Consider the following 144,179-nt stretch of genomic DNA (forward strand, 5'->3'; position numbering starts at 1 on the left):
TAGCGCCGGGTTTTCTGATCTTTCCGTGCTTATAGGTTAAACATTAAAAGTTGGTAGATTTGAACCACTTTCCCATGAGTACAATGTGGAAATTCAACACTAAGTATACATAAGTGAAAAAAAAAGCTGAAGTCAATATTAGTTTACAGGTAATTGCTCTTATAAATATTCGATAATTATATAATTTTGAAATGGCATACTAGGTATCTGTAGCAAATTGTTTGTCATGATTGTCTTCAAGGTCCATTCAAGCCTCATTCAGTGATCCCAGCGAAAGTGTAAACATATCTAAATTATGTATAATTACTTAAAAGTGAAGGATAAGTCATTGAAATTGTTATACTTTGAAATGAAACATTTGGCAAAATACGTTCTGTGCATTGACAGTGTTGGAAGTCCATTCTCTCATAACGCTGGCTGTGTTCATATCATGACATCACCATGATCACTTTTAGTTTCAAGAACAAATCTGTCTCATTTGAAGAAACTCACTCGCTTACAGTTGGTTTTTGCGGAATATCAATTTATACAACCTATTTTCTCAAATAAGCAGTCAGTTTCAATGTCCTTAAAATATTAGTTTTCCAATGATATGTTGTGCGAGCAATTTATATGCCCTTTAACTATGATATATGAACATACGTTTTGATCACTCGAATTGAATGATTTGTGTTAATGTAAGATCAGAATCCCTCATTGGTCTTTCAACACAAGAATAATGAGGACACCAACATACATCATTTCGTCAATGTTGTATTCTTGACAAGACAGTTAGGTGATTTGAATTGTCTTGTGATGAAGGATTACCTAAACATTAGTTTCTAACTTTGGAACAATCGTGTAAAATCTAGACGGTTGCCACTTTCAATGCATTTATGTTTGTACTTCAGCACATCTCTCCATATCCACAATCAAAATAATTACAAGCTCACATATTAATTATACATCTTGAAAGTGTAAAAAAGAAAAAGCGAGTAATATTATCAAAATATTATTATGTCAAAATTGGAATGATGAAAACATACAAATCGAAGGCCCAGTGCATTATACTGCCTCATATCCATTTTGACCATTTTGAGAAAATTACGTTTACAGATTTCTGCCTTCTTCCATATCTATGTTTCACTATTTATGTAAGTATCTGAAAAATATTGGTACTAAAATCTTATTTTCGCCAAAATGGAAATAATGTAGCGCAGGTCCGCTGAGCCATCGAATTGCTTTAATGATCTTTCTAAACCTTTGTCTATAACTATCGATGTTTTCAAATTGTGGAAGTTCTTTTACATAAGATCCTCTTGCAAACATGGCAAAAGGCCAAGTTATTCGTAATCGTAGACAAGAACAAGTTTATAGATTTTTTTAAAGTAATATTTTAATGCCCAAACAATTTATACGATATCATAAATGTAGAATTTTCTTTCCTTTGATAATCATGATAATGCAGCCTTCCCGGGATTGAGTATGTCTGGAAATGACTCGATGGACAGGATTCCCTGCTTGTCTTCGCACCATCATGTTCCTTTAAGGGTAGACGAGGTATTGTTGGTCGAAGCAACCTAAAAATCGATTTTCATTATCTAGATCAATATATTATTGAAAATTAACACCTTGACGTTTTGCAAAAGTTCATTCTACAAATCGTATACTTTTCAAACTTGCTTAATTTATTGTTGTTAATGAGTTAGGAACGTTTTACAAAAGTGTTGTTGTTTCAGCCCTCTTTACAACGTAACTCAAGAACCGCACCACCTATAAAAGTATATCTGTGATATTTTAATTCTTCTACATGCTCGCTATGAATTGAGCAATGCAGTTTTTGCCAAAGCTCACTACCATTCGTAAGATGCTGTGAACTACCAAATCACAACAGTTTAAAATAATTAATAACCTTAATAATGGTATACAGATATGTAAGGAATCAATATACGATAGTAGGGTAATTCCAAGTGTTCTGTGTTACTTTAATCTCGAGTCAACTATCCATCTTCCAAGTCCAACAAACGCGTTTTACCGATACCAATGCAACGAGGCTACTTTGATATAGGTTTGATATTACGAATATAGAACCATCAAGTGTAATATCCCTACCTGAGTACTAAACAATAAGCTCAATCCATCTTAAAGACATAAGTGAAAATAGTGATTGATTATGTCTCTTGGAATTACAGTAAACAATTATATATGTTTCATCACATATCTTGGAAACCTCCAATTTTGTACACAGTACAGAAAAACAGTAAAAACAGTACAGAAGTACAAGTAGTTACGTAACTGGATTAATTACCATAGCAGCTCATAGCAATGGGTGCACACTATCTTTGAATGTATCGGCCTGCACTATAAGCAGGTTGCACTCATGACTTGTTTATGTCTGTAATCATAGATTGAATACAACACCGCTCTTTTCGAGTACGAGTGATCAGCATGATATGAATATTCTTTGACATGTGCAATGCAGTGGAACGGCGTAACGTCTAGAGAAGGGTGATACATTCAAAGATACTGTGCACGGTGCACGCATTGCTATGGTAACTAATCCTGTTACTACTACGTAGATAACATGACGTAATTGGTCCAATTCAACAGTGTGCGTTTCATTCACTCAATACTGCCTGCTGATATAAACTTGCTCATCGGCCCAATATTAGTGCAAGTTATATTTGAACTAGTGTTAGCCTCGGGTGTTGGCCCAATTTTGACCCATTATACAATGACGTATGGTCGGCCGTTGAACTAAGTATTCCTATCGGCAAATTATCGCCTGTCAACGTTTGATTGGCTAGCATTAACCCACTGGTGGCCATCATTATTTGTAACAAGTGACCACTACAGTGGTTAATCTGCGTGTATTAAATACCAATGTGCCAACAATGGGCTGAAGCCCAACCAATTTGGAATTTAGCTGATGAGCATACAAGATACAATGTTCCAAAATCAGCAGCCACTATTGGGACAATACCGCCATGTTATCTAGGCTAATATATCAAATGAATAACATTTCGTTTTGAACTTATACTTGATTTACATGTATTATTGATGAATATTTATTGGTAATTCGGTTGATTCACAATATGATGCGCCTCCAGCGTTTGCTGGGGGAGAGGTCAAAATGGGAATTGAAATGTCGACATCCAAAGCCCGCGTAATACGTATACAACACAGGACCATAATGCCCTTGTGTGTTTATAATGATGTTACACGCGAAACGCGTGAAAATCCAATGGTGGCTAGAACGGCGATGTGGACCCTGAACATGCTGAAGGTCAAAAATTGGACTAGCAAGCGCAACCGCTGGCGGCGCATTGCATTGTGAATCACCAGAATACGCGGATTAGGGTTTCTCTACCGGAAGTCTCTACCTACCTGTGCCGAAATTCCTTCCCACAATGCAATAAGCGTTTTAACAATAGATACATTTCGGAGGTTAATCATTCTCCTTTGTTACCGTATGCAATACGCATATTGCATTGTGTGGAAGGTTATTTCGGCACAAATTGACTTCCGGTAGAGAAACCCTAAATCCGCGTATTGATCAATAGTTTGTGACTCACCTTGTTCTACATTTCAGACAATATTTCTTTAAAATTTCAGATGAATTCTTTACATTCCTATGGAAGGCACAAATGAAAAGGAACGGTCCAGTTGGAATGACAATTATGACTTTAATCTTTTAGCTAGGAAAATACCAGCAGCAACGGCTGTGTCCTGCAAGGACTCTAAGTCTTTTAACCCTAGTACTACGCCATAACAAAAACGTGCGTGTTAACGCCCAAACGACTTAAGATAATCGTAGATCCTTTGCGCTCATTTAAGTGATACATGTTCTAGCCCAGCACCTTACCCGAGGGTAGGACCGACCATCAAAATGACCATAGAGGTGGAGGTTGGTACCCAGCAAACACAAAAACGTTTTAAAAACGTTTTAAATAAGTTATACTTTGGCTTTTGGTTTAGGTAAAAACGTTTTAATAACATTAAAATGTCGGGTTATATAAAGATCATGATAACGTTTTAAAACGTTTTGTATGAAAACACACTACAACAATATTTTTAAATGTTTTCAAAAAATGTTATTGTAAACTATTTTTGAATACTTAATAACATTATGTTAAAATGTTTGAACCCAGCAAACACAGAAATGTTCTTAAAATGTTTTTTTTCAAAACCTTTTAATAACATTTAAATGTCGGGTTATATAAAGGTCATGAAAACGTTTTTAAAACGTTATTGAAAATATTTTGGACAAACATTTTTCGCAAAATATTTGTTCAACCCCAAAATAACATTCTGTTTAGAATGTTTTGTATTAAGTTTTCAAGAATGTTTTTGGAAGGTTATTACAACGTTTTTATACCCTTTATATAACCCGACATTTAAACGTTTTCTGTAAAACATTTTTGTTTGCTGAGCAGTAGCTTATCAAAAAATGTTTTTTAAGGTTTTGAAAACGTTTTATACTCTTAATATACCCTTTATATAACCCGACATTTAAACGTTTTCTGACAACCTTTTATAACCTTTTGCGAATGATGTCGAAAACGTTTTGTGTTTGCTGGGTAAGTAAGGCCCACCATAGGTTTCTACAGTAAAATCCATGATTTCTATATGTTATGCTCTTCTAAAATTATTCCAAGAGATATTGGTAGTATAGTTGAAATAGTAATTTCCTTCCTTTATGTTCGTAGAATTTTTAGCCGAAAATCAATTTTGTACATATCCAGAATTTCACAATTTTGCGAGGGTGCGCTCACATTATGACCTCATAACGATATTATCTGGTTCATGTTGGTACTTATTTCGGTATCACTGGATAGAGGAGACCCAAAGATTTACATTGGTACCAAAGATAACTGTTTATGATGTTTTTAAAAAATGAAATAGTTATTCAGTTGGACGAGCGTTACATCAGAAAAAATTTGGCCAAATATTTGGGCATACAAGAGTTAATTCCAGTTGTGGGGATTGACTACACTGTACTTCAAGCAGTCAATGACACTCCAAATTCCAGTGCAATTTCATAAGTTGGAACTCATCTGGAGAGGCCATTTAGAGAAGCTGGTACGTCACATATTCTTCATTCACCTGGGCGCAAAAAGATTTTAAAACATAAACAACTCACATTATGCCTACTGTTGAATACAAAAAGCACCATTTGAAAATTAGGGCTCAGGCTAGCTACATTTCAACTTATTGTTGACGTAATGCAATTATTATTATTGCTTCACAAATGTCTGGTGAATTAAGAAAATTATTTCAGACCATAGTTCAGATGAACTCCTTGCATCCCTATGGAAGGCACAAACGAAAAAGAAGAGTCCAGTTGGAATGACAGTATACTTGAATCTTTTTAGCTAGGAAAATACCAGCAATTGCGGTTGTTTCCTGCACACTGCAAGTATATTATTTATAAGTCTTTAAATCGGCAAATTATGGCGGAGTATTTGGACTTGTGCATTATGTGGGGTGCTTTTGTTATTGCCTGTATCAGTTTTTGGACCAACAAACATTCTTATTTATAGGACGATTATCAATACATGTACTAAATTCCAATTGCCTCTTAGGTATGATTGGCACCTCAAATTCCAGCTGTCAATCACACACACCAAAATATTAATTCCAGTGCCTTTCATAGGTTGGAGCTCATCTGGACGCAAAAAATATTCATCATAATGTCGTAGATCATTCGCATACAACATATGAATACAGAAAGCACCATTTGAAAAATTAGCTATTCCACATGCGTGTACTGAATGAACACGATGTTAATGTATCTCCATGGTTAAACACTTAATAGGGTTAGATTAATAATAAATAATAATAATAATAATAATAATAATAATAATAATAATAATAATAATAATAATAATAATAATAATAATAATAATAATAATTGTAATAAAAGTATTAGTAGAAAATGTGAATAAGTGCACAATAATACGCATAACAACATTCTTACGACAAGAGGGTTGTGGTAGTCATTATATATACATTCTGTCAATGAAAATTACGTACAATTATTTACGTTGTAATCTTTCATCGCTACTTTTAGAGAATTTGTGGGAAGATGTTATGGGTATATTTTACCACCAGTAGGTTGGACTACAACAATACAAAAGTGTAAAGGAATATACAGTCACATAAGACCAGCTTATCGATATTTTGAAAGAATGTACAAGTTGTGATTTAAAAAAGACCTAACCCTGCTGCCGAATTCAACTCGAAACCGTTTTCTCCATATTTATATTTTTCAAGTATAATAGGGCAACATCGAATTATTGCCTCGTATAGGACTGCCTTCATACACGGGCATTATTTTTTTTGTTCATCTTTTCTCTTTGAATTAATCTTGTGAAAATTTTGGTTTAAAAATCTGCAATGCTCGGTTTTCATTTCAGAATATCAAAATTTAATTTAAATCTATTTTTGCTGGCAAGATGACTTTATATCCCTTTAAGGTGACCAGCTTTACATTTTGAGGCCCAGTCTTGAAAAGCACATTGGTGTTTTAGAAACAGTTTAATTTCCCCTTCAATGAGCGTGTACCTCAGGTCAACTTGATTTGATTATTGAAATCTAACATTAAAACCGGAAGGATTGAAATACCACGGCAGCATGGCTACCCCAATTAAGTACGATGAAGAGAATAATTATTACGTTCGACGTAATTGCACCATGCCACAATTGAAATGTATAAAGTGTAGAAATATATAAATGGAAAGTCATGCATGGTATAAACTGATAATTTTATTGTATATAAAAATTCTAAGGAAAGATAAATTGATCAAGAAACAACTGTAACAATCTTTATTAGAGCTAAAATACACATTAATGTTTAAACATGATTTTTGAGATATGCTTGAAAAACATGTTCAACATAAAAATATGTATAGTTCAGCATGTCCAGATACCGAAAAACCATATCATTGGTTGTGGTTACAGCATGGTCAAGAATATATAAATGTCGGATGATGTTGAGGGACAAATGTCAATTTGTTTTCAAGATCGTGTCTCATTCAACAAAATAAGGGAAGCATGTTATATGAACTTTTAAGTTCATATAACAAAAACATATATATTTAAAAATACATTACCGCATTGTGTGTAAAATCTTCAAAATGATCTCCTGCGATATATAAAAAAGTGCTGTTTCAAAGTCCCTGACAAAGCAAAACATTAAATTACATTCAAATTACTACCCAGAAGTTTCTAAATAGAAATACAATGGGTCCATTCAAGTGTTTTATTTTGTTTTGGTTTTTGTAATCTATTCAATGTGCTTGGCAGCTTGCATAAAGCTGGATTTATACTACATTGCTGAGCGATAGCAATTGGTTTTTTTAGCCAATGAGGTAGAGCACATTTTGTTGCATTGGGAAAAGGGCGCTACCTTATTGGTCAAATACCAAACCCTCGTCGCTCAGCGGTGGAGTATAAATTCAGCTTAAAACTTGATCAACCCTTTTCCCTCCTATCCAGATTTGCAAAGCATTTGGACGACAATTCCGTAAATTATGTCAACAATCATTGTTCTTGATGCGGATTTACTAATCTATACAGGAATTTGTAAAACCCACTCCAAATAATAACCAATGTGCAGGTGGATTGAACAGAAAGAAAACAATCCCGGGATATATCTTTAATTTGTAATTGTGTCGAAAATAGCAGGTATAACAAATGAAATGTACCCTACACTGATCACCCCACTGTAATATCGTTATGCCCATGCCTAAATGAAATACCACACAACACTACAATCAATGGCCGCTGCCATGAAAATACCTCGAGTGAAGCCAGGTGAATAAATACATGTATGAAATGTTATATCTATTGGTTTAGTCCATTTCCTGTAGTTTGCAATACTATTTTACATTGGCGACGAATGCGGAAACTGTAACCTACGCTACAACACAATGAACAGAAATCTGTTAGACTATTTATCTGATTACCTGAATATTGCCATAAGACTGCTTAACACGTATATTTTAAGCACAAAACTGGAGTTAATTGACACTTGAGCTGGATAAATATAAACAATAAATCATGTCATCGTCAATGCCCACCCTACCAGAATTTGATCCACACTCTGATCCTGCCAGCCTATCCATACGCTGGGATAAGTGGGTCAGCCGGTTCAAGACAGCGATGGTAGGTTTTGATATTAACTCAGAAGCTAGACAGCGTTCTCTCATGCTCCATTATGGCGGCGAAGCTCTACATGATATCTTCGACACACTACCAGACACTGGCACCGCAACCGAGCTCAAGCCAGCAATCGATGCGCTTACCAAATATTTCAATCCCAAAAAAAACATAATATACGAGACAATCATGTTTCGGAGAACGACTCAAGACGCCGATGAGAGCGTCGATCAATTCTGCACTCGTCTGCGCAAGTTGGCCATCCACTGCGATTTTGGAGATAGTACTGAAAGAGAACTAAAAACACAAATCATTGCCCATTGCACCTCGGATACCCTACGTAAAAAAGCACTTGAGAAAGACATTACTCTGGACAAACTCCTTGAATTGGCCAGGACCCTAGAACTATCCACCACTAGGGCCCTAAATCTCACATCGTCTCCACCTAGCACAGTGGCTAAGGTAACTCAATCTGCCACTGCAGCAAGATATACTCAACCCCGCAAACCTATGAACTCATCCAACAAACTCTGCTACTTTTGTGGATACGATTACCCACATAAAGGTCAATGTCCAGCGCACGGCAAAGAATGCACATCGTGTGGTAACTTAACCACTTTGCCCGTGCCTGTCAAAGTAGTAAACGGACAGATACAAGATCAAGTAACTTTAAATCTAAAGAACCACAAACAGGAGAGACCAGTAGTAACAGAACACAAACACGGAGAGACCGAGTCAAAGCTCTGAATGATAATACAGGTAAACGGGTTGATGAGTATGATGATATCCACAACATAAAACAATACAGTTCAGAATCAGATGATGACAACTTCCATGTGTTTTCTCTCAGCAGCATACATACTGTGAACAACATGCACAATGACCATGATGACATATCAATGACAACAGTCAACATCAACAAAACACCAGTACGCATGTGTATAGATTCAGGCAGCAAATGGAACATAATTGATGAAGTAACATACAGCAACATTAAACATAAGACAGCACATAATATACAGCTTCAAGACACAGACATAGAGTTGACACCATATCGCAGTACTGACCCCATTCCTATCATAGGTGTATTTCAAGCAAGTATTCATACCGGTGAACGAGAACTTGATGCAGACATATACGTTGTGAAAGGTAAAGCTAACAATCTTCTTGGACAATACACATCAAGAGATCTCAACCTTCTTCACATCAACACAGTACACAACATCAATAATGATATTGCTAAACAATATCCAGAGGTCTTTAACGGAGTAGGAAAGTTGAAGGATGTAACTGTTAAACTCCATATAAATGAGCAAGTACAACCTGTTGCTCAGACACATCGCAAAATTCCTTCCAACTCCGTGACAAGATAGAGAAAAACTGCAAGAACTTCAAGACCAGGACATAATTGAAGATGCCACTGGTCCAACACCATGGGTATCCCCATTAATCGCGGTACCCAAACCCAAATCACAGGACGACATCAGGCTCTGTGTTGATATGCGTGCTGCGAATAAAGCGGTCATCCGCGAGAGACATGATACACCAACCTTGGATGAAATTGTGGCTGAGTTGAATGGTTCTAAGTACTTTTCAAAACTTGACTTACGATCGGGCTACCATCAACTCGAACTAAGTCCTGAGAGTAGATATATCACTACATTCGCAACTCATGTTGGCCTCAAACGTTACAAGCGTTTAAACTTTGGGATATCTTCAGCCAGCGAAGTATTCCAAGACACCATCAGACAGAGTTTAGAAGGCATACCGGGAGTGTTGAACATATCTGATGACATACTATTACATGCACCCACACAATCAGAACACGACACCAGACTCACACAACTGCTACAAAGACTAGCAGATAAAGGACTCACACTCAACAGGGAGAAATGTGAATTCAGTAAAACACATCTTGAATTTTTGGTCTGACCTTTGGGGAACATGGTGTATCCCCAGACCCCAAGAAAGTCGAAGCACTCAAACATGCCCCACCTCCGCAGTCTGCTGCTGAAATCAGTAGCCTACTGGGCATGGCAACCTTCAGTGCAAGGTTTATACCTGATATGGCAACAATTACTGAACCGTTACGCAGACTAATCAACAAGGACACACCCTTCACCTGGACAGGAGAACAAGATGAAGCTCTGCAACAGCTCAAGAACGCCCTCTCTAGTGAGACAGTCATGTCCTATTATGACACAAACAGACACACAGAAATTTGGGTGGATGCCAGCCCAGTAGGACTCGGCGCTATACTTGTTCAGATCGACGAGCATGGTGAGAGGAGAAATGTTTGTTATGTGAGTAGATCCTTGAAACCAACAGAGACCAGATACAGTCAGATAGAGAGGGAAGCCCTTGCCATAGTGTGGGCTGTACAGCGTCTTCACCTCTATGTGTTTGGGAAACCATTCACTGTAATTACAGATCATAAGCCCCTTGTGCCGATCTTCAGCAAACCAAAGATCGACCCGTCAGCTAGAATCAAGTCCTGGCTACTGAAGGTTCAAGGTTATGACATGCAAGTTCGGTACAGCGCCGGCAAAGACAATCCTGCAGACTATATGTCTCGCCATCCTGATCCAGCAGGCAAGCCAGGTAGATCGTCAGAAAGAGCTGAAGAATACGTAAACTTTGTCAAGACCAACTCCAAACCACAGGCAATAACACAAGCTGAAATACAAGAAGCAACAAAAAATGACATTGGACTCCAGATTGTCATAAAGCACCATCGTACAAACACAATGCACAAAGTCAAGGACACACACAGGTGTTATTGGAATATAAGAGATGAAATATCAGTGACAGAAGATGGGACTGTCCTCAAACAAGACAACATCATTGTCCCCGAGTCCCTGACAGATCGTGTTATCCAACTCGCACATCGAGGACACCAGGGAATAACTAAGACGAAAGCCCTTCTGCGTACCAAAGTGTGGTTTCCCAACATGGCTACCAGAGTCGAACAGAAAATTAAAGAATGCATTCCATGTCAAGCCACGACACCAAAGGTGCAAAGATCCCCACTGCAAATGAGTCCTATACCAGACTACCCATGGCAGAAAGTAAGCGTCGATTTCTGCGGGCCGTTTCAATCAGGTCACTACATTTTAGTGGTTGTAGACGAATATTCGCGCTACCCCGCGGTAGAAATTCTGACGTCGACATCAGCGAAAGCGACAATACCAAAACTAGATAAGATCTTCGCTGAGCATGGAGTCCCCGAGGTTGTCAAAAGTGACAATGGACCCCCATTTCAATCAGATGAGTTCCACAACTTTGCAGAACATCTGAACTTTAAACATCAACGCATCACCCCACTTTGGCCTGAAGCCAATGCCGAAGCTGAAAGGTTCATGCGAACACTAAAAAAAGCAGCACAGACCTCAGAGACTGATGGTCAACCTTGGCACAGAAATATCTGGACCTTTCTTAGACAGTACCGTGCCACACCACATGCAACCACTGGTATTGCCCCAGCAACAGCACTTAATGGAAGACCTATGCGAACCGCTCTTCCACAAGTCTCCGCTAAACTTCAACCAGTCAACCATTCAAGCACACACAAAGTGATCACACAGAATGACAAGCAAAAAAAAAGAGGGATGAAGGAGTATGCAGACAAGCACAGACACACCAAAGAATCTGACATCAAGATAGGAGACAGGGTACTTGTCAAAAGCCAACAACAAGGGAAATTGATACCATTCTATGACCCCATGCCCTTTACTGTGATGAATAGAAAAGGATCACAAATAACAGCCACAAACAACACTAAAACAACCACAAGAGATGTGTCACACTTCAAGAAAATAGAAAGAAGTAAGGATGCATACAGGAGAGCTGACAGGGAAGAGAAGTGTGAGGAAGTGGCATACACAAGTGATGAAGAAGACACACAGGAGATACCGGTACCGGTACAAGTACCAAATAACAACAATAACCTTAGACGTTATCCAAGACGTGATACAAGGCCACCGGTCCGTCTAAATGATTACATAACATAATACCAATCACTATATATAATATGCACACAAACTTGAGTCATGTAGTGTATTGGTGAATGAAGAAAAAACTAACTGAACCTTGTTACACACATGAATACATGTACTTACATGTAGCAACTGACTGAACTTTTTACACTTAATATTGGTGTGCATCATTTGTTTACACATCGGTGATAGTTGGGTATTGTTGGATTTAGACTAGATGCTATTATACAAAGCAACCTGTTGACATTAGACTAGCTGCTGCTATACTAAGCAATATTTCTGTTAAGGGCATGTTGATCATGCCAGCGTTGTTGTTCCCCACATACATGTATACTTCTTACGCATCACAACAGGTGATCAACATTCACATTACAGTCATCCATGTTTGCACAAACACTCTCTATACCATTTCATGCTCATGAACAATGACTCTCTCAAAAAGAAGGGAGAGATGTAATATCGTTATGCCCATGCCTAAATGAAATACCACACAACACTACAATCAATGGCCGCTGCCATGAAAATACCTCGAGTGAAGCCAGGTGAATAAATACATGTATGAAATGTTATATCTATTGGTTTAGTCCATTTCCTGTAGTTTGCAATACTATTTTACACCCACACACGCATTTTAATCGATATATCAACGATGAAAACAATAGTACATACATGTATCAGAAAGGTAGTCACATAATGATTGACAGCAGTATGTGTCATGCTTTGTATCTAAAAAATACACCAGCAGTCAGCTACCTGCACAACGGATTCTTTTGTTCTGCAAGGCTCACTCAGTCATTTAATGAGGCAATACAAACGATCGAAATTGGTGTTGAAATGAGCAAAATTTTGAGTTACACCTTTTCAGTGTAAAAAATTTTTTCTCAGCCAAATGAAAAGCAATAATTTTCATTTTTTCAGTAAATGGCTGCAAAAACTATAATGCTTGATACTGATTTTTTTTTTTTAATCCTGGTGTTAAACTTAGGCCTGAAATTCAGTCATTTAGTGTAAGATATTCGATTTTTATAGGCTTCAGCTCGGCCCGCGAGCTTTTTCTTGGATCAACCTTTTAGCTTTTCAAAGTAATATAGTTCGCTAATGAAGGATTTTCCCCAACTTTCTAAAGCACATCACCGTGAGCTATATATCATAGTTTTGTCAGAATTTCCGTTTTGATTTCACCATCTTTCACTGTCGGCTAAAAAATTCCTAAATCAACACGTGAAATCTAAAGGCTAGTACTAGCATTGTGGATCGATATCCCTGGGTTTAATAGGAATACCGGCATGGCTATAGTGTTGCCAGAACTTCAATATAGCAAAGAAATTCCCAGACCTATAGCGCTCCTACTGATCATGTTTAACCAGAACACCCAATTGGGGATTTAATCGCTGGTCGGGCAATTGGCTTTCAATGAAAAATTGACCTGGATAACAACAAAGGAAATATCGACTATTTCAGCTGGTTGCTCTCGAGATAAAAGTACTCACCATTGCCTACTTTTACTTAGTTTGACATTTTCGGAGACTGAATGGAAAAAGGGTAAAACAAAAACGGAAATTCTGACAAAACTATAACATATAGACCCACACGATGTGCTTTACAGAGGTGGGAAATATCTTTCTTTAGCAAACTATGTTAGTTTGAGACACTAAAACATGAATTCCGTAAAAAGCTCGCAGGCGAATTCAAGGCCTATAAAAATCAAAATATCACACTAAAAGACACAATTTGATGCTTAATTTTAACACCAGGATTTAAAAAAAATGTATATCCAAGCACCAAGTTTTTAACTGACATTACTGAAGAAAAAAAAAAATATTGCTTTATATTTGACCGAGAAAATTAATTTCATAGCAAAAAGGTGTATCTCTGAATTGTGCTGATTTTTACATGTATCGATCGACTTTTAGCGCGACTAAGCATTTCTAAAGAATTGGTTGTCCAGGCGGCAGACTGCCAGTGGCTTACCATGAATGGAATTACAAGGGATTACAACAACGGTGAACAACCTTACCAAAAGGCCCGAAGTTTCTTTGTAGCCAAGTTACAATTTGTAAATCTAAGACTTGAAACGACCAATTGTACAGTGGCTACTACCTTATCATTCGCCCTCTATAATGATATAATGAAGACATTAAAACGTCAGAAGTTCAATTCATTTCAGCTATTTTATTACATGAGCCTAACATTAAAGATTCAAGATAGATTTATATCCATAATTCACAGTTATTAAAAATACCAAAATATAATATTACAATTAAACAAACGAATAATGACCGAAAGGACAATGAGACAAGAAGTAACCAACAAAGAAGGTTACCAAACAAATAAATACAAAGTATAAGCACAAAACTCAGCAAACAAACATTTTCTTTAAAGAAAAGTAGTGGTTCAATTATGGAAATAACACTGTAGGAATGCCAACTGTAATGTTGAGGGTACATTATTTGACGGTTGTGAACTTCTTTTTCTTATTAAAAGTAATGATGTTACAGAAAGAGATGGTATAATACTTAAAGCCATATTATAACATTTCTGTAAAAAAAAAAAAGATTAGTATAAAATGTTAGCTTTTACTGTCAGATATGTCCTCTTTAAATTTTGAGCCGAACAAGTGAGGTAAAGCATAGAAAACTACTAGCGCCAATGCATGTTACTCCCGCGGTTGTAATACGGTACGATCCTCGGGGTGTGTGTGTATGTGTATCCCGCACGCCGTGTACGTACTGTGCATACGTGTTCGACTAATATATCCATCGTAATAATCGTATTATTCAAAATCTCGGATTTTGACAAAACTACAGCACCTAAAGTCTTGATTTTTGCAGAGTATCTTTATTGACTAAAGTACATTACAATCGTGTAAAACCAGAATTTAAATTTTTTTAAGGGCGTTCTCCTCAGCAAATGTTATAATATGGCTTTAATTAGGGAAGTTACGTTGTTGGTATAAGATTCAAAAGACTACATTATAAATTTCAGTTCTGGCATAGTGATATTTTGATATTCTCAGGTGGTTAATGACTATAAACCTATTCCAATTGAAATCCACACTACCCCTGTGGAAGATTTTGGAAATATCTTCCACATGGGGATTATGTTTTTCAAATGTAATTGAGTTAATCATTTTGAAACCGATACTCCCCCTGTATCATGGCTTTACCTATATATATCTTCAACAACTGGTGTGAGTATTTCAAATGGAAGTTACCCAATTCTATTCTATTCAAAACTTCTGTGGAAGACTTTGGCTAAATCTCCCACTGGGGTAGTGTGGATTTAATTGGAATAACCCAGTAAAGTTGTCATCAGTGTCTCTACTTATACATCTAATACCCAAACAAAAAGCACAAGGTAGGAATACTGAATGTAACATCGAGGGAACATTATTTGACGGTTGTGAACTTGTTTTTATTATCAAAATTAATGATGTTACAGAAAAAGATGATATTATGCAGGGCTATTATCATCAATTCCATGATCAATGCTACTTACTTCATCTTTTTTTATCCCAAAGGGCATCGATGAGATGGTGTAATAATGATGCATGGACATTGTAAAAATAGTGTGTTTCATGACAGCCTGATTGGTATTGACCTTTTGAATACATATTGCATATGTCTCATGTCTAGCCTTTTATTTTTGTCGATTCGCTGGATTGGATTCAATTATGACAGCAGGCATTCGTGACTGATTATACTCCTGTAAGATAAGCGCACTTAAGCGCACTTCCGCTTACAACGCAGATTGAAATATAATGCGCTACCTTGGTAACAGGAATGCTGTTTACACAGTGGTCTCATATAAACCCTTTTCCCTCTTTCCCATCATGCACTATTTCAGGGGGTATGACCTGGTACCCCCATAGATCGTGTACATAGTGATGGTCTTTGCAATTATTTTGTCTTTTGCCATCGATGTTACTAATTATGTAATTATTGAATACACGAGTGATACAGTTACGGAGCGATGCAGAGATTATTGCTTACGTTTTATTTTCATCTCTGAAAAAAAAAGCGAAACGGACGCCGACCATATAAAATGTAAAAATACAAAGTTAGGCATCAATAACAGGAAATATTTTTTCCCGACGACACCATGTCAATAAGGCATACTGCTTTTTGGCCCGAAAGGTATTAGTGATCGTGCGCCATTATCCGTGATTCCTTTTTTCTGGTGAAGGCATCAGCCGAAAGTCCGTATTCCAGAATATAATGAACATAACTCTGTACTCCCCGGGGAGATGATGTGTTTTGCGACACTCATACCCCCTGGAATAGTGCATGATGGGAAGAAGGGAAAAGGTATATTGCCTGATTTGCTGCATCAAAAAAAGACCCGGCAAATGACTTTTTTTTTTAATGAAGAAGTAACATTTGGCACTTTGGAAGAATGGTATATGTTGTAAATATAAATTTAAATATAACTAGCCTATTTGTCAAACGACTGAATCTGCAAGAAAAGTCTTGCATACGAACATTATGTAGTCCACGGTTTCTGATGGTATACAAGTCTCAACTTTTTGGTGTAAGTTGGGAATGAGGCTATGGATCACGAAGTGCCTCTTTAAATTGATACGCTTTTAGATAATACTTACGCACTTCCGCGCAACTTGCATTTTGTACACCCAATTGCACCAACGACACAGGTGGTATCCATACATGCATATTGAGTAAAAATTGTCGTATTAATTTGTCAGTTGGACGCCAGCCAAATCATTGAAATGTCACACAATTATAGGGATTAGCTGTGAAAGATATGCACATTTTCATATTTCATGTATCTTCTCCTGCATGTCCTGATTCATTAAGACCACTATTCAAGGTCATTGTCATTGCCAACTTTTATCGATGCTGGGTTTTTATAAATTGTGTTTCCACAGGGTAGGTCACAAGCTCTACAACTGAATGAAGATCCAAATTAATAAATAAATCGCAAATAAATCATAGCAATTAAATTAATTTTCTAGAACTATGGACAAACCATCAAAACATGGCCCTTGCAATGCGATAGGGTGTGTCCCGTTTAAAGTAAATGAGCAATATATTATTTTTGTCATTCTAATCACGCTGAAACATTACTATATGTATTAAATTACTTCTCGGAAAAGGTACCTGAATATAAATGAACAATATTCAACAGCAATATATAATAATATAAAATATACATCTGTGGCTATCGAAAGCATCTCATGAACTCAAATGTAAATGAAAAAACCAAACTGAAGGAAATCATCAAGATGAAGCACATTCATTGGATTAATTATTATCTTCGTATAAACAATGATTCCAAATAAAGAGACTACTGGAGCTTAATGTCTCAAACGCATGTGGATGATTGTTTTTCTTAGTAAAGTATTTCTTAGACAACATTGGTGGTGATAATGCGACTTTTAGCAAGTCCTTTGTCTTATATACAAACCTTACAGATCAAACACTTTAACTATATATTATCTACTATACTCTTGTTCCTTAGCTTCTGTTCTTATGTTTTGTGTAGTGCTTACGTGTGGAAATAAAATAGAGCATATTTCGTTCATTTAAAAAAAAAGACAATTGCTTATACAGTCACAAAACATGTTTGTACAAATGAGCAGTAAATAAATACATACCGTAATAAATATCGTTACTGATACATATAATTCTATTTTTACATTTCATAATGATTAATTTTTTAATTGATCATTTTAGCTAAGTTATACACACACCTTGTACAAAAATAGTACAGAGATTCATATCGTCGATATTATTTTATTTCTGCGCATAAGGTGTCGCTATTAACCCCTGCGCCAATTTTTTTGTTCTCAACCATTACTTTTCAACCAAATAAAAATCTACGGATTTGGTATAAATCTGGTCAAAGTGGGTTGAATTGGGTAGAAAAGCATGCTGGGTAACGATAAGGCGTGTATCGGTACAAAAAGGTAGTTGTGGTTTACAAAAAGTAGGATCCTCTTATTGAAGGCATCAAAAGCCTTCCGAGAACCACTCGGCTAAGAGCAGGGGTTTATATCGACCCTTATACACAACATTTGAAATCGACAACATGCACAATGAATCTCTGTTAATGTGTTGCTTTCTTCCAGAAAACATACATCACAATATATTAGAACCTCTATTGTGGCAGTGTTCTGCCATCGACTTACCTCTAAGTATAAAAAACAAATCAACAAATAAAAAATAAAGTGGCCGTTCGACTTCGAAACAGAAAGGCCCCGTATGGATCTTGCTGGTAGATTGACTTCAAGCTCAACGAACGAAGTATAAACCACTATTCTAGTAATCTATAAGTATCTGTGTCCTGTATAAATTTGTACATATTCTTGTATGTTTTTTGTTTTTTTCCTAATTTATTTTTCTTATGTTCAAAACATTTCAATAATGAAATAAAACATTAATTTGGTCACAGAATACCACTTTTTCCTGGTCTTTTTCGCATTTGCTCAGGTGGTTTCTTTATTAGCGGAGATTTCTTAACAGCAATAGGCCTAGATGATTTTGGTGATTTTTTAAGTAGAGGCGATTTCTTAACTTTAGGAGGTGATTTCTTAACTTTAGGAGGTGGTTTCTTTCCTTTCCCATTTCCCTTGCGCATTGGTGGCGATTTTGATTTAACTACTTTTAACGGTATGGCCTTATCGTCTCCATTCTCTTCTTCGTCGTTATCATGTCTATGAGCAATAACAACATACATACGATACATTTGCAACAAGAATAGAATCCCGTTTTTACATGTAAAGAAGATCGTAGTTTGTGCAAATGTTTTAAAAGTAAACATGATATATAAACGAATAACAAGATACGGGCCATCTTGCATTATGACGCTCACTAAAAGAGCCCAAATTTCAGTTTCACAACAATAAAGTATTGGGGCACAGAAACCAGTACGCGGTTCTACTTCAACTTTTGCTCGAATGCCTGGACCAGTAGCAACCACACGGGGCTTTCGCTGCTTAGTGGCCGTCAAACCAAGTGTAAATTGGAGTAAGCTCCAAGACCATGCGCCTAAAACAAAATAAACGAGCACATCATCACAAGCAGTTTGTTCCATCTTCAATGTCTCTGTTGCAAATTCTAACATATCTGCTGCCATTCCCATATAAGCTAATAATAGCTGTGATAGTTGGTCACGGGTAAGAGTTCCTTTAGGACCCAGCCATCTGCCAGCAATAAGTACCAGCATCATAGTCTGCATCATGATTAATGAAAATGAACGTGCCATGACGTATCGACTCTGTAAAAGAAATAGGAAGCAGTAATTGATTAACCCCATGAGAACTACCTGCTGATTGGCCAAAACGAAGTTTTCATTATCAATTGAACTAATCAGCAACATTATTAGAATAATTTCACCACGCAAAACAAAATTGGGGTGAATTATTTGCAAAGCTCCATTCTGATTGGTGATTAAAATGAAGATATTATGTAATTGACCAATCAGAGGAAATCATTTTTCGGCTCAAAATGAACAGGACACATTATGAAAGAAAATACCTAAAATTCTCTAATATTGCTCTTAAAGATCTACGATAACCAGAGCGCGGGACTATAACTTTTAATATGTTGTCGTTGGATCAAAAGACAATATTCAACATAAACATAAACAATGGGATTTATAAAGCGCCTTTTACAGAAGTAGGCAAAGCGCTAAAACTAAAAGAGAGAAGACAAGAACGGAAAAGAGCTATACATTGGGAAAGAAGAAGATTCTTGAAGGTGGTAATATTTTCTTGACCGGGCGTGGCCTCGCAGTGAAAAGGCCAGCTTGAGCGCCAGCTTGTTTTTTGAAAAGGACAGGAACTCTTTAGATAAATATCATCAAATTTAGGTATTAATTGAATAGTAATATTATTACACATGACCCCCCCCCCCACACACACACACTGGTTACGCCACTGCAATATAATCACAAAGTTGAACAAAAAAAAAATTTTGCTGCATAAGCCTGCCCACTATGTAGAAGGCCACTCCGAGACTTTCTGTCTACAAGCTGTTATGTCAGCACGGAGGTGGTCACGTGCGTATACGTATTTATAAATATTGTCGAGGCATACTGATTAAGTTCTCAATATTGAAACTGAAAGTCAGAAGAATATTTGCGATTGGGCACGGGTACATTATGTAGTAAAGGTTATGACAATGTAATTAAATGCCGATTTATTTATTCATTTCTTCTTTAACCTGGGTCAGACAATCAGTGACCAGCACTATTCTCCCTTGCTGCCCGGGATACAAATGCAGTAAAATAACAGATTTAGTAAAACACATAAATAGAAACTACTAGAAACAAGAAATTAAAATAACATTTTTATGCTATACCATAACATGCATAAAAGAGTAAGAAGAGTGTTTAAAGCATATCCCAATAGGTGAACAGGAAGCAGGAGCGTAGCAAGAGCATCAGGGGCCCATGGACAAGGGGCAGTACGGGCCCTTTTAACCAGGGCGGGATTTACCTTATGGTGACCCTGGGCTAGTTACATTATTGCATCATTACATCAGCGGGTATGATATTTGCGACGATCAGAAAAAGTTTCTCGGTTAATTAAGGGAATCAAAAACAATGAGCTGTAGTGCGCATTGGTACGGCAATTATTTTTCTACCGAGACTACTTTTGATGGCGATCCAACCTGTTCAGAAGAGTAAGAAAATAAGATCACAATACACATGATAAATCAATAATCAACTTTGGATGAAACAACATATATGTTTATCACAACTTTAGGGTATCTACACTTATACGGTAAAAAAAAAGACCAGTATATTTATGTACTGACATGCACATTTGATCAATTTAGCTCAACTTTACCGCTGGTCAAAAATAATGCCAAAGTACTAAAATGTTGGAAACACTCAAGGAACTGATCATTGATTACAGTGAGAGGGCAGATGATGTAAGAGTACGTGCAGATTCGAACAACATCGTTTTGGTTTCAGTCACATTCAATATTAGCCTATGTCGGTTAAGTCATTTAGCAACACTTCGCATATCAGAATTGAGAATACTATTAATTTCGTTTTTAAAAACCTGCACAGGCACAACGCCTAGTCGTTGATCGGGTTGATGCTTCAAAATGGTATATTTTCTCTCATTATATGACATTTTTGTTGTAATAGTGCCAAAATTCATACGCACGGCTTCAGTTTTTAGTAAATATATTCGCCCTACCATATTGTAACTTTCAGCTTCGAGGGCGCACTGCCATTTTAAGGTGTTTACGGTTCAGTGCGTTAAAACAAGAAAAGTCTCAGGTCAACCTATGTTGAGTTTTTGATCATTTGCCATCTAAATCATATAGTTTCACCTGATATTAGTGGCATTTAACTGTGAGAGTTAAGTTCTGAATATGAGAAAATTCCACACGAAATTAGCCATTTTCCCATTGAAACACGTGTAATACATAATTAGTGGTATTTAACCTGTTACTGTAGAAAATAACAGCACTTGTCATCAGCACAAATGTTAATTTTCGCATTCTTGATAACCCTAGGGAGATCATTGACATATTGTAAATGAAAGAGGCCACCGAATTGATCACTGGGGTACCCTGAAAAGGTGAGAACTCGGAAAGTGAATTTTCCAATATGATGAAATATGCGATAGCTTGTTTTCTTTCACCCAAGCATCAAAAGAACCAGTGTAGTTCCAGCACTCTGAAGTCTCAAGAGCAAAATGGGGTGATTGACCGCAAAGGCCGTTTAAGATTAGCGTTTACTCTGAAAAAGAGGATAGTATACAAATGGTGTGGCTATAATGATGTGAACATTTGCTGACAAAGTGACTGGTAAATGAATGACAGAATCGACCACCACAGCCAGATTTCAAAACAAATGGAACGGTGCCATAGCAGGCATGCAATATCAATGAAGGAATGCAACTTGGATATTACAGGGAATTCAGTGGAATAGAAGAAAGTCAAAAGAATGATAATACACCACTGTTTTATACTTAATTTATAATTACAGTTTATATACATGAGTTTCAACATGGTTTAACATGCCACAGGTTTAAATTTATACACAAAGCTTTCGATATAAAATCATCTTCAGTGTGTTATTACTACAGTCTACACTTTACAACAGCAATCACAGAAACGACTGCAATATTGAATATTACACTACTACTACATGTACAGGTACTACAAAATGATGAAAGAAAAAACAAATCAATATATTGTGATGTGCCCTGGGATTATTTATCTTTGTTTACAACATAAAGATATGCCATGAGAAATATGAGGCAAAGGGAAACACCTTGGAAGTAATCATGCAAGAGTTTGTGTGTTATTACATGTTTTAGGGAAACCCCTTTGGTTACAGTAAACAAACTCAATCAGAATTATTAATAATCTTGGAAAGTCCCTGTTATTCCTGAAAGTTCTCTGTATTGCATCATGGGGAAATTCCCTTAGATTGTAAGATAGATAATGATGACATAATTTCGGAAATCCCCCAGGAAGTGAATGACAGAATGGTCTATTAATAGATTGTTTATATAAAGGTGGAAGCTTGAGTTTGCTTCTGGCAGAATGTCATGAGAGATTGTAAGATGTGTTAGTCGTGTTGTGCTTCAAAAGGAGGTACATTACATCTAAACTAGTTTACATAGCCAATGCTATTTTAATACAGCAACGAAGGAGATTTTGAGAGACTTGCTGAAGTCTGGTTTCTAAAGCAACACATCTGTCAATAAAGTGAAACAGTGAAGAAACCTGTTTCCTGGAAGAGTAAAGATTTTGGAGAACTGCGCAAGGAGTTAAATATTGGAGAACGGCGCAAGGAGTTAAATATTGGAGAAAGGCGCAAGGAGTTTAGTAGTTAGAGAACGGCGCAAGGAGTTTAGTGTTTGGAAACCATTTCTGTGTCAGGATCTGATAAGCAAAGATTTATAAATGCATGTGTGCAATGGACTTCGCTGATTTTCACAGGACAAGTGAACAACAGAATATATATCAGCCGTCAAGAACATTGTAAATGAACAGGATAATCATCAAGAAGAAGACTGCTGGTTAAGTACTGATTTAGTTAAAATTGTGATTGTGTGATTATTTTGTATGTGCATTTGTTGTCATATATTGTACCAATCATATTTTACTTTCAATTAAAGACTTAGATTTTGTTAGCTTAATCAAGAGATGAAATTAAACTCGAAAGGCGTTCTACCGCCGGTTCCGTCCGGTTAGACCCGGTTTCTATTGTTCTAAGCAATGGAACGCGGTTCAACCGCCGGTATAAACTGCCGGTCAACCGGCGATCGAGTTTTGATTTGTCGAAGGATCACTATGCAGTAGGTTCGCCATGTTGAAGGTACTGAGCCAACCTTATTTCACAAGCTTTTATCTGATATTCTATATAGCAAATCATAGCTGGCTACATCAAATGCCCCCCCACCACCACCACCACCACCACCACCAAAAAAATAAATAGATAAATAACACTTTGAATATATACTTACTCCGTCAAGGGTAACATGCGGGTCTTCCACCTGTGCTGGTGGTCTTATGGCATCTTTTTCCACGGTCTGATTTATGCCGAGACACGGTTCACCAAAAGACAGTGGACACCTAACAAGATGTCCCTCGTCCCTGAAAGCACGACGAAAATCTAATGCATGTGATTCTAATATGACAATTGTTGGTACGACCCATAAAAGGTAGAGAAACACACTTGGTAGAAACCTGTCAAAGAGAAAAAATAATGAAAACAGGTGTAACTTAAAAAGTGCAGGAATTGCATGTGGCATTAAAGGCCCGTTCAGTGATTTGCTTATCGAGAGGAGTAGAAAAATCATCAAAATTCCGGTTTTGGCACATTTGTTATTGTCATAGATGTGCTAGTGGTTAAGCTGAAAGGCGCGTATAAAGACAATAGAAGACATTATAGACGAATATGTAATATTTCTCTACTTAGAAATGTACTACATATGTATTGAATGGGACTTTGTCAATACTGCTACTTTCTTCAATTTGTGCCAAATTTTTCATTTAAAAAATACCTTTCAAAAAAGGCCATTTGAATGACTTATCCTTCACTTTCAGGCAATCTATAAACAATTTTAATTATATTACACTTACATTGTGAAAATTGTGCACAGTGAATACTCTGAATAATTATTGAGGATTCAATTGCAAACAATTCTGCTACAGACGAATCCAATTTCACGCATTCCTACTCCTCAATGGCAGCCATTAGCCGCGACGGGGACCCAACTATCTCACCTAAAATGTGAGATGATGCGGCCTTGAAGGGTATTATAAACTGCATTCTATCACCCATGTTACACGTAGACAAAAGAATGATGACAGTTTACAACACAAAAGAATCTAACATCAAATTTTAAGCGGGTTTTAATCTACCCAATTGGTGCATGCGGGGAATCAAATATGGCCGACCAAATCCTGACCATGACTTGGCTCGTTGGATTCGTCTGTAAATAAGAATGGCTAGATATTAGTATGAATCATGTCGATCAAATTTATTATCGCTTGATTCGTTACACATAATATTTTAAGTAATCAACTTAAAAAACAATTGCCTCCTGTATTTCAATTTTACTGGTAAAGGGAACGTATGGGTTGAATACATTCAATCAAAATCATGTCAATTATGCGAGGACGATGATAGATATACCGTAAAGATTAGCCTAATGGCGCACATCAACTCCTTTGCCTTAGTGTAAATTTCACGTACAAATAGAGAGCTCTCTACTCTGAAAATCCCAACAAGAATTAAGAGGGCACATTCAGTTTGTGCCAAAAAGGCCATTTATGTCGCAGGAGCCCATATGCGCGACTCATTGGGCGTATCTTTACGGTATGGTGCCAATATTGTATATATTTCATTGAAAAAATCAAATACAGAGCCATTACATTTAAATTTTTGACTTCGGTATTCGGTATACCTTTATATTTGCAGTAACATAATGTTCTGTTTTCTTATCAACCTTCTATCTGTTCGTTTTCTGCATGAGCTTTTATTGACCAATTTTCTTCAAAGGGTTTCAAAACGAAGTAACTTAGTTTGAATTTTGTTGTCAAAAAGAGCATAGACTGGTATACATTGTATATTGTACTATACAAGCAACCTACCGTAAACGTTCGCTTAATGGCGCTATTGAATTCATTGAAATGTGAGAGCGCCCTCCTTGTAAAATCTCAACAGCATTAAGGATATGCGTGTATGTTAAATTGAGCAACCTGGACATAATGCCTCAGAAAAATAATCCTGACATGACCCAATACTTTAGGTCACTAGGTTAGTTGCTAGAGCAGCAAATGTTTTGGGTTTTTTTAGGTATTCTTTCATTGGCCTTAATTTGTAAATCGATTCATACGTTATACCTAACTCATTTTGGTAAATCTTTCTATAACATTGTAATTTCTTTATATTTTTGTAATATTCTTCAGTTCAAAATTACATCGTTCTGCTGTCTGACCCGTTAGCTCAGTCGGCAGAGCGTGCGCCTTGAATGATGAAGGGTACTGGTTCGAATTTTGATTACTGCCCCCACTTTTATGTGAAGAAGGGTCGAGAAATGTTTTTGGATTTTGTCCCCATTTTACGAACGAATATTTTGATTTTTTTTAAATTTAATTTTAATTTTGTTATTAACAAACGGCAACAAAAACGCGGACAAAATTTGCTCCACCTGCTACCTATCAATGACCTTTGAAAAATAGAACGGCCTCAATGTTTCAAATTGTGTAACTACATTACTTTATTCATTTATGCATTATAAATGATCAGCCATTTTTTCTTTTCTTAAAAGGATCGAACCCAAGTAGATCAGACCATTGATCATATAACTATCAGACCACGAAGTAGTTACGTAACTCCGTGGTATCGGATCCAAGCAATGGCGATCATTACGATCACGCTATTTTGGTATGCCTTTTTTTGCAGTGATTGTTTCGATCGTGGTCATTACTTAAGGATACGATACATGATTTACCGACAAGTGACTCATTTCGGAATGCGATCATGAATTTTGAAGAAAAAAAAGTTTCCACAGGCTTCGTTGGGACTCGAACCAGCGATTCTAAACTTCCTTCGATTACGCGTCTAGCGCTTTACCACTCGGCCACCGTGGCAGTTGAGCATAGGAGTGTAATGATAAAAGATAAATCTCATAATGCCATCTTTAGCCTTTTGTAAATATAGATTAGCCGTTTTATGCATAAATAGCACGAACGTTTGGGAAAGGTTTCAAACAAATAATAAAGACACTGATGTGATGATGAAATTGCGTAAGTCGGGAATTATCTGCGTCGCAATGTGTTGTTTTGGTTTTACGAATTTGACCTTAAAATTTACGACTTCATGACATTATCATTCGAAATCAACAAAAGATATTTCAAAACTATATATCCTCATTCTTTCTCTAGAATGTTTTGTACATGTATGTGAAATAGCTTCAACAATGGTTCGCTGCATAATGGTAAAAATAGCCTTGACCTAAAAAAGGGCGAGAGGTACCATATTTACGGATTCAGGCTAAATTTGAAATTGATATAAAACATTTGTTTTTGATCGATTACAAAAATTAATTTTGTCGTATAAAGAAATTGTATCTGGCGTGAATTACATTACAGTTTTTATTCCTAGGTCTCTTTGACTTCTTCAAATAATTTTTTTAATGATAGAGTGAATCCCCTGGCCCTCTATAATTACACACAAAAGATCGACCCCCCTTAAGCGCGTGATCCCGTTGAGGCGTTGACATAGTAACATTACGTAGTTCGATACTGAATAGTTGTCGTGTGCACATAATATGGAAAGTCATTCAAAACAGGAGGGTGAAAGTGCATAGGAACAATGCTGGAATCACACTGACGGCGGAGGAGAATACTAGCTGGTCAGACAGTTTAATTTTATCAAGCATATAATACCTGAACAATCACCGTCATTTGATCGATTTACTACAGAATATATTGTATATTCAAAATATAATTTTAATATTGTAAACCTGTTAACTTATATATTTGTGTACTTAAGTATAAGGACACGTGAATAAAATCATGTCGAAGACAAAATGGCCGCTAATCCGCCTATTGTCTAGACCTAGGATACATATTCCGAATGAGGGCAGCAGTCTAGGATGCTATGCCCTGTTCAAAAGCGCCTTATAACATGTTCTCATTGTGTTGTGGAATCCTAGCCAGTATTCAATGATAGTCAGTCATTTATCTATAGAGGCCCAGCATGCGTTTATCGATTGGCTCCAAACAAAGGATTGAACCGGTTTCTTCCCCGTAATCATTGCGCAGTGCAGTCCATTCAATCAAATGTTGTCATCAACCTATTTGATCGTAGTGCATTTGTGTGTGAGACGAACTGTCATATGCACAACCTATATTGGTCGTTTTAAGATTTTTCGGAAGGGGAGGGGGTCCCAAATTTACAAAAAGTCTGCGTCAATAAAATTGCGCACCCCTATTTCGGCAAGAAAAATTTATGACCCCAACCCAAAAATTGTATTGAAATCAGTCTTTTTGTATAAAATAAACACACTATCTGTGGTCATCGTGTGACTCCCTACATTTTGGTCATTTTATGACCCCCTCCTATTTTTCTTTCCAAGAATTTATGACCCCCGTATATTTGGGATCCCCCCCTTTCAAATAATTGAAGAGCGTTTTTCCAAAACTCACTTAGTCCACCACCACCATGTTCCTCATTTACTAATACTTGGTTGCAGGTAAACAGGGAGCATGGTGGCCAAGCAGAATGGGCTTCGACTCATAATCGAAAGGTTGTGCGCGCATATCGCCCCAATTCGCTGTCATAGTCAACGTTACAATATGACCGTTGCTAGGCCAACTGGATCACGCTTTCTTTGTTACGAACCACTAATCGAAATGATCACAACACAAAGCCTATGGTATATCAAAATTCGGAACAGGTGTATGAGCCCAGGCTTGGAGCAGTAACCAATGGTTACTAACGTGCACTACGACAGCGAATTAAGCCTTTTTTGGAAGCTCGAAAACATGTACAGTCTCTCTAAAAACAAAAATTTCATGTTGCAACTGCAATTTTTTTTCAGCTGTGCATTTGGTATATGATGGCACAGCCTCAGAGAATACCAACAATGCTGTAACAAATGACAATAAGATTAGCCCGCACAGTTGATCCCGAACTGATCTTTGGTTAGGATGGATGGACCTTGCTAGCAGAGGATGAACGTAAGATGCAATTTAGCATCATGACAGCTCTTTATTCTAAATACTCTTTCTCATGGACCAAAATCGGATACTTTCAACAAGTATTTCTTTAAGCAGTCATTTTTAAGTAATGTAGATTATATTATCTTATTATATCCGTCTTGATCGACTTTCATGAGTTGAATTTAGGCTTGACTTGTTTTATTCTTGTACACGAAAATCGCATGGTACAGCTTATCACAATTTTGGCCCTGTGAGTATTAGTAATGATGTTGATTAATTGACAAATCAAGTGGTTTGCAAGTAAACATAAACTGTGTTGGCCCACAGCATAAACATCGACAGCTTGGCTATATTTTATACTGAACTAATTTATGGTCCCGGCTAATGCAGAAGTTGATTATCTAGTCTTTACAGTCATTAATAACCTTATGGACATTTAATAACCCTAGACCATCATGTTGCCAGCCTGCCATCGAAATCGTATCCTCATCAACGTTCCAATAAGTCCCATAAGAAAATCGTCAAACGATATTGTTACAGTTTGGTATAACCGTACGCCATCTTTAACGGGTTTTTTTCAGTCCTCATCACGAAGAAATTCTCTAAATAAATGCTGAGCAAGACAGATGTATTAAAATTTATTTCAGCACTGGTAGATTGGATGTTAGCGTTCAGAAATTAAAACTTAAGTGTCAATATTGTGAATCTGTTCACACAAATATTTTTAAAAAAAATGTTATTGGTATCCCGTACTATGCCACAAGTTTTTTCAGTCCTCATCACGAAGAAATTCTCTAAATAAATGCTAAGCAAGACAGATGCATTAAAATTTATTTCAGCACTGGTAGATTGGATGATAGCGTTCAGAAATTAAAACTTAAGTGTCAATATTATGAATCTGTTCACACAAATATTTAAAAACTATGTTCTTGGTATCCCGTACTGTGCCACAAACAACAACACAAGAGCTGAATTAGGTTGATTTCCATTATGAAGTAATGTTTATTAGAGATTGATAATGAATTTCTTACTGGTTAAAAATCATCATGGATCCAAATTGCATATTTGAACGTTTCTGTAGTGTTTTCCTGAATCTTTCTAGAGCGTGTTATTTAAAAGGTGCCCCGTAAATGTGTGCCAAAAATTGCTTGCCCCCTCTCGGCCTGTCAAAAATTGCTTGCCCCCCTCCCACCTCAGCTTGCCAAAAAATCTTTACTCCACCCATAATAATATTGCACAGCCCCTAATTTTCAATCAAACATCATAATTTTATTGCAGATATAGCATAATTCTACTTAGCGACATCTCAATAGAGCACAATACAGTTAGCCAAAAAGCATCAACTCTGAGTTACGGCTTTCTGATCCGAACTCAATTTGGTTCAAACACTGAGATAAGGCTTTCTGACCTACACAACAACACATTCTACCAGTGATAACATTGAAAATTAGAAGCCATAACTGAGAGATTATAGATTTCAGTTAGCGCCAGAAATAAGTAACTCTGTACTTTTAAACTCCATTATGTTTAATTATAATTGACATTTAAACTCCAATTTGAAGATCTCCCAGAAGGTTTCCAACTGATAACAGCCTCTGCCTACAGAAACAAGATAGGAGCATCAATAGGTGGAGTGGGCATTCTTCTTAGTTCATCTGCTAAGAGAGCAATGTTATCTGTCAGATTCATAACATCAAGAATTTTACAAGTTACACTGGGTGGAAATCCAAAGACTACCATAATTATTACCTACTCACCAACGAACGTTTTGGATGAAGAAGATGTTGAAGAACACTACAAACAGCTGAATGCAGCTACAAAATCTGTACCTGCTCATAACGTATTGATAATTGCAGGGGATTTTAATTCAAGAATTGGACTTGATGATGCAAAATTTGCATACCACCAAAACACAAACAGAAACGGAGATTTCCTACTTGAGTTTGCACAGGAGAACAACCTTATCATCACCAATACCACATTTCAGAAGAAGAAGTCAAAACTTTGGACATGTGTGCTGCCGAGTGGATTCAGAGCACAACTAGATGATGTTTTAATCAGGAAGAAGTGGAAAAATTGTGTAATTAATACATTAATAAAAGAGAGTGAAATATGATTGGGCCAAACTAGCAACAGACCCTGAACTTCAGGACATGTATACTCTGGAGATTAAAAACAGATATTCTGTTTTATCTGATGATAATTGTGCAGACCAAACACAAAAATATAATTACCTGATTCAGGCCAACATCAAAGAGAATACCAAAGATACTCATTTAGAATTTGAGCAGAGCAAGGATGAACTAGACCAGGCATATGAAAGAGCAAATAGGGAGTTCATAGAGAACAAGTTGAAGGAATATGAAGAGGCCAATCTGAACCACAGACATAAACTAGCATGGGGTATCATCAATTGTGTTAGTGGTAGGAAAAAGGCAAGGAGTGGAAGACTAAAGGATGAGAACAAAGAAGAAAGACTGAAGAAATGGCATGACCATTTCAAGAACCTCCTAGGGTATCCACCACAAGTGACAATGGAAAATGAGGATATACCAACTATATTTCATGAACTACCCATCAGAACAGATGCTTTTGATATGGAGGAATACCAGAAAGCAAAGATGGCTATTAAGGAAGGCACGAGTTATGGAGAAGATGGTATTCCACCAGAGGTGATCAAGAGATGCAATATTGACATATTCATACTTGATTTTTGCAATCAAGTACTACTAAACCGACAGAAACCTAACCAGTGGTCCATCTTGAACCTCATCCCAGTACCTAAGAACGGCGATCTCAGCCTAACAGCCAACTACAGGGGAATCAGCCTAAGCTCAATAGTTGCTAAAACATTCAACAGGATGCTCTTGAACAGGATCAGACCACACCTTGATGATAAGCTCAGACAGAATCAATGTGGCTTTAGAGAAAAGAGATCGACCACTGAGCAGATTCTTGCCTTGAGAAGGATTATTGGGGGCATTGAAGGAAAGATACCTCTCTGCAGTGGTAACATTTATTGATTTCAAAAAAGCTTTCGATACCGTCTACAGAGGGAAAATGATGAAGATCTTGAAAGCTTATGGCATCCCAGATATCATTGTGAATGCAATTGAAGACACCTACCAGGGTACAGAGGCTAAAGTGACGACCCCAGATGGTGACACAGATGAATTTGAAATTTTAGCAGGTGTGTTACAAGGTGATACGCTGGCACCATATCTGTTCATCATCGTCCTAGACTTTTGCCTCAGATCTGCAATAGACGGCAGGGAGGAGAGATTAAGCTTCACAATAAAACCTAGAAAAAGCCGACGAGTTGGTCCACTGAACATAACTGATCTTGACTTCGCAGACGACATTGCGCTACTATCTGATACTGCCAACCAAGCACAGGAACTGCTCAAAAACGTAGAAAACGCTGCATTTCGTGTGGGATTACACATGAATGCGAAGAAAACACAATTCATGGTGTACAACCATTCAACAGATGTTGAAATCCAAACCGAGGATGGCAGCTTCCTGGAAGAAGTAAAAGACTTCAAGTACTTGGGGTCGTGGGTCAGGAGTACTGAGCAAGACATCAGAGTAAGAAATGGCAATGGCATGGAAAGCTTGTAACAAGCTCAATAATATTTGGAAATCGTCTCTACCCAGACACCTCAAAACACACCTATTCCAAGCTACTGTAGAAAGCGTCCTGCTGTATGGTTGTGAAACATGGACCATTACCAAGAAAATTGGCAAAGCAATGGATGGCTGCTATACAAGAATGTTAAGATCAGCACTAAATGTGAGTTGGAAAATGCATATGACCAATAAGGAATTGTATGGGGACATTCCACCTGTGACCTCAAAAATCAGCACAAGACGGCTACGGTTTGCGGAGAGCCAAAGGGAGGATTACATCTGATCTGGTTACATGGGAGCCCACCCAAGAAAAACGAACCAAAGGACGTCCCAAGAAGACCTTTGTGGACCTGCTTCAACAAGACACAGGATACACAGTGGCAGAAATTGAGACCAGCATGCAGGACAGGCGGTTATGGCGAGCCATCATTGATGCCCGACAGCAAGAGTCGACGTAAGAGTAAGAGTAAGTAAGTTGTTAAAATGAATAGTACACAACTTTCGGTTATAGGACCAAATTTGAGATAAATCTGACGCTTACATTATGAGTTGTAAATAGACTTAGTTCGCAAAAATGTTTTCTTCTTTTTCTCTAAACGGCATTTCGTGAGTTTGGGCTTACTGATTCTCAACCCTCGACAATAATGGTGCCAATATTGTATTTCATTGAGAAGTTCAAATATAGAGTCACTACTTTAAAATTTAGCTCCCGAAATTCGGTAGATTTTTATAAGCAGAAACATAATGTTCTGTTTTTTCAACAACATTCTTATCAACCTTCTATCTGGTCGAACTAGACATGAATCAAGTAAACATAAAGTGTGTTGGACAACAGCATAAACATCGACAGACTGACTATTATCTAGTCTTTACAGTCATTAATAACCTTATGGACATTTAATAACCCTAGTCACTTTGCCAACCTGCCATCGAAATCGTATCTTCTCGATCATAAAGTGCATGGCTATCCATGCATCTTAGTCAACGTTCCAATGAGTCCCATAAGAAAATCTCCGAATGATATTGGTACAGTTTAGTATATAACCTAATACTATCTTAACGTTTTCTTCAGTCCTCACCACGAAGGAATTCTATTTAAAAAATGCTAAGCAAGACAGATGCATTAAATATCTTCACGTGTTTCTTTTTTCTTTTATTACAGCACTGGTAGCTTGGATTTTAGCATTCAGAAATTAACAATTTGAGTGAATCTGTTCACACAAAATATTTAAAAATATGTTCTTGGTATCCCGTACTCTGCCACAAACAACAGCACAAGAGCTGAATTAGGTTGATTTCCATCATGGATTAAGGTTTATTAGACATGATTAAAGATTTCGTTACTGGTTAAAAATAATCATGGATCCAAATTACATATTTGAACGTTTCTGTAGTGTTTTCCAAAACCTTTTAAGAGCGTGTTATGAAAGGCTTCCCGTATGCCAAAAATTGCTTGCCCCTTCTCGGCTAGCCAAAATTGCTCCACCCAACTCAGCTTACCAACAAATCTTTGCCCACCCATTTTACCCTGTCATAATTATCGCACAGCCCCTAACCCAATCAAACATCATAATTTTATTGCAGACACTGAGATAAGGCTTTCTGGTCTGCACAATAACACATTCCACCATTGACAACATTGAAAATTAGAAGCCATAACTGACAGATTATAGATTTCAGTAGCTTGGATTTTAGCATTCAGAAATTAACAATTTGAGTGAATCTGTTCACACAAAATATCTAAAAATATGTTCTTGTATAGGTTGATTTCCATCATGGATTAAGGTTTATTAGACATGATAGGGAATGATTAAAGATTTCATTACTGGTTAAAATAATCATGGATCCAAATTACATATTTGAACGTTTCTGTAGTGTTTTCCAAAACCTTTTAAGAGCGTGTTATGAAAGGTGCCCCGTAAATGTGTGCCAAAAATAATTGCTTGCCCCTTCTCGGCTAGCCAAAATTGCTCCCCCCAACTCAGCTTACCAACAAATCTTTGCCCCACCCATTTTACCCTCTCATAATTATCGCACAGTCCCTATTGCAGATATAACATAATTCTACTTAGCCACATCTCACTAGACATGATAGAGCATATTGCAGTTAGCCATAAAGCCTCAACTCTGGCCCGAACTCAATTTGATCCAAACACTGAGATAAGGCTTTCTGGTCTGCACAATAACACATTCCACCATTGACAACATTGAAAATTAGAAGCCATAACTGACAGATTATAGATTTCAATAAGTAACTCTGTACTTAAAGGAACAGTAAAGAATATCTTAAATTCCACTATTTTAAATTATAATTGACATTTGTTAAAATGAATAGTATACAACTTTCGGTTATATATAGGACCAAATTTGAGATAAAACTGACACTTACATTGTGAGTTGTAAATAGATTTAGTTCGCAACATTTAATGGCATTTAATGGTTCTCAACCCTCGATAATGGTGCCAATACCGTAAAACCCCGTCTACAAGCATATAGTGTGCTTCTGATGAAAGCTACATTAATCCAGTCACCATTATGGAGTTTGAGCAAATAAATTACGGATCCAAGCATATACAAACAAGTATTATTTTAAGTCCGATCTATTGTATTGGTATATTAACGCTTGCTTCGAAATATTTAAGCTTTTAAAAAAAAAAAAAAAACCACACTATATATGCTTGTAGACGGGGTTTTACGGTATTGTATTTCACTGAGAAGTTCAAATATAGAGTCACTACTTTAATGTTTAATTTCCGATATTCGGTAGATTTTTATAAGCAGAAACATAATGTTCTGTTTTTCCAACAACATTCTTATCAACCTTCTATCTGGTCGTTTTCTGTACGAGCTAAAAGATTTCAAAACGAAGTAACTTAGTTTGAATTTTGTTGTCACTATAAAAAGCATAAAATAATATAGTACAGAGCGCTATTGGCTGATATTTGAGTTAGCATTTTGTTGTTTTTCCAACAATATTCTTATCAACCTTCTATCTGGTCGTTTTCTGTACGAGCTTAAGGTTTCAAAACGAAGTAACTTAGTTTGAATTTTGTTGTCACTAAAAAGTACAAAATAGTATACGAGCAACCTATTCTAGCAAGACATTTTGAATCTTTAATTTGGTGTAAATATTTTGTAGATATCTATTTCAGCAACTTTTCAGAAAAATGTCCGATACCACTGAAATACCACACGTTTAAATTTTGGATTTCAGCAGATTATTAACAATGCTTTTAAATTTTCAAACAAAACAGACTGTGTTAATTTGACCTTGTAATTTTAATAATTAAAAGGCGACACATACATGGATGTCCAGACAATGATCCTTCGGCTAACTGGGTTATAGTGCTAATTGTTGTGCTAGATTAAGAATTAGCACATCAAGAGAGGTGATAAATAACTCTGTCATTCGATATAATGTTGATGAAACATGTCAACAAGACAAATCTATGTTCAGTGAACAAAATCGGCAAGTGACATACGCACAGGTGAGATACATGGTGAAGCCCAACAAACCGTTATTACATACATTACATTAACTTCCCTAATTATATTAATTGCACCGTGTATCCCAGCCATATAGCTGGTGATAGTGATCTATGGGAGTGGTCGGCAGTATGAAATATTGGTATATGATGGCACAGCCTCAGAGTACACCACTCCACGCCATACATAAATTCTCCCAGTCACATTTCCCCAATATGAAATTTAAAAAAAGTCAAATTAAGTTTAGCAGAGGCGAGGTTCGAACTCACGGCACACCGCTTTGGATACTCTATGAGCCTAGCGCCTTAGACCGCTCGGCCACTTGTATTGTTGGAATCCATTTGAAACTGATTTGAACATATAATCGCAACTTCAACATAGGCCTACCACGTGACAAGCAAAGGCAGAAAACGTACCATATTTTGGAATTTTATTTGCCTAAAAACATTACTGTGTATTAATAGCGCTCAATTGTTGTTAACTGCGTGTTCTACATACAGAAATCCGACAATAAATGGGCCTCTACATGGACAATACATTATATCGATTTTGACTCGCCGGACACGTGGGCTCGTACATCGTATATACAATACATGTGTGTCAGTATAATCTTTGGCGGGGTCTAATGTAATTTTTACATAGAACTTTCAACGTTTTTTCTATCCTTATTCTTGCTCAATTAAAAAAATATTTTGGCGTATATAAAATTGAAATAAAATTCTCTGCTTCTTAAACGACATCAAATGTGCCACAATTGGGTATCACAAATCGTTATATATGATGTGCAGTAAATATTCATATATTCTTTTATACATAGGATGCTTCAATTTTGACACAAAAAATATTTCATTGAAAACACTCTCACTCGGCTATTTAAAAAATGTAACAAATGACAATAAGATTACCCGCACACAAGGTTTATCCAGAATTTCCTGTGCCGATCTAACTTTGAATAGGAAATAGGCTTTCCTAGCACAGGACAAAAATAAGGTACACATAACTTACATAAGCATGATAACAGCTCAATATTCTCAATGTTCTTTTTCATGGACCAAATTCGGATACTTTCAGCAGTCAATTTTCACATATTTTTAAGTAAAGTAGATTATATCTTATAATATGTAATATAAGTAAAGTATCCATCTTTATTGACGTTCATGAGTTCATTTTGAAGTTAGCTGTGACCTGTTAGTATATATTTTGTACTTGTACACGAAAAGCTCTATTTCATGGTGCAGTTTTCATAATTTTGGTGCTGTGAGTATTAGTAATGATGACAAATTGACAAATGAACTGGCTTTCAAGTAAACATAAAGTGTGTTGGCCAACAGTATAAACATCGACAGCCTGACAATTATCTAGTCTTTACACTCATTAATAATATTATGGACATTTAATAACCCTAGTCACTTCAATCCATCATGTTGCCAGCCTGCCATTGAAGTCGTATCCTCTCGATCACAAAGACTTAGTACATGGCTATCCATGCATCTTAGTCAACGTTCCAATGAGTCCCATAAGCATGATAAAAAAAATCTTCAAACAATATTGGTTCAGTTTAGTATAACCTTATGTGATCTTAACGTTTTCTTCAGTCCTCACCATAATGAAATTCTAAATAAAAAGCAAGACAGATGCATTAAAAATCCTTCACGTGTTTCTTTTTTCTTTTATTACAGCATGCACTGGTAGATTGGTTTTAGCATTCAGAAATTAACAATTTGAGTAAATCTGTTCACACAAAATATATGTTCTTGGTATCCCGTACTCTGCCACAAACAACAGCACAAGAGGTGAATTAGGTTGATTTCCATCATGGATTAAGGTTTATTAAACATGTTAGGGAATGATTAAAGATTTCATTACTGGTTAAAAATAATCATAGATTATGCACGTTTCTGTAGTGTTTTCCAAAACCTTTTAAGAGCGTGTTATGAAAGGTGCCCTGTAAATGTGTGCCAAAAATTGCTTGCCCCTCTCGGCTAGCCAAAATTGCTCCCCCCCCCCTACTCAGCTTGCCAACAAATCTTTGCCCCACCCATTTCACCCTGTCCCAGGGCTCATAATTATCGCACAGCCCCTAACCCAATCAAACATCATAATTTTATTGCAGATATAGCATAATTCTACTTAGCCACAACTCAATATTGCAGTTAGCCAGAAAGCCTCAACTCTGGCCCGAACTCAATTTGTTCCAAACACTGAGGTAAGGCTTTCTGGTCTGCACAACAATGCATTCCAACATTGACAACATTGAAATTTAGAAGCCATAACAGAGAAATTATAGATTTCATTTAGCGCCAGAAATAAGTAACTCTGTACTTAAAGGAACAGTAAAGCATACATTAAATTCCACTATTTTTAATTATAATTGACATTTGTTAAAATGAATAGTATACAACTTTTGGTTATACGACCAAATTTGAGATAAATCTGACACTTACATGCGAGTTGTAAATAGATTTAGTTCGCAAAAATGTTTTTCTTCTTTTTTCTCTAAACGGCATTTCTTGAGTTTGGGCTTGCTGATTCTCAACCCTCGATAATAATGGTGCCAATATTGTACTTCATTGAGAAGTTCAAATATAGAGTCACTACTTTAATATTTAGCTCCCGAAATTCGGTAGATTTTTATAAGCAGAAAACATAATGTTCAGTTTTTCCAACAATATCTTATCAACCTTCTATCTGGTTGTTTTCCGTACGAGCTTTATTATTCACCAACCTTCTTCAAAGGCTTTCAAAACGAAGTAACTTAGTAACTTGGAATAAAAGCATAAAATGGTATACGGCCAAGAGCATAGACTGGTATACAAGCAACCTATTCTAGCAAGACATTTTGAATCTTTACTTTGGTGTAAATATTTGCAGATATCTATTTCAGCAACTTTACAGAAATTATCTGATCCCACTAAAATACCACACGCATTCAAGTTTGGATTTCAGTGGAGTTAGCTAGCAATGAAGCGCTGATTTTAAATTTTCAAACAGAAAAGACTATGTTGATTATTTGACCTTGTAGTCTTAATAATTAAAAGAAAACAGATAAACGGATCCTTCGGCTAACTGGGTAATAGTGCTAATTGTTGGGCTAAATTAAGAATTAGTACATCATGTGAGGTTATAAATTACAATGTTGAAAAAAGACAAATCTATGTGCAGTGAACACAATCGGCAAGTGGCATACGGCACCGGTCCATCAAAAAAGGTGAAATACATAGTGAAGCCCAACCAACCGTTACTACATACATTTTCATTAACTTCCCTAATTATATTAGTTGCACTATGTATCCCAGCCATATATCTGATGATAGTGATCTATGGGAGTGGCCGGGAGTATGAAATATTGCTATATGATGGCACAGCCTCAGAGAATACCAACAATGATGTTAAAAATGACAATAAGATTAGCCCGCTCATAAGAGTTTCTCCCGAAATTCCTTTGCCGATCTTTGAATAGGAACTAGACTTTCTTAGTTCTCTCTGTGTCAGGTGGCGCTGTGTAGCGTTGTTGTGGTCTTCACAAGAGTACGCCATCTCACTCAATCTGATTCCAAGTGCGTTGCACCTTGCATTCCTTGGTTAGAAACCAGCTTCACGTCCAAGATGTTGGTGTACGTCCTCTTCCTCGTTTGCCTTCCATAGCCCCTTGCAAAATATGTTTTTCTACACCGCCATGTTTCCTGACAATATGTCCAAAGTACTTCAGCTTTCTCTCCATTATGCCGCTTCTGATGGTTAGACTTGTACCAATCTTGTCGAGGGTCCAGGAATTTGTTCTCCTGTCTTTCCATGTCACTCGTAGAAGCCTCCTGTAACACCACATCTCAAAAGCATCCACTCTTTTCCTATCATTCTTGTTCATAGCCCAAGACTCGCATCCTAGCAGAAGACAAGAATAAGGTGCACATAAGCATGATGACAGCTCTATGCTCTAAATATTCTTTCTCATGGACCAAAACCGAATACTTTCAACAAGTATCTCTTGTATTATTTCTAAGTAAAGTAGATTATATCTTATAATATATTCGTCTTGGTTGACTTTCATGAGTTCATTTTGAAGTTAGCTGTGACCTGTTAGTAAATGTTTTGTACTTGTACACGAAAAGCTCTATTTCATGGTGCAGCTTTCACAAATTTGGCGATGTGAGTATTAGTAATGATGACAAATTGACAAATGGACTGGCTTTCAAGTAAACATAAACAGTGTTGGCCAACAGCATAAACATCGACAGCTTGACTATGTTTTATTACAGATATTGGAACACATATATGTGGTTTTATACTGAACTAATTTATGCTCCCGGCTTAAGTAGAAGCTGATTATCTACTCTTTACAATCATTAATAACCTTATGGACATTTAATAATCCTAGTCACTTTCATCCATCATGTTGCCAGCCTGTCATCGAAATCGTATCTTCTCGATCATAAAGTACATGGTTACCAATGCATCTTAGTCAACGTTCCAATGAATCCCATAAGACAATCTTCAAACGACATTGTTACATCAGTTTGGTATAACCTTATGCTATCTTAATAACGTTTTCTTCAGTCCTTTCGTTTTCTTCAGTCCTTCACCACGACGACATTCTCTGAATAACTGCTAAGCAAGACAAATTCATTACAAATCCTTGTTTCTTTTCCTTTAATTTCAGCACTGGTAGATTGGATTTTAGCATTCAGAAATTGACAAACTTGAGTGTCAAACAATGGTATTGTTTATTAGAATATGAATGAAAACAATAATTCGGAGCATCAAATGCCACTTTTCTGGCATATAATATCTTTCCTCTTCGTCTGACCCCACCTGGGGTGCTGGAGAGTATCACCGTAAGAGGAATATTAATCAAGCTGGAAATGGGTAGACTGCGCGTAGTGTTGTGCTGTATTGTGATTGCAGCTACTACGTGCATGCTCTCCAGGTTAGGCGCTTGCAACCAGCTTGAGTTACGTAACCAGTATGCTACTAATTCGGCAATGCAACTGGAGGAGATTCTTGGATTACGCCAAAGTGTGCATTCTTCCCCAAAACGGGATTTTATATTGTCTTCCTTCGATATGCTAACAACACGTCTGTCAATGTACGTGGAACATATCTAGGAAATAATCGTTCCCAATAGAAAAACGGTTTTATCTTCAAGTGGCAGTGGACTTCGCTGGACAAGTTGACATATAAATATACATCAGAGAGTCAGAACCATCTGGGGCTTAGAGCAGCAATGATCAATATGATCAAGACTCTGCTAATGATTGTTATAACATGTTGCAATATGATGCTATATATTAAAATTATATTGATTTCTCAGTAATTTATAATTTATGTGAAAACATTTTCCAATCATCCAGTACTTATCAATCATTAAAGATTTTATTTTTGTTTACTTGTATACTAAATTGACTTGGGTAAAAGGTGTTTTTGGCCTTGGGTTTCTAGGTCATAACACCTCTGCAAAAAATGTATTTTTTTAAATAAATTCACCCCGAAATTGACAAGACATTTTGTCGGTTAAAGGAAATTTAATTAACTTCCAACATACAAACATGAACCTGGTCTTTTTTTCTTCTTTTTAGGCATGTTAGGGTCAAATACCTGCATGGTTAGATTCACAACACTATGTCTTGTTCCGACCAAATGATCAAAGAGGTTGAATACAAATAATAGCCACATTATCATTGTATATATGAGTGAATGTTCTTAGTCTATCACGTGACCAGACAAGCGGGTCAGTTATACCTAATGAAGTCTGGTGGTTCCAGACGCAAGGCGTCAACGTAGCAATAGTTGCAAAAAGTAAGTTCCAGTATTAGATTGAAATCCAAGACTCTATTATCATTGTATGTTTATTGGATCGCTTAGATATAGGGGACGCCAAGTCTTTGAGCAATCTGCCAGTTGTGTAAGCAAATTCATAGATATTAGAAATATGAAAAAAACACCTACCGTGTAATTAAAGGTCATATATATTGCTCGGACAACATCATATCATTGGCAAGCTAATATTATGAGGACAATGAAAATGACTCCTTTTTTTGAGAAAATAAGACGTTTAAAATTGATATTCCACAAAAACTAACTTAAACGATGAGTTCCTTCGAACGAGACAAATTTGACCTAGAAATAAGTTGATGTCATGAAATGAGATGTGCCTGCTTTGAGAGAAGGGACTATAAACATTCTCAATGCACAGAACGTATACTGTTGTTGTTCTCAGAAAAAAACTCTGAATTAAGTATTACAAATGTAATGGTTTTTAAACATAATTATGGGTAAAATCAGCCGCTTCTTTTTTATATATATTAGTAAATTGTGATAATTACAATTCATATGTATATCAATATCGTGAGAAATATTTGGACTAAAAAATAAAAACACATTTTGAGCTTAGAATTTCAGCGTGATCCGGAGTTTTCCAATCGTACTTGTTGAAAGTCCATAACTTTAAAGTGCTCAAAGGCGAAAATATCCAGCAGAAAAATAGTTCAAAATCTTCGATATGAGTACTCTTTTCGAACGATTTTGTGATTTTTAAACACTTTATTGGATTTCCAAGCTTTTTCCAGTAACATTGGCAACTGTAATTCCAGTCGTTTTCAGAGAGACATTTCTTTTATTGAAAATTTACTCTTTTATAGGGGGTGTGCACTTAGTTTCTGGAATAGCCCTTTCTTTATTTTACTGGTCAGGATGTACATTATATTTGTTTCATTGAGAAGTTCAAATAGATTCACTACTTTAAATCGCGAATTTTAAACTTCAGATATTCGGTAAGTACCTTTATAATGTTCTTCTTTTTCTAACAAATAATTATTTCATTCTTATCAGCCTATCTGTTCGTTTTCTGTGCGCGCAATATTATTCATCCAATCTTCTTGAAGGGTTTCAAAACAAAGTAACCCAGTTTGAATTTTGCTGGCATTATAAAGAGCATAAAATGGTATTCAAGCAACCTATTCTAGCAAAACAGTTTGAATCTTTACTTTTGGTGTAAACATTTGCAGACATATATGTTCAAAAATGACCTTATTCCGCTAAAATACCACACGTTTAAAGTTTAAATTTCAACGAAAAGAAAAGATGTTGATTTTAAATTTTTAATTTTCTTTAACCTTATAATCTTAAATTAAAAACAAGAGATACACGGATATGTCCATAGACGAAATGGATGTAGACAAAATGAATGATAGACGAAATGGTATTTAGACCAAATGGCAAATCCCCGTCCAGGCAATGGTCATTCGGCTATGTATAGTACTTCTTGTTGCACCAGATTATCAAGAATTAGCACATCATGAGAGGTGATAGATTACTCTGTCATTCGATATAATGTTGATGAAGCATGTCAAAAAGACAAATCTATGTGCAGTGAACAAAATCGGCAAGTGACATACGGCACCGATCCATCAAAAAAAAGGTGAGATACATGGTGAATCCCAACCAAGCGTAGACTGTATACATTTAATTAGCTTCCCTAATTATATTACTTGCACCAGGCGTCCCAGCTATATAACGGATGATGGTGATCTATGGGAGTGGCCGGGAGTATGAGATATTGGTATATGATGGCACAGCCTCAGAGAATACCAACAATGATGCATAAATGACAATAAATAAGATTGGCCTGCACTAAGTTGATCACGAAATTCCTTTGCCGTGCTGATCTTTTAATAGTAAATGGACTTTGCTAGCAACGAACACATTAAAGAGGAACAACAGAAAATATGCATGATAAGGCCATCTTAATTTAATAGTTCGTCTGTTATAACCCTTCCCAAGCTACAAACCTAATGCGGAATGCGTTTTTTAAAATAATTTTTAACTTTAATTGTTTTATCTGTGGAGCGAGCTTTTTGACAAGAATAGACCACCTTTTCATCTCTCAAGGAGGTTTCACTGTGGTCAATATGAAGAATTTTATTGAGATTTATTATTTAGGCTATTTTGTCATCTGGCGATGTCAGACGTGAGATTTTTATGTAGTGAATTTGGAAAAAGAAAACAAAAAAAAGAAAACAGCGGAAAAAACCCGGAATAACGCTCAAAAAGCGGGCGATGTTACTCATGCGCGAGGGGGCTTTAAGACGAACAATGGCCTAACAGCTTTGGACTCCGTATCGTCAATATTCTTTAGGTCATAGAACAATTTCGGATACTTTCAACAAGTATTTCTTATTTCTTATGTTATTTCTTTTGAACAGTCAAAGGTTCACATGCAGAGGTCACGTAACATTATCTTATATCATATCCGTCTTCGATTCGTTGACTATGATAAGTTCATTTTGAAGTTAGATGTTAATAAAAAAAAATGTTTTGTAATACACGAAGCTCTATCTCATGGTGCAACTCATCACAATTTTGTTGGTGTAGGGTGTTCGTAATGAGGTTGACTTATGCAAGTATAAAACATAAACCGTGTAAGCCAACAGCAAAAACAACGACACCCTGACTACATTATAAGCTATTATATTTTATACTAAACTAATTTATGATCTCGGCTAAAGTTAATTATCTAGTTTTTACAATCATTAATAATCTGATGGACATTTAATAACCCTAATCACTTGAATCCATCATGTGGCCAGTCTGCCATCAAAATCGTATCCTCTCGATCATAAAGTACATGGCTATACCGATACATCATAGTCAACGTCCCACAAGGAAACCCTCAAATTATCTTTGTATATAACCTTATATATGCAATCTTTTATCTACCAAAAACGTTTCAAAACGTAAAAAAGCGGCCAAAGTTTAAAAATCTTTCCTGTGTGGCTTTTCACCCTTTTTAAACTTGGTCCCATTTAGTAAAGTAGTAATAACATGAAGAATGAGTCCTAATTTTTACATGCAACCATTATCAAAAACATTTCAAGGTTTATGTTTTATTATATTGCGTGATCATAAAGAGTAGTAGAGTATTATATATACTTAGCAAATTGACTGTGTGTCAACCTGCTACATATAGGCCCTACATCTGTACATAAGGCGCAGAATCGCACATGACGATGAAGAATTAAAGAAAGTGAGTATTTGCTACAAAATACATTATAACGTCTATACGGAAAAAAACTTCAATTACGCACGAACATTAATTCATTTGCTCTACAAAATAAACACTGACAACTAAGAAAACCAACAAGTAGCCTATAGATGACTTCGTATGGGTCTTTAGAAACTTTCATAAATGGGACCAAGTTTAAAAAAAAGGGTGAAAAGCCACACAGGAAAGATTTTTTTAAACTTTGGCCGCTTTTTACGTTTTGAAACGTTTTTTGGTAGATATTAATTCTTTTTTTGTGGTAAAAAATATTGCGCGTTAAGTGGTTCTTTGTAGCCATGCGAGGTGAACTAGTTGGATATCCATATTTCGCGGTTAATGGTTCTTTGTAGCCCTGCGGGGCAAACTAGTTGGATATCCATATTTCGGGGTGAGTGGTTTTTGAAGCTCCTAGGGCAAACTAGTTGGATATCCATATTTCGCGGTTAGCGGTTCTTTGTAGCCCTGCGGGGCAAACTAGTTGGATATTCATATTTCGCGGTTAGTGGTTTTAACGACCCGTAACCACCCCAATCAGCTGCATACCGCATCCAGCTATTTTATTTATCAAAATACTAGTTTTTTAATGCTATGGGGTTAACAGAATTATTAAAAAAATTAATAGCTGAACCCAATAGTTCAGCCAAGGACTGGAAACGACATATTGATGACTTTATATAGAGTGTATTCAATAAACCCAAGGCGGAACGAGAGTTGCTAAGTAACCGCTATCCGAACCATAAACACACATGCATGATCATACAACGAGTATTCAATTTCCTCATAGCATCCCACGTTGTTCACACGTCAGTCGAATTTGGCGGTGTTGGTTTGTTAGCCCTCCAAGTTATAACATCGTTCACTTTGTGTTGAACATTGTATGTGAGCCTCGCTGTAATAACATAAAGATCAGTCTGATCAGTGTGATATCACAGAGCAGACCCTTGAGAGGGCACTTGGCTCATTTGCATGGCAGTCGGGCTCTCCATTGTATTTGATCATTTGTGTATGGAGTGCAATGGCGACCCGTCATTGTATTTGTTCATGTGTGTATGGAGAGCCACTCTTGGAGCCCATGGGACTTAGGCTAGGTCCTCAGGTAGAGTCAGACGCTGTATGTACTAGAAACGCCCATTCTTGATTCTGCGTTCATTCAATGTTAGCATTAAATTTGTATTGCCCGGCGGCCCCGCGTAATGGAAAAACCTGAATTTGTTACATTAAAAGAAATGAAAATTAAAAAGGCAAGGTTCCACCTGAGTACATATTAAATGGGTGTAGAATTTTTTTCAAATATATATATGAATTTAGACAAACATACGGGATATAATGAACCTTTGACATGACGCCATGATGACATGATTTTATTAGTCGTTTTATATATCACCTATACCGTGTATCATAATACCAGTATTTGTAATTTTATATTATATAGAACTAATATTTTGCATCATAAATGCGCAGTTCATATGCACAGACGATTACTAATCTTCACGACTTCAAAATAACATCATTACAAAGCAGGTAATAGGTGCTGGCCTTGTCCTATTGTACTTGTTCATTTGTGTAGGGAGAGGTCACTGACCTGTTAATAGAGGTCAATGGAATAGCTTCTTTATGGGGCACCTCTCCATCGGTTTCAGGGCGCAGTTAATTGAACTCAGCGGGATTCTATTGCAAGTGCTTTTATATTATTACAAAACGGATCGTGGTTATTGCCTTGACAAACCTAATAAATAATTCATACCAGGGATGAATAAATCCAGGGTGCGGACATTTCATTGGTCACAAACCATCGGGATTCGATCCAAGTTTGCGTTGTAAATGAATGCGTGAATAAGAGTGTCATCCCCTTGGCGCGCTATTTTATTTCTGAATATACTCAAGTTGCCGTTGAAAATGCCTAAAATCATCAAGATATTGCAATACTGTCTAAAGTGATGTAAAATTGTGGCAAATTTGTATGATTTATCGCACATAATTTCTGCGTAGCGTGGAGAATCATTTACATAGGATTTTGGAGAAAAAATGTGATAATTTTAGGGAAATATAGAATGGCGGAAGAAACAAATAAAACATTTTCCTGGAATGTGTAGACCATACTCTTTCTGTTCCTATTGATTTCTATACTGAAATAATTCTTAAAATGAAGTTGTTGGATGATTTTAGTTGGCATTTCTAGAACGTAAACATGTAGGCAGATAGTAGAGAGAGCACTCTATTCACGAGATTTCTTTTCCAACGCCAAAATAGCCCGAATTTTGGTGGTTTGCGAGTGAAGAGTGTCCGCACTATCGATGGACTACGTAACTGTTCAATAGGTTTTTGTAAATGAGCTAGTGTTAGTGGGTAAGCTGTACATCTCTTTTGCATTGTTAAGACAACCACGCTAGGGTTTTCGATCAACGTACTATGCGTGTTTGGTCAAGCGAGGATAATTTGTAAAGCAGCAAGTAATGGTGATGATGTGGCCCTTTTTAACTACTTCTGACTTTTGATTTAGCCCAAAATGAATCAATAAAATCGTGTATAAGATATTTGTGGGGATATTTGGGCGCTATTACAACAATTTAAATAAATGGGCACTTCTGGGTTGGATATATTATAGACTCTATAGAGGGTATGCAATACTACGTCACTCATGACAGAGTCATCCTCATTTAAATAAAGTTCTGTCCTCCGTAAGGTACCACAGGGCAATTCGCATGATAATACAATAAAACAGAGAATAGGTATGAATGGTTGTGGAATCGATCTAGAGACCTGTCCCTCTGTCATCTTAAGCTATCTTAGAACTGTCCTCCAACATGTCTGCCATTTCAATTGTTATACCGTTCCGGTTGGTTTATTGCATAGGGTCTATAGAATTTAAGTATGATATATTTTCGATGGTAAATATATTTTCACTTTCAAAGTTTGTAGTTTTCATAATTGCAATTTTTTAATATTATATAAAAGGTGAGAATAAGACTATAAATGTAAGAGTATGGGATAATTTTGATTGTTAATAAATGCGAAACGCCGGCGGTAGACATCAGCAATATCAGGGATTGCCGCGATTCTTGCAGTAGCTTTTATGAATAGAATACAATAGTGGATACAATAGCGGATACAATAGCGGAACAAATAGAGCTCTCTTACGGGCAAATAAACCTCGTCGCGTTTTGCTAAATTTCACTTCTTCTTTTTCATGAACTAACCGTTATTTTTTTTAACTTGTGGCAAAACTTCGACCGAAGTTTTTAATAACGTTTTTCAGTCAAGCAACGCAAATGCATTATAAATCCTTCACATGTTTATTGTTTGTTTTATGTAATGCATTGAATGTTGTTTTGTTTGTTTATATGTGCACAGTGATTTTCATCACTTGTTCTAGTGCACTTTTGTATTCCCATGATTAATGTTGTTTTTGCAGGTTTAGCATTTCTGTGGGCCTTAGAAGTTAGAACTGGTAATTTTTGGCTATCGAACTTTACTTCTAATGCCTACATTAACCAGTTTTGCCCTCCCTCCCCCTCTGCGTACCGTCTAGTCTGTATTTTACTTCACGCCAACCCAGCAAACACAAAAACGTTTTTAAAACGTTTTAAATAAGTTATATTTTGGGTTTTGGTTTAAGTAAAAATGTTTCAATAACATTAAAATGTCGGGTTATAAAGGTCATGAAATCGTTTAAAACGTTTTGTATGAAACACACAACAACAACATTTTTAAAATGTTTTCGAAATGTCATTGTAAACTATTTTTGCAAACATTTTGCGCCAAATATTTTGTCACAACTTAAATATTATTATGTTAAAATATTTGCACCCAGCAAACACAGAAATGTTTTTTACAAAAACGTTTTAATAACATTTAAATGTCGGGTTATATAAAGGTCGTGAAAACATTTTTAAAACTTTATTGTAAATATTTTGGGCAAACATTTTTTGCAAAATATATTTTCAACCTTCAATAACATTCTGTTTAGAATAATTTGTACCAAGTTTTCAAAAATGTTTTTGGAATGTTATAAAAACGTTTTTATACCCTTTATATAACCCGACATTTAATTGTTATCTGTAAAACATTTGTGTTTGCTGTGCAGTAAATTACCAACAAATGTTATTTATGTTATGAAAACGTTTTACACCATTAGTGTATCCTTTATATAACCCGCCATTTAAACGTTTTCTGACAACCTTTTATAACATTTTGTGAATGATGTCGAAAACGTTTTGTGTTTGCTGGGAAGTTGGTGTACCTTGCTCTTTTTGTCTAGTTGTTCATATAAGGTATCCTCTTGTATCATTTATTGATCCTTGATGTGTTTTGTATCCTCGTCCGTTGGATTCACCATTACCCACCTTTTTTTTTTATTCTAAAGGCACCTTTTTATATATGTTATCTGTCTGTTCAATTAGCTTAGATTCTTAAATTTTTAAGATATTTGAAAAAATAAAACATTGTGGTCAAAGTCATGAAAGAAATGTGTTAGCACAGCCTTAGACCTAACATGATTTATACTTTTCAAATTCTTAAGTTCAATTTAAAACCCCATTTCTTTTCAATTTTGGTCTTTTCCCGCGATATTTTTATAAAAAGCCATAGAACGTCGGGTACTATAAACTTTTTGAATCAATCCATTTAGAGCAATGGGGACGAATGTCATATGTGCTGAGATAGTATTTATTCGACCATCCGCACCAGGAAGTATTGTCCAGCAAAATAGCTATATTTGCCAGTATGCCTAATTTGTGTTTAAACCCTACGTTGAAACATTACGTTATTATTTATGATTTTAGGTTTTCTAAAATAGGCCCAGCTTTATAAATACATTCCTTGCGTATTTAATTATTTATTTATTTATTTATTTATTTATTTATTGATTGATTGATTGATTGATTGATTGATTGATTGATTTATATTTATTTATCTATTTATTCATTGTGCGAATGGGTCTGAGAAGGTGTAGGCCTATTATAAAACTATACACATTTATTTTTAATTTGTTATTTCGTTTTGTTTGTTGAATACAAACTATGACAAAGGACATTTGGAAACAAAAGAACTTTTATACAAGAAAATATTATTTAAAACAATCAGGTTACAGAAAACAATTCTTGAAAAGTCACTGTATCTGAAAATGTCAAGCGAATGCTGATATTCTTGGGAAGGAATGATGGTATTAAACAAAACTCAATTTACATGGTAAACCAGTTGAAATAAAAACGAAATCCATAATTTTAATGTCATTGTTTAGGAAAAAATAATGCTCAGAATAACGTTATGCATAAAACGTAATCGTGCCATATACGTCTAGCCCTCTTCTTTTGTTCCATTATCTATTGTATTTCTTTTGTTCAAAGGCTGGTCAACTGTCGATTATATCAAGTAATCTGGACAGGTCAAGATAATCTGGACAGGTCAAGATAATCTTGGTCAGGTCAAGATAATCTTGGTCAGGTCAAGATAATCTTGGTCAGGTCAAGATAATCTTGGTCAGGTCAAGATAATCTTGGTCAGGTCAAGATAATCTTGGTCAGGTCAATAAATTTTGAACAAGAGAAGTACATGTTCATATTTAGAAACACTGGCCACATTATTTGACTTTTGGACATTTCAACAAACTTAAAATGCATCAAAGTTTAATATATTTTACACGATCAGCATAAATTATTATGCAAGTTTATGCATATTAGATTTAAATGAAGATGGTAAACAATACTTGTGCGTATTGAATGACACCAAGAACACCTATATTGAATAATGCAAATTAGTTTGTATTATGTCTTAAAGCCTGTATAATTAGGACGAGGATGTCAATCTACCTTTGTCCCCCTCTCCCAACTAACGCAGATTCCGACAAAGTAGGTAACAAAACAAGAGCCATGAGGTCTTACAAATTAAGTTCAACCAAGGATATTTTGCACCTAAAATGCAGTACATTACAGGCCACAAGACTAGATGTAGAAAAACTACAACAATCTGCGGCCTAACCCCAACCAAAAAAGGTCGAGGAAGGTACCCAGGAATATGCGTTGATTTGGTTCAGGACATTTGTTCTATAATTATATTAAAGATAAATATAAATTCTATGGTGTTAAATGAGTTACCGCCATGTCTAGGTAAAACACACCCACTTTGACCTTTGAACTATTTACATATTCATTATTAATATTACGAATATGTATAATCGAGTGGGACATGACCACAAGTGAATTGAATAGAATCTCCGGTTAAAATCAATGCTGTATTGATTTGATTAAATCACTTTCAATTGACACTAGATAAGACTCGTAGACTCAAACGCAGGACACACGGGAAGAATATTACACTGTCTCGGTGTGTTTTTATTTTTGGAAAACCCTAAACTTACACAAGATAATCATATCAGCTTTTCCAGTTTGTCTTTTGGAAAATGAATAAACCATAACAACAAATTCGTTTATTTTGGCTCACCGTATATGTAAGATAAACGGTTCAAAACAGACCATTACCATAGATAATCGGTGTCTTGTTGAGGTATGGTTCGCATGTTGAAGTCGCTCGGAAGGCTCGACCCTTCGAGCGTCTCGCCTTCGAACATGCTCACCATTCCTCAACAAGACACCGATTATCTATGGTAATGGTCTGTTTCTCACCCTTTATCTACTACATAAAATTTCGTGTAACAAAAACCAGTGGACCATCATCAACTATAGAACCTATCCAATAACCGGAACGGTATAACAATCGAAATGGCAGGACAGATTGGTGGACAGATTGTTTTGCTAAATTGCATAGGGTTTATGCCCTAAGTTGAGAATGGACCGTCCCACTCAATTTGTAAAAAGGTCGCGAACCCTTTTGGTGGACCCAAGTAACTGCTAAAATGAGGCAAAATTGAAAAGAAATGGGGTTTTAAATTGAACTTTGGAATTTGAAAAGTATAAATCACGTTAGGTCTAAGGCTGTGCTAACACTTTTCTTTGATGACTTTGGCCACAATTGTTTATTTTTTCAATTATCTTAAAAATTCAAGAATCTAAGCTAATTGAACAGACAGTAGTTGTGTTTTGCGTTATTGTCATCTGGATGTATCATTGCCCTAAGAGAGGGAGATAAAGTTTAGTTAATTCATGTATCTTAGGTCGTATGCACAAAACCAGTTAGGCCAGGTAGTACCTCTTATATTTTATTTTCCTCTTTTACTCCTAGAAAAGTCCAAAAATTAAAATGCACCCATCTAATATTAAGCTACAAATGTATTTGACCTTAAAGAGTCCCCTCTAGAGCAATTCTTCTGGGGTGAACCAAACCTGCCTGGTTATCAAATTAATCAGTAACAATGTATCTCTGAATTTGACAGGTGCTAATTGATGCAATAACATTAAAATATCAATTAGCACCTGTTTAATTCAGAGATAACCTTGTCATTGACTAATTTGATAACCAGGCAGGTTTGGTTCACCCCAGAGGAACTGCTCTAGCTGTACTTCCTCTTTAACAGGATCTACAATTATAGAGTAAGGTATGTAAATACCAAAAAGTTCCTTCTCCTTAAGACTAATCACTTAGATCTGGTCTAAAGTTAGACTGGATCTAACTTGTTTTGTGCGTATAGAGTTTACAGTAGAACTTTAAAAGTCAATAGATTCATTTTCAATATTTATGATGACTCTCTGTCGACCTTTTAAAGTGATCAAAACAAAATCACATTTTCTCTTTCATCTCCTCCTAATTACAATTGTAGTATTGAAGAAAAAAAAAGGTTTCGAAATCATGATATATTTGAATGACCATCTGATGACCTCCAAAATAAAGAAAATAATAAAGTATTTTCAAAAATACATTCACCTCGCGGTATTGACAGAAAATTTCGTCGGTTAAAAAAGATTTGATTAACTTCCAACATGTAAACATAAACCTGCATGATCTTTTTTCTTAGCGTCCAATACACTTCATGGTTAGGTTCACATGCAACTCTGTCCCCACCAAATGATAACAGAAGATCAATGAAAAATTATAGTCGCTTTATCATGTTTATTGGATCGCTTTAGATATCATGGATATATGGAGTCTTTGAGCAATCTGCCAATTGTGTATAAGCAAACTCATAGATATTAGAAATATGTAAAATCAGTTAACTTAATCTCATCAAATGTGTAATTAAAGACGGGTGTTGACTGAAGATGATATAAATACACTGATGCTGACCGGTGCGGTTAATTATGTCCACGCCCGTTCGGTCCGCGTATATGACCGGCCAATCGTTTTTCGTATTTCATTTTTAACCAAGAAAAACGACTACGCGGCCCACTATGGTCGTTTATCGTTTTCATTTCAACTAAGAAAAACGAAAAAAAGCCCACTATAATCGTTTTCCGTTTTAGGTAACAAAAGTATAAAAAAATACGAATTTCTCTTATTCGTTGATGAAGTATAGTGTGCTATCAGCAGTAAAATAACACTAAGTAGTTGATGAAGTAGTGTGCTATCAGCAGTAAATACCAAGTAGTTGATGAAGTAGTGTGCTATCAGCAGTAAATACCAAGTAATTGATGAAGTAGTGTGCTATCAGCAGTAAATACCAAGTAGTTGATGAAGTAGTGTGCTATCAGCAGTAAATACCAAGTAGTTGATGAAGTAGTGTGCTATCAGCAGTAAATACCAAGTAGTTGATGAAGTAGTGTGCTATCAGCAGTAAATACCAAGTAATTGATGAAGTAGTGTGCTATCAGCAGTAGATACTAAGTAGTTGATGAAGTAGTGTGCTATCAGCTATAGATACTAAGTAGTTGATGAAGTAGTGTGCTATCAGCAGTAAGTACCAAGTAGTTGATGAAGTAATGTGCTATCAGCAGTAGATAGTTGATGAAGTAGTGTGCTATCAGCAGTAGGGCCCTGGAAACTAATGAAGTAGTGTGCTATCAGCAGTAGGTAGTTGATGAAGTAGTGTGATCAGCAGTAAATACCAAGTAGTTGATGAAGTAGTGTGCTATCAGCAGTAGGTAGTTGATGAAGTAGTGTGCTATCAGCAGTAGGTAGTTGATGAAGTAGTGTGATCAGCAGTAAATAAAGTAGTTGATGAAGTAGTGTGATATCAGCAGTAGGTAGTGATGAAGTAGTGTGCTATCAGCAGTAGATACTAAGTAGTTGATGAAGTAGTGTGCTATCAGCAGTAGACACTAAGTAGTTGATGTAGTAGTGTGCTATCAGCAGTAGGTATATAGTTGATGAAGTAGTGTGATCAGCAGTAAATATTGATGAAGTAGTGTGATATCAGCAGTAGGTAGTGATGAAATAGTGTGCTATCAGCAGTAAATATTAAGTAGTTGATGAAGTGTTTTTGGTTTAAGTTATCTATTTATTTTTGATTTTTTTGATGTTTTGGCCTCCCTTTAATTTATTGCTTTTGCAATATTGGGCTGTGCCAGGCCTACGGGCCGAATGGTATAAATAAATAAATAAATAAATAAATAAATAAATAAATAAATAAATAAAGTAGTGTGATATCAGCAGTAGGTAGTTGATGAAGTATTGTGCTATCAGCAGTAAATATTGATGAAGTAGTGTGATATCAGCTAGGTAGTGATGAAGTAGTGTGCTATCAGCAGTAAGTAGTTGATGAAGTAGTGTGCTATCAGCAGTAGATAGTTAATGAAGTATTGTTCTATCAGCAGTATTCAGTATAACTGAATTTGTGTGCTATCAGCAGTAGATAGTTAAGGTGGCTGTGTACTCTCAGACATGCATGTAGTAAAAGTGCAATAACTTTGTAATTATTCGCGCAAAACATATAAAAGTATACATTTTTATGAAGGCAAGACATCAATAAATCTTAATATAAATACAGATTTGGGGTAAAAACAACAATTTTGAAGAAAATCACAAAAAAGTGAGTTTTTGGCAATATTTGTTAGGTACATCATAACAAAAAAACACTCTTTCCAAAATATTTTATTTTGTTTTTAGCTCAATCTTGAGGCTCCATTCCAAAAACAGTTTTTTATTTTTTGATATTGGCCTTATTTTTTGAGATATTGACCATATAAGGCATCAAAATGAACTTTTTAAAATTCAAAAACGCCTATTTGCACAAAATGATGCCCAAAATCGGAAATAGACCAAAATATAAAAAATGAGAAAACCGTTTCTTGAGTCGATCATGCTTTTACGATGATCATATTTGCTTACCTATAGATGCTGTATTTATTGAGTTATCGTGTACCTAAATCGCCATTTTACCGAGAAAATGAACATTGAAATAATGGCCGTTGAAGTTTAAAGTGGTCACATTTTGCACTTTCATCGAATCTCACAGGAGAATGCGACAGTTTTCGTTTTTGTAACTTATATTACGTGAACATCGGGTAAATCCACAGCCCCTTGAGAAGTTTGAGCGAAATCCATTCATAACTTCATATTTAAATTGGGGGAAAGAACTTGAAAACACCCACATTGTATCAGCTAAAACGGAGCCATTTGACCACTAGGTTTTTGTGAAATCAGTGCTTCCGTGGTGTTTCCATAAGATGCGCCGCGCAAGCAGATAAGCGTCGCGTATGCGTCGCGTATTTGTGCGTTAACAAATTGCGCGATACGCAACGCGATGAGTTGTTGCGCGCGTGTACCTTGCTGGTACAACAAAGATTTTCTTTCCTTTTCAATTTCAAACACGAGTGGAATAGTGAAATAAAATCCTTAAAATATTGCAGTTGGAGTTTACAAATCTGGATTTTCATTCCTTGTATTTATAAAAAAACATAACAGGTACAAACATATCATAAAAACTCAATTTTGAGAAAGAAACAATGGCTAGAGTACACAGCCGCGTTAATGAGATAAGCAGTAGATATAATGAAGTAGTGTGCTATCAGCACGTAGTAGATAGTAGATAGCTAATGCAGGCAGTGGGAAGTTGATGAAGTAGTGTGCTATCAGCAGTAGTATACATAATGAAATAATGTGCTATTAGCAGTAGATAAAACAGTGTGATATCAGCAGTAGATAGTTGATAAGTAGTGTGATATAAGCAGTAGATAGTTGATGTATAATATTATGTAATTGTGCATATGACATTCATTTATGTCATATTTTATGAAATTCTTTCTTCTATAACAGTTTCTTTCGTCACTTATATACTGTCACTGAGATCGTGTTTAATCAGGTTGCAGCAAAGGCACATCCCCGAAAATAAAAAGTTCACCACACATGTATATAAGAAAAAATATACGCTCAGTATATCACTCGGTGCAATTACGGGTAAATGTTCTGCGTCAAAACGCCAGGTTTTACGGTTATATTGGCTATCAAGATAAGATGTGATACATTTACACGCAACTTGGCCAGAAAATAATGTCGCAAATTGAATTTTCACCAGACCAGTTATAATGCTATCCATGTTTTCAAAAGTGTAAACTGTAATCCCTAGCTGTAACACTTTTTTTTAAATAACAATTTGGCTAAACGCTGAAGTGTTTAAAAACACTTCAGCGTTTAGCCAAATTGTTGTTATTATCTACATGTAGCTTCTCAGAAAAAGGTTTCATATTTTGAAACCTATTCTCTTACACATCACAAATGCAAAATAAAATCAACACCGTCCCTTTGGTTTACAAGTTGTCACACTTTGAATTTCTAAACGCATGTGTTGGCCGTTCTCACGACAACATTGAGTCAGCACATGCTCGCCCCCCCCCCCCGACATAAAATAAAGCTAAGAACTTAGCTCGCACGATGTTGAATTAGTCCCAAATCTAATTTAAAGAGTCCAAAAATCACTTAAGCTAAAGACGATATTTTATCCACTTCTCAAAGTTTATTTCACCATCATCATATCATATAGCATATACAGTAACAAATAAAAATCGAGAAAAAGGATGGTAGGACAATCACAAGAGCAAACATTAAGTGGATCCCCAATAAAACACTTTGTCACTCACATACAGACGTACTATATATTCGAGGTAATTAATTGTGTTTGCTTAGACATTAACTTTCTAATCGTGGCGTGTATCAGTTTGAATGCCATTGCCATGCATCAGTTTGAAGTCAGGCATATTCAATTTTCAGTTTTTTAAATAATTGTATAAAGCGTTTGCAAAGCTACATTTTCCAGAAAACCCCATTGAAATTGAACATTTAGTTCCAAAGATATGAACAGTTAGTATTTTCAAAACAATATGCAGCAAAAGAAATGATTGTCTTTCTTTGGCTATATCTGAAAATCAATATATCCGACTTCCGACTGATTTTGCTTGATCACATCACATATAGGTTAATGAGATTTAATGTGCATTAAAACGCTTTGTGGATGCATATATTAACATCTTGCTTCAATACGTTTTGTCTATCGAAAAAAACCACTTAACTCTGGTTTTTGATTTTTGGTGCATGTTTGAATATAGGTTGAATTCACTATAAGCGAAGTGGTGAACCATAAGACGCACAATTAAGCGAGGTTTTATTTTGTGGAATGAACTACAGCATGACCAATTTGTGGTAATGGTGAATGGGGTATTTCAGTTAAAATCCATATACTTATGAAAGATATGACCTTATAATCTTCCACACAGGAGCGTGAATTTCAAATGGAGTCACCTGAATGGGTGAAACCATTTGAAATCTACAGCAGACATAATGAAGTATCGTTGTGATGGATAGCATACTACTTCATCAACTATCTACTGCTGAGATAGCATACTACTTCATCAACTATCTGCTGTTGATATCACACTACTTCATCAACTATCTGCTGCTGATAGCGCACTACTTCATCAACTATCTACTGCTGATAGAACACTACTTCATCAACTATCTACTGCTGATAGCGCACTACTTCATCAACTATCTACTGCTGATAGCGCACTACTTCATCAACTATCTGCTTTTGATAGCACACTACTTCATTAATTATCTCCTGCTGATATCACACATCTTCATTAACTATCTATACTACTGATAACACATCACTTCATTAACTATCTACTGCTGATAGCGCACTACTTCATCAACTATCTGCTGTTGATATCACACTACTTCATCAACTATCTGCTGCTGATAGCGCACTACTTCATCAACTATCTACTGCTGATAGCGCACTACTTCATCAACTATCTGCTGTTGATATCACACTACTTCATCAACTATCTGCTGCTGATAGCGCACTACTTCATCAACTATCTACTGCTGATAGAACACTACTTCATCAACTATCTACTGCTGATAGCGCACTACTTCATCAACTATCTGCTTTTGATAGCACACTACTTCATTAATTATCTCCTGCTGATATCACACATCTTCATTAACTATCTACTGCTGATAGCACACCACTTCATTAACTATATCTACTACTGATAGTACACCACTTCATTAACTATCTACTGCTGAGTGCTGATAGCACAATACTTCATTAACTATCTACTGCTGATATCACACTACTTCATTAACTATCTACTGCTGATAGCACAATACTTCATTAACAATCTACTGCTGATAGCACACTACCATCCTTCATCAACTATCTACAAATTCAGTTATACTTCATCAACTATCTGCTGTTGAAAGTATTATAGCACACTACTTCATTAACTGATAGCACACTATTTCTTTAACTATCTATATACTACTGATAACACACCACTTCATTAACTATCTACTGCTTGCTGATAGCACACCACTTCATTAACTATCTACTTCTGATAGCACACCACTTCATTAACTATCTACTGCTTGCTGATAGCACAATACTTCATTAACTATCTACTACTGATAACACACCACTTCATTAACTATCTACTACTGATAGCACACTACTTCATTAACTATATCTACTACTGATAGCACACCACTTCATTAACTATCTACTGCTGATATCACACTTCTTCATTAACTATCTACTGCTGATAGCACAATACTTCATTAACAATCTACTGCTGATAGCACACTACCGTACTTCATCAACTATCTACAAATTCAGTTATACTTCATCAACTATCTGCTGTTGAAAGTATTATAGCACACTACTTCATTAAATGATAGCACACTATTTCTTTAACTATCTATATACTACTGATAACACACCACTTCATTAACTATCTACTGCTGATAGCACAATACTTCATTAACTATCTACTTCTGATAGCACACTGCTTCATCTACTGCTGATAGCACACTTCTTCTTCAACTATCTACTGCTGATAGCACACTACTTCATTAACTATCTACTGCTGATATCACACTTCTTCTTCAACTATCTACTACTGATAGCACACTTCTTCTTCAACTATCTACTGCTGATATCACACTTCTTCTTCAACTATCTACTGCTGATATCACACTTCTTCTTCAACTATCTACTGCTGATATCACACTTCTTCTTCAACTATCTACTGCTGATAACACACTACTTCATTAACTATCTACTGCTGATAGCACACTTCTTCTTCAACTATCTACTACTGATAACACACCACTTCATTAACTATCTACTGCTGATAGCACACCACTTCATTAACTATATCTACTACTGATAACACACCACTTCATCAACTATCTACTGCTGATAGCGCACTACTTCATCGACTATCTACTGCTGATAGCACACCACTTCATTAACTATATCTACTACTGATAGTACACCACTTCATTAACTATCTACTGCTGATATCACACTACTTCATTAACTATCTACTGCTGATAGCACACTACTTCATTAACTATCTACTGCTGACAGCATACTACTTCATTAACTATCTACTACTGATAGCACTCTACTTCATTAACTATCTACTGCTGACAGCATACTACTTCATCAACTATCTACTACTGATAGCACACTACTTCATCAACTATCTACTGCTGATAGCACTCTCCTGATAGCACTCATTCGGTTACTTTCTAAGTCGGCTAATAGAACAATACGTTATTCAACTATCAACTGCTGATAGCACAGTACTTTATCAACTGCTGATAGAACGCTACTTCATCAACTATCTACTGCTAATAGCACACTACTTCATTAACTATCTACTGCTGACAGCATACTACTTCATCAACTATCTACTACTGATAGCACTCTATTTCATTAACTATCTGCTGCTGATAGCACGCTACTTCATTAACTATCTACTGCTGACAGCATACTACTTCATGAACTATCTACTACTGATAGCACTCTACTTCATCAACTATCTACTACTGATAGCACTCTGCTGATAGCACTCATTCGGTTACTTTCTACTGCTAATAGAACAATACGTCATCAACTATCTACTGCTGATAGCACACTACTTCATCAACTGCTGATAGCACATTACTTCATCAAACTGCTGATAGCACACTTCTTCATCAACTATCTACTACTGATAGCACACTTACTTCATCAACTATCTACTACTGATAGCACACTACTTCATCTATGTGTTAAGGGACAGAGCCCTATATAAGGACAATAGTCTGGATTTACAACATAACATGAACGCGACAGATAGTGGTAACCTATCACATACTTGCAACAACAGATCAAGCTTCAACGTAAGCTTTTAAGCACACTAATATATGCTTAACAACAAATAATACATGTATTGAGCAACATATTTCAGGCAAATAATAACAAATTGGTATATTTTCCGCCGCGAGCGATATCGGTTTTAATTCGCCGAGGGAAACAAACCTTAACCTCTTAAAAGTCTTAGAAGTCAATTTCAATTTCATGACTTCATGCTCAAAGTTTTCAAAATAATTGAAAGGTGTAAGTCCTGAATATTAAATATTAAATAAATTAAACTGAACAATACTAAAGTCCTAAATGATCCCTGAAACCAATACACTACCAGCTGATATGATGATGACTATTATTATAACACGTTAACATATTGACCACATAATTACCATGTAATTGATAAAAGTGTTTAATTTATTATCATTAACTGGAATGCACTATTGTACACACCATACGTAACCCACCCCACAAATACACACCTATCCACAGTACATGCATGTACCCCACACACTTATTCAGTAAACAATTGATGTTGTTGTTGTTGTTTATTGTTATTTATTTGCAGTCGTTTATTTCATTTAAGCTTTGGAACAATATTATGTTTATTACGAGTTAATTTGACTGAATAGTGATTAAGATTTTTATTTTTTTTTATTTTTCATAGTAACGAAGAAACGTAGTAATATTTATTTATTTTAAATGGTACGTAGAGTCTGCAGTCTATGTTTAGATATTTACGTATTCATATATCAGATGCAGTGCTAGTAATACCTGCCCCTAAGCGTTCCGCTTAACTTATATCACAGATGTGCTGTGGTATCACATTGAAGATTACTGATTGCGCGTTTGACTTTTGGCTACGCAATAGAAAATTGAAAAGAAGAACATAAATAATGCACGTATTAATGTTCTTTTGCTATGTTTAACCTGGGCACTATACAAATTTCAATTTGTTTTATTCAAGGAAATATTTGTTTTGCTTTATTTTGATACATTTTAATGGTACTGGTTTGAGGCATTAAACCATTCCATTGATTGTGCAATCTAGCGATGCTTCATGGACACATGCTAATTCGGTCATTGCCAGAACTCAATACCATGAGACAAATTAATTACGGTTTTGAAAAAAAAAAGGTCAAGTGATGCAAATGGTATACAAATAAATATATATGTATATAAATGTGTGCCTCGGTCATTATGAAAGAAATTAATTATATCTAAAAGGTATTTTGCTTCCTTATATAGAAAGAAATTTTATTTTTCAAAAGGTTAAAATATATGATACCATTTAGCGCTATTGTCTCCTATATACCAAAATATAAAAACAATACAGTTTTAATGTAAACAAATATTTAAACGCCTCAAATTTCTAGTAATATTCGAGTAAATTCAATGTTGAGTTCAATTCAATTACACTTTAAAAGCTTCTTGAATAGACCTACTTCTGTGACCGTTATCATCTATTTTCAGTCAAATATTTTAGAGAGATTTTTTCGTAAATTATAAAAATATATAAAAAAATATTGAAACAGTGGTACCGAATAATGTTTCGCTCCTGATGTAAGCAATTTAGACAATTTTTATTATAAGTAGTTCCGTGGCTGTTTTAGAACAAGCATTTTAAAACAAAAAACACCAAGAGAGAAACTATTTTAATTGATAACATAAATCAAAGGCAGAACAATGCAAAAAGTCGAATCATAAAAATGGCGCCATGGCGGCAATGGGTTTTGTAAAGTACAATTTCCTGATCACGAATGACCTTTACTAAAGGCACACAAGTGGATATAATTCTCACAGGTTTTGGTAAATTCGGGTCTAGTTTGGTTCTTAATTTCAGTGAGCTATTTTATGAAATTTATAATATTAAACAATAATATTCTATGGAATTTATTCAACAATAATCTAAACTAAAAAAAACCAAGGTCAAAATATAATATTATAGTCTATAACATTTCAGCAATATGTTTCAATAATGTACGCTTTCCAAATCCAGGATGCTCGTTGACAAGTATTCATGTGTATGTTTTCACAGTTTCTGTTTAATGTTATTAATTATTTTAAACTGCTGTAATTTGGTAGTTCACAGCATCTTACGAATGGTAGTGAGCTTTGGCAAAAACTGCATTGCTCAATTCATAGCGAGCGTGTAGAAGAATTAAAATATCGCAGATGTACTTGTATAGGTGCTGTGGTTCTTGAGTTACATTGTAAAGAGGGCTGAAACAACAACACTTTTGTAAAACGTACATAACTCATTAACAACAATAAATTAAGCAAGTTTGCAAAGTATACGATTTGTAGAATGAACTTTTGCAAAACATCAAGGTGTTAATTTTCAATAATATATTGATCTAGATAATGGAAATCGATTTTTAGGTTGCTTCGACCAACAATACCTCGTCTACCCTTAAGTATACATGTACCACTATACAAATCAGTATTGACCTCATCTTATTCCGTAACTTGGAAAGGTGGTTTCTAGTCCGAACTTAGAAATACATAAACACGAAACAAATGGTATTTTTACACTGATCCAAAAATGAGCTTGTGTATAAAAAAAAAGAACAAGAAACTGTGTAGGACCAACAAGGGTTTAATTTTGAATAATATTCCCATCAATAGGTTCATAAAAGGTAAGTTTTTCTTTGCATAAATGAACCATGATATGCACCCATGTACTGTACCTATTATTATTATTATTATTATTATACAAAGTCATGTCAAAGTATTTTGTTTTGTTTTTTATCTCTGTCCTTTAATCGATTTTATCAATTGGTTGAAATTTATTCCAAAGGGAGGTTGAAAATAGGTGACAAAACACCCAAAAAGAAACAACAAGTTTACATTGGAAGAATATTTTAAAAAAGTGTCAAAGGGCATGGTAGAGCATGTATCCCTGTTCATTGGTGCCCCGTTGAATCATAAAAATTGCGACAATGAGTTTTGTAAAGCACACTTTTCTGATCACGGATGTCCTTTGATAAAAGTATGCCAAGTGGATTTTCACAGGTTTGGGTATATAACCCAGTTCCAGTTTGGTTTTCAATTCCATGCAGTGAGCTATTCTATGAGATTATTAATGGCATTCGTTGGAGTTTATTCACAATAATAAAAACACAAAAACAAAAGACAAAATTAAAAAATAAATTATAATAAAATGTGTCAACATTGTACACTTTCCAAATCCAGGATGCTCTTTGATTTCTTTGATGCTCTCAGTATTCATGTGATATTCACATTTTCTGTTTAAGTATACATATACCAATACAAATCGTTCTTGACCTCGTACACAGTATTCCATAACATGAAAAGGTGGTTTCTAACCCAAACTTAGAAATACATAAACAATAACAGAAGGTAAGTCGGTTGCTATTTTTACATCAAATCAGATTATTGATAAAAGGACTTGTTCATTAGGACCAACAAAAGTTTAATTTGGAATTATAGTCTCAGCAAACTATGATCTTAAAATGTAAGTTTTTCTTTTCATAGATATATTTTAATTTGAAATGTTATAAACCAAGGTTGTAAACATACCGGGTAATTAACAAAGAAACTGAAACTCGCATTCTAGGGTTTAGAATGATTGGTAAAATAACGATCAAGCCGTATGCAAGTGTAGGCTTTCCTGTTCATGGTCCCCTGCATCCCCATTGATGCTTCCTCGAGATTTTGGTATGATACAAAATTTATAAATTCAAGTTCAACCGTGACATAGTATACATTTATACTAATACTATAGCGATCGTTGATCTTTCTACCAAGGTTGTTATAAACTATAGAAACCAACATAGTATTCATTTATGGAAGTAATATTAAGTAAGACCATGCATGCCAATGCTTTCCTGATCATATTTAGTACGTGCCACTGAATAAATATCCATGTGCTTTTTCAGGTTTATATGTGGTCATACAAGTTTAATACCATATTAGCCCTTGACCTCATTTAAGGACTTCTGGGACAGTAGTTTTATTAAAGGTTAATCAACCGATTGTATAAAGAGGTTTATTAGAATTTATAAAATTGTATTTTACTTTCTAAATGATAATATTAAAAAACGGGGAAAATTACACATAAGGTATAAACAAAGTTAAAAACCCGACGTTTCTAAAAGACAAACCTTTTCTTTTTCAAGGAATAAAATTAGAGTCCTGCTCTCAATACACAACCACTAGTAACTATACTACTACTAATGATAATAAGGCCGTATAAAATTAATATTTTGGTTCTTGTCCCCTCCCTCCTCAATTTCTGGGATTTGTCAATTTTTTTTTTTTTTAGATTTTTTTTTTTTTTTTAGACTTTGAAATGATTTATGAAAACTTATTAAAATGAATTTATTAGAGAACAAAGATCACCTCCAAGTCTTTTCGTGGTACTCTAGGGGGATTCCCTCAGAATCTCACATGTGAAGAAAAAAACCTCATCCTTTCCTCAAGCACTGTTGGAAAAGACCAAAAACTACTGACAATGCTCGGTTTTACATTGAAATAAAAAATAATAATAATAAAAATTAAAAAAAAAACATCCCTCCTTCCCTACCTCCCTAGCTCCCTCCTCAATTCATGAAAATCATCTGGAGGAGAACCAAAACATAATAATAATAATAATAATAATAATAATAATAATAATAATAATAATAATAATAATAATAATAATAATAATAATAATAATAATAATAATAATAATAATAATAATAATAATAATAATAATAATAATAATTATATCAACAACAATAATAATATTATTCCATCTCCAAGACAACAATTGGAGCAATGGCTTAGTAAGTCATTTCTGTAATCCATATATGGCATGGCGAACTCTTTATGGTTTGCTGCATTTGATGTCACTGAAGGCATTCAGTTATGATCATGTCTCTTCAACATATATTCATGTGTTATCAATCACATGGAACGTAGGATTAGTGCCACTGACTCACAAGCTTTAAATCAGACATTATCATAAGATGCAACATCCAACGACAAATTAACTAGCAAATTTGTTTTCTATATTCAGATATGTGACGTGCGAGTCGTGTACACTAGAAATAAAAGTTTATTAAGTATAATATGTTTTGATTATTAGTCTGGTATGCATATATGTATTTATGTCATATCATATTCTGTGGTCAAACATCAAAAACGCAGAAAAGTACAAATATCGAGAAAATATCATGCGAACAGACACAATTAATCGTAAAAGAAATGATCAAAAGGCTGTTGAGATCATACCTAGTAGACATCTCAAGCAAAAGACAAATTAAACCAGATACTGGACAATTAAGCTTAATGTAAAAACAAAACGGAATTTAAATCACTTAAAAGTAGTTCGAGTTATAGTCATTCTATTAAAGTTAAATCATTTCACTTAAAGGAGGATTTCGTGATCCTAGCATCCTCTTTTTATAACATTTTTCAGTAGATATCCACGAAAAAAAGCTTATTTCCAAAATTTCAGTTGATTCCGATTTTGCGTTTGCGAGTTATGCATGATTATGTGTATTACACTGCCCCATAGACAATGTGTTGTAATTTCGTTCTGGTGCACCAGAACGAAATTCAAATTTGGCGATATTTTTGCTAAACGAATTAATCTGCAAGAAATATTTGGTACATAAACATTATGTAGCCAGAGGTATCCAGTGGTGTAAAAATCTCAACTTTTTTGGGAAAAGTGGGGGATGAGGCTGTGGATCACGAAATGCCCCTTTAAAATGCCACGAAAGTTGACAGCAGACAGTAGAGATTGATTCTTCCTGCACAATGACCTGAAGATAACCATTAATTTTGTTGATTTTTGTATTAGTTCAGAATTACTTGAGAAAAAATTCCGAATATATCATAATTATACACAAAGACCACAGATGGAAATTGTCTTGTGCTTTCACCAGCGGGATCATCAGTTGATTGCCACCTGTCTTGGGGAGTTTCGGCCCTCTTATAATCAAGACTCCCTCGAGGTAGGGACCGGCAAAAAAAAAAAACACCTCCCGCTGGTGAGCCACTAATAAATCTAATAAATCGAAAATCTAATAAACGGGGCTGATGCTATTTTTTTTTTCATATTTATTTTGATTTTATTTAACTTGATACTAAATATAATAATCTTTGGATAAGGATGTAAACAGCTTTCAGACTAAACTTCGCACATAATTATTGTCGTTAAAAAATGTTACACTTGAAAATAACATTACCATGTTTAATAGGTCATTTACAGCTAATTTTAGTTGATTAAGGATAAATGCTCATTCCTTATTAAAGAAAAGGAAGTACATTTTAAAATAAGACTTCGTTAGAAAATAGGTTGTGTAATTTTTGTAATCTGAGTGACATCGAAGATGACATTCATTTCATGATACGATAAGAGAAAATGTGTTTTTTGATATCTGGTATAGCTCATGTATATAATGATTTGATAATCAATATGATAATGGAAATTGTATTCTAATCACGTTAATGATTATGATTGTATTCTTCCAATAATTATAGATATGTAAATTCTGCCTTAGAATAACATAAAACATTAATATTTAAGCTAGATTTAGTTTTAAGATTTGTTGTATTGCAATTGCGTTTCTTTTCTGTGTTTGACTGTACCTACATATTTGGTAATGTCAATAACCTGAACTGAATTGAAGATTTTAGAACTTAAAATTACAAATTACCGATTCATTTAAAACTCAACTACACAAATTTTTCAATTATGAAAAATTAATAAGCACCCTCACTCAACTCTATATGCAAACGATACACAATAAAGGTTCTGCGTATAGAGCATACATTTGGAAAAGACGTTGAGACAATTAAATGTGTAATAAGTAGGCCCTATCACCAGGCCCGTACGCAGGATTTTTTTGGGGGGGTGCTGATTTTGAAAAAGTGGACTTTTTTTCAAAGGGGACAGGGCGATTTTGTGAAAAGTGGACTTTTCCCTAAAAATTTGGACCTTTTTTGACCAAAAAACCGTAAAAAACCTGATTTTTTTGCTCGCTTCGCTCGCAAATTCTTAAATTTTGGGACTTTTTGTATACTTTTGCAAATTTGGGGAGGTGCGGTCGCACCCCCCGCACCCCCCCTGCGTACGGGCCTGCCTATCACCTATTTACTCATTAAAGATACGTACTTGTAATGTAAGTGTAAGTGTTAGTTCTATTTAGTTTTAATGCATTCTCAATGGCATTAAACCTTGGATGTGGACACATTAAAAACCACCTTGACTTTGAGCTATTGTGATTTACACGATCCTATATAGGCCTACACATAACAATGACATCACTATAATTATGATAAGGATAATTAACTGAATGTAGTATTTATAGTCCAGATAATCACACTCGTCGTAGAGTTATTTCATTTTTGTAAATATATCTTTGGCCATGCTATTATTATTTACACCAATTCAGCTTCAGAAAAGAACGCAAATTCGTCTGAAGTGTTTCTAGGGATTGCTAACATTTTCAGTTCCATTGTGTTTTTATTATTAGATAGACAAAAATACCCAGTAAGCTATGCTAGTAATTTACACGTTTTCTCTCAAGTTCTAAAACTATTGTGAATGTGAAACCGGATTTAGGAGTTATTATTTTACTGCGAGTATCATCTTCGTCCTAAAACAAAAAAGCATTTTTGAGAGAGTAGCATTTTCAGACTCGCCCTGTATATATTAAAATCAAATCATTTGGTTCATTAGTGTCTATATTAGACAGGCGAATTGTCTACATGTGCATAGAAACGTCATTTGCTCAGATATATCGCTATTTTCTCTATCAACTTTGAATTAAAACCCCAATGACAACTAAAAGTATATATAAAAATTCTGGAAATATTAAAGTGCTAATGAGTTGACGTTTTTACTATAAATATACGGTATAACATGTTTATGAGAGAAATACAACGAACTGTTTCTTCGGAACTTTAGTTGACATCATGCATGGCAGCACTTATGATACAGTTATATATTTCACATTTCTTTCATAATTGTTTACGACGTGTTATATTCGCAATTTCCGATTGGTTCTGCAGTATAGCAGTACATAATGATGTATCTTATGGACGTTTGGAAGCATAATGTTGTAATATTTGTTTTAAAGCCATAATGTACGATCTTTTAAAATGAATTTGGTTAATTTTTTTCAAACCATTATTTTTTGGTATATTCATAATGTTTACACATGTCCCAACTTAAACTTATATGGAATCAGTCAATTGTGGTATAGGAAAATAGCAATTTCAACCAAATGTTTTATTAACTTCATAGCCAATGTGTTTTCTTTCACTTTACCTCGTTATTTCGGATTAAAATGGACAGAAACACTTCATGGCAGTTATTACTAATAAAATATCAACATTTTAGGTAAATAATACAAAAAAAAATCAAGTTGACGGAAATCGTACGTGGTTTTAAGGACTTTTTGCTCTGTTCTTTTCCTTTTTTACACAAATATGAACTGTTTGATTGCTGCAGGCTTTAAAATTATAACTCAAATATTGAAAGAAAGTGGTAGCATAGATGGTAATACTATTGATCTTAACCCTAACCAGCAGTATACCTTAACCATTAAAAGGTACAATTATATAGTTAAAGGAGTATTTCGTGATCATAGCATCCTCTTTTTATGATATTTTTCAGTAGATATCCAAAAAAAAGCTTATTCCCAAAATTTCAGTTGATTCCGATTTTGTGTTTGCGAGTTATGCCTCTATATGTATTACACTGCTCAGGTACACCAGACATGCCAGAAGGTAATTCAAATTTGATGATATTTTTGCTAAACGAATTAATCTGCAAAAGAATTTTGTACATAGACATTATGTAGCCAAACCATCAAAATGACATGCCAATGACTTGGGATACATCAAACACAAGTAATGCCGTTCTATTTCTTCAACAAAAATAAAAACAATAAACATTACGTATTTCAGAAGTTAACGAGTCCAGTTTAACTGCCATTGTAGCAGAATTTGACAATGTGTGTTCACTACTTTTAGTTACGTACAGTATCTAGTCAAGTTAAAAATTAAATATTGCGACATCCGCCTGATGCATATTGTTGATCAGATCATTACCGTAATCATGGGCGTCAATCCGGGGGGACAGGGGACGCGTCCCCCCCCACCCACACACACACCTTTCGGCAAAATGACAAATTTGTTGTTCTTTTCAGCCACTTTTTAACCATTTTGGCCAGGTGCCCCCCCCCTCCCACATTTTAAGCCGGATTGGTGCTAATGACCGTAGTATTTACCCTAAACTCGACCCTTAATCACCCTTCAACAACTGTGAACATCTAACCAAACTGATTAATCTTCAAATTTTCATCGTCAATTTCACGTGCAATAAGTGTGAGGCAATGAAGTTGGTTGTAATCAATATCAGAGATGGCCCATGATAGAAAACCGATCAAGTGAAATTAGATACCAGTATCTTTGACAGCAATATCATGAACCGACCACAATGGCGGACAATATTTATTTTGATAAACATGCAGCGAAAATGCTTTCAATATATGAAGATAGTAACAAATGTATACATGTAACCAAAAAATGGATTCACTTTTTATAGTTGATGTTTCCTGGCATTCGAATGCGCAATCTTAAGTGCGGTAAATTAGCCCAGTACTTTATATATTAATTTGATGTGCACTTTCTGGTAATACGTTATGAAGGTAATGTACAGGTACGTGGGATGTATTAGTCAAATTGCTTATATTTACTTTCCAAAACTTGTTATACATCTATTTACAATAATTATCAAATCGATTTTAGAGTAACTATATATGAACAAATAAATTGGCTACAGCGGATATGGTAGCAATCTACAAAAAATGTTGAAAGCTAACGGTGCTTGGTACAGACCAGTAATTATTATATCATCTTAATGAGGTATCAATGCACTTTCTGGTTGATGGGTCAAAGTATGTTCTTCTTGCATGATTTTAATATGAAGTGTGATATATGCATCAAAACGCAGTGATTTCGATTATGATGTGTGATAAATGCATCAAAACGCAGTGATTTTGATATGTATGTGATATATGCATCAAAACGCTTAAACATGATTAATTAAACGATCCACTAAAATAAGGAAAGCTATCTGCAATTGGTAATTTAACAGATGAAACTCTATTCAAAATATTCCAATTTTGGCATATTTACAAATAATATACACTCTAAAAAGGATTTTACTCAAGTTGAGTAAAAAACAAAGTCACAAATCAACAAATTGAGTAAATAATACCCAACATTGAGCCATAAATGATACCCTCAATGTTGGGTACTATTTTCAATAGGAGCTCAATGTTGAGTATTATTTCCTCAATTTGAGTAAGTTTTGACTCATTTTGTTGAGTTGTGACCTTTTTACTCAAGTTGAGTAAAATATTTTTAAGAGTGTATTTGAAACATTTGTCAAATCATGAGGAACCAATTAGGATTTGAGTGTGCTCGTCCTACATATATTGTATGTGTAGGCCTATATTGGTAATTGGTAAAAACATTCCAGGTTCATCCTTGGGGCAAGTTTTAATGAGAGTGTTTCAAATGGGTATAAAATCTCTAAGGGATCCTGCTATGAACCTGGGAATTTAAATGGTTAGGGTGCGTTTAAGGGCTCGGATAGCGACGTTTGCACAGTATTTGTGTGGGACCTGAGAGCACATCAGACACACCAAATTGCATTTTAAATACAAGGAATATCCTTCTGATATCAAATAATTTTGATTTTTTTATTTTAAATTCGTGATATAATACAAATTTTATGGTAAATTATTAAAATTGATATTTTTGATATTTAACAGTCCTCAAAGTAAACTTTATAAATTTAAAGGTGGGTGACCGATCACTTAACAGACATATTTTCCCGAGAAGGTCAAATGTTACTTAACCTTAAGAGATTTATAGACTTTATAGAACAATTTCAATTGTTTGTAAATTTAGGATGGTACCTAAATATTGTCCACTGTTTTGGTCAGCGCAATTGACCTTATATTTAACACAAATGTAGTATAAATGCAGTTAACAATAAATACTTTAAAATAAATATCTTAGGCGCTTATGTACTGATGAATGCAATACACAATTTTCTCTCAAAATCATTAAAACTTATTCTATTGTCAATAATTGACAATTAATATGAAGTCACATTCTGTTCTTTTTAGGGTGGTCTTAAAAGTATACATTTTTAGAATGGCAATGACTTGATGAATTCATCTGTGATGTCAAATTTGGGCCAAAGTGTTAATATTTGAAGAAAATCCAAAAAAAAAAAAAAAAAAAAAATAAATAAAAAAACACACACATTTTTTTGACCCAATTTTTTCGGTCAACGTAACAAAAAAAATTAGACTAGATAAAAATATCTAGGACGCTTTTTTTGTTTTGTTTTGTTTTAAATTTTTACTAACTTTGAGAAATTTGCACCAAAAATGGTTTTAAAAAAAGCTAAATTTTCAAAAAAATCATAAAAAAGCCTGATTTTCATCCAATTTTCAAATATTTTTGGTGAAGTTGGTCAAAATTCAAATAAATAAAAAAACGGTTCCTAAATATTTTAATCTATAATTAAATCCTTACCATTTCCATTCGCCTCTGTTGGTTATCTTTAGCGTTATAAAAGTTTCAAAAACGGAGACAAAAATCAGACATTCCGCTAGTAAATACCAATCTACTTTAGTAATTTCAACCAGAGCAACAACTCCAATACTTCCATGGATGGCAAATATTAACCTCACCAATATTGCCTTTGATGCCGCTACCAGTTCCATCGTTAACCCGGCTATTCCACTCCAAAATTTCCACAGGCACCGCGTTTACACGCGTGAAGCCACTGTCAAAGCACGGTGTGCAGCTATCTTCAGTAGATAGTCAAGCAGCCGCGATTCTGGCACTATTTCGTCGTGTGGTCGTTCAATGCCCAAATGAGCACTTGAGGACAAAAACACTTCATAATGATCAAGTAAAACGCCGTGATCTCAACGGGTTATATTAGGTTTGGTTGAATGTGACAGATTCAACTATGATTAGTGAAGGTTAAAATTGAATGCTATACAGCTGAGATTGGTTATTAATCGGAAGGCATAGTGTCTTCTACATCTAGGCGTATTTTGTCCAATATTATTGTTTTATCAAAGTACGGTGATATGATGGGTAATAGATTAGCGACTGATGAATGTAGACAGCGCCAAACTCCCGACCAATTAACGTCTACTCTATGCAATGTATGGTGTAGTTATGTATACAGTGCTACGTCAGTCAGCCAATATTTGATTGAATATTTCGACATAATTATTTTTGGTTTAGGATTGAGGAGTATGTATTTGATACATTGGGCCTAAAAACTTGAAATACGTGTAAGTATTTCAGTATTTATGCCTAAATAATTCTTAATAGTTGGCTAAAACTGACAGAAATCGACAACAAAATTCATTCAAAGGAATGTTTACTAAATAACATGCCGCTACTAAAATAATTACCCAAAAGATAAAGTTAATTGTACTTCCAATCACGTTGCTGTTAATGGGCGAATGATTATAAACCATTACCACCACTCATGATAGAAGTGGAACAGGAATTACCTGGAATCAATCATATTCTTGTAGAGGTATGGAAAGCAGCCGAGGAGGCAGGCATTGGTCTATTATATATGTTGTGGCGATATATTATTTTATAGCCCGTGCCTTCTATTTTAATTTATTTATTTATTCAAAACTATGGTGTCATTCACCTCGAGTGAGATCACTCTCTCGTATCATTTCGATTAGACTATCGTTAAACGTCACAATGGTCTTTTTGTAAAGAGAGGTTTTGTGGACGACGCAAACTGAGAATGAATTGTAGTCTGTGGCATTCACTCAGATGGTTAACATCTCTCCATAAACTCTCCGTGTGCGTCAAGATTTGAACACAACTTCTTAGTTTAGAGCGAGTACAATTCTCGCTAATTATTACTGGATAATGGAGTTTGTTCTACTCCTAGTTCTCTTGTTAGTTTTAATATAAAGTTTCATACCGAATGAAGAAGATGTAGTAAGTAATAAATATAACTTAATTAACAGTAAATTGGGTTTTGATTGTCTTCATGTTTGTGTGTTAATACTCGTGCTTGGCTGATTCTAAAAGCCTAAATAAGTCCCTGGTTGAACCTCTGGTTCTATGAAGAACTTTATTTAGCGCCCCTACTCAGGCCTATGATGAAGAGACGATGAACCGAATACCAATCTGAGGGACTAGTCGAGACGAGTGAACCCAGACGAATCTACCAAGCCGTGTGATTATTCCCTGGTACCTACCTCGCCGGTTAAAATATTTAGCGAGTCCTATTCCCAAAGTTCTTTATTAGAAATGGTGGAGAAAGCCAAGGCGTTTTGATATTTTTATATCAATGTTATTTTAAAGATCACACTTACAAGAGACAATTTTGCCCAATATATTAATACATCTTGTTCATCGACGGCCGAAGACGTCAGCGGAGTTTCTGAGTGATGCTACGGGCTACCCTTACCATTTTTTGTTTCGAATTTTATTTTGGTAAGTTAAAATGATGGTGGTAAGTTTTATTTTGGTGGCATCAACATATATTGTGTGAAAATCTATAGTCTAGGCACGTAGTAGGTAGGCCTATTTCATTTCAAAATTTCGCGAGTTGAGTAATTTTGCGCTAGAAATGGGCGTTGGCTGCCAATCGATACCAGCTGTGTATGTGACGGGTTTGCTTTAATGTGTAATCAATGGAGTGTACAATTGTATTCATTGAATTGAAGCTTGCTTTCTTTAGTCAGTCCTTATAAGCTTGGCTTTGTATCGTGTCTGATTGTTTATTCAGCCGTCATAAACTGTGGCGTGGCATGTATTTAAAATTCGCGCACATTTACTCATTCAATTGAATTGGCTTTCTTTGTCAGTCAACCGGGTTCATTGATGGTCATCATGTTTGTAGTTTACTATGATTGCTAATATGAATTATTTGATCAATGCCTCATTTCAAATATATAGTTTTAGTTTTGGTTTTGGTTTTGGTCACGTGGTTTCCTATTGTCCTGCCTAACCACTTGAATCACAAGATATCGAACTCTTTGTTTCTACCTTTTGTTTAAAACTAAACATTTGTGACAGGTAGTTTCGGTTTTGGTTTCAGTTTCTTATAAGTGGTGTGACGAATAAAATTACAGGATTTTCGAGTTACCTGATCTAAGTATACAAAAGAAATGTTTAAATTTCGCAGTGCAATATTCACGAGCAGAGAAGTCGAACAAAACAGTCTACATTTGAAAGCATTGATTTAGTTTGAAAGCATTGGCTTGAGACTACGAAATAGCCTAAGCTGATTTCACTGTGAAAATATATAGACCATCGAAATATTTGCATTCGACATAACAAAAGGGACCATTACTGTAATTGTATAGGTGCTATAAACAAAATCGATTCATGTCCTTAATCCCATGTACCAGAATCGATGGAAGGCCATTATATGACCTCTAATAACCTAATGACTTTTACTGAAGCAATTTTACTGCAAAAGTAGAAGATAGAGGGATAAGATTGGGGGTGTGTGTGTGTGTGTGGGGGGGTTGGAGGGCAAGGGGATATGGGCCGGGGAGAGAGAGAAACATATGAGAGAGAGCATAGGAAGTGAAAGAGAAGGGGGAGGAGAGCTCGAGATGAAGATATCGAATGTAAGGGAGGAGGAGGGGGAAAGGGGTAATTTAGGAAAGCGGTGGTTATATAGGGAGGGGAGCCCCCTCTTAAAGAGGTATGGGTTGAGCTTCCGGGGATAATAAACTAATTCATAATCAAATCATCTCCATGCATCGTTTATGTTTCATACAAACAAACAAATTCCCCACCCCACCCCATCCTTCAGTATACGCGCATGTATATGATTTCTAGGCCTAGAACTCGTGAGTGTAATATGCCACCTACCTTCGACAGAGAGCATCAACTGTCGTCCGCAGGATAGATTTCCGATATCAATCATGATAATAATTATGTTAGCACAATAGGCTATTGTATACTTCTGGTTATATACCCTATACTGTGCCCTCCCAGCATAATAGTGTTATGATTGCAGATCAGATCAGCTCTACTTTTTAATCCCTTGATTTTTGGTTTCTGAACAAAAGAGAAACCAAAACTATATATTTGAAATGAGGGAGTGAATTAATGGTATGTAAATAGATTTGTATGTATGTAGGTTATTTGCAAAACTTTGTTGATGTGAATTAATAAGTTGACTTTGAAAATATTCTAAATAATTTTGCTTTATTAAGGGGGTACTACACCCATGTGGTAAATTTGTGACTATTTTTGCATTTTTCTCAAAAAATAATTACACACTGGAAACAAAAGTTATGTATATTATTGGGGCAAGGATTCCAATTACTGCACTGAAATTTCAGTGACTCAAGACAAGCGGTTCAGTATATATGATAAGAAACGAGGTACATCCTAGCGGTACCTTATTTCTGATCATAAATAACAAAGCGCTTGTCTTGGGTCACTGAAATTCCATTGTAGTAATTGGATTTCTTGCCCCTATAATATACATAACTTTTGTTAACACTGTGTTATTAGTTTTTGAAAAAAATTAAAAAATTGACACAAATTTATCGAGGGGTGTAGTACCCCCTTAAAGCGAGTCAATTTATCAACTTATTTTGATGACAAATATTGTAATGGATTTAATTTTTGTAAGCATCCATGGCTTCTGGTGATGATGAAATTAAATTACAAGAAAAGTTGAATGATAGCTCTGAAGAAATTTCTAATACATCTGATAGTAGTTCTGATGATGAAATATTAGATTTTGATTTAAACATGGCTACTAAATACGACATGTACGATTTAAAAATCAAATATTCAGGAGATCCTGAAGATGATTTAGATTCTTTTATTACCAAATTTTCAAATTATGCTGCACTTCGAGATTATACTGCGCCAAAAGCAGCATTGGCTCTGACAATTAAAATTGAGGGCAATGCTAGCGTCTTTCTTGAGTCAATACCCGAAAGCGATAAGGATACGGTTGATAAGATTAAGGCTCTTCTTAAGGAGAATTTTGAGGGTGATTCGTGGCGTTGGGGAATTGAATCAAAATTGCTGTCGCGTAAACAACTCACCAATGAAACTTTGGACGTATACGCGTCAGATGTAATGCGCTGGTGCAGACAAGTTGGTAAAACAGATTCCGAGCAAATGTCAATTTTTGTCAGAGGTCTATTGCCTCCTTTGCGTGGATTTGTGTTTTCCAAAGAACCTAAGACATTCCGTAATGCCTTAGACGCGGCACGATTAGGCATCGCAGTGCAGCAAACCGCTGAAAGTGACACATCTAGTACTAAAACTGTAGAAAACTCTAGTAATTCAGTGGATGAAGTGAATGTAACATTGGATTCTGTAGCAAACATGGTTTCTAATATAAGTACTAGACTGGGGAAGTTAGAAAGTGACAAAGATAGTAAAAGGTTTCCTTTGCAAACTCATATCAAGATCATGTGCCCATCAATAGGTCTACCAAACGAAACATAACATGTTATAGATGTGGACGTATAGGCCATGGGTGGAGAAAATGTTATGCAAAACAGGGAATTGACGGTAAACCTTTAAACTAATGTACCCATCTGCGAGGGATCGTAAGAGAAACAAGCATGTTCAAAAACATGCAGGTGGGAGTGAGTATAGTCGTAAGAATGAACATGTATTTGCCAATTGTGACAAAAAGGGAGGACATAGCCCTTTACCACCTTATGTACAGAGTGATATGAACAATTCCGATTTATTTGTTGAAATTAATTTGTCTGATTCAAATACCATTTCGGCTTCCATAAATTGCAATCCAGTTGAATGTTTGGTTGACACAGGTGCTTCAATTAATTTAATAAACCATGATTGGTTGTATTCAAACCTGCATTCTGTTCATCATATGATACAAAAACCTCGTATTAAATCTGCTCGAGTAGCAAATGGTAGTGATTTAGAGGTAACAGGATTTATTGTTTTGGTCATATCTGTCAATGGTGTACTTTTTCCGGTGCCTTTGAATATTGCACGCAATCTTAGTTCTTGCATCATTTTAGGCAAGAAGTTTTGAAGAAACATTGTGCCATTATTGATTGTGGTGATAGTAAGTTGAAGCTCAAAAAGCGTAGTCAGATTAGAGTGCTAGAGAAACAAGAAATTCCTCCTCACACTCAGTCTGTAGTTTGTGCAAAGATAAACAATAGGCTACCAGTACAAACCATTGGTCTCTGTCAAGGTGGTAGGCGTGTTACTGCCCTGGGAATTTTAGTTGCCAATACGGTGTCAAGTGTAATTGATCAATGTGCTCATTTAGTTGTAATGAATACAACTGAAGAACCAATCATTTTGTATCCTAGGACTAAATTAGGCACTTTTCCATTTCCTAACTTGAAGGAAGAATTTGTCAATTAAATTCATTCATCGTCAATAAATAGTAATGATGATGATCCTAGGCTACAAGAAGTACTCTCTAAAGTATCTGTAAACACTGATCATTTGTCGTCTTCAGAAATGTCAGAAATTACTAATTTGTTCAATGAATACATTGATATATTTAAAGTGGAAGGAGGTCCGCATGGAGATTATTCTGGTGTAAAACATGAAATAAAAACAAATGGACATCCACCAATTAGATCTCGACCATATAGATATACTCCACATATTCAAGCGGAAATCAAGAAACAAGTCAATGAAATGTTAGATCAAGGAATTATTAAAGAGTCAACTAGTCCATGGTGTTTTCCTGTATGTATGGTACCCAAGGCTGGTTCTCCAGGTTCTTATAGATTTGCGATAAATTTCAAGAAATTGAATGATATTTGTCCACGTGACAATTTTCCTTTGCCAAACATTAACGACGCACTAGATAGCTTAGGCGCTGCCAAACCCAAATACTTCTCAACTTTAGACCTTGCTTCAGGTTATTGGCAAATAGGCTTAGAAGAGAGTTCAAAACCTCTCACCGCTTTTGTGACACAAGATGGTCTATTTGAATTCCAAAGAATGCCATTTGGCCTTCATAACGCTCCTGCGACATTTCAACGCGCTATGCAAGAAGTTTTGAGAGGTCTTAACTGGCAGTTTGTTCTATGTTATCTGGATGACGTCATCATTTTCAGTAATTCATTTTCTGAGCATTTATGTCATCTAAAACAAGTGTTTGACCGTTTTCGTCAAGCTGGTCTGAAACTACAGCCAAAGAAATGTTCATTTGGTCAGAAAGAAGTGAAATACTTAGGTCATATAGTGAGTGAAAATGGTGTTGCGACAGATCCTGACAAAGTCAAAATTGTAAAGGAGTATCCCCCACCTACCAAGGTCTCTGAGGTCAGGTCATTTTTGGGTTTTGTAGGGTACTACAGAAAATACATCAAAGATTTTTGTAAGATTGCAGAACCACTCACCAATTTAACAAGAAAAGAAGTGCACTTCGTTTGGGATGAAAAGTGCAAAACTGCTTTTGAAACACTCAAACAAAAGTTGCAAGAACCACCAATTTTGGCCTATCCTAGATTTGATGGCACGGAATTCATTTTACAAACTGATGCCAGTGGCGTAGGCTTAGGATTCATGTTGGCTCAGAATCAAGATGGAAAAGAAAGAGTCATATCTTATGGTGGTAGAGCTTTGCACAAAGGTGAGAAGAATTACACGACCACAGAATTAGAGGCCTTGGCAGTTGTTGAAGGAAAAAAAAATATGCCCCATATCTACAACATGGTGTAAAATTTACAGTAGTCACAGATCATTGTGCACTGAAATGGCTTTTCAGCAAGAAACAAACAATTGGTCATTTAGCTAGGTGGGCAATTAAACTTCAAGCATATACATTTGATGTAGTACATGTCAGGGGACGCAATAATGGTAACGCTGATGCACTTAGTAGGTTAAACTATGACTATCTAAACACTTGTGTCGATTGTAACCATTGTAAGTCTGATTCAAGTGAAGAATTAAACAATGTATGGATAGGTTCAGACTTAGACAAGATTTCGGAGGACGTCTTGTCTGAGCTGCCTGATGACAATGTAGCTAATGATGTTAGAAGTGACACAAAACCTGAAGTGAATGTTGTCAAAAATATACGTTATCAATATGGTAAACGTGTTGGGGATGACAAAAAGGTGGAAAACAAAGATGTACCGACTCTTCCAGCTGAAATCAATTTACAAGGGTTTAAAGATGCACTGCTGACCGATACTTTTGCTAGTTCTATGTTGAATTTTCTAGAGCACGACAAATTGCCAGATGATGCTCTTAAAGCTAGAAATCTGTTGTTGCAGGCTGATCAATATTATGTCCACGAAGGATTATTATATCACATTTGGCATACTCCAGCAAAGAGGCACATGCCAGAAAGGAATACTTATCAGTTGTATGTTCCAATCACTTTTGTTGATACAGTTCTGAACAACTGCCATGATCACGTGTTAGCTGCACATTTTGGATTTCAAAGAACTTACAGCAAAATTCGTCAGCGGTACTTCTGGAAAGGGATGTATCGTGATGTAGATAACTGGGTTAGATCTTGCATATCCTGTTCTCAACGCAAAACGCATAGGCACAAAGTTATCGCCCCAATGCAAATCATGAATGTACCAGGTGCTTTCCAACGCGTTAGTGTTGATATTTTAGGACCTTTACCAATTACAACCTCTGGCAACCGTTATGTTCTTTGCTTTACGGATCACTGCACCAGGTGGCCCATTTTGGTACCTTTGAAAGTAACAAATGCTTCAACAATAGCAAGAGCATTTTTCGATAATGTCATATGTGTCCACGGTTGTCCAGAAACGTTATTAAGCGATAGAGGAACAAATTTTCTAAGCAAGATCGTTTTGGAAGTGTGTCGAATCATGCGAACACAGAAATTGAATACCTCAAGTTATCACCCACAATGCAACGCGATACAAGAGCGGTACAATGCTGTAATTTTAGACACCATTTCACACTATGTAAATGAATTCCATACTGATTGGGATCAATATATCACAGCCATACAGTTTGCGTACCGTACAACTCCTGCTGAAAACTCCGTTGGATTCAGTCCGTTCTTTCTTTTGTATGGTAGAGAAGCGAGACTTCCTTTAGATGTAACGCTCACGTCAGACTGCAATTATGCAGAACAGAATCTCAGAGAGCACATTCATCATTTAATCTCTCAATTAGAAATTGCGAGGAAGATCTCACAACGTCACGCAGAGCAAAATCAAAACAAGATGAAAGAACGTTTCGATGAGAGTGCAACGGAAGTTCCTTATCAAGTTGGAGACTCAGTATGGGTATATATTCCTGCATTGCAGCAAGGACTTTCACGCAAACTTCAGAAATTCTTGTCGGGTCCATACCTGCTTGTTGAACAAACAGGTCCAGTCAATTTCCGTGTACGTAATCTAGAAAACAACAAATTGATTACTACACCAATCCACGTCAATCGTATGAAATTTGCATATGATAGGTATGTCCGACCAAACAATGATACTGAACCAACAGATTTAGAACAAAGAGATCCAATTCCAGGACTTGTTCCGGACGATTGTCCTGAGGACTCTTTTCTTCCTCTTTTGGCCACACAAGAATCTGAGAAAACAAAGGTTCCAATCATTCCAGGTCTGCCACCAGTTCAGGATAAAACTCCTGAATATGTGATTGAGCATATTATCAGAGGACGCTATAGAAATGGGCGTCTTGAATATCTCATAAAGTGGCGGGATTTTCCAAAATCAAGAAACACTTGGGAACCAGAGACAAATTTGAACGCAGCTGCTCTTGAGTCTCTGAAGACCAACCCTGTCAAAATTACTGGTAAACTGTAAAGGCCAGACTATGGAATCGGTATCATTGTTAGATCAGTTGTAAGCAACTAGATCAAAAGGCTGTATAAAAATAAAAATGATGTCTTGATAAATGTGAAATGAGGCATAATAATTATTATGTGATTTGTAATTATCAAACAAAATACTTCTAAAAGATTTTTGTGCATTTACAAATTTATGAATGACTAATATAAAAGTCAAAGGACGTCAAAATGAAAACAAATATATTTTGTATTTGATAAATGTAGAAAGTTATATGTTGAATTGATTTTGAATTGTAATTTGAAAGTTTGTCACAATTGTACTATTTGTAATTGTGTGGAATTGGATTATCACAAAATAATGTATTTTGAATTATAATGACAATGAACCCGAATGTATATTTGGTTGGCGCGTATGTTGTGGATTTGTACATTATTGGAACAAAATTGTTTATAGGTAATTAAGTAATGAAACATTTAAGAAATTAAGAAATGTAGAATTGTAATGTTGATGCCACCATCATTTTATTTTGATTCAATTAAAGTAAGGTATAGTATTGTATTTCGCGATATGTACTTCAGCGTGTTACAATGTATTGTGATATTGAAGGAAATCAGTCAGAGAAAATCCTCAAAAGAAACATTCCCATCTCGATGTAATCATTTTGGAACCCCGGAGAAGAGTTTTGCCTAAGTACGTGAAAGGGTATGTAAGGGAATGTTTGTGTAATGTAAATACAATTTAGTCATAACTTTTTCCGTGAAACCGAAATTACCTGAAAATTAGACATGTAAATTTTCGGGTCAATTCGGTATCAGGAGTTCCACAGATGCAGATACGACAAGGCATTGAAGAATTACATTTCGTAACAAGGAAACAATTTAAGCCAAGAAGAACTTACAATTATGAGGAAGAACGATTTTCTACGCTAATTTGATCTACGATAACTATTATTATGTTGAACATTTAAACACTGTATTTCAAACAGCAAAACAAAGCTGTACGCTGCTTTTATAAAGAACTTTATATTATCTTCGCATATTGAAATCATCACACAACGAGGATACACTGACGAGGATAAGAGGATTTATATCGCATGGATATACCTTCATAAAATTTTGTTTAATAATCAATAAATTATAAAAATGTCCTGAATTGTTATCAGGGACAGTCAATGATTGTATAAACATAAATGAAATTTGCAATTCAATTATGAACTGGAAAGTAGAACAAATTTGGTGTTCAATAAATTTACTTTTGTCAGGCGCCAAAACTTTTAGGGAGGGCGTATGTTGTGGCGATATATTATTTTATAGCCCGTGCCTTCTATTTTAATTTATTTATTTATTCAAAACTATGGTGTCATTCACCTCGAGTGAGATCACTCTCTCGTATCATTTCGATTAGACTATCGTTAAACGTCACAATGGTCTTTTGTAAAGAGAGGTTTTGTGGACGACGCAAACTGAGAATGAATTGTAGTCTGTGGCATTCACTCAGATGGTTAACATCTCTCCATAAACTCTCCGTGTGCGTCAAGATTTGAACACAACTTCTTAGTTTAGAGCGAGTACAATTCTCGCTAATTATTACTGGATAATGGAGTTTGTTCTACTCCTAGTTCTCTTGTTAGTTTTAATATAAAGTTTCATACCGAATGAAGAAGATGTAGTAAGTAATAAATATAACTTAATTAACAGTAAATTGGGTTTTGATTGTCTTCATGTTTGTGTGTTAATACTCGTGCTTGGCTGATTCCAAAAGCCTAAATAAGTCCCTGGTTGAACCTCTGGTTCTATGAAGAACTTTATTTAGCGCCCCTACTCAGGCCTATGATGGAGAGACGATGAACCGAATACCAATCTGAGGGACTAGTCGAGACGAGTGAACCAAGACGCATCTACCAAGCCGTGTGATTATTCCCTGGTACCTACCTCGCCGGTTAAAATATTTAGCGAGTCCTATTCCCAAAGTTCTTTATTAGATATATGACACTTGTGAACTTATAGAAAACATCACAGGAAGCAGGCATTGGTTTACTATGAAACTTGTATACTAAGATCTGGGGTGAAGACTGTGATTAAAAGAGTGCCAGGTGTACATGGTGTAGGGCTATGTTTTTCACTACCAAAAAGGGGACATTGAGAGTACAGCACCATCGGCCTGATCTCACATGCCAACAGGATCGTGCTAAGTATCGTCATAAACACAGTGAATGTGAAGTTAGAAGAGAATATTTCCACCACACAAGTCGGTTATAGAGGTGGAAGATGAACAATGGCTCAATAGTCAGCATAAGGAATACGAAAAATGTTTTATTGACTATTCTAAAGTAAAGCCTGTGTTAACCACAATGTGGGAAGTAATGCAGCGGGTGGACGAAGCACCATAATCTGGTCAGCAAATTATTTGAAAGCACAAAGAGAGGGAACACTGCGTGGTTCAGCATAAAGGAAGGATTTCACCAGGGTTGCATATTGTCCCCAAGTTTCTTCAATGTCTACTCTGAGGATATCTTGAGAGAGACCTCTTCATGAATATACGTTTCCGTGGAGCCAAAACCACTAATCTCCAATATGCTGGTGACAACACCATCGTCTGTGGTAAGATACAAAGTATCAAACATTTTACCAGAGTATCAAACATTTTACCCGCCACTTGCGTTTTAACGGCTTCAACTGTAGGAAGCATTGTCATTACAGGTCGGCTGAAATTGTTTCAACATTAAGCGTATATATTAAGTCGTTTATACTATTCTGGGCCTTTAAATTTGTAATGTGTCACTTCAAAATCATGTCAGAATGCTTCGGCAACATGAATGGAACAGTCAAGACAAAACCTAGTGGTTATGCCTTCCTGGGATGTAAAAGAATACTTTGATAAACATGATAAATGTGATAAATGAGCACCCCAAAGTTGGTGATGCTGCCTTCTGAGCTCCTAAATCAGGCACCCTAGAATAAATCCATAGCATTCTGTAGGTTTCAATTTCAATTAAAAAAGTATCAGAAAACGGGTTTTAAGTCATGTAAGTCGATCCTAAAAGAGCTATTAAGGGGGTACTACACCCCTGTGGTAAATTTATGACTATTTTTGCATTTTTCTCAAGAAATGATAACACACTGGTAACAAAAGTTATGTATATTATTGGGGCAAGGAATCCGATTACTACAAATTTATCAAGGGGTGTAGTACCCCCTTAAAGGATTCTACGAAGAACCAAAATATAAACGGTTCTGTAAAGGCTAAGAAGAACCTTTTCCTCTTGAGGGCTCGACCTAGTGCTCGGACATAGCTAGTGAACAACGAGAACGTGAAGAACCGTTTCCTCTTGAGGGCTCGACCTAGTGCTCGGACATAGCTAGTGAACAACGAGAACGTGAAGAACCTTTTCCTCTTGAGGGCTCGACCTAGTGCTCGGACATAGCTAGTGAACAACGAGAACGTGAAGAACCTTTTCCTCTTGAGGGCTCGACCTAGTGCTCGGACATAGCTAGTGAACAACGAGAACGTGAAGAACCGTTTCCTCTTGAGGGCTCGACCTAGTGCTCGGACATAGCTAGTGAACAACGAGAACGTGAAGAACCTTTTCCTCTTGAGGGCTCGACCTAGTGCTCGGACATAGCTAGTGAACAACGAGAACGTGAAGAACCTTTTCCTCTTGAGGGCTCGACCTAGTGCTCGGACATAGCTAGTGAACAACGAGAACGTGAAGAACCGTTTCCTCTTGAGGGCTCGACCTAGTGCTCGGACATAGCTAGTGAACAACGAGAACGTGAAGAACCTTTTCCTCTTGAGGGCTCGACCTAGTGCTCGGACATAGCTAGTGAACAACGAGAACGTGAAGAACCGTTTCCTCTTGAGGGCTCGACCTAGTGCTCGGACATAGCTAGTGAACAACGAGAACGTGAAGAACCTTTTCCTCTTGAGGGCTCGACCTAGTGCTCGGACATAGCTAGTGAACAACGAGAACGTGAAGAACCTTTTCCTCTTGAGGGCTCGACCTAGTGCTCGGACATAGCTAGTGAACAACGAGAACGTGAAGAACCTTTTCCTCTTGAGGGCTCGACCTAGTGCTCGGACATAGCTAGTGAACAACGAGAACGTGAAGAACCTTTTCCTCTTGAGGGCTCGACCTAGTGCTCGGACATAGCTAGTGAACAACGAGAACGTGAAGAACCTTTTCCTCTTGAGGGCTCGACCTAGTGCTCGGACATAGCTAGTGAACAACGAGAACGTGAAGAACCTTTTCCTCTTGAGGGCTCGACCTAGTGCTCGGACATAGCTAGTGAACAACGAGAACGTGAAGAACCTTTTCCTCTTGAGGGCTCGACCTAGTGCTCGGACATAGCTAGTGAACAACGAGAACGTGAAGAACCTTTTCCTCTTGAGGGCTCGACCTAGTGCTCGGACATAGCTAGTGAACAACGAGAACGTGAAGAAACGTTTCCTCTTGAGGGCTCGACCTAGTGCTCGGACATAGCTAGTGAACAACGAGAACGTGAAGAACCTTTTCCTCTTGAGGGCTCGACCTAGTGCTCGGACATAGCTAGTGAACAACGAGAACGTGAAGAACCTTTTCCTCTTGAGGGCTCGACCTAGTGCTCGGACATAGCTAGTGAACAACGAGAACGTGAAGAACCGTTTCCTCTTGAGGGCTCGACCTAGTGCTCGGACATAGCTAGTGAACAACGAGAACGTGAAGAACCTTTTCCTCTTGAGGGCTCGACCTAGTGCTCGGACATAGCTAGTGAACAACGAGAACGTGAAGAACCTTTTCCTCTTGAGGGCTCGACCTAGTGCTCGGACATAGCTAGTGAACAACGAGAACGTGAAGAACCTTTTCCTCTTGAGGGCTCGACCTAGTGCTCGGACATAGCTAGTGAACAACGAGAACGTGAGACCAAATGGTGTAAAAAAGCTATGTCGTTTTATACACCCCACGTATATGCAAATATCAAATAAGGCTAGCAATAATTATACAGGTGTTGGTATTTTTGTCTAACAACTCTTACCATTTCCATTCTCCGTTGGTAAATTTCAAGGTAAGAAATCCTTCTAGTAACATCAAGAACATTGGACTTTGAAAGCACAACAATTGCCAGTTTCTCTCTATTTCTCTCGTCTCATTGTGCACTACCCAATATAAAAATCCAACCATCAGTGTCCCATGGGCGGCAAATGCAATACGGATGATAACAGCTCTAACTATCGTCGACTTCTTCATTTTGAAGATCCTTGAGTCTTATAAGCATGTGGGTAAAAGTATATATACAAGTATTTCATTGTCCAACTCCAGTCGATGCGCTCGTCTGAAAACTACTGACATGTCCGAGTCCATCATGTATTTAAATGTGTCTTGTTCTTACTAAGTTGTGGAAGGACTTGGCACTCCCAATATTTCAGACACAATGTGATAATCCGGTGTAGTTTCAGTACGTTGATCAGTACATGAAGAGGAAGTATCAGATACCTCCCCTGCCGATTACAAAATGACGGATTCCCCAAGTTTGTAATCAAGATAATGCGTTTGCTCGACTAATAAAGATATGCATTAGATGTGAGAAAACCTAAGGCAGACATTTTCTCTTAACCATTAATATCCAAATCCAAGCAATATAAACATTTAATTATTAAACAACGTACAAGAATATTAACCTATAGACCTATATCTAAATTACTCTGAGCTAATCTTAACCGAACATAAATCATGTTTAATGCAAACATTTTCCCTGGACCATCAATGTCCAAATTCAGGAGTTATTGATCAACTTACAATAACATTTTATTACCTATATATCCAAATTACTCTGAGCTAATCTTAACTGATCATTAATCATGTTAATGTGTATAATATGCGGATATTTTCCCTGACCCTGATCCATTAATATCCAAATTCAGGCAATATAACATTTGAATTATTAAACAACTTACAAAGAACATTTTGTCGGACGACAGATTTTCTACCCTTCACGACAGAATTAAACAACATCTACCAAGATCTACATGATGAATAAGAACGGTCAGTTTCTCTGATATATTTTACCCATCACTTGTTATGAAAGTGTGTTTTAACGGCTTCAGCTTTAGGAAGCATTGACTAAATTACAGGTCGGCTGAAATTGTTTCAAATTTAGTACATACATGACGTCGTTTTAATTCAGCAACTCTTCTACTGAAGGCTTTTAGACTCATGATCAAGTATAATAGGAATACTGATGACTAAACAACATGGGGGTATCTAAGGAAGTGCGGAGGGCCGGGCGGAGGGAGCGGCAGCACCCAAGGCTCTGTGTAACTTCACGATCATGTGAGAATATTTCAGAAACTTGATTGGAACAGTCAGACAAATCTATAATTGCCTCTTTCTGTCAATTTCAAGGGATACTTTGAAAATTCAGCACCCAGAGATATAGTTAATGTTACTTTCTGAGCTCATGGACACGTTTCAGTTTTAATAAACAGTCTTAGAAAAAAGGTCTGAAGTTAAGTAAGTGGAACCTAAAAAGTTTCTTGATTTTTCCTGTTAAATGGATCTACAAAGAACAAATACGGTTTTGTAAAGATAAAAAAAAGTTCCACTTTAGACAGGAATAACTTCTGACAAGGCCAGAAAGAACTATTTGAGTACTTATCAATTTTCAAGAACATTTTCTTCTTAAGGGCTCGACCTATGCCCCGACCTATTAAACCACAAGAAAATTACAAAATGGTGTAAAAAAGCGGCGTCGTTTACACCACAAGTATTCAATTATCAACCTAACTAGCAATAATATTACATATATTATCAATTCTTGTCTAACAACTCTTACCATTTCCATTCTCCGTTAGTAAATTTCAAGGTAAGAAATCCTTCTAGTAACATCAAGAACATTGGACTTTGAAAGCACAACAATTGCCAGTTTCTCTCTATTTCTCTCGTCTCATTGTGCACCACTGCACCCAATATAAAAATCCAACCATCAGTGTCCCATGGGCGGAAAATGCAATACGGATGATAACAGCTCTAACCATCGTCGAGCTCTTCATTTTGAAGATCGTTGAATCTTATAATCCTATGGATTGGATAAGTATATACAAGTATTTGCTTGTCCAACTCCAGTCTATCTGCTCGACCAAAATTTTATGACAACTTGGAGTCCATCATGTAAAGATGGCTTGTTCTTACCAAGTTGTGGAAGGACTTGACACTCCCAATATTTCAGACATAAATTTGATAATCCGGTGTAGTTCCAGTACAAAATGTACGTTGAACATGAAGAGGAAGTATCAGATACCTCTCCTGTCGATTACAAAATGACAGATTCCCCAAGTATACGAGAATGCGTTTGCTCGACTAATAAAGATATGCATTAGATGTGAGTAAACCTAAGGCAGACATTTTCTCTTAACCATTAATATCCAAATTCAAGCAATATAAAAAATTAATGATTGAACAACTTACAAGAAGTTTAAATTAGCCTATATACCCAAATTACTCTTAGCTAATCTCAACTGAACATAAAACATGTTAATGTTTAATGCAAACATTTTCCCTGAACCATTAATGTCCAAATCCAGGTAATATAAAATTTGACTTATTGAACAACTTACAATAACATTTTATTACCTATATATCCAAATTACTCTGAGCTAATCTTAACTGAACATTGATCACGTTAATACGTAATATGCAGATATTTTCCCTGATCCATTCATATCCAAATTCAAGCAATATAACATTAGAATTATTAAACAACTTACAAGAACATTTTGTTAGACGACAGATTTTCTACCCTTCACGACAGAATTACACAACATTTACCAAGATCTCTATGATGAATAAGAACGGGTAGTTTCTCTGATACATTTTACCCACCAATGAAAGAGCGTTTTTCGCTTCAACTGTAGGATTAAGCATTGACATTACAGGTCGGCTGAAATTGTTTCAAATTTTAGTACATACGGTGTATGACGTCGTGGAGTAACTACAGAATACCCCGCTCAGGGTGCCCAACCCTAACCCTAACCCTAACGCTACCCTAACCCTAACCCTAACCCTAACCCTAATAACCCTAACCCTAACCCTAACCCTAAGCCTAACCCTAACCCTAACGCTGTGTTGGGAGGTGAGGTGGGTATTCTGTAGTTATGTCAGAGGAAGGAAACATTAGGTGAATAAGTGAGTTTTAAGGTTCTAAGGTTTGGACATTGGGAGAGTCACGAATGTGGGAAGACAAGCCATTCCATAGAACAGGGGCAATGATGGAAAATGCTCTGTCACCAGCCGACTTGTGGGATCATGTGAGAATGCTTCAGTAACATGATTGGAACAGTCAAGACAAACCTATGATTGCCATTTTCTGTCAATTTCAAAGGATACTTTGAAAATTTAGCACCCCAGAGATGTTGATGTTACATTCTCAGGTCATGGTTACGTCCTTGAATAAATCCATGGCATTCTGTAGGTTTCAATTTTAATAATAATAGAGACATTGCGATTTTCCAAACGCAGCACGTAGCACGTACGTTTTCGCGTACGTTAATACGGTGTTGAATATTGCTAGTCTCGGTTCCAGACTGGATTGTGCTCATTCGTCACGAAGGAGAACAAGAAAGCCAGAATAAAGACTATAATATTTGATCTAATCTAACAGCTTCTAACCTCGGTCGATAGAGGGCATAGTGATGAAAAAATAGCAGTGAGCTGAGTCTCTGCATAAATTCAAACAGACCACTTTTGATTTTGATTAAAATTTTGACCTACATGCTGATTAAACCTAATTGTTTTTTGTGCTCCCCAAATATTATAGTTGCCCCAAAACATATATTTTGGTAGATTAAAGATCACTACATACATACATGATGACTTTACTTTCAAAATGAGACTTTTCGTCCTGAAAATTGGGCGCATTGCATGGACTTAGACATGAGGCAAAATCAGCATATTTCAACGTAGCATCTGCATTTTTTTTATTCTACGTTGGATCCAAAATGGGAAATCGCAATGTAATTTTTTTAACGCAAAGTATCACATGCACACATTTCAATGGGCAATCTCTGCGTGTGAATATTGCGTTTAAATTTAGTCCATTTTTAACACATCGCTGTACCTTTATTATAATGATTTGTTACAAACAAAAAGGATCATAATAATAATTAGACTTTCCTTCATATGTTCATTATCTTTGACTGTCTTTAATATATTGTGAAATGGACAAATTTTGTGCATTTTCAACGATGTATCTACGTCGATTTCGCACGTGGAATATCTTCAAAAATAGCTAAATACGTGACCTCGCTTCGATACAGGAGAGTGGTTTTGAATAGATCAACGTACGTCCGATGTCTACGTTTAGAAATCGCAATGTCTCTAATAATTTTAAGTGCTTCTACGAAGTAAAAATGAACCATTTTAGACATGAAATAAGGTCAGAAAGAACTATTTTAGACACGAATAAAGTTCTGACAATGCTAAAAAGAAACATTTTGGGTTCTTTCAAGAACCCTTTCCTCTTAAAGGAAGTCTCCGACAATCACAACACTATTCCTTATAATGTTAGAAAAATAATTATCAAGCACGAATCCAGTGGTTTTATTTAAAACAAACTCATAGTGACCATAAAAACGAATAAAAACATCCGTTTCTCAACACGCGATATTCAAAATTCCCGGGCGCCGAGTGCAATGACGTCCCAGTAATACAATGAAGGCTGACGACAATTGAACACAAATAACCATTACGTCATTGCACTTAGACAATTTTGGCGTGGGAATTTTGAATATCGCGCGTTGAGAGCCGACTGTTTTTATTCGTTTTTATGGTCAAGATGAGTTTGTTTAAAATAAAACAATGTAATTCGTGCTTGATAATTATTTTTCCAACATATAAGGCATAATGTTATGATTGCCGGAGTCCCCCTTTAAGGTCTCGACAAATATTCAATTGAATATCAAATACGGCTAACAATAATATTACATGTATTGGAATTATTGTCTTACAACTCTTACCATTTCCATTCTCCGTTGGTAAATTTCAAGGTAAGAAATCCTTCTAGTAACATCAAGAACATTGGACTTTGAAAGCACAACAATTGCCAGTTTCTCTCTATTTCTCTCGTCTCATTGTGCACTACCCAATATAAAAATCCAACCATCAGTGTCCCATGGGCGGAAAATGCAAGGCGCACAATAATAGCTGTTACCATCGTCGACCTCTTCATTTTGTAGATCCTTGAGTTTTATAAGACTAAGTTAAAAGTACAAGTATCTGCTTGTCCAATTGCAATTTATGCGCTCGAATGATATGTTAAGAACACTTAAAGTCCATCGTGTAAAGATGTCATGTTCTTATACGCCAAGATGTGGAATTTTGAGAGACTTGACACTCCCAATATTTCAGAAACAAATTTGATAATCCGGTGTAGTTGCAGTACGTTTGATCAGCACATGAAGAGGACACCTCGCATGCCGATAGATTACAAAATGACGGATTTCCCAAGTTTGTAATCAAGATATACGTTTGATCGACTATTAAACATCTGCATTAGATAACCATAATGTGCAGTAGCAGTCATCTTCAACGCAAGACTTACCTTTTCTCTTCAAGGTTTGTTTTGCTAATAAACCAAAAAATGAAAATTATCCGTATCATGCATGGGCTGAATGAAGATAACCAGTGATTGGAACTGATTCATACCACATGTTCTCAATACTGTTTTCTTTCATGTCTGCACTTCTAACATTCGTTATAAGCTAACTGGCAAATTACTGATAAAATAATATGCAGTAGAGACAAACAAAAACACTTATTTAAGGATTGAGACTACGTTTCTATTTTCAATCTATTTTCACAAAACAGAAAAGAACCATATTAAAAAAAATTAAAACCCGAAACGAGGATGTTCTTAAATGGCCTCAGCAGATGGCTTGACAATTATCACGATAGTCGACATAGAAATATTTATAATAGTATGATTAAGTTGGTACTATTTAATTACAATAACTATGAATGAGTCGCAAAATGGATGTCAAGATTTGACATCAACAGTTGTTTAGATCATCATGGTTAAATATTATCATTATGATTATTAGTCATTAGTGATCGGAAATGCTTTAATTGTGCTGAAGTGTTGGGCGTCATCAAGAGCAGTGTAGGCGTTCGCCGCTGTGGTGACTTATGGTCTTTAATTCTTTCTGGAACCTATTTCCCAGGTTTAGTAAATATGCACACCACCACATTGGGTTCGTTACTTTTAATGCACTCGGTGTTTCTACCGTCCCGACTCAAACGATTCTAGAAGTTTTTCTCATAAGCCCCGCCTACTTTTCCTGCCTTCTCGGCGACCCGGAAGTAACGTTTTCCATTGGTTTGTGTGGTGCAAAATGAGGAAATTACCAATATTTGGCAACGAATTACAGGAATTCCAGTCATAGATCTCGACTGAAATGGATATATTTAGGTAAATAACACTTTCATTTATGCAATATCAAAAAATTGTAGGAGATCTAGGACCAGTTTGGTAGAAAATCGAGTTGAAATGTGGCCATGTTTTTGGTATGAATTGACAGGTTCGTATTAAACTCAATGGGAATCTCAAGCTTAGGCTAAATTTTAGTCTCGGCATTATACAACAATATTTTGTAAATTTTTCTCGTAAATCGACTCGTCCATGTGTGGTATACACCCTCTTTTTCCATTTAAATAGTTAAGAATGGAAATTTTGGCCTTACGAGCGTAACAATTACGAGGTAATTGTCAGCGGTTTCGGATTCTGCTCCCTTCGCCAGTAGTGCAAGACTGTGGAATCAGGACCGCGACACTCTGGAGGACAGCAGAGGACAGAAAAATGTGACTCTCCTGCTAGTCTCCTACACAACCAGTTAATTATGTTTTTGTTCATACCGCATACAGTCTGGCCCGCGCCCGAGACTAGCAGGAGAGTCACATTTTCTGTCCTCACATCGGTATAGGCCGTCTGCACGTTAATTGTACGGAGTGTCGCTTCTCTACCTTTATTTTCTCTGGTGGAATTCGGCAATGTCGAGATAGTATTTTCACGAGTTCATACCCTAAAATGCACTTTATCACTGAGTGTCTCCCAACGAGTGTTTGTTTATTAATAACAAATGTCTTCATTACAAAAGAAAACTTCCAAACCTGTTAATTTAGATTTTAGTTTTGAATTCCCACACATAAGGGGGCTGGCATTTTCTTCCGAAGAAATTTATGACCCCCCCTATCGCGGGCAAAAAAATTTTAGGACCCCCTATCTTGGGTCGAAAAATTTTATGACCCCCCCCCCCCCTTCCACCTACACAGACTCAAGACAAATTATTTATTGCCGGAACTAAGGCGCGGAGCGCACCAAAACTTATAGTGAAGAAAGTGCATGGAGCGTGTTAAAATTTTTTATTGTAAGTAAGTATTAAACTGTAAAGAAGGCCTTTGCATAGATTGTACGCACATTTCGATTGGGAAGTTAAAGAATGCGCGCGTAGTCACCAGCCCTTCATAATTCTGTAACCCCCCCTATTTTGGGTGTTAACAAAATTATAACCCCCTATTTTTTGTCTGAAAATTCTATGACCCCCTGTATTTTTGGGACCCCCTTCCGAAGAAAATGCCAGCCCCTAACCACCTTCAAAATACAAAACACTGATTTGTTAACCTCTTTGATGAAGTATGTATTTATACTACTACTGTACATGTAATTTTTTGCTTGTTAAATATTTTTAAAACTGCATATAGGGGTTGTGCAATAATTATGAGCTCCCCTGGGGGGGGTAAAATTTCCAAACGGCTCGCCAAAAATTGCTTGCCCCCCCCTCGGCATGCCAAAATCGCTTGCCCCACCTCTTGGCCCGTCAAAAAATCTTTACCCCCCCTCCCTTTGCACATGCCAAATTTTTGGGATCCCAATTTGCAAACCTTAAATGGTCTATATAATTATGTACATGTTGCGAGTGCAGCGAGCAGGAAAATTTGCATATTTAAGCGTTTCCGTACGATTTTCCTAAGCCTTTTTAGAGCGTTTTATTTAAAAGGCGCCCCAAGAATGTGTGCCAAAAATCATTGCCCCCCCCCCCTCTCGGCTTGCCAAAAATTTCTTGCCTCTCCCCTATTTTACCCACGCCAGGGCTCATAATTTTGCACATTGCACAGCCCCTTAGTGAAAAAGTAAGTCTGTAATTAGAAATTTAAGGACCTAGGGCTAGGAATATAAAAGTGAAATGAAGGGGGGGTAAATAAGGGACCGTTCACAAACACTTGTAACGGGGGGATTGGGGGAAAAGGGGGTCTGAAATACTTTTCAGGGCCCCCCTTTCAGACCTAATATTATTTTCAGGGCCCCCTTTTTGGCCATTGGCCATGATAAATGAATGTCAACCCTATAGAAAATAGTATACCGGTAATTAATGTTCTACAAGAACAAGGTGAAATTTTTAAGCCCCCCCCCCCCCCGGCAATTTTTCTTTTGGCATTAGGCCCCCCCTGTTACAAGTGTTTGTGAACGTTCCCAAATATGACACCTAATTGAACCCTGTGGTGTGCGACCGACTGGGGGTTAATAATTTGCCCCATAAATGAAATCACTCAGTGCTGAATGACACCGCACCACAGGGTTCAGGGGTAACATTCTCCAGTGACGAAACTAGACTTTCGCAATCAAGAGAACAGTTAGCTGGGGTAAATCTGCCACCACCACCAAAGGGGCTGGGGAAATGCTGATTTTTATTGAAGAATGTGTTCATTTGGGGAAGTGTGAGTGGGGGCAAGGATTTCAAACAAAGCTGCTGTAACAGCCCCATGCGTATTGTGCCACTGTCCCAGCTCTACCCTAACAAATTTTCTAAAATCATATTTTCCATTTCAGACCTGCCAAAAGATGAGAGCTACTGTACAAGTAACAAGCAACTGCCAGTCACCATTGACCAATGCCCCTGTGAGCCATTCCATGTCGCTTTTTGCAGCAGAGGCAGACAAAACAAAGGACTGAAATAACGGAGTTCAAAAACGCACTTCACTATGTTGCTAATTGAAGAACAATACTAGTATTAAAAGTCGGGACTCATAAATTAGGTGTAATGGAATGTGTAAAAAATTATTCAGATCTAGTATTACAAATATTCAATCTAGACAGATTAGAATACAATTTAATTCAATTTAATTTTAATTTAATGGATTAAAAATTACTTAGATTGATTTTTAACCCCTTAAATTAAAATCAAATTAGATTGAATCGAATTGGATTTTAAAAAATCAAAGCGATTTTAAAAATCGAATTAGATTGAATTCTAGATTGAATGTTTCTAATTAGAGAATAAAGGTATTGTTTTTAACCGCTGGAGTGCATCTATCGTCTCATATAACACGGGCGACATCATTATTTTAAGTAAAACAATGAGGCGAAACCGAGTTGTTTTACGCCAAAAATAATGATGTCGCCCGTGTTATATGAGATGATATATGCACGACAGCGGCTAAAAACAATACCTTTATTCTCATTCTTAAACACTTCCAATTCAAATAAAAATATCAAAAGTATTACAAATTTTAATCAAATTAAATCCTACATTTTGCAAGGAATTATACCTAGGGCTTAAAATCAATCAGTCCTGTTGTTGCTATGCACCTCTGATTGGTTCAAATAGCGAGTACGCGTATCGCATCGATGCACACGCGCTGACCCGTGTGATATCGTGTCATATCACACGGGTAAGAACCAATAAGATTGCAGGAACATTCTCAAGTGTTTAAGAATAGATTAGAATTCAGTTAAATTTCATTAAAATGTTTTAATCCAATTTTGGACTTGTCTCTGATTACAATCACTAGTAGACTGATTTTTTTTAGTTTGAGGAATCTGTAGGGAACGTATACTGTATGGATATCTTCCATCACACAATAGTAGAGGCTAGTAAAAAAATTCCCATCATTTATTCTCTATTTAGTAGGTGGGATGAACTATTTTGGTTTGATTGTTTATTGATGCCAAACACAAGCAAACACAGAACTTCTTCATACTTTTTAATTAAAAAATAGTGCTTTTTATTTTGTTAAATTTCTTACAAATCTCAAAATAAACAGTGATCAAAACTACATACCGGCCGTATTCACCATGCTTTCTTGTTGTGTTTTTTTCATGAACTCTTGTCTTTTTTATATAGTGTAAAAATAACGTAAGTAATGAATTGCAAGTACAAAAAGATCATTTCTTTGTCTATTGGCAGTCACTAGTCTTTGGGAAGGCTTGTGTGCAGGCCTCAAATTTCAATGTTTTTTTTTTGGGGGGGGCTTGAAAATGGGGGCCCCCCCTAAAAAAAACCATTGAAATTCGAGGCCTGCACACAAGCCTTCCCAATTTCCTAAAAAAGACTAGCGAGGGCACCAAGGCCAACAAGTGATGAAGATTGCCTTGAAAATGATATGGGGCACCAAAGCCAAAACTGAAATAGGGCACACAATGGCCTTGGTGGCCTCACTGCAATTCAAGCCCTACTTAATATGGTACTTTCACAAAAGACTAGCATTGACTGACACCTGCCAATGCTAGTCTTCATGAAAGAAATAGTTTGTCTGCCAAAAATAAAGCATTTACAAGTCGAAGACTTAGGACCAGAAGGCCCTATCTGCAATAGCTGACGGGTGTCATATTTTAGATATGTACACTACATAATGCAAAAATTATTGAGATGTCTACATGGCAGCTATTGCAATTGGGGCCTTCTGGACTTAAACCCTTGAAGTGGATACTCATCATATTTGCAGTATCCAGATTTTTAATTATTGGAATGAAGGTACACCTTACCCATCACTGCCCACCCACACCCACGGAACCCTGGCTATTCATTAGTTTGCCTCAAGTTCGGTAGTGACGTTGGTGCAAAATTTTGTGGGCGGGTGGAGTATTGAATCGCACTCGTAAAGTTAATTGCGTAGAGCGCACATGTACAATGTTGGTTTTAGGGCTCTCAACTAACAGGTAATTATGTACCTGGGTACATGTACCTGATTGAATTTTCGGGTGGGAATCTGGGTACTCGAAAATAAAAAATAAAAAATCCAAAAAAAATTATTTTTGCTTCTATTGAACAGGCAGGGACAAATTGAATTAGTATGCATTGCTAGCTGTTCAATAGAAGCAAAAGTACTATTATTAAAATGTACAACTTAATCCAATTTAATTTTTTTTTTTTTTATATAGCAGTATTTCTCTGGTTTCCAACCTCAAATAACAAGTACGGTAATTTAAAGCCTATAACTGCCAGGTTATTTTTTCAAATTTTGTAAAAAAAAAAATTGGCATTTTTCAGGTACTTTGTCCCGGGTAGGCCAAGAACAGGCGGGAACTCGGAATTGGTGAGAGCCTTAGTTGGTTTGTAATGGCACAACCGCGAAAAGACATTGATGTCATTAGGCCTACCGAACTTGAGGCAAACCAAATAAAAGTGCCTGCACATTGAACATTTCCAATCATTCTGTGCTATAATTTACAGTCTACAAAATGTATAAGGAACTCTGCATTGTACTTGTAGGCATCACATGTCAGTGTCACTTATTGTTTAAATAACTGGAGTTCATATTTACTACTGCATCGTGCATGTAGTTAGTTTATGCACAACATGTATTGCTATGCAAGTATTTAATTTCTTTTAAAATGTTCAACCTCCAGATAAGATTTTTCTTTAAAAAATTATATTGTTGATTTTATCGGTCCAGCAGCATGTTGGGAGAGTTTTAAATGCATGCAACAGATGGTTTACAGATGCCAGCTGTTCGCTTCCAAATCATTATCTTTTCGGTCTTTCAAGAATTGCGCCATTATCCTCAGTTGTTCTACTGCACCTGGAAATGAGAATAAAATAAATTGTAAAATAATATTAGCCAATGATAAATTACAAATTATTATCCATGTATCAGGATTATAGACTGCCTTTTACCATGGACAGCATCCAGCGATGCTTTTAGTTTCATTCTTTTAACTCTGATGCACTCGCTTTAAAAATTGAAAATCACATTGCCACGATTTATTAAAAATTCCTGTAGTAGGTTGCATAATAGAAGAAAAATGGCGATACAGATCACCGTGGTGAAAAATGATGCATTACTTGCTTTTTTGTACAGTAACTGAGTAAGGGGCTGTGCAATAATTATGAGCCCTGGGGGGGGGGGGCAAGAAATGTTTGGCGAGCAGAAAGGGGTGGGGCAAGCAATTTTTGGCAAGCCAAGAGGGAGGGGCAAACAATTTGTGGCACACATTCATGGGGCACCTTTTAAATAAAAGGCTAATGGAAAACAGGACGGAAGCGCTTAAATATGTAAATGTTCCTGCTCGCTGCGCTCGCAACATATGTCTAGACCATTTGAGGTTTGTAAATTGGGATCCCAAAAATTTGGCATACGAAAGGGGGGGGGGCAAAGAATTTTGGCAGGCCGAGGGGGAAGCGAAATTTGGCGAGGCGAGAAGGGGGCAAGTGATTTTTGGCAAGCCGTTTGGAAATCCCCCCGGTTCATAATTATTGCACAGCCCCTATGTCAATGATGGCTGCAGAAATATGCAGAATTTGAAAACAGTCATTTGCCCATAACTTCGCCACTTTTTGACATACTGACATGGTGGCAAGACCCCTCGTTTTTTTTAGTTAATCATCACCTTTTTAAACAAAATAATTAAATGTAAAGGGCCGTTCACAAACACTTGCTTGTATTAAAGGGGCACTTCGTGATCCACAGCCTCATCTCCCCACTTTTCTCAAAAAAAAGTTGAGATTTTTATATCACTGGAAACCTCTGGCTACATAATGTTTATGTACAAAATATTTCTTGCAGATTAATTCGTTTAGCAAAGATATCGTGAAATTTGAATTACGAAATTACAACGTATTGTCTATGGAGCAGTGTAATACACATAATCATGCATAACTCACAAATGCAAAATCGGAATCAACTGAAATTTTGGGAATATGCTTTTTTCGTGGATATGTACTGAAAAATGTCATAAAAAGAGGATGCTAGGATCACGAAATACTCCTTTAAAGGGGGGACTTTACAGACCTCAAAAATTTCAGGCCCCCCTTTTTGACATGAAAATGGTCATTTTTTCAGGCCCCCCCCTTAGGAGGGTCAAAAAATTTCAGGGCCCCCCTTTTTGCATTTTTAAGTGTTTGTGAACGGTAGTAATGGTTAAAATATAAAGAAACCCACCTTGCAGAGTCGTGTACACAATTGCACAACAAGCAACACAATCCAACAGACGCTCAGCATGCTCAGCTAGCTGTACACACAGACAAAGGTATGATCAATGCATATGAAAACACACGGGCAGTGCAGTACATGGTGGTCAATGGAACAAATCTCGATATCTCGTCATGTTTTCGCCGTGTATTCGATGCGGGATTCGATGTCCGTGGCAATATTTGTCCTTAGTCCATCTTATTATTTGCTTCTCTGATACAAGATGAATTGAAAACCTATTGCAAACTTGTCAAAGCACGTCGGTAAACGAGGCAAATAATGCGATTGATTTTGCACAACTATCGTGTGTATTGCATTTTGTGTGTGTGAATGTCTCACTGGGCGCAGCCATGTTTGTGATCGAGGTCAGAGGTGAAATCTGTCAATCAAACTACTTTGCGATATTTTAGGGAAATATTTTGCCGAAGGCATTGAGGTGGTGTGGTAAATATGTTAACGAATTGCCACGATATTATTTAGGAAATCCTCTCCAGACCATTGAATAAGATAGTAACACCCCAGCAAACACAAAACGTTTTAAACAGGTTATATATTAGGATTTGATTTTGGTAATAACCTAAAACGTTTTGTATGAAAACACACAAAAACAACATTTTCAAATGTTGTCAAAATGTTATTGCAAAATATTTCTTGCAATTTCTTGCAAACATATTTTGCCAAATATTTTGTCAATATTTAAATAACATTATGTCAGAATATTTGCAGTGAATTATCAGAAAATATTTTTAAATGTTATGAAAATGTTTTATACCCTTTACATACCCTTCATATAACCCGACATTTAAACGGTTTTGGCAGCCTTGTCTAACCTTTTGCGAACAATGTCGTCCACGTTTTGTGTTTGCTGGGATGTAATGAGAGCACGTAGAACTATATACAAATGTAAGGAAGCAGGAGAAAGCATCAGTGATATTATTTCCTGTAGAACAATAACAAGAAAATAGTAAATAGCTGTAAATATTTCAATTATAAATATATCTGGCTTTGAATATATTACATCACTATATACATAACCCTTTGTCATAAGATATAAAAAGTGCCGTGGACTTCTGCTTTTCGTTTCTGGAAAGCATTTCACACACGGCTTATTCAATAACATCGGAATATGATCTTAAGGGATCTGGAATGAGCGTTTTGAGCGTTTCGACAGTATTTTTTGTGGGACATGAGAGCACATCAGACATATCGAATTGCATTCTGAGTACGCAAGAATGTCTTTCTGATATCAAATAATTTTTGATTTTTTTAATTCACGATATAATACAAATTTTATGACAAATTATTAAAATTTGATATTTTTCACATTTTTGATATATAGGCCTAATACAAATTTTATGACAAATTATATAATACAAATTTTATGACAAATTATTAAAAAGACCTACTTTTTTTTGGTGTTTTGGGAAAAAAATCCATATCTTCAATACGAAAGGTCAAAATTTTTAATTGATCGTCGGCTTTTCATCCCACCTACATACACTATAAGTATAAATCATCAGATTTATAAAGTTTACTTCGAGTACTGTTAAATATTAAAAAATATCAATTTTAATCATTTGCCATAAAATGTGTATTACATTGCGAATTTCAAAAAAAATCAAAATTATTTGATATCAGAAGGACATTCTTCGTATTTAGAATACAATTCGATATGTCTGATGTGCTCTAATGTCCCACAATAAATACTGTCCAAACGTTCATACCCCATCCCTTAACCGGCTTACCATTTTCACCGACAGCTGTAAATGATCGTTTTGTCGTTCATCTAAATTTTCTTTCCACGGCACTCTTAATACCTGTACTAATATCTATGGTATGATGATTTAAGGGAACGATCAACGATAATATGCTTTATACATCTAAAACAAATAGGAATTTTTACTGTAATACGGTATGATTTATGGTATAGCACAGCATTAGGCCTAATGACTATATTTCTGCAAGGCGCTCGCTGAACTTATGTTGGGAAAGACTTTTGGCATATTTTTATATTTCACGTTTGTTTGGCTATCTACTGAAAATAGCACTTCAGGCTCATCATGATATCAGATATACGAAAAGAGGTTCTGAACAGATTAATTTTTCCCGTAGGCTCTAATTGCTATCTTCAGAAGATAGCAAGCACAGCAAAAAGCATGAAATAAAAATATTCCAAAAAAACATTGCCTAACACGGGTGCTAGCTGGGCGCGCTCTTAGAAAAAAAAAGCAACAACTAGGCCGAATGAAAAGCTATAAAGAAATGCTAAAATGACGAAGCTTATCACATTTTAAAACAACACTTATAATTTAGCAAAGATTATCAGGAATGTGAAGGGATAAAAACCAAGAAACAAAATGCACAACATGACTGATATTTTAAAAAGAGATGATGATTCAGTACGGTTCGCGGCTATACTAATTCACCGATCAAAATGATAAATGTAGAAATTATATGTTGTCTTATAATTGCTATCTTCAGTAGATAGTAAAAAAATCATCAAACATAACAAAAAAATGAAAAAAGAGGCTTTGAACAGATTAATTTGTTTTTAGGCTGTAAATGCTATCTTCAGAAGATAGCAAGCAAAGCTAAAACATGAAAAATAATAATATTCGAAGAAAACATTGCCTAACACGCGGTGTAGCTGGGCGCGCTCTTAGAAAAAAAAGCCAATAAGCCGAATGCAAACCTATAAAGAAATACTAAAATGACGAAGCATATCAAAATTTAAAACAGCACTTACATAGCAAAGATTATCAGGAACGCGAAGGAAAAAAATCAAGAAACGAAAAATGCACAACATGAGTGATATCTTAAAAAGAGATGATGATTCAGTACGGCTCACGACTATATAAGTGCGCGTCCAGCTAGACAACGTGTTAGGCAATGTTTTTTTGGAATATTATTATTTTTTTATGTTTTTTGCTTTGCTTGCTATCTTTTCAAGAGAGCGTCCTACAGAAAAAAATCTAGTAACTGTTCAAAACCTCTTTTCGTATATTATTTTTATGTTTGATGTTTTTTAGGGATTATCTACTGAAGAAAGCAATTACGGGGGGTTTATATAGGACAAAAGATAATTTCTACATTTATCATTTTGATCGGTCAATTAGTATAGCCGTGAGCCGTACTGAACCATCATCTCTTTTTAAAATATCAGTGATGTTGTGCATTTTTGTTTCTTGATTTTTTCATGTTCTTGATTTTTTTCCTTTCATGTTCCTGATAATCTTTGCCATATAAGTGCCGTTTTACTTAATTTTGATGAAGCTTCGTAATTTTAGCATTTCTTTATAGTTTTGCATTCGGCCTATTGGCTTTTTTTTCTAAGTGCCCGCCCAGCTAGAAAAGGATGCTAGGCAATGTTTTTTTGGAATATTACTATTTTTCATGTTTTTTTGCTTTGCTTGCAAATTACTGAAGATAACATATTTAGAACCGACGAAAAAAAACTAGTAACTGTTCAAAACCTCTTTTCGTATTTTTTTTTCTGTTTGTTGATTTTTTTTACTATCTACTGAAGATGGCAATTACGGCGGGTTAATATAACACAAAAGATCATTTCTACATTTATCATTTTGATCTGTCAATTAGTATAGCCGCGAGCCGTACTGATTCATCATCTATATATTTTGAAAAAATATCAGTCATGTTGTGCATTTTTGTTTCTTTTTTCCCCCCTTCACGTTCCTGATAATCTTTGAAATATAAATGCCGTTTTAAATTTTGATAAGCTTCGTCATTTTATCATTTGTTTATAGCTTTGCCTTCGGCCTATCGGCCTTTTTTTTTTCTAAGAGCGCGCCCAGCTAGAACGCGTGTTAGGCAATGTTTTTTTTTTGTAATATTATCATTTTTCATGCTTTTTGCTTTGCTTGCTATCTTCTGAAGACAGTATCCTACGAAACAATAATTAATTTGTTCAAAACCTCGTTTCGTATATTGTTTTTATGTTTGATGATTGTTTTGACTATCTATACTGAAGATAGCATGTGCGTCGGGTTTATATTTAGTTTATTTATAGTATTTCTCTACAGCTTTGCATTCTGCCTAAGAGCGCGCCCAGGTAGACCGCGTGTTAGGCAATGTTTTTTTGTAAATATTATTATTGTTCAAGTTTTTTGCCTTGCTTGTTATCTTTTGAAGATAGCATTTAGAGCCTACAAAAAATAATAATCAATCTGTTCAAAACCTCTTTTCATATACATCTTTAAACCGCTGTATCCATTGATATCATTTTGCCCTTGTTACGAGCTGTTTCGATACAGAAAATTACTTGACTTTGGCTCCTTCTATACTGAGATTTAATTTTTTATGTTTGAAGATTTTTTTTACTATCTACTGAAGATAGCAATTATAAGACAAAAGATAATTTCTACATTTATAATTTTGATCGGTGAATTAGTAGGGGAGAGCGGGGAGTGTTCGCCCTATATTTTTCTGACCAGCCTAGCGATGTCAATTTTAAGGTTAGGGGTAACCTGATTAGCCCATGTGAAAGCCCTATGTCTTAGCTATAATACGGCCACAATCCCAGAACTATAGGCCTTACAATAGCATCAGGATAGAGCAAACAAAAAAGTTTTTCAAAGTGGCGAACTTGCCCCATATTGGGGCAGGTTCGCCCATATGGTGGGGTAAGTTCACCCTAATCACAAAAAAGCTTTAAACATTGCATAACAATAACATATTAAATGCAAAAATTTAGCAAGTGTATACAGGGCATTCATTCTCTTCTGGGGAGTCACTAAATTTGTTGCAGGGGTCGGGTCAGGGTAAAATGTAGAGGTCCAAAGTGAGCTTAAACGTATCATGTTTACAACTTTGGGGAGATTGTGGATTAGGACATAAACGGTGGTATGAGTAATACTGATACCACATAACTTTAAAAAACATGCTTTTCAGTAGTTTTACCTTGTTTAATGGTATAATTATAAATATTTTGCATAATACGCTGATGGGGCAGGTCCGCCCTCCAGTTTGGGGGGTAAGTCCGCCCGGGGAAGATATAGGGCGAACATGCCCCATCCTCAAAGGGCGAACGTGCCCTTGTGCACATTTTTGTCTTTTCCTCAGCGTAGCCTATGCAAAATACAAATCGAATAAGGAGTTTATAACTGCATTAAATCTTTGACAAATCCCATATGTTCCCAATACAGATTTCCATTAAAACCATCTGTATTTATGTATCAATGATAATACAAGATTATTAATGCAAGAAAAAATTACGTTTTGGTGTAATTTTTTTGTTTTGGCTGCAGTTCGATGAACACGTCCCTATATGTCGAGTTGCTAATATGAGAAGTTTATTATGACCTATGTCACCTAATTTTGCCATCAACAAATCCCCCGATAGCCGTAGTGCTGAGAAACAAGGGGTGGGCGAACCTGCCCCTAGGGCGAACACTCCCCGCTCTCCCCTATAGCCGTGAGCCGTACTGAATCATCATCTCTTTTTAAAATATCAGTCATGTTGTGCATTTTTTTTCTTTATTTTTTTTTCTTTCTCGTTCTTGATAGTCTTTGCTATATAATTGCCGTTTTAAATTTTGATAAGCTTCGTCATTTTAGCATTTCTTTATAGCTCTGCATTCGGCATATTGGCTATTTTTTTATTAAGAGCGCGCCCAGCTAAACCGCGTGTTAGGCAATGTTTTTGTTTTTTTCTTCTAATTTTATTATTGTTCAAGTTTTTAGCTTTGCTTGCTATCTTCTGAAGATAGCAATTAGAGCCTACAGAAAACAAAAACCTCTTTTCGTATATTTTTTTTTATGTTTGGTGATTTTTTTGACTATCTGCTGAAGGTATCAATTATAGACAAAAGATAATTTCTACATTTATCATTTTGATCGGGCAATTAGAAAAAGCCAATAGGCCGAATGCAAAGCTATTAAGAAATGCTAAGATGACGAAGTTTATCAAAATTTAAAACGGCAATAATATACGAAAAGAGGTTTTGAACAGCTTAATTGTTTTTTTCGTAGGCTCTAAATGCTATCTTCAGAAGATCAGAGGCGGATTTAAGGGAACAGGCCCTGTCAGCAAAGTTGCCCGGGGGCCTCGAGAGAGGAGGATCCAGGGCTTCAAGTTCCACTTGAAAAATGGAAAACGGGTCAAAATTTTCAGGGTATTTGCACGGGTATTTGATTACTTTTCCAACCCTATTTCATACATAAACAGAAAATGCGTCGGCAAGTAACATTTTAGTGAAAATAATAATCATGATGTATTCATTAGAGAATGAATTTAGAGAAAACCTTCTGATAATTACAAACACTCGCTGAGCAGCAATACCTTCCTTCTAAGCTTTTAATCCGATAAGCTGATTATCTATTTGTTTTCAGAAAACATTCTTTGATGTATTACTGAGCTCAATCATCTGAAATTACTGGGGCGTGAGTCACCCGGGCTGGTGGCTCAGCATAGTATTTTATTAACAGAAGGTTTTCTCCAAATTCGTTTCCTAATGTTGTCAATTTCATATGAAACGATCATTTGAAAAACACATTCACAACATCGTAACGACCATCCCCTGTTGCAACACGATGGGGTTTACAAAAAGAAACTTCGCAGTCAGGAATTGTTCGATCACTCAAAAACTTTTAACAGAATCATTGGTTAATCATCGTCAATTACAGTGAGTAAAATGTTTCGTTATCAATTCATAAATATCATCATGATCATTTTCGATTGCACGTGCAATGAAATAAAACTTCCTAAGCTTTTACATTTTTATGGTTACTTTTTTGATATTAAACTTTTACTTCATTGATATTTATCATAAACTTTTTTAATGAATTGGTTGAATATAAAGGGAAATTTTAACGTTTCGTTATAACATCATAAAATATAATTTTAATATGTATGAAGATAGAACTTTAAAATTAACGATTGTAATTATTACCATGATTACCATGAAAATTTAAAAAATAAACAAAATTACTTACGTTTTATATTTTTATGGTTTCAGTATCTTTGGTTATAGTGACCACTGGGTGGGTATTGATCGCTATCATATTCTGCTGCTTTTTGTCTTGTATAACGCTTCGAAATTGAAAGGTTTCCAGAATGCCAAGCGTTGACATTTCTGTACATTATATTTGGGGAAGTATGCAGTTATTTGAATTCATGTTATTTCGATAATAATGATAAAACATACGAGCAATAATATTATACACACCTCTGGTGTTGCATAATTATTCCGCAAATCTCACTTTTGTGCATGGAAAATGACCAAACCAAATGTTATGATCATGATGATGAAAGAAGTGTGTCGTATACGGTATATTCGTAACTCGAAAAAATCCGACAAATATGCACAGCTTCATTCATATCTTGTAAAGAGAGCTTGGATGCAGAGGGGTGTTTAAATACTTGTTAGCAATTATAAAGGCACAAAACAGATGATGATAAAGAGGACAGAACTATAGTGTCACCATTGTCACCGAGGAAAAGCTCATTTCGGGTAAAATACATTGAAATTGATCATCAAACATGGCTCAAAATGAGAAAGGTAAACGCATTAAACAAGCTTATGGGCACGTGATCCTAATCGAAGTGAAAATTTTGAAAAGCCCATTGACATATTGCCGAAAAACGGTCAATGCTCCTCAATCAAGCTCGAAGCTATTCCACCCCGCCGGCAACGGCCAATAGGCGCTAGCCAGCAAATCTCCAAGTCGGTGAGCCCTGTCATATTTTTTCCTCGGTACGTATTTTTGTCCCGCTGATTTTGTCATCAAATAGCAAAATAACATGATGCAGTCATGTCTACAGTAGAATTCACCAAGACCTTTACAGGACTTAAACCCCATTAAAAGCTATTAAACTAAGATAACACTCATTGAAAACAGCTCAACTGATTAAATCAGATCTTCTCTGGTTAAAGCCACACAACACATGTTTCTCTTTTACCTGTGCAATGAGCAATGAGCTGGTATTATAATTTCAGTTACAATTCTGTGTGGGCTTTTGTTTACGAAATGAGACAATGGTCTGCTTATTGTTAACCAGCGTTCTTGAAAATGAGATGCATAGTGGTTTGCAGACTTAACACGGTTTGGAAATAATTTCTTCATATTTTTTGGTGTTATCTGTCGTTTACATAACACAAAAGTGCGAATATTTCTAAACACCTAAATTAGCTAACAATTTAGGACATGTTACAAAACTATATTTTCTAGAATTTCAGAGAATACTTTAAATATTGGCCGGTTATTTTTCACACAGTGACGATAATTAGGCAATGTCCTATTATCTATAACATACACTAAAACACCAAAGTGTGAATATTTCCAAACACCTAAATTAGCTAAAAATTTAGGACATGTTACAAAACTATATTTTCTAGAATTTCAGAGAATAGGCTACTTAAAATATTGGCCGGTTATTTTTCACACAGTGACGTTAACTAGGCAAATGCCTATACTTCTAACATACTTGTGGAGGTCACGCGTCAATTGTGAGAGCTCTGTGTATTGTGTATAGGAAAACGGACAGTAACTGCAGTATGACGGGACGGTAATTTCCCCAAATAATCGGTCATGAAGATAGAATATTAAAGTATGAATTTCTGCAGTTCATTCTTGTATTGGACTATTATTATGAGCTTGAGGGCCAATTTTAATTTTTTTTAAGAAGCCGTGACTTCACACCATTGTTTAAAATATTACTATTTGCCCCTGGGGACCCACTCAGGTAGGCCTATATAGGAGCGGGTATAGGAGCTACGTATACCTGTAATAAACACGTGGGAAAAGGGTCGCATTTTCGCCATCAGACGGCGTTTTAGGAATCAGGGGTTTCACCCCTCTAAATCGCCTCATTCTAATTTGTATAATGATACGTGTGACTTTGTATATCGTGGCTGGAAATAGCGGAACCAAACGCTGCTGAAGAGACTGCAATTATTTGACTTGAATATATCATTTTTAAAATTCCCGTATTTGTTCAGCTGTTCTCGTGGTTTAGTGGTAGCGTTCTCGCCTGACACGCGGGAGGCCCGTGGTCGATTCCCGGTAGTGTAATTTCGGTAATTTTTTTTTTTCACATCCACTTTAACTATTTGTTTTTATGTGAAAATGTATACATTAGGCCTAGAAATATATTTTGTGCACTTTTTTCTGTAACGGGGCCAATAACAGCTAAAAACACACCTCGACCCGACTCGGGAAATAACTTCGTCCAACTTTTTTTAGAGAGCGCTGTAATAATAAAGGGGATTGATTAATTATTTAATTAATTAATTAATTAATTAAAACTACAAGAATGAAAACTTAATTTACAAAAATCATAAAATAAATGAAAAATGTTTAATGTACATAATGATAAACAAATTTAAAACAAGAAATGTCTTTAAAAAAGACAATGCCTCAAGAGATTCCAGCGGGCACCATTTGTTATTAGCTTATAAGAGATACTTGAAAATAGCTTTAAGCCATCTTGCAAAGGTTATAATTCTGATGTATTTAATGCAGGAATACCTGCATGCCGGGTGGTAGTCCGAATAATCAGTCCCAAAACAAAATATTCATTTACTGACATGATCGATGGACCCTGTATTTTTCAATACATTGATGCTGTAGCCTTCGTACAGAGTGAAAAAGGCTACACACAAGGAAACTAGGCTATAATCACGTATCATGTGCCCCGGATACGTATAGATAATAAAGGGCCTCCTTCAACTCCCAACTTGTGACCACAGAAATAGCTTAATAACTGTGTAGGAAATACAAAAAAAATTGATATTTGGACACCAGAAACTTCAGGTTGAAAGTCAAAAAGTGTCAATTGGTACACCTTGATACAGAAGTTATCATACAGTGATAGTAAGATTTTTTCAAATAAAATCTCTTTTCTGTAAATTTGATTGCTGTGCTGAAAAATTTTGCATAATGGGTACTTGCTTTTTTGTACAGTAATTCATTGTAAGGTACCGTCAATGATGGTCACAGAATTTGGAAAAATACATTTGCCCATAGCTTTGCTAATTTTTTTCCTACAGACATGGTTGACCCTCATTTTTAAGTTAAATAATCACCTTTCTAAACAAAACAATTTCAATGTGAAATATCCTACTTGCAGGGTTGTCACCAGGACCAAAAAAGTACTAAAAAGGCTACTTTGAAATTTGATGATCATACCTAGCATGGAGGACAGGCCTAGGCAAAAAACCCATTTTTTTTCTCCGCAAGTGTCATTTACGTCGTATGTCGACAAATTGTTTGCAAATCCATAGTAGGGTTGCAAATTTACCATACGTCACTCGGAGAGCGACAATGTGTACAGATAAATTTATCACAGGTATTTTTCTATTAATTTGGCCATTCGTCTGCATATTACCAAAAAATAACGCATTTTGGGCCACCGTTTCTCCGCGAACATCATTTATGTCGACAAATTGTTCGCAAATCCACCACAGGGTTGCAAATATACCATACGTCACTCGGAGTGCGACAATGTGTACAGATACATTTATCAGTCCATCACAGGTATTTTTCTATTAATTTGGCCATTTGTCTGCATATTACCAAAAATAATGCATTTTGGGCCACCGTTTCTCCGCGAACGTCATTTATGTCGACAAATTGTTCACAAATCCACCGTAGGGTTGCAAATATACCATACGTCACTCGGAGTGCGACAATGTGTACAGATACATTTATCAGCCCATCACAGGTATTTTTCTATTAATTTGGCCATTTGTCTGCATATTACCAAAAATAACGCATTTTGGGCCACCGTTTCTCCGCGAACGTCATTTATGTCGACAAATTGTTCGCAAATCCACCACAGGGTTGCAAATATACCATACGTCACTCGGAGTGCGACAATGTGTACAGATACATTTATCAGTCCATCACAGGTATTTTTCTATTAATTTGGCCATTTGTCTGCATATTACCAAAAATAATGCATTTTGGGCCACCGTTTCTCCGCGAACGTCATTTATGTCGACAAATTGTTCACAAATCCACAGTAGGGTTGCAAATATACCATACGTCACTCGGAGTGCGACAATGTGTACAGATACATTTATCAGTCCATCACAGGTATTTTTCTATTAATTTGGCCATTTGTCTGCATATTACCAAAAATAACGCATTTTGGGCCACCGGTTCTCTGCGAATGTCATTTATGTCGACAAATTGTTCGCAAATCCACCACAGGGTTGCAAATATACCATACGTCACTCGGAGTGCGACAATGTGTACAATCGATAAATTGATCACAGGTATTTTTCTATTAATTTGACCATTCGTCTGCATATTACCAAATATAACCCATTTTGGGCCACCGTTTCTCCGCGAAGGTAATTTATGTCGACAAATTGTTCGCAAATCCACTGGTTAGTGTTAAGGATATTAGATTTTAATACATGGCATAAAATGTGACAATTTATCAAAATAAATTTATAATGAACACTTTTGTGGATATTTGCACAGTTGCAGCTGAGACTAGTCTCAGGTTGTAGTAAGCTACAAACATGTTTGAGGACTTGTTCTCATTGCTTACCTGTGTTTTCACATCATATTTTGTGGTCAAAATGATTACAAATGTGTAATTTGCAATCATTTCCGACGGCTAAGTAAGGTGGATTTGAAACAGGGACCCCTGATTTGAATGCACACTAACCAGGGCCGTGACACTCGTATTCAATCCCTGTATATCAGTAAGCTTAACCTGAGACGAATATGCCTAGGGGAGACCGGGGCAAAGTGGAACCAATTTTTTTTGTGTCCAGCCCAAACAGGATTACGAAGCAAGGCAAGGCAAAACTTACAAGATACATATTTGGTGCATACGCACCAATATGAATCTCGCGCCAATCGGGCCGTCTTCACGTACCAGAGGTATAAGTTTGACATATCGTACGACTCTGGGATATTTGGTTAAAAAGATAGAGGGTTAATTGCACAAAGTACAAAAAAGTAACTATATCTCATTAACCAATGATCGTACAGATGCGCGACCACTGACTTTTTTGTTCCTTATGACCAGAGGAAAAGTTTGACATATCGCACGACTCTGTGGTATATTTTGGTTAACAAGATAGAGGATTAAATGCACAAAGTAGAAAAAAGTGACTATATCTCATTAACCAATGATCGCCGACTACGCCACAACTTGTCTCACAGCTACGAACCAACCATCAGGAAAATTCCTCGGCGACTCCAGTGTGACGTCACACCTACCACTGTGACGTCACAGGTCAATAACACAGAGCCAATTCACAGCACTAGGCCTGATGAAGCGTCAGAGATATGACGTGATACTGTAGTCAACAAAAACAGTAAGTCCAGTTGCAAAGATTTATAACCTAATCTAACCTTATGACCAGAGGAAAAGTTTGACATATCGCACGACTCTGTGGGATATTTGGTTAAAAAGATAGAGGGTTTGGTGCACCAAGTACAAAAAAGTGACTATATTAATTTAAGATTTTAATGATGAAATTGTGTTTCAGAGACAAGTTTTCATGTCTCAGAGCATGCCTTTGCATTGAAATAGTGTAGAAAACTTTGCTTGCTTTTCCTCCACCACGCTTGACTGACTTCAGCATATGTCACTTAGTTTGACCTATTGACCTACTGTGCAAGGGTCCTTCACCCCTTTTAAATGATCGGCCACCGTTGTCTGCCAAACCTAATACAAGCTGTATCAAAATGATTGGTACCCATCAAGTTTCATTGATAATGGATGAGTCTGACACATCAAAATTCAACATAAGATCAAAATAATTTGCAGATTAATTGTAAAACAAGTCATAAACTATACATTCTGAACATTTCAAGAGTATCCACTGTTGTATTTGGAAGAGACAGGCTTTCCAATGAAGATTAAAATTGATGGGTACCAATCATTTTGATACACCCTGTACCCTTGAACATAGGCGCCATGGCTACAGAGCGCATAGCGCACCTATACATCCTAATCCGAATTTCATACCTAATTAATCAATGACATGCATGTCTTAAAAGTTAGTTAAAATATAGGCTGCTACACCGGTATGTCATCTGAGCGACAAAATTAAGGATTGGATTTTACCAACAGGTATAGTATGTGAAGCAAGTTCAGATTGTATTCATTTTAATTGTTGAAAAAGAGCAATAAGTTGAATTTCAAATTCAGGCGTGGTGACGGGAAACTCAGAATCAAGTGTATTTACTAATTGTTGTTGTTGTTGTTGTTGGTGGTGGTGGTGTTGTTATTGTTGTTTTTATTATTGTTATTATTAAATTTTCTTGTGTTTTAGTTTCACATTATACATTAACATTGTACTTGTACAATATAATAATAATAATAATAATAATAATAATAATAATAATAATAATAATAATAACAATAACAATAACAATAACAATAACAATAACAATAACAATAATAATAATAATAATAATAATAGGCAAGTAGCTATTTCCCAAACCAGTTTCAACAACATAATATACATAAAGAAACAGTAGAATATAGCGAATGACCTTTTTATCTAAATATTTTGACCATATTTGACTGGGAATCAACCACAAACAATTCTTCTTCATCTGCAGACAATGCAATACCATATGGAATGTTGCTCATCCTAGTGATGCAGTCTAGGTACTTGTATTCTCTGTTTATACACACATATCTATACAGACCATCAGGGTTATACCACCAGCCCCTACACCGGTTACCAACAAACAGTTCCCCTTGTTTACTGCAGCACACATACATAGGCTGCCATGATTGAAAACCAGGAGGGGGCTGGATGATGCTAGCATTGTGACCTGATTGATCCATTACTTGCAGGGTATAGTCATTATAGTCATCAAATGATATGATAAGTTTATCATCTGGCGTACAGGTTAGGTAGAGTGGAAATAATGTTGTTTCAAACTTGGATATCAGAGTCCCATCAGGCTGATGAATGGACACGGTCTTGTGACCATTACAACCTAATCCTACTATGATCCTACCCATGGAATCTACAGCAACTGATCTAGGTCTGGATGGCTTATTGTTGATATCATATGTGGGAGTAGTACTGACTAGGACACCTTGACTGTCATATATGTGGAATTCATTCTTACTATACTCACCAGGTATAATGTATTGGTTACTGGGAGTAATGGCAATGTCAACTACATTAGAAGGAGAGCCTTTAATTATATGCTTAAAATTACCATTCCAAGCTAGAAAATTTCTATTCCTAGAGAACACTGTCACAGGTGAGTCACTGGTCAAAACAATGTCCCCATTAGGACGAATGGCAATACCGCTTGGATACTGGGCTTTTCGGGGAGTTTTGATTTGTCCACTTTCTTTCCATTTTTTATCAGCGCTGGTCCTAGACTGGGTGCTTTGCTGGATGCCTGATGGGGTGCTCGGCTTGATGCTAGACTTGGTGCTGGGCTGGGTGCTAGGCAGTGTACTTGGCTCAGATCGGGACCTTGAAAATAAGCCGAAACTTGGATCTTGTGTTGATGCTGTTGCTGTTGCTGGTGGCTTAGCCAATAAGTTGCTGGTTTGATGGCTTACTTGAGTGTAGTGGGTAGGTGCAAAAGTGATATCACATAGCAACTGCTCCAAAGAAGGCAAATCCGTGAAAGTAGGTTGAAGGGGCTCTAGTTGGATCTCACCAAGTTTTCTATCTACTGGAGTTGGTTGTGCGTGAGTAAGTTGTTGTAGTGATGATGACAATGCTGGGTAGAGGGAGATAATGTCAGAATCAGAGCCAGACTCAATCAAATTGCTTGCTTGTTCATATGAACTTCTTAGGATGGCTTGATCAACTTGGAGCTTTTCCTCAATCTGTTTAATTTCTCTCACATTTGTCTCCTTTGTAAAATAGGCATCTTGTTTGTAAGCTACAACTTCATTGTTTATTTGCTGCATATGTTCATTCCTTGCTTCTTCTATGGCCTGTATCTTTGCATCTGTATCTTGGTCAAGATTCTGCTTTACCTGCTGAGTTTGTTGGATTGCAGTTGTGTATTTCTCTTCTACATTTCCAACTATTCTGGTAAGATTTTCCAAGGCACTACTCAGTCTTTTTGATGCATCCTTCAGCCGGATGAGTGAATGACCTCTATGACTGGGGTCAAGAGCAGAACAATCTGAGCAGGCAGCACAGCCACAATTTTCACAGAAGTACTTTAACTTTTTACCATGCTTGTCACAGAGGTCAGTGGTAGATTCCTTCTGTGGTATAAGAATGAGGAGAAGGAAGAAGTCATAAGGAAGGTTAAGAAGATAATAAGGGCAAATGTTTTTGGTGAGATTTTTCTTGGACAATGTTGTATTGAATCCCTGGGATTCAATCTTGAAAAGTTGATATTTAATCTTGGGTCTGTCTTGAATATTCTTCAATACAAATGTTCCACATCCCAATCCCGATGATTTAGTGTCCCATCTAACTTTTGTAAAATTATTCTCAACCACCATTTACTATATGAGCCTATTTAACAGGTGCTGATCAGTTCCCTAGACCCCCTTTTTTTTGGCCGTCTGATCAGTTCCTTAGACCTCAGTTCAAAACTGGCGGTGGCACACCCCTACCCAAAAATTTGAGTGCCCTCCCAGGCCTAAACGAAGCGATTCATTTGAATTAAAAGACAAAAGACATACTGTGGGGAAGCAGGTAACAAAGCTACAATGGAAAATGTGCACATAAATGTCAAACTACATTTATAGGCCCTTGAATCCAGGGGGATACAGGGGGAAAAGAGAGAACATAAAAAATAACCTAAATTTTGTGTCCCTTGACACCATGAAATAATATTTAGTGTGCTTCCCCCTTTCAAAGAACTGGATCAGTGCCTGCTTACAACAATGGGTAAAGTACACAACATACCTGCTTTGCTTTATCTACAGTGTCTTGTAAATTAATCACAAGAAAATGAACAGGAAAACCTTTTATTCCTTCCTCTTCTGGAATCCGGTAGATGTCTTTGCAGAGAGGACAACTCACAATGCTATTATCATCACTGCATGATTTGGCCCAACGTTCCAAACACTCACAACAGAATGGATGCATACATGGCAAAGCTCTTGGATCATTGAAAGTGTCTGAACATATTACACACTCTAGAAAATGTTTGTCTATCATTGATGCCAGGGAACTGGCTTCCGCCATGTTGCCCCAACATTTGGCTTATGTGTTATCTTATAATTGGGCGTTAACTACAGGCCTTCTAATAGGTTAATAAACAAGTGCAGTAATGCTATTATAATAAATTAATACTCCCTTTTATGAAAAAACAAGATCAAGGTATTAACCAATCTACATTTCAGTTATAACAACATTCATGCAGATATTAAAAAAGATTAAATTATAGGACTCTATTAAACCTACAGGTATAATTAAACAAATCAATTATTTTCTCTAATTAAAACACCTCTTGCCATTACGAGTGTTTTAAAATAGCATGGAATCATAATAAAATAGCATAGAATCATAATCTATAATGACTTTCGATGATAACAAATATTATGCACATATTGACAGTTCGTAAGGTTAAAGTTGACCAATATCTCACTTGGTTGTGTTAGATCCTTAAACTTTAATAAGTATTAAAGTTGCATATTCTCGATCTCCGATACTGTTTAAAATATCAAATCCGGGATCAAATCTGTGTCGCATGTAGTCTCAAGTCGTATTCAGACTTGTTTCGTCAGAAAGAAATGACTTTATTAAGGGCTCTGGTATAAGCATTTGGACAGTATTTTTTGTGGGACATAAGAGCACATCAGACATATCGAATTGCATTCTGAATACGAAGAATGTCCTTCTGATATAATTGTTTTTAAATTCGCGATATGATACCAAAAAAAGACAAATTATTAAAATTTGATATTTTTTACATGTTTGATATTTGACAGTCCTCGAAATGAATTTTATAAATATATGATATGTACTAGCTGGAATGAAAAGCCGACGATCAATTGAAAATTGAACATATAAATATGTGCTACCTTTGATCATAGTTTAAAATTGTACTTTTAATGTGTTAAAACATGGTGTCAATTTAAAGATAGCATTATAGGGCAGATGTTAGTACTAGTCATGCTAGTAGCCTTAACGCAAAAAGTTTGGAAATGACGTTTATCGGGGTTTGCAGGTGACCTCTACATAGTCATGATTATGTCTTTTTTGACATAAAGATGTAATAATTACTACTAAACTTCATTTTTTAATTGAAGAAAATAATGAACCAAAACATTGTTTATGCAATTGAATGAGTTCTTTTAATACACCTTATCTTATCACTTTATTCAGAATACTTCACAGGGTAATACTAGTTTTTATTTTATTTCCTCTAATAGACATGATAGACAAGACAAACCTATCACCACCATGTCTAGGCCTTCTCAGATGGCAGAAAAATAAACAACTATTTGATTGTTTTATCAAACAATAACACCTTAAAAATTGGCCCTTTAACCTTGATTGGAAATGATTGAATACAACATTTTAACCGGGGATTTTAAATTTGATAGAGCCATGTTTTTTTTATGGAAAAAATAAAGTTGATGATGTATTTCTATTAATAAACTGCTATAACTATTGTGATTTGACCTGAGTAATTTAATTGGATTATTTATCTTTGTTTACAATTAAAATCTATTTCTTGAGACATTTTAGGGATTCCCCTCTCAGTCATCAACTTGATCAAAAAAAATTGAATCATATCTAACTTTGGATCATATGGGAATTCCCTGAGATTGTAAAGTTAAAATGACATCATAACTGGAAAAACCCACAGGAAGTGATGTAATGGGAAAGGTTAATGTTTATAATTATTTTTGGGAATTTCCAATATCACATCATGTGTTGTAAAATAGCAATTGGCTATTGAAATAATGGGATTTTCCAGTTCTTGATATATGTGACGTGTCATGTCAAAAGGAGACACTTTTGGATCATAAATGGAGAAATAGCCAAAAATCTGCCGGTGGGTGATTTTTTCACAATTTGGGTCTGTTGCGAATTTGTGATGTTATTAATGCTAAAAATATTGTTTGATATTTTCAGACCGGAATATAACTGGCATCTTGTAGTTTTTGAGACATTTTTCAAATTAATTCCTACTCTCAACATTGTCAATAATATTTTTAAAAGCCGATATCTCAATTTCCAATTTTATAATACCATAACTTTCGAACTCAATATCTTCGCTTAGGAATATCCGATTTCATTGGGGAAAACGGCGTTGTGGAGCAAAATATCTCTATATTTAAGATATGTAAAAAACTCAAAATTCATAACCTGCCCAAAAGTGTCTCCTTTTGACATGACATGTCACATATAAGAAAATGTAAACATACATATCATTTTGTAAGTGCTCTTTTAGCAAATTCATAGTTCATTGAATTTACAACCGAATGACAAAACAGGCGAAAATAGTAACTTTTTGCACAAGATTTGCAATTTAAAGAGAATTGGCCATTTCTCATTCTAATGACGCTAGTATATGGACAATATAAGTGTGCTTTTTCATTTAATGACATAAAATTTGACAAATATTGTAAGGAACACTTGAGGTTTTGACTTTTAAAACCTACATTTTGGTCAAAAAATGTGCTTGGATAGGAAGTTTTCAACAGATTTACCACATTCGCCTTGCTATAACATTAAATTGCGTTATCTGTTGACCTAGTGACGAAAAGTGTTTTAGGGGGATGTTAGCTTTCGTTTGATAAAAAAAATTCTGATTGGATGATGGGAACACAATCACAGAAGCCCATTTTTCAGCTAGAAGTTCCACAGCTCTTCGATGCTATGCACTCAACAGTGTAGTGTAATCTAAGACTGTAGTGGAGACAATCACTGCTTGCTTGAGAGCTCTTGGACGAAAATGTGTGCTCAGGTGTATCGAGGTGGAAACTGTGCGCATGATAAGAGAATCGTTTTTGTATAGAAACCTTTCCATATGATTCTTCACAGTTGAATGTTGTACTGGGCTAGCTAAAGTGCTTACAGTCCAATTCCTTCAAAGAAAGGAAATTGTGAACCGGAAATATTTTATGTAGTCAATGTACTACTGCCTGCCAGTGGTGTCGGAGAAGATCTAGTTTACGTCAAAGGGCGTACCACTTCCAAGAAAGGACATTACATTCTTCTGTCGACTTGCTGAAGTCTGGTTTATGAAACACCACATCTGTCAAAGTAAGTGGAAACGGCCTGTTTCCTGGCGAAATTGTGTGAAAGGTGAAAATAGCACCATTTTGGAGATAGAGAACGGCGCAAGGAGTTAAGTGTTTGGAAAAATGTGAAGAAAGCAGCACCATTTCTGAGCGAGGATTTTATGCGCACAGGATTTTACGCAGAGGATTATAAGTGTAAGTGTACAGTGGATTTCGCTGAACAGTGATCTTCGCAGAGCAAGTGAATCAGGATATGCATCAAGAACATTGAGAAATAGAACTTTACAATTATCACCATGAAGAAGGCTTCTGGCTAAGTAGAGTTAAACAGTGTATTTGATTGTATTGATTATATGTATTTGTGTTCCCTCAGTCACAGTATAATATTGTCAAATCATATTTTACTTCTGATAAAAGACTTAGATATTGTTAACTTAATCAGTGTATTTTGTTGTGCATTCTGAAGTGAATTTGGGAAAAGGTGTTTCGCGACTCGTAACACTGTAAATAAACCTTTTGAGTTTTGCCTGAATCGAACGAATGCAATATCTTTACATCGTATAAACACCTCAAAAGAAGTCCCCACTTGTATCAGTGGCCATCATTTTGAGGGTGTATTTCAAGAAAGGCCTATCTGCAATAGCAGCCAGGTGTCATGTGTACAATATCCTCCAGTCGCGAATACTACACACGGCCGTTGCACTGTGTTGTATACGAACGAGCAGTCGCCATGTTTAGCCGCCATATTTGCGAGTGAAAGGCCGAGAGATTCAGGCTAAATATGGAATGCAGAAATGGTCAAATTGTCTATAGAACAGTTGTTGCAGATAGGGCATTCTTGCACCAAACCCTCGATTTATAACACAAGTAATTAAAAGAAATAAAATTGATTTGAATATATCGAAAATTTAATAAGCATATTTGTACTGCACTTGTGTAAAAGAAATCTGAATGTTTGAAACATTAACGATTGAACACAATTTGAAAATTGAAATTAAAGCAGATATGGTCCACCTGAGTTGGGTGGCGGTCAGCGTATGTCATAAGCAGTATAAGATCCAGCACTGACTACATAGAGCAGAGTACACAGAGAATAGCTTGAGATCAGAAGCCTGTAAAAAGAATAGCTTGAGATCAGAGGCCTGAGATGTTCCACTGACCTGAACTGGTATGGCACTGAGGTGGATTAAATCTTACCTCCAGGGGCGTAGTTTTCGTGTTTCCATCAGTGGTGATCTCTCCGTGTCGGAGGAGGCTGAGGAATCCGGTGATGCTGCACAGCATCGGGCAAGTATACTCTGGAATTTGGAGTACCTCAAGGATCGGTTCTCGGACCGCCGTTTTTTGTGTTATATACCAATTATATTGGCGCAATCATTCGTCAGCATGGCATTGCCTATCACATTTATGCTGATGACATTCAGCTTTATCTGGCATTTGATCCAAAAACTGATGGAACTGCCGAATTAGCATTAGCCAAATTGTCGACATGTATTAAGGACATTTATGAGTGGATGATAATAAATATGCTCAAGCTTAACAATTCTAAGACTGTGTTTTTTGTTGTGGCATCCTCACATAACTTGAAAAGCTGCAAGATGTCTCTCTCAAAATTGATGATATAAATATCACCCCATCTTCTACAATAAAAAATGTGGGTGTAGTATTTTACCAAATTATGTCAATGAAGGACCATGTGAAATCTGTTGTTAAAACAGTTAACTTTCATTTGAGGAACATCTATAGCATTAGGAGATATCCCAGCAAACACAAAACGTTTTCGGCATCATTCGCAAAAGGTTAGTAAAGGTTGTCAGAAAACGTTTAAATGTCGGGTTATATAAAGGTCAAGGTAAAAAAAAACGTTCTTGTGTTTGCTGGGTATATCACGGTTGAAAGCTGCCACCACCTGGTTCGTTCGCTTATCCTATCCCGCCTGGATTATGCGAACTCGCTGTTGTTTGGAATTTCAGCTAAGGACAGAAAAAAGCTGCAAGTACTGCAAAACAGGGCAGCTCGAGATGCAATAGACTTCAGTCCTCAGCACCCCTGCGGAGAGAATTACATTGGTTGCCTGTTAATGAGAGGGTTATCTTCAAAGTGCTGCTTTTGACCTTCAAAGGTATCAACAATCTCACACCTGGTTACCTGTCCTCATTACTCATTCAGTACAAAGCAAGCAGGGAAAATTTGCGCTCTAGTAGTAATTTTCAACTTCAAGTTTCTCGTACTCGACTGTCAATAGGGACCACGCCTACAATGCCCGGGCTACAATGTTGCTGCCCCACGCCTTTGGAACTTGCTCCCCCTCCATATCCGCCTTTCACCCTCAATCAATATTTTCAAGAAATTGTTAAAAACTCACCTTTTTCCATCTCAATAATGTTTTGTTCCTTATATGCATCCTTGGTATTAGCCTACATTTATTTTATCATTATAATTGCTTTTGGGTATTTTAAAATTGCTGATAGGGTCTATTGATGATTTATCATGTTGCTTTTTAATAATTATTGTTGTACATGTAAGTGATATTTATTTTTGCTGTATAATTTTATATTATTGTGTTTTTAACTATGTTATTTGCTATTGTACAGCGCTGTGGTAATATTTTGATATAGCGCTCAATAAATGATGTGATATATGTCATAATCAGTAAGATCCACCACTGACTACATAGAGCAGAGTACACAGAGAATAGCCTGAGATCAGAGGCCTGAGATGTTCCACTCACCTGAGGTGGGTGGCGGTCAGCGTATGCCATAATCAGTAAGATCCACCACTGACTACATAGAGCAGAGTACACAGAGAATAGCCTGAGATCAGAAGCCTGAGATGTTCCACTCACCTGAGTTGGGTGGCGGTCAGCGTATGTCATAATCAGTAAGATCCAGCACTGACTACACAGAGCAGAGTACACAGAGAATAGCTTGAGATCAGAGGCCTGAGATGGTCCACTCACCTCCATTTACAATTTTAAATCTAAAATACTTACATTTAGTCTAAAGCATTTTGTCATCTAAAAATCTTTTAAAAATAAAACAGAGAGAATTTAGAGACTATGCCATCACTTTTGAGAGAATTATGCAGAGTTGATACCCCATTAATCCTCTTTACAAAGTAATAGATATGGTAAATGGTAAAAAAACAACCTTACCCCCATTTAGAGAGTATGCATTATCTATAATAGGGTTGATACCCATTGAAGAAGAGTGGCCAAAATTTTTGGGATATGAGGCCGCACTGTGAAGTTGTCAAGTGTTTGGTCACTCTAAAGGGTACCTCTGTACAAGGTAATAAACATTGCAATATTTCAAACCCGGGTTTCAAATTGTACCATAATATTTCATTCATTAATTTCTTAAACTCTCCACATGTTCATATAATTTTATTACTTTTAATTGTGAAGGTATCTATATATTGTTTTAAATGATAGGCCTACCATAATAATAATAATAATAATAATAATAATAATAATAATAATAATAATAATAATAATAATAATAATAATAATAATAATAATAATAATAATAATAATAATAATAATAATAATGCGGTCTAGATACTTGTATTCTCCACCTGTAGACACATACAGGGTGTCCCAGAAAAAATACCGGGTGAATGAATTTTGACATAAGTCGAGAAATAGACATTGGAATCAAAAAATTTACAAAGCAGCACATAGCTCATTTTATTTTGCATCATATGCACCACTTTTATCTGATTCGATTGACTGGTTGCGAAGAAATGAGCGATTACATAATGCGCGCACCAATGCATTTCATTACAAGTTTGAACAACATACCAGCTGTTCTTTACAGCCCTGATGGGCTGTCCCTCCCAAAACTTTCCGACATCTATTTAGAAGCCCATACATTATCGTATGCTAGATGTCTCGTGAAAGCAGATGAACGATCGAGTGATCCACGCTCTCCAATGTAAGCTCACTCGTGAGTCCGCTTGGAAGCAAAAAATGAAGTCTTTCGGGAGCAAACGATGGAGTGCCATCTACCTCACTGCCTGTGAAAACGCGACCAAAGATTCTGCTACTAAAGAAATTGAGCCCAAATGGAAGGTTGTCAAGGAAAACATCAAAAGGGAACTTACGTGTGAGAAACAGAGGGAATGGAGATATTATATTCAGCCTCTTGTCGCTCAGGGTAACATTATTGAGGCCGAGAACCAGCGACCTTACTTGGAAGTCGATGATTTATAATAACCTTCCCAGGGGGGTCTTGAGTTTTGCTGTTAGATCCTGCATTGACTTTCTGCCCACCTTCCCTAACCTCCGAACGTGGGGCAAAAGAGTCAATGCGAAATGCAAGTTATGTCATAACACTCAAACCTCCTCCATGTTTTGGTTTTGAACAATCGCTCTGTGTGTCTCTCCAGCAAAGCAGGGCAGGTATACCTGGCGGCACAATAGTATCCTCACACATATTAATGTTCTGTCTAAAGCCATCAAAGACAATTGTATTATTTTTGCCGACCTCCCCGGATACACAATAACGGGTGGCACTCTTCCACCAAATATCCTGCCTACTGCCCAAAAACCTGACCTTATCATCATTGACAACCAAAAAAGTCCATTCATACATTCGAGCTTACCGTTCCTCTAGAAACAATCATCCAAACCGCCCACTAGCGTAAATTTTCCAAATACCAAACTTTGCAGTCTGGTATCATCCAAAAAGGTTTCAAATGTTACCTGAACTGTTTTGAAATTCGGCCCAGGGGTCTGGTTACAAATGAGAACGTGGGGCGATTGCGCGATGTCTTCAAATTTGCAGGAGCCAAATTCTCCAAGCAATTGGTCCGGGAGATTAGTAAGATCGCGCTCGTCAGCAGCTTTACAATCTGGAACGCCCGTAATGAGCCCCATTGGGACGCGGCTCCTTACCTTAAAATCTAGCTCCCCTTGCTTCCTGCCTTGTATCTCCCCCCCCCCCCACCCCGCGTCCTCATTTGTTGTGTTAAAAAATCAATGTTGGTATGTGTTTTCTATTGTTGTTGTATATTATATATATTGCGTTTTGTGCTGCCTTTTTAGGCCCTCCTGCCTGCTGATTTACATAAATACTGTCAATGTTGCAAATGATTTTATTTTATTTTAATCTAAATATGTTGACTACATGTGACACACTTTCAACCACAAACAATTCCTGTTCGTCTAAAGACAATGCAATACCCCATGGGTAGCTTTCCATTGGGATACTGTCTAGATGCTTGTATTCTCCATTTGTATGCACATATCTGTACACAACCGAATCAGGATAACCCTGGTTGCCAACAAACAGTTCCCCTTGTTTGCTGCAGCATACATACACAGGCCTCCATAATTGAATACCAGGAGGGGGTTGAATGATGCTAGCATTAAGACCGGATTGATCCATTACTCGCAGGGTATCATCATCAAATGATATGACAAGCTTATCATCTGGTGTACATGTTAGATTGTATGGAGTTGATGTTGTTTCAAACTTGGATATCAGAGCCCCATCATGCTGATAAATGGACACAGTTTTGCGCTTACTGTAACCTAATCCTACTATGATCCTACCTATTGAATCCACAGCAACTGATCTAGGTCTGGATGGCTTATTGTTGATATCATATGTGGCAATAGTCTTGATTAGGACACCTTGACTGTCATATATGTAGAATTCATTCTTACCATACTCACCTGGTATGATGTATTGGTTGCTGGGAGTAATTGCAATGTCAACTACATTAGAAGGAGAGCCTTTTATTATATGCTTAACATTACCATCCCAAACAAAAAAAATTCTATTTCTAGAGAACACTGTCACAGGTGAGTCACTGGTCAAAACAATGTCCCCATTTATAGGACTAATGGCAATACCGCTTGGGTACTTGGCTTTTCGGTGAGTTTTGATTTGTCCACATTCTTTCCACTTTTTATCAGTGCCGGACGGGGTACCTGATATGCTGACACTTGGATCTTGTCTCGATGCTGTTGCTGCATTAACCTGAGCAGACAAGGGTTTAATTGTTGACGATTGTGTCGATGTTGTTGCTGCTGATGATGACAAATATTTTACTGTTGCTAAGGGTGTTGCTCCTGCTGGTTTCAGTGATAAGTTGCTGGTTTGATGGCTTACTTGAGTGTGTTGGGTAGATACAATAGTGATATGTAACTTATCACATAGCAACAGCTTTAGTGAAGGCAAATCCATGGAAGTATGCTCTAGCTTGATCTCACCAAGTTTGACAGTGGGTTGCGCTTGAGTAAGTTGTTGTAGCGATGATGACAATGATGGGTAGAGGGAGATGATATCAGAATCAGAACCAGATTCAATCACATTGCTTGCTAGTTCATTTGAACTTCGTAGGCTGGCTAGATCAACTTGGAGCTTTTCTTCAATTTGTTCAATTACTCTCACATTTTTCTCTTTCAAACGATAGGCATGTTGCTTGTAAGCTCTAACTATATTGTCTACATGCTGCATATGTTCATTCTTTGCTTCATCTATGGCTTGTATCTTTGCATCTGTATCTTGGTCAAGATCCTGCTTTACCTGCTGAGTTTGTTGGACTGCAGTTGTGTATTTCTCTTCTACATTTCCAACTATTCTGGTAAGATTTTCGAAGGAACTGCTCATTCTTCTTGATGCTTCCTTCAACCGGATGAATGAATGACCTCTATGACTGGGGTCAAGAGCAGAACAATCTGAGCAGGCAGCACAGCCACAATTCTCACAGAAGTATTTCAACTTTTTACCATGCTTGTCACAGAGGTTAGTGGTAGATTTCTTCTGTGATATAAGAATAATGAGAAGGAAGAATAAGGCATAAGGAAGATGAAGAAGATAATAACATTAATGTTATAAGGGTAAATTTGTCTTGATAAGATTTTTCTTAGAAGATGTTGTATCCCTGGGAATGAATCGTGAGTCTTTCTTTCATAGAAAAGTTGATGTTTAATCTTGGGCCTGTCTTGTATATTATTCAATACTAAAATGTTCCACATCCAATCCTGATGTTTTGTTCCATCTCTTACCAATCTAACATTTTAACGTTTTCTTTAATGAATTTGTAGGTAAAAAATGTCCAAATATTGATGTTATGGTTGTGTAAAAGTTTACACAATTCAACTTGTGTAAAATTCAACCACCATTTACTATATGAAACTAGCAACAGAAGAATATTATCTAACAGGCACCCCATGAACGTGTGCCAAAAATCGCTTTCCCCCTCCTTTTAGTTTAGCAAAAATTGTTCAATACAATTTACGTAACTGATGGTTTACAGTTTTAAACAATGATAGTTGTGCATCAGAACTTGAAAGGACCCAGGGTTTATTTTTACTTGGTAGCTTTGGTCTAGGGAGACATAATTCGTTTGAATTAAAAGATGCTGTGGGGAAGCGAGTATCAAAGCAACAATGGAAAATGTGCACATAAAACTCACACTATATTTACAGGTCTTTTTAACCAGGCGAGAGAGTGCATAGAAAGCCTAAATTTTGACCCCTTATTAATTTTTGTCACATTTTCTAGCTCTGAGAGGTAACGTCAGACTCCGTTCAGAATAGACACCATGAAAAAATGAGTGTGCTCCACTTTGCAAAAATATGTATCTGCACCTGTTTACAACGATAGGTAAAGCACACAACATACCTGTTTGGCTTTGTCTACGGTGTCTTGCAGATTAGTTACAAGAAAATGAACAGGAAAACCTTTTATTCCTTCCTCTTCTGGAATCCGGTAGATATTTTTGCAGAGAGGACAACCCACAATGCTGTTATCATCACTGCATGATTTAGCCCAATTCTCCAAACACTCACAACAGAATGGATGCATACATGGCAGTGCTCTAGGATCATTGAAAGTGTCTGAACAGATCACACACTCTAGAAAATGTCTGTCTATTGTTGAAGCTAGTGAACTGGCTTCCGCCATGTTGCCCCAGCACTTGGCGTATGTGGTATCTATAAAAGTTCATAAATTACGTTTCTACTAGCAGGTTAATAAACTTAGCACAGTCATTCTATAATACTTTTTCTTTTTGCTTACTTTTGTGAAAAAACAGATTAAGTTATTAACCAATCTACATTTCAATCATTAAAATGTTTATGCAAATGTTAAAGATTAAAATGTAGGAATCGCTTAAACCTGCATATTATTTGGTAAAATAAACAAATGGGTTGTTTTCTCTAATTAAAACACTTCTTGCTCCACAACAGGCATAATTATATGAGTATTAATAGCATGTAATCATAAATATGCACTCTATGATGACTTTTGATAGCAAATATTATACAAATATTGGCTGCTCGTAAGATTAAAGGTGAAACATTGGTTATCTCCCCTCGGTGATCTTTGGCCATATTTATGATGAACATGTATGTAACACATGCACACTTAAAGGCGCTTGTCAGTGATCCCTGCAAAGGAGTCAAAAGATTAAATATTTTTTACGAATGGCTTCTCAAAGTGAAGGAAAAGTCAGTAAAATTGTCATTCGGTGTTTTTCCATACAAAATATTAGCAAAAAGGAGTAAATGACAGTGTTAACATTGGTTAATATACTAGTATGTGAAGCTCCATTATGTGTCTGTAGGGAAAAACTCCTCTAACATATTGTGGAATAGGCTTTTACGACGGGAATACATAAAAATTAGTGGGTTTTTAGCGGGTTCGCCGTCGGACAAGTTTAGAACTGTCAAGCTTTCGTCAGGAATAGCTCAAGTGGCGTAGCGTGCATGTGTCATCCGATGGGGGGGGGGGCACCGGGTCTGATTGGGGGCACAAGTCGTTTTTTGGTCATTTTCCTATGGGATTTTCTAAAATTTGCAGTCGATGGGGGGCACGTCCCCCCGTGCCCCTATGACGCTACGCCACTGAGTAGCTCTGACTTCTTCAGCCGTTCACTGAACTGCCCCTTGTCAACAGAGAACAAGCAGATTTCGTGTATCTGCTAATTCTAAAGATTGGGTTGTTCTGAAAGAGCCGTTCACTGAAGACGGCCCCTTGTCTACAGAAAAGAAGCAGACCTCGCCTATCTGCTAAATTTAAAGGTTTTGGTGGCTCTGAAAAGAGCCGTTTACTGAAGACTGTCCCCTGTCAACAGAAAACGCTTCTGCTTGTTTTCTGTCGACAAGGGGCAGTCTTCAGAGCCATCATTAGGCAAGGGGCGGCCTATACATGTCTCATTCTTCGGTACTTTGTCCTGAAGAAGTCAGAGCTACTCCTGACGAAAGCTTGACCGTTCTAAACTTGTCCGACGGCGAATCCGCTAAAAAATTTGCTCTAACATAAATCTGACCTTTTACCCCTGTTATGTTGGTGCTATCATAAAAACAATATATATCAAAAGAGCTTTTTAAAGCATCTGCTGATGGTATCTTAAAAAGATAACAAAGCAAAGCAAAAACAAACAAAATACAAAAACAAAAAACAAAACAAAAAAACAAAAACAAAAAACAAACAAAAAAAAAACACAAAAAAAAAAAACAAAAAAACAAAAACCCATGAAAATAACAATATTAAAAAAAACGAAAAAAAAAAAAGAAAGAAAAGAAAAATGGCTATAGTTCGATCAGCTCGTAATATTAGGGAATTGTTAGGCTTTTACCACTACGCCGAAAAGTAGACTCATGTGCTAGGCATATTTAATGCCCTGTCTGGTGTATATTTTGTGATTTAAAGAAAGTAGACAAAGCTAAGGACTTGAATTAATAATGCGTAATGCTTCTGGCAAGATAACACAATACAATTCTCAAAATAAAATATTTTAATATTAATCCGCGATGTTATAAGGCCGCAGGTTACGAGTTGATCAACCTATAACACGCATTCTAACTGGTAAAAATGCCGAATGCTAAATGTATAAATTACCATCTGTATTAATATAGCTTTTTAAAAAAAATTTTATGTCGGCTTTCTTAAAGGATCTGGAATGATGAGCGTTTCGACAGTATTTTTGTGGGACATGAGAGCACATCAGACATATCGAATTGAATTCTGAATACGAATCACGATATAATACAACTTTTATATTTTTCACATTTTTGATATATATAATAACGTCCTCGAAGTAAATTTTATAAATCTAATGATATATTCTTAAAGTGTATGCAGCTAGGAGGAAAAGCCGACGATCAATTGAAATTTTTGACCTTTCATATTGAAGTTATGGATTTTTTCCCCAAAAGACCTAATTTTTGTTGGTGTTTTGGGAAAAAAAATCCATATCTTCGATATGAAAGGACAAAATTTTCAATTGATCGTCGGCTTTTCATGTCATCTACATACACTTTAAGTATAAATCATCAGATTTACAAAGTTTACTTCGAGTAGCCTACTGTTAAATATCAAAAATATCAATTGTTAATCATTTGCCATAAAATGTGTATTACATGGCAAATTTCACAAAATCAAAATTATTTGATATCAGAAGGACATTCTTCGTAATCAGAAAGCAATTCGATATGTATGATGTGCTCTAATGTCCCACAATAAATACTGTCCAAACGTTCATACCCCTTGCACGACATCGGCTAAAAACCATACCTTTATTCTCATTCTTAAACACTTCAATTCAAATTGAAATAAGTAGTAATACAAATTGTAATCAAATTTAAAAATCATACATTTTACAAGGAACTACCTAGGGCTTAAAATCGATCAGTCCCGTTGTTGCTATGCTCCTCCGATTGGTTCAAATAGCGAGTACGCGTATCGCGTTAATGCACACGCGCTGACCCGTGTGATATCGTGTCATATCACACGGGTAAGAATCAATAAGATTGCAGGAACGTTATCAAGTGTTTAAGAATATATAATATATATTATATTATTTTATCACGTTCCGGAGCTTCATCTGTTTCGCTATTTATAAAGCCTACGTCTCGTCAGAATATTTTATAAGCTGATGCCGTCATTTTAGCCTAATGACTATTTTTATCAATTTGCACGCAGAGCGTATATCATGCATGAATAATACAGAAGCATAAACCCACCTACCCCCCACTCGTGCACTTACGATAAAATGTAGGCCTATGAATATTGGAATAGTACGATATTATTATATTTTATACATTGAGAGACTCTGTACAACTAAATTTAGTATGCCTTACATTTGCTCTATTTCAAGAGCACTTCATATCACGACGGCCGACGCTGAGTAAAACGGCCTTCATATAATATTTTGTAACTTCTATATAATAGGCCTACATTGCATTATGCTTAAAACAACGTATCATGATATGGCTATAAACTTTTAATATCCGTTGACATTGTGTATTTCAATACGTGCCTGTGATAATCTTTTAAAAATATCAGCTTTTTGGGCCAGTTAATGGCGTTTTCTAGATTTTCTGATAAATGGTTGTCAGTATGTTGTCTGCGAGTCCGTCTGCGAGTAATTCATGTCCTTCACATTTTGACATCAAGCGCGTATATCATTTATTTTATTTTTTATAATACGTTAACGCTGGTGGATCAATGAAATTCTAGTCATTTCAAGAGGATTGGAAGAAAATATAATTATATATTTTTTTTTTTTTAGGCTTGTCAATAATGATCAAAACCGATGTATAATGCTAAACCGATACTTATAATGATCAAAACTGTTGTTAGAGGAACCCTAACCCTAAAAAATCGGACTGACGGTGGTTCGGACTGACGGTGTTTCGGACTGACGGGATATACCCAACTGGTGTATAATGATAAACCGATAATTTGATAGGTTGGGCGTACAATCATCAGCAAGTAGCAGCTATACCTGTATTACCCTTTTTTTTTTTTTTTTAATATTTGAATGAATATTATTTTGGTATAAAATTGGAAAAATGTTTGCCTGCTTCCCAGCAAACACAAAAACGTTTTAAAAACGTTTTAAATAAGTTATATTTTGGCTTTTGGTTTAGGTAAAAACGTTTTAATAACATAACATTAAAATGTTGGGTTATATAAAGGTCATGATAACGTTTTAAAACGTTTTGTATGAAAACAAACTACAACAATATTTTTAAATGTTTTCAAAAAATGTTGTTGTAAACTATTTTTGCAAACGTTTTTGCCAAATATTTTGCCAATACTTAAATAACATTATGTTAAAATATTTGAACCCAGCAAACACAAAAATGTTCTTAAAATGTTTTTTTCAATACATTTTAATAACATTTAAATGTCGGGTTATTTTAAGGTCATGAAAACGTTTTTAAAACGTTATTGCAAATATTTTGGGCAAACATTTTTCGCAAAATATTTTTTCAACCACAAAATAACATTCCGTTTAGAATGTTTTGTATCAAGTATTCAAGAATGTTTTTGGAATGTTATTAAAACGTTTTTATGCCCTTTATATAACCCAACATTTAAATGTTTTCTGTAAAACATTTTTGTTTGCTGAGCAGTAGATTATCAAAAAATGTTTTTTAAGCTTATGAAACCGTTTTATACTCTTAATATACCCTTTATATAACCCGACATTTAAACGTTTTCTGACAACCTTTTATAACCTTTTGCGAATGATGTCGAAAACGTTTTGTGTTTGCTGGGTTGTAATTTGTACCACACAACTTCTTTGGTATGATATTGATATTACTCACACTACCAATCCAAACCCACACTTACAGCCGCACCCCTACAACCCCACCCCTCCACACATGCCCATTATCCCCCACCAATATACGCACATGATCTCACCACTATTATATGTTTAATAGACTGTGGGGACCCGTCACCTGGAAAGCGCACGCTAGCTCCCAATACACACATGTTTGATTCACAGTGTTAAGTTTATCATGCTTTTATTAAGGGATCTGGAATGAGCGTTTTGAGCGTTTCGACAGTATTTTTTGTGGGACATGAGAGCACATCAGACATATCGAATTGCATTCTGAATACGAAGAATGTCTTTCTGATATCAAGTAATTTTCATTTTTGAAATTCACGATATAATACAAATTTTATGACAAATTATTAAAATTTGATATTTTTCACATTTTGATATATAACAGTCCTCGAAGTAAATTTTATGAATCTAATGATATATTCTTAAAGTGTATGTAGCTGGGAGGAAAAGCCGACGATCAATTGAAAATGTTGACCTTTCATATTGAAGATATGGATTTTTTTTCCCAAAAAGACCTAATTTTTTTGGGTGTTTTTGGAAAAAAATCCATATCTTCAATACGAAAGGTCAACATTTTCAATTGATCGTCGGCTTTTCATCCCACCTACATACACGTTAAGTATAAATCATGAGATTTATAAAGTTTACTTCGAGTACTGTTAAATATCAAAAATATCAAGTTTTAATGATTTGCCATAAAATGTGTATTACATTGCGAATTTCAAAAAATCAAAATTATTTGATATCAGAATGACATTCTTCGTATTCAGAATGCAATTCGATATGTCTGATGTGCTCTAATGTCCCACAATAAATACTGTCCAAACGTTCATACCCCTTCCCTTAAGTTTATCATGCTTTTATTAACAGCACGCGAATAGTAAAAGTCGTAGCAAAATTAAAATATCTCCGGCAAAATATATAAAGTAACGTAGAGACAGTGATATTTATTTTGATGTTCTTAAAATTGGATAACAAGGATGATTTGATGATGTTGATCAATGAAATTAACATTAATCACACGCAACGTAAGCTGCTGAAATACAAGGTCTAACTTTACAATGTGGGGCTTTTTGTACGTACTGTAAAACCAATATGACATATTGATATGGACTGGTACCACTTTGTATTAGGATCAATGTTTCATTAACGATTTTAATGCTATAGCAAATATTTACTTGATTTAGCAACAAATTATCATGCAATCAGGTCGAGCGTATAATATGACTCTGGACATATATATGTAATCGGGGGTGATCGCCAGCATCCAACAATGCTAAAGTGGACACCAGAGGACACCAAGCAGCTTGGTCATTTGTTAAAAGCTAATGGCTTTGACATTTGACCTAATTATTTAGCAGATTATGTTGTTTCTAGTTATAGATGAGGGGCTGTTTTTTGTGGGGACCATGGGCCAGACCGAAATTTGGAGGCCCAAAACTCACCGTGAGGAAAAAAGAGTGAGAACAATATAGGGATGACCCAGGTCACCCCACCATGCGTGTTACCTTTTGCTGGCCCATATGGACTGGCAACATGATCACCCTCATCCTCACCCCACCCCTTTGGCCCTTCGGACGTACACATTTTGCAACAGGTTGGGTTATTTTCTCAGAATAAAAGAGCAGTTCCTTACGGAATTATTTCCTTTGAAGAGTGTTGAGAAAACTAAAGTGTGGTCGCTGTTCCGCAGATATCTTTAGTTTCGGCAATCTTAATCTAAGAATCCCGTTTTTAATTTGGTCTGACGAACGACGCAATCATTTCTACCACTTTAAATATAGATTCTGCTTTAATATGGGCCTAATTTATGAATTTCAATCATAAATCTCCTTTCTATTACATACAATCTTTGCATATTCAGTATCAGTTGTTTAAATAGTCGACTGTCCTATTTCAGTACATTTAAAAGTGAGCATTGTTTATAGGATGCTTGTTTCAGTAGATTTAAATCGGATATGGTGGGACTAAAGATAAACATGAAAACTAGAGCGGTTCTCGGCTTTCGCGGTTCTCGGCTTTCGCGGTTCTCGGCATTCGCGGTTCTCGGTAGTGTGGGTTGGTCCGTATGTGACGTTTCTGTTCAGAACCTTGTGTGACCCTTCCCCCCCCAGAAAAAAATCATCCGCCACCACTGGTTATAACAAGGGCCTTGTAAATGCAACTGGTGAGACAGAGCCTCGAATGACGTTTGTGTTTTCAGTCTGATTTCAGTTCCCTAACAGTAACAGGTACAAAGTTTACGCATTATCATAAGGCCTACCAAGTATTGTATGTCCTATAATCTCTTATGTATGACATGGATCTTTACCATGATTGTGCAAGCCAAAAAAATATCATTTCAATACCCCAAACATGCGTTAAAAAAGACCATGTTTTACACATGCAACCTCAAGTTTAGACATATAATTTAATTTTCCCTAAACCCTCATGCACGGGAAAAATCATGCCGCCACCATTGGTTATGACAAGGGCCTTTTAGGGTGCACACCAGTAAATAACCCCACTGACTTTCTGTACAGACAGGGGCCGGGAAAACAACTCAGTTCTTCAAAACTTCCCCTTTCTGCAAGCAGAAGGTCAGATGACGACATCCATTGTAAAAATTAATATATGGATTTCAGGATTTTTTTTCCAGAAATATTGTAAAAAGTTCAACCTATAACCCATACAGCTAACGCCACCTCACAAACAGCTTGGTGTTTCTGAAATGTAACACATTTTGAAAGTCGTCATAAAAAGTCGGATCCTGCTAAATTTACACAGACAATCTAATTTACAGGCCTAAATGATGATTAAATATGAATCAGGGCCTAATAGTTGCCTTTTAAGCCTTTTCTAATGTATTACATTAAGTCATATTGCACATTTCCTCGTTTCAAATACTGTTTTTTTTCTTTCCAGGGTGTAGCTAGACTTCTCCGTACTCCACTTGCCAATTGTGCTTTTGCATTTAAGCTTAAAAATTATTATTTGTGCACAATTGATAGATTTTCACATCTAATCTTTTCAGTCACCGTACGCCCTCTGTTTGTTAGCTTCCCAAGTGGACTACTGACTTTGGATTGGGGATAACTTTTTAACACGGGATTCTATGGAGAGTTAGGCCAATTTCTGGCCTAACTAAAATTGGTCATGATGTAATGCATCTTTAAATGAATCTGGCTTGTGATTGGTCCCCAGATATCGTTATTGATTGAACAAATTCATCAGGATCGGTAGAGTAAACTAGTAAACCAGAGTTCGTAGTATCTGATCCAAGAAAATGCACTTACTGTGTACGTTTCAACAACCACTGTTGTCTTTGTCAACACTTGATGAGGAGTGACTGCAATCTACTGACAACCAACGCTAGAGGGATATGTAAAATCAGGCGCTTTTTGGCGATTTTAGCCATTAAGCCCCCCCACCGCATAAATCTGAAAGCCCCTCTGAGCCCCCTCCTGGAGACGCTATTGCAAAATCAATGGAGAGAAACTATACTACCTTGTTTCTTAATAAAATGTAACGGGGTACATCAGGCAACTATGAGAGCCAAAAAGGCCTCAAATTGAGCAAAGAAAGACATTAATTTTCACGTGCATTTCAACCAAGACGCTTCATTAGTGGTGTTCGCCCTTAATGTCATATTATCATGACCGTTTTATTTTGTTTTATGTTAAGGGCTGGGGTATGAACGTTTGGACAGTATTTATTGTGGGACATTAGAGCACATCAGACTTATCGAATTGCATTCTGAATACTAAGAATGTCCTGATATCAAATAATTTTGATTTTTTGAAATTCGCAATGTAATACACATTTTATGACAAATCATTAAAATTGATATTTTTGATATATAACAGTCCTCGAAGTAAATTTTATAAATTTAATGATACATTCTTTAAGTATATGTAGCTGGGAGGAAAGGCCGACGATCAATTGAAAATGTTGACCTTTTGTATTGAAGATATGGATTCCCCCCCCCCCAAAAAAAATAGGTCTTTTTGGGAAATAAAATCCATATCTTCAATATGAAAGGTCAAAATTTTCAATTGATCGTCGGCTTTTCCTCCCAGCTACATACACTTTAAGAATATGTCATTAGATTTATAAAATTTACTTCGAGGACTGTTATATATCAAAATTTGAAAAATATCAAATTTTAATAATTTGTCATAAAATTTGCATTATATCGTGAATTTCAAAAAATGAAAATTATTTGATATGAGAAAGACATTCTTCGTATTCAGAATGCAATTCGATATGTCTGATGTGCTCTCATTTCCCACAAAAAATACTGTCGAAACGCTCAAAACGCTCATTCCAGATCCCTTAAGTATATGTCATATTACATGTTTCACATTTGTACGATTTTAAATAATTCTTTATCATGTTTATAGGACATGCTCTGTTATATTTTTATATCCTCTTTTCATTCTTGAAAAGATAGATCATGCTTTTTATTTCACCCATTGGGTATTTCTTTATTAATTTGTGTTTATAATATGGCGATTTCAAGTGGGATAATAACTCCTGGATGACGTAAGCATAATGTTGATAGATTTAAATATCATTATAAATAGGCACTTAATAATAATGATATTGAAATAAATTGATAAATAGATAAATTAATAGATAAATAAATAAAAGATATATAAGTCTAGATAAATAATAAATAAATGATAAACTAGGAGTAAATTGCAAACATTAAATATCTTAGAGCAAATGAGCATTTAATAAGTTTGTACGACAAATATTTTGCCCCTTCTTGTACGTTTTATCATTATTTTATCTTTTACTAATTTTTTTGGGGACATGCTCGCTTATTTATTTTTTATGTGTTCCTCTTATCATTTGTGAAGTATTTCTTTATTTTTGTTTTAGTACAAGTGATCCCTGAGTATATTTAACTGTGGAAATATCGGTAGATAAGGTGTTTTTTATTTCACCCTTGAGTATTATTTATAAGTGTATCAACATACATTTCACATGTCATGATTTTTCATTGTTTTATTTTAAAGCAATTCTTTATTGGGGTGCATGCTCTCATATATTAGGTGGTTTTTTTTCATGTTCCTCTTGTCATTCTTGATAGATGGCTGTTTATTTATGTCGCGTGTTAAGTATTTTTTTAATTTTTGGTCGAAGTGTATAATTATCATCACATGCTGTACGCTGTTTATTTATTTCGCCCTCATTTTCTTTACTTTTGTTTTTAGATCTTTAGTTCTTTATTTTTGTTTTTGTGAATATCATCCGAAAAGTAGGCCTTCTGCACATTATGATTTTTCCTTGCTTTATTTAACTCTTTACTGGGGTGCATGCTCTCTGCTGGGTTTTTTCATGTTCCTCTTATCATTATTGACAAGATAGCACCTGCTGTACGCTGTTTATTTATTTCGCCCTAAATTATTTCTTTACTTTTGTTTTTAGATTTTGAAGTTGATATCATGATATCACACGCTATGTTTTATACCAACCGCATTGTCTGGTTAAAGACAGTTCTTGTTTTAAATCCTGAATACAATGTCAACATTCAGTTCGTTCACCTCACAATGCGGTGCGATGTTATATAACTGTATATATTGCAGGGTTGCCAAACCCGCGATGTAATAGGCCTAGGTCAATAGGTCAATAGGATGAGTTTTGAAGATTTTCTTAACCATCAATTTCCTGTCCTATAGACACCAATTGATGGTTAAGAAAAATATTGCATGACTTCTCAACATTGGCTTACGCGACTTCTGGTAGTTTTTATCTCATAGAAACCAACGGTTGATAAAAAAAATATTGGGCGACTTTTCAATGATTTGACCCGCGGTTTGCCCTCATTTGTTTGGCAACCGTGGTCTGTGTTAAGTGAATATATTTCGGTAAGAAAATAATTATCACCGTGGTCTGTGTTAAGTGAATATATTTCGGTAAGAAAATAATTATCATAGACCATGTAGACAGAACGGACAATAGTCATAGGCGCTCTCCTCCATTTTGAGAAATATACTTTTACACACACACACATTTATAATTAAAATGATCAGCCTTAAAGTTTTACCTTTTAGTGGGTTAAGCCAAACCTAAGTGGATGAAATATAAATCAACACTTCTGGCACTGATTGGTTTCCGTAGTTGTTATATGGAATACGAGCTGTCTGTAGCTACAAAATTGTCTGCAAATCGGCTTTTGCCGGGCCTCTCTTTTCGGCGTTTTTCTCATTAAATTAGGGTCCCGTTCAAATAAAAAATAAACTGGTGTCTAGATGTAATCACAGTTAACACACCAGGAAAATTATAGAATATACAACAACCTAGTTACACCTGTAGACTGCGAACAAACATGCACCTGGCCAGACCTGGCCGTAAAACAAAGTGTTCTCCCTACGGATACCCTTAAGGGTCACACAAAGACAAAAGTCATGTTCAACCAGTTCGCCACAGAACAGCTGGTCATGGTAGGGAACACAGATATAGAAAAGGTGGACCAATATGTGTACTTAGGACAACTAATCAACATGACTCACAATCACATGGATGAAGTAAAGAGGAGGACTAGGGCTGGTTGGTGTGCATTTGGCAAGCTCAATGACATCATGAGAAGTAAGATGCCAACTTGTCTGAAACGAAAGGTTTTCAACCAATGTGTACTACCAGCCATGACCTATGGAGCTGAAACATGGTCACTTACTAAGAGGATGGAGCAAAAACTGAAAACTGCACAGCATAGCATGGAAAGATGTATGCTGGGCTACACCAAAAGGAGCTAAAAGGGACAGGAAAACAGTGGCATGGATCAGGAGCCAAACAGAAGTTACAGACATAATCCACACAATAAAGATGAAGAAGTGGCATTGGGCTGGCCATCTTACAAGATCAACAGACAATAGATGGTCAAAGAATGTCACAGAATGGAGGCCTTGGCTGGGCTCAAGACACCAAGGCAGACAGAAAGTCAGATGGAGGGATGAGATAGCAAGTTTCATAGGGATCAGGTGGATGGCAAAAGTAAATGACAGAAAACTTTGGTGCCAACTTGGGGAGGCTTTTGCCCTGCAGTGGGCTGAATACGGCTGATGATGATGATGATGATGAAATCGGATATGACATTCCATTCCCCTACCCTTACATAAACAGGTATGCACATTCCAATAACACATCCTACATTCCATTCCCTACACAAACAGGTGTGCACATTACAATAACACATTCTGACATTCCATTCTCCCCTACAGCATGCAGGTGTGCATATTCCAATAACACATTATTTTGTTAACAACTATCTAATATGGTCTTTTCCCGTGTCTTTTTGGGTGTCTTTGCACCGTAAAAAACATTATAGAAAAAACAGGGGATTACAATGATGCAAGTTTTAGTGCATTACAGATGTCACGGTGCGCAATCAAATATGATTTGGATACAGAAAACACTTTTCTATTGTACACTTTTAAGAAGCCCACAATAGTTCATTCTGCTCTTTCCTTGAACGCATATAACTGAAAAAGTACACATTTGAATATCCCGTAACCAACTCTCCATTCTTAACGGAGTCCGAAGGGAACCAACGGGATGAGTATACTCCTGTAAAGAAGTGGTTTTCGTCCTATTTTTCACCACAGTTTTTGCTGCCACTTAATTCATATTTACTTTTTGATTCCCTTCTACTATTAGTATTACGCTGTGTACCATCTTCTGCCCCTTCTTTAACAGTTCCATCTGAACTGGAATGTGGTGGTTCTTCTTTAATCGGCGCGATCCTTAATTGTTTTCTGTATTCTAAATAAAGCGCATAAAATCTATAAAAATGCAAACCAATCACAAATATATTTTTCAAACCATAAAACATGACACTGGTTTGCAGGGGTGCGATGGTCAACACATAAATACGAATAACGAGGAATGGGAAATCTTGCAGAAGTATTGTCAACAGTGCCTCGCGGACTTCTTTCCTATAGAGCGCGTAGAGAAATTTAAAGTGTGTCTGCTGTTCTTCAGATATCGTCGGTTTCGGCAATCTTAGAGTCCGCCTGGTTTTTCCATATATTTTGCCTTGTCCTTCAGGAACGGCATTTTCTTCATTATTGGTGGTGACTTCAGCCACCGTCTCCAAGTTATTTATACCTCCTTTAATGCTTATTTTAGATAATCTGTTATTAAGCTTCATCATACTTTGTCTCCTCTCGATTGCAATCTTTGCACTTTCGTCATGTCCGTACAATTGACCAAATGTGTTCATAGTCGGTTGCTCTATTGCAGTACTAGATTTCGTCGTTTTCTTAGTTTTTGGTGGTAATCCTATACTGAATTGACTAATACTCAGTGTCCAGAACATCAGGATGACGACGACAAGCGTATAATCACATCCTACAGAGGTCACAGCCAATGTTTCAGTGCTAAACTCAACGATATCTTCACCACTACCGACGAAAATCAGCAAAAGTTGAGCAAGTTCGAGACGATTGAATTGGTTTTTAGGCAGCAACCAACGACCGAGGAGGATAAGAAATACCATGCATTGTTGATGAATCATTGATAGCTCCGAAATGCTGATGTCATATGGCGGCATGTAAGGCTGAAATGAAAGGAATTTAAAAAAGACAATGACAAATAAAAAACAATATGACAATAATATTTCTTGAAGATTATCATCAGGACTGTTCATGATAAACTGTAATTTGACTCAAGTTGTATTGCTCTCGTCTCTTAGTCGATCACCATTAGAAAACGGGGCAAAACCATGCACAGAGACAAGGGGCAATACAACTGGAGTCACGTCTTTGACGATCTGATAACTGAAGAAAAATCAACTGGCAACATTGCAACAATAGCATCAATAAAGAAAACTCAGTTTTCGAAACATCTACAAGTAAGTGGAAATCATTGGACTACAAATTAGCCTACAATATGACAAAATATTCAGTATAATGAAAGTATCATCTAAAAGTGCCGAAATACAAAAATCTCACACAAATTAGTCTATATTGAGGACAAATAACGACTTCTGGTAATTAAAAAAAATGGGGGTATCATTCGATGTTAATAAAACATTCAAATGAAAGCTTTACATTATGCCTAAACCCAGATTTTATACGGATACATAAAGAAAGTTACCTCATTTGCTGACTGATTCATCGACGGTGAAGTATGATGTGACATGTTGGTGTCATATGGCGGGATATCAGGCTATAATGGAAAGAATTAAAAAACAAAGACAATGACAAACAAAAAACAATATGACTTTTATAATATTCAGTAATGAAAGTAACATTTATAAAAGCGCTGAAATACAAAAATCTCAACAAAAAAAATAGTCTAAATTGAGGACGAATTACGACTTTTGGTAATTTTAGAGAAAAAAAGGGGATCATTCGCGATTCGGTGTTAGACTGTAAAAAACTCGATAGGTAGCGTTATGTGCTTACTATCTAGCGCTTTTAAAACATGCAAACATGAAGTGCCCCATCCACAAAAGTGTAACAGGTTTTGAGCAAATCATTGATACACATAGTTTTATTCGAACAAGTAAACATGCAAATTTGTGTCTCAGCCCCATTAGCTCAGTTGGTAAAGCGCTGGACATTGGTACAATTTCATGTTTTCAAAAGCGCTCGATGGTAAGCACATATGCTAACTATCGAGTTTTTACGGTAAAACCAGGCCCGTACGCAGGGGGGGGGTGCGGGGTGCAACCGCACCTCCCCAAATTTGCAAAGTATACAAAAAGTCCCAAAATTTAAGAATTATTAAAAATTAGGGTTTTTTTGGTCCAAAAAGTCCAAATTTTTGGGGAAAAGTCCACTTTTCATAAAATCGCCCCCACCCTTGGAAAAAAGTCCACTTTTTCAAAATCAGCACCCCCCCCCCAAAAAAAAATCCTGCGTACGGGCCTGAGTAAAACACTCAAATCAAAGAAACAGGCTTCTGTAAACCGGGATACATCTTGGGAGTGGGGAATTTCCATTAAAACAGTTACCTGATTTGCTGCCATATTTGACCAGGGTGGAGTATGATTGGTCTGAAAGCAGTTTCCATAGAACTCAAGGCACTTGCCCTTGCCCAGCTTAGTCCGTTCTCGCGTATTGGTTAACTCCAGAATCCAAATCATTGGTACGGTAACCAATGTATACAAAAGAACTGATGGGCAAATCCTGCAATACAGAAAAGAGAGATAAAAAATTAGTGAACCACTGCGATTTCTTTCGCCTGTGTGCTTATGCCCAATAATAGACGCAGTCCCAGTAGTCAGCTTTCTTAATGGTTGGGTCCCCGGTTGAGCCATGTTGGGTGGGGCAAGATGAGACGAAAAAAATTGCATCATTTTAACCCGGTATTATTTTGTAAAGTCTTCGAGCTTCCCAAAAAGGGCGAGGGAATTATGTGCGCACAAATTTGATATTTTACACCATTTTGACCCATGACCAGGGCATTTTTCCGGATAATGTCGAATTTTCGTGGAGAACGGGCTCCTTTCCCTCTTTTGTTTTTGCTTTCCCGATTTTCTTTTTGCTTTCCCGATTTCTGTCATCAATTTTGACATTTTGGTCCCGGATTTTGGTATAGGCCTATTACTCCTGTTCGGTAACCATTATTATATTATTATTTATTAATATTTATTATCTTTACCCAGGGTATGCCCGAATAGACACTCATATAGTAATTATACATAAAAACACATTTAGATATACAAACAATTATGGCACGTAATTTCATATAATCATAGGTATATACAACTTTTAAAAACATCAAATCATGCGAATATGCAATCTACTTCAGAATCAGATGGCTACTTTTATACATTGTCTTAAACGACTGAACATTAACATAGAGTTACCACTGAACTTACCATCTCCACTGTGTAAATTGTCTATAACTATATGATATAACCGTCTCTGGTATGACAAGCACTACGTAGATTATCCATGGTATAAGAAGGAAAATTTGTCGCAGTGGAAAGAATTTTCTTGATGTTGCAACTACAGTTAAACTATGGACCAGAAACAAAACACGAGCAAGTATTCCCTTTACAATGGTTGAGACTCGCACCTTCTCTCTTTCTTCTCATCAGAGAAGATCAGACAGAGCTCATCTCGTGTTTCCTCGTCATCTTCTGGTATGATCTCATCAGTCTCGTTATGAACTGAATTGGTTGTAGATGTCGTCAAACTGGCACTCAAATCCAATGGAGTCCGGTCAACGGGTCTCGAGTCCCCCGACTGCTTAATAATTGTGTCGCTTCGCTCGCTGTATTGGTGAATTTCCTCCGACTGGACGACAAAAGTGTCCCTTCTTTGCGCACGCCATTGAAACTCACTCTGATGATGATATCGTTGGCGTCGAACCAACTCATGAACTTCATTTTCTGCTGCTGGCTTCATCTTGACTGTAGTTTTTTTATAATTCTGTCAAGTTCTTCATTCGTCAACAGCATTCATCGTTTTCTTCCTGAAGAGAGCGTTGTGAATATTCTTTCAGTGTCAAGAGAAGAAGAACCTCATAAAATATTTGTTAATTTGTTAATACATGTGCCAAGATGTATGACAGTTATAAACACTTATATTTGTACATAAATGTTCGACTTAGCGCCTAAATACGTATAGGCCTATTATTAGTAAACATATTTGTACCAAACAAACATGGTTGATCATGGTTGTATACCGTACTAATGAGCGCACCTTTTTCAAGGTTTTTTGACCAATATAAATCAATTGTAAATCAATATGATTCTATTCGAAAAAGAAAACACTCAAGAAAAATCGAATCAATCGCTCACGTAGAACGAAGAATGCAAGTGTCATCAATTTTGCCATGGGACCCCCTAAAAATAAAATAGACGACTAAAAAGCAATAATGATTGCCTAGACTTGCTTTAAGTCCTTGGGCGTCCGTAGTGAATGAAAACTACGTGGAAGCTTTGCCGCATCTTCCAAAAATCTTCTAGGCATACTATGAACTGCAGGGAGTCTAGTGTCGGAGCAAAATGCCCACTAGGCATGCTTCCTCTCTCGCTCATGAGCTAGCCAGAGCCCTACACAAAAAAATCTGACCTGACTAAAACTAGTATTATCATATACTCAGTATACCACTGATTAAACATGGGTCATGTACATGATATGACTATAGAGAAACACTATAAGGGGGAGCCTTGATCAAGGCCAATAATTACCCTGTGCATCTTCCTTTTTATATAGCTCATTTGCCCTTTTCTTTTCCAATTTTTTCTTTCATTTTTTGTCAGAGGGGCGCTTTTCTCTTTTTCTCTGCATGCCCTCTGCCCCCTACCTATTGACTTGGTGAATTTGGTCCGAAATATTTTGACTGTATTAAAGCCATATTATAACATTTCTTTAAAAGAAGAAATGTTTCCTGACAATATGGCCAAAGCACTTCAGCTTTCTCTCCATTATGCCGCTTCTGATGGTTAGACTTGGCCCAATCTAATCTTGTCGAGGATCCAGGAATTTGTTCTCCTGTCTTTCCATGTCACTTGTAGAAGCCTCCTGTAACACCACATCTCAAAAGCATCTACTCTTTTCCTATCATTCTTGGTCATAGCCCAAGACTCGCATCCAGTGGCAATGGAAAACACAGTTGCACGAAGTAGGCGTACCTTGAGGTCAATGGATAGGCCTCTTCTTCTTCTTCTTTCCGTTACTGTGCATAAACCTCCTAGGAGTATACTTGCACAACTGGTGGCACGCTCTCACACATAACAGGCATGAGACTCAAAGGCATAAAAAGATACTATATACAGGTTAAAAACAGGCTGGAAGGTACTGGCTTAGCTGAAGACGACGTCCTTGACCCTGGTCTTGAAGACGTCGACAGATGGTGAATCAACTACTTGCTGAGATAAGGCGTTCCAAAGACGGATGGTGTCTGGGAAGAACGTCCCCTTCCTTCAGTAAAGTTGTATACGAGTGTTTGGTATGGTGAATCTCTTGTTGTTCCCTCTGGTTGGTGTTTTGACAGGTATGAGTGTCTGGAATGTCAATGAGCTGGTTTGTGATGCGATACATCATGGTGACCTTGGCTGTGGCTCTGCGATGTTGTAGGGAGTCCCACTTTAACTTCTCAAGCATGGTGGTGACACTACTTTCTCTGGAGTATAGTCACCCATGACATACCGGGCAGCACTGCGCTGGATGGATTCGACCTTGGCTGAATTCCTCTGTGTGGGGGTCCCAAACGCAACTGGCATACTCTGCTGTGGGACGAACAATAGTGCTGTAGCAGGTGGTCTTGATGTCTCGAGGGCACTTGCTCAGGTTGCGACGGAGGAAGCCAAGGGATCTCATTCCTTTCTTGGTGATGTTGTCGACATGTTTGTTCCAAGACAACTTGTTGGTGAGCTCGACACCTAGATACTTGACTGATGGGACTGCCTCTAGTGGATGGCAATGAATGGAGTATGTTAAGATGATGGGATTTCGGCGTTTAGTGATGTGGAGTACCTGGCATTTTCCTGGGTGAAATTCCATCAACCATTTCCGTTCCCAGTCCTGCAGTGCGTCCAGGTCCCGTT

The 144,179-nt window shown here is 36.2% G+C and overlaps 2 protein-coding genes across 3 annotated transcripts; both read right to left on the reverse strand.

The window, feature by feature from the left end:
• Positions 1–14,102: 14,102 nt before the first annotated feature.
• Positions 14,103–85,898, reverse strand: LOC140153741 (transmembrane protein 26-like). 2 transcript variants are annotated; one of them, XM_072176573.1, is made up of 3 exons: positions 85,754–85,898; positions 23,596–23,818; positions 14,103–19,373 (listed from the first exon to the last, which is right to left on the reverse strand). In XM_072176573.1, exons 1-3 carry the CDS (start codon positions 85,813–85,815, stop codon positions 18,543–18,545), a joined length of 1,116 nt encoding a protein of 371 aa, XP_072032674.1. In that variant the 5' UTR covers positions 85,816–85,898; the 3' UTR covers positions 14,103–18,542. The 2 variants fall into 2 exon arrangements, with proteins under 2 accessions (XP_072032674.1, XP_072032673.1); XM_072176572.1 differs by lacking the exon at positions 85,754–85,898 and adding an exon at positions 71,500–72,019.
• A 51,533-nt stretch (positions 85,899–137,431) lies between these two features.
• On the reverse strand, positions 137,432–142,345 carry LOC140153736 (uncharacterized). Its single transcript, XM_072176568.1, has 4 exons — positions 141,501–142,345; positions 140,631–140,805; positions 139,769–139,840; positions 137,432–139,229 (listed from the first exon to the last, which is right to left on the reverse strand). Exons 2-4 carry the CDS (start codon positions 140,760–140,762, stop codon positions 138,261–138,263), a joined length of 1,173 nt encoding a protein of 390 aa, XP_072032669.1. The 5' UTR covers positions 140,763–140,805; positions 141,501–142,345; the 3' UTR covers positions 137,432–138,260.
• Positions 142,346–144,179: the final 1,834 nt, after the last annotated feature.

The sequence above is a fragment of the Amphiura filiformis genome, chromosome 5 (assembly GCF_039555335.1).
Source record: "Amphiura filiformis chromosome 5, Afil_fr2py, whole genome shotgun sequence".
Taxonomy (NCBI): Eukaryota; Metazoa; Echinodermata; class Ophiuroidea; order Amphilepidida; family Amphiuridae; genus Amphiura; species Amphiura filiformis.

Coding starts and splice junctions, on each gene's coding strand:
- LOC140153741 (XM_072176572.1), bottom strand. CDS start 71,690: ATGGAACTGGTAGCGGCATCAAAGGCAATATTGGTGAGGTTAATATTT. Junction 23,819..71,499: donor AACAGAGGCGAATGGAAATG/GTAAGGATTTAA, acceptor TCTCTTTGACAG/GTTTCTACCAAGTGTGTTTC. Junction 19,374..23,595: donor CGCATGTTACCCTTGACGGA/GTAAGTATATAT, acceptor TTTCTTTTACAG/AGTCGATACGTCATGGCACG.
- LOC140153736 (XM_072176568.1), bottom strand. CDS start 140,762: ATGATTTGGATTCTGGAGTTAACCAATACGCGAGAACGGACTAAGCTG. Junction 139,841..140,630: donor CAAATATGGCAGCAAATCAG/GTAACTGTTTTA, acceptor TTTCCATTATAG/CCTGATATCCCGCCATATGA. Junction 139,230..139,768: donor TGAATCAGTCAGCAAATGAG/GTAACTTTCTTT, acceptor CTTTCATTTCAG/CCTTACATGCCGCCATATGA.